The 144,179-nt window shown below is 37.0% G+C and overlaps 2 protein-coding genes across 5 annotated transcripts; both read right to left on the reverse strand.

The window, feature by feature from the left end:
• Positions 1 to 3,808: 3,808 nt before the first annotated feature.
• On the reverse strand, positions 3,809 to 110,802 carry CRPPA (CDP-L-ribitol pyrophosphorylase A). Of its 4 annotated transcripts, XM_030971169.1 has the most exons (11): positions 110,616 to 110,802; positions 103,456 to 103,735; positions 85,963 to 86,112; positions 71,594 to 71,698; positions 64,255 to 64,300; positions 56,177 to 56,274; positions 52,154 to 52,243; positions 51,319 to 51,411; positions 47,054 to 47,182; positions 40,470 to 40,485; positions 3,809 to 5,576 (listed from the first exon to the last, which is right to left on the reverse strand). In XM_030971169.1, the coding sequence occupies exons 1-11, from the start codon at positions 110,774 to 110,776 to the stop codon at positions 5,464 to 5,466; spliced, it is 1,281 nt and encodes a 426-aa protein (XP_030827029.1). In that variant the 5' UTR covers positions 110,777 to 110,802; the 3' UTR covers positions 3,809 to 5,463. The 4 variants fall into 4 exon arrangements, with proteins under 4 accessions (XP_030827029.1, XP_030827030.1, XP_030827032.1 ...); XM_030971170.1 differs by lacking the exon at positions 40,470 to 40,485; XM_030971172.1 differs by lacking the exons at positions 3,809 to 5,576; positions 40,470 to 40,485 and adding an exon at positions 15,854 to 16,421.
• A 13,071-nt stretch (positions 110,803 to 123,873) lies between these two features.
• Positions 123,874 to 127,788, reverse strand: SOSTDC1 (sclerostin domain containing 1). Its single transcript, XM_030971506.1, has 2 exons — positions 127,402 to 127,788; positions 123,874 to 125,187 (listed from the first exon to the last, which is right to left on the reverse strand). The coding sequence occupies exons 1-2, from the start codon at positions 127,604 to 127,606 to the stop codon at positions 124,772 to 124,774; spliced, it is 621 nt and encodes a 206-aa protein (XP_030827366.1). The 5' UTR covers positions 127,607 to 127,788; the 3' UTR covers positions 123,874 to 124,771.
• Positions 127,789 to 144,179: the final 16,391 nt, after the last annotated feature.

A 144,179-nucleotide genomic window follows, 5' to 3' on the forward strand; every position in this document is an offset into this window, starting at 1 on the left:
CATTAATGAGGATCATAATGTTCCCTACCAAATGGCAAGGGAGTTGAGCACAGCATAAATACACACTTAGAACTGCAGCACAATAAAAATAATGATGATGATGATGATAATAATAAGCCCCTAGCATAACCAGCATGGTTATGTGTGAGTTAGCTGAAGATGGCTGGAGGGAGGAGATGCCGTGCATTCTTGAGTGCACTGCGAGGAAATTTCAGTCCCACTGACTTCGGTGGGGCTTCAGTGAGGCCACGTCTCTGCTGTGGAAAGGAGCTGCTGAACACAGAGTTGTGGGGTTCCTTGCTTTTTGTCTCTGAGCAACTCCTGGCAAAACCACTGGTTACTAAGTGAAAACAGACTTTTTCCAGTCACCAGGACTGTAATCCACCACATACCTGGATTTGGCTTTTTTTTCTTTCACTTTTTGTTGTTGCTGCCATTCTGATAGATTTGCAAATCTGGCTCCTTGACTAGGCGCTGACTTTACAAACCCTGGTTTGGCTACTGAAGCAGGGGAAGGGGGGTCTGGCCTTGGGACGGATCATCCCCCCTCCGTGGGATGGCTCTGCTTGCAGCCTGGCTCCAGCTAACAGGCAGCTCTCAGTGTCAGCCCAGCAGCTGCCATGCAGGAGGTCTGGCCCCTGGGGCAGCTGCTGCTCATCTGCCGGCAGCTGGCAGCGGAAGTCACATCTGTTTTCAGTCCCAGCTGTGAGCGGCTCGGAGGTGCCAAAGCCCAACTGCCTCAGTTCTCGATCCAGGAGCGAGGAAGCGTTTCTGATGCCAGACCACGGCCTGGCTTGCAAGGGAAGGGAGGGGGGGATCGTCCCTTTCGACCATGGTGGGCCAGGAGGAATGGAAAAAGAGTGACAAATACGGAGAGAAAGAATAAGCAACTGAAGTAGGGGAAAGGATGGGAAAAGAGCACAGGAGAAAACAGGAACAGCTGAAATGAAAAAGAAATATGAAATTTGAAGTGATCAGTCTGAGGCACAAAAACAAAGGAGGCAGAGTAATGAAAGAGATGCAGAAGTAACAACAAACAATGACCCGAGAGAGAGTTATCTAAAATGGCTGCTGAAGAGAGAAATGCCTTGTTGAGTTGCCATCTGAAATGCTCCTGAACCTGGAAAGCATTCCTGCCTGCAGCCCTTAGCCCATTGCCATTCAAGAGGTCTCCCCTGCAGGTTTTGCCATCTGGTGGAGCTCTGGTATATTCTCTCTTGCCTCCTTCTTCTCTATGCTATTTAAATTCACATCACTTTTTTCTTGTCCAAGTCTCTTGCTCTCTCATTTATCTTGGTAACTGTGTTATATAATTTGGTGTTGTGGCATTTTAACTGAATTATAATTTTAGTTTCTGAGACAGGAATAGGTGCAGGATGAAGGATAAGATCCATTTCAATCTAAATATTGAAAGCATACTTTAATTAACCTTAGAATAAATGTATTAAGAAATACCACTTTGCTCCCCACATTCGTGTTTGCAAGAGAAGTGACTTTATCACAAAAAGTATCTTCACAGTTGGGACTGTTTCCTCAGCACAGGTGCTGAAATTGTGGTTTTTAGATCTCTAAGCTAATTGAGTATTCCTGGAAGAAATAATGAAGGAAAATGAATATTTAACAAGTGCTTTACAGCCTTGTCAATCAAAATCAAGCAACACTGGGAAAAAATGCAGTGTCCGTGACTGCTTCTTTTCCTTAGTGCTTGCCAGAAGCACAAGAAAAACTGAATTCTGGTAAACAATTGGGCTGGGAAATGGGCTGAGGGAGACAGATGTCATAAAAAATTACCAGTCTGAAGCTGAAAGTGTGGGCACTGGGGCACAAAGATTTGAACCCATTTTCACCCTGCCTTTGCTATCTCACTGTAGGCACCCAAAGCAGGGCATTAGTCATCAAACTGTGTGCCTTTAGAGATTATTCAAAATCAGGTGCAAATTGAATTGAGTTGGGCAGGAATAATCTTGCTGCAAACTCTGCTCTACAGGAACACTGTTAACATCAGCTTATTCTTGAACTCCCAAACCTCCCTTGACAGCAATGAAGGGATTGGCTGCACATTGGTGGATGGTTGATAAGATGAACTACAATTTCTCATATCAAAGTTATGGATAAAGAGGAAGGAGATACAAAATTTTAAAAAAATTGCAGGTGTCAAAGTGAATGTGCTCGTCTTGAGAAATAAAAGCCATCAAAAAGCAGTGAGAAGTGTAAAGTGTCCGAGGCAGGGAGAACAGAGCAACCAGAGTCTGACCCTTCTCTGGTGGAATGACCTACGGACAGGAGAAGTTGCTGTATTTTCAGAAATTGCCCATTGGAAACTTTATGTCTTTGGAAGCTTCTCTTTGGATGGCACATAAAACAGCACTGTGGAGATGCTGACATTTTGATGTCACATAGAAATACAAATCTGAATACACCAAAGGCTCAATGGGATCCAAAACATTTTGGTCTGCAGCCTACATTAATTATTAAGATGAGCTCAATCAAAGTTGACTCTATTATGCCACTTATTCCAATAGGTAACATCTCACTTTCTTTCTCATTGCTTTTCGGTATAGTTTTGGGGTGTTGGGGTTTTTTTGTTAATAATGTCACCATCTTCTGTCCTTTTCATTTCTTTCTTCGTCAGAGGACCATCAAGCCTCTATTTTTTTCAAGCTAGGTTGTCTGAAAAGCTAAACAAAAAAAGACTGAATAGAAAATCTTCTTCCTAACTGACTGAAGACAAAGTAATACAGATTTCAGATTTCGCATGAAGTGGGTTAGTTTCACTATACAAATCTAATTCACTCAACTTTGCATTTTTGAAAAGCATTTCTTGGGCCACATTTTGCATTCTCTTTTCTGATGAACACTACGCAAGGAATACTAATTAGAGTGCTTAAAGAGTAAGGTAAGCAAGGCTGGCAGAGTCTGAGCTTCTATTTACTTTCTGTTATCTCTGTCCAAATGTTCAAAGCAATTTGGGTGGTGACTGATTCACTAGTTAAATTCAAAACAGCATGTGTGTAGAAAAGGCTGCCAAGTTTCTCATGTATACTGCTATTTGTGAGAAGCTATGCACAGACAAAAAACAATCAGCCAGTTTCTTAATTTCATTTTATATCTTTATTCCCATTGTAAGTACTAACAATCACCCAAAAACCATTTAAATTTGGTTTGGACACACAATAGCATTAATCACAGCCTAGTTTCTTTTTTTTTACTGCAGTTTTAGTATTTTGTGATCTGTTTTAGTAGTTCTGTTGTTGGTGTATTTGCTTCCAGCAAAATGGACTTCTCAATGTTTGTAGATTATTTTAAAAGATTGTTAAAGATTAAAAAGCCATAATGCAATGATTAACAGTACATTAATAAAGCTTATTATCTTCCATTTAGGATTAGTACTAAGTATATTGGATGACCCAAAACTTACTTTTTCTTGTGCATTGTCTGTTCTCCTTTCAAAAATAAATCCATAAACAACTAAACAACTATAATATAGATTTTTTTTATTACAGCACTTCATTGCGGTATCATTTTTAATTGGATTGAAATCCTCTTAGGAGAATGAGGTAAATAAAACAACCCTAAAAATAAAAGCTCTGTTTAAGCAAATGATGTTGCACACAAACCAATGTTAATACAGCATCACAATGTATAAATCAGAGTGGATAGAAAACTTGAAGGGTTTTATAAATTCACCTTCTTATTATTTGTGGAAAACACATCACAGATTGCATTTTTGTCTTCAAGCAAACAAGAATAACAAAATACAGTCAAAGAGACATCTTTCATCACGTCTTTTAAAAGCCTGTGGGACAAATTCCTTCATCAAATTTATTAATGTAAAAGCACATTCAGAAAACTTATTTGTGAGAGCTGTCCTGTTAAATTATGAATACCAGTAATAAATTCTTTAGTTCTTCATTTATTTGTGTGCTCTGCGTATGAACAGACATGAATATCTGTATGAATAAAATATGCCTATTGTATAGCCATACACAGAGCTAATATGAATGCTTATGTTGTACAATGCCAGAAAAGGACAAATTATTAATCAAAGCAGAGAGAAGAAAGAAGCAAAGAAGAAAGCAGATGATGCACAAGAACTTTGTTAGTTATCTTTGCACGACTTGTGTGTGGAAGAAAATGTCTGCTTTGGATATAGAACCATCAGCTGACAAGTCTTTATTTTATTTTGGAAGAAGTTTGGAACCAAGATCAGCTTCTAAAAGGGATTTAAATCAGAGATATAAATAGTCATGTGAAGGGAAAGGGATCAAGCAGGGAGCTTGTTATCCTAAGCTTTGTCTGAGCACCAGAGGGAGAGGAACATGGTGGGAGTAAGGGGAAGGATGCTGTTTTTAGAGGGGAGCTTGCTGAACTGACAGTGATAGACTGAATCAGGGACTCACTGGACTCTTCTGGTGGGGGTACTTCTTCAAGATTTTATTCCAGCCATATCAAATATGTAAAACACTAGCCTAACCCCTTCACAAATTGCAGGAGAGACAAAATTCCTGGGTTTAATGCATAGGGAAAGACACATGTTTTCAGGGACACTGCTTGTACTGCTCTTAGTGGTTGTGATACCTGGAGAAACTCCACATAATAACCATTCACCATTCACCATTTCATCTTGCTGTCCCAATGGTCCACACTTGACTACCAATGCAGAGTATCTCTGAACTCATAATGCTTGCTCTCCTTGCTGCTATTTACTACATACCTCTGCTAACCAGCAAGAGATAAGAATTGTATTCTTATGCAATAATTAACAGATTCTTCCTATTTCAGTGGAGCTACAGGAGCTCTGAACCATGGCACATGGGCACTGGAAGAAGTGCAGCACCACAGAGGCTACAGCCAGAGCACACTGCATCCGGAAAACTGGGGCTTAGCACCTCCTTGTATCCATGCGTATCTTTTCTTTGATTTGAGGTTACCTTCATTCCACAGAGAACAGGTACCTGACCTTTCCAATACTTTCTGCAATATGCATTTCTCTTTATGGCAGGAAAGCCACACTCTGTAAGGAACTCTACATTCACTAATAGGTGTTACAGCAGCAATTTTAAAATAATTTCACATAAAGTAGATGAGCTGTGCTTTAGGATTAATTTATCTGAAATAAAACTTAATTCATGCAGTCCTAAAGTACAACACGCACACATACTTAAAGACCATTTTGCATGAATGCTTTGGTGTCCTCTGTGCACCTTTGAAATGATCAGTACCTTGAAAAACATTTCAGTATCATTCCTCACAGTATATACCCAGTGTATCTCAGAATTATTTGTATTTCCTTTTACACTTTATACATAATATTAGACTTGTACTTTAAATATCAAAAATATGCTATTAAATGATCTTAATAATAAATGGCATAAATCCAGAGTTTTCAACAAAGAATAAAATTACTTAAGACCTTTGGTGAACAGATGATGAAAGCTAACATTTCCAAAAGCTACACATGATTTATGGTCTTATGCTACCAACAGTTGGCCAATAAGTTCTGGGTTTCTGTCCTTTATCAATGCCATGATAAGAGCAGCAGCAGAATTTACTGTCTCCTGAAGCAGCAAAGGGTCCTGGAACAAAAAGAAAAGGAAAAATGAGGGAGTAGGGAAAACAATGCATTTACAAAAGTGGAAAAAGTAAATATTTAAAAACAATTTTCAATTATGCCAAAATACCATATCATTGCTGGAGAAGCAAAGCTCTTTATTAGAAGAAGAACTTCTAAAACTTTTATTTTAAGGAAGTGCACTTTCATGGTAACAACCGTTTTCTCCAATCTCCTTGATGCAAAACTGCTAAAATTCCATCTACTCAGAGACCACCAAAAAACTTGATTCTGTCACTGGCTATCTAACTGAATTTTAAAATCTAAAAGGGAGTAAAATTTTTGGGGTTGAGAACATGGCAAAAAATACAGGATTTAATCGACTGGCAGAGTTAAAGACCTGCAACTTTAGGCACCTACTGAGTCCCATCTGTAGTCTACCAACTACTTGAATTCACAAAGGCATTTAAGCACTGGGATTTCAATGGTTTAGGCTGATTTTTTACCAAATAACTTCCAAAAGTAGTCTGGTTTTGATAGGCAAGTATAGAAACCAACGCAGGAAACAGCAATAAAATGAGACTGATTCTATTTTGCTAATTGAGCACTCCAGCTCATATTTGAAAGATTCTTTTGTCTAATTACCAAGTTTTCTTAATTGTATGGACTATAAAATGTTGGCCTCTTGCTACCAGTAAGACTTCCATTTGTGCACTGGGAAAATAGCAATAGGTGTAGTCAGACATGGAGACATCCCTGAAGTGAGAAATAGGAGAGAACAATTTCTGTGAAGCAACAGTGAAGAAAGGTCTACAAAACTCTAGGGTAGGGGGAATCTACAAAGAGAAATCAAGAGCTGTTCTCCATAGCCATGATGGATAAAACAATAGGTTTTATCCATCAATTTATTACATTTATTCCATGATGGAAGCAATAGATAAGGACTAGTATACAATGGAAGAGATTATTGGACACATCAAGGAAACTCATCATGAGGGTCCTATAACATAAGACTCACATCCATGTAAAATGTGATACAATGTGATAGAGCTTCCTGCCTTGGGTAGGATGATGGAGCAGTTTGATTCCACATCTTTTCACCTCTTTTTTTAAGATGCTGCATGAAGGAAGAATTTATAGAGAACACTTAAGAAATTTGGACGAACAGACAAAGACAAAACCATTTCCACAACTTATACAAAAACACAATACCAAAACTTGCTCTTTAATAAATAAGGCAACAGCTGAAGGGACCTGCCTATTCAGCTAGCACAGAGGGGAACTGGAGACTAAGAAGTTGCAGTTGAAGAAGAAAAAGCTGAATGGGAAAAGGTGTCCCTGAAACATTCTCAGCAAGGAAACAGGTCCAGAGGAGAGCCACAAAAAATGATGAGAGGGCTGGAGCACCTCCCATCCTATGAAGAAGAGCAAAAAGGGTTGGGGTTGTTTTCTTGGAGAAGGGATGGCCCTGGGGTGACCTTATTGCAGCCTTTCAGCACTTAAAGAGGGCCTACAAGAAAGATGGGGTCAGACCTTTTAGTAGGGTCTGTAGTGACAGGGCAAGGGGCATGGTTTAAACTAAAATAGAGTCAATTCAGACTAGATAAAGGGAAGAAAGTTTTTATGATGGGCAGGTAAAACAATAGAACAGTTTTCTTAGAGAGGTGGTGGATGCCCCATCCCTCGAGACATCCAAGGTCAGGTTGGTCAGGGCTCTGAGCCATCTGATCTAGTTGAAGATGTCCCTGCTTACTGCAGAGGGGTTTGAATAGGCAACTAACCTTTCAAGGACCCTTCCAAACCAAACTATTCTATGATTCTATGATAATGCTCTTATTAACTTTTTTACTTATGTAAATTAAATTAAACATGCCAGAGAGGTAACTGGGTTGAATTAGAAATAGCTAGTTTATAATTGATTTTTTTATCATTCTTGAAAAGATTATTTTTTTATTTGCCTAGCATTTTGTCATAAATATCAAATAAGTAAATTACAATTTGCAACCTCGCAAAAGATTACACTCCTCACAAATTCATGTTATATATTCCAATCTGCAGTAAAATTATTTATTAGAGTTCTAAAAAACTGAGGTAAAATAAAAACGTTCATGACATATGCCTTGCTCGAGTGACGCCTTTTCAGTTAAACAAGGAGTGCAGAAGTCTGCTGAGGTCCTGCTCCTTCAGAACCTTTTGTCATGGGCCAAGGGTGCAAAGGCAAACTCGGAATTCAGTACTCTGGTTCGGCAGGGCGCTCACTCCCTCATTTCCCATGGACATGAGGTGCTGGATAAAGCACAAGGAGAGTGGAAGACACGCGCACACCCACTCAGATGGCAAACACTGCAGCTGCTTTCAAAATCCAGCAACACAGCTCTTGCTATTCAGCAATGCCAAATCTTGTGCCCTTCATCACTTTTTGTTCAATTTATCTCAAGAAGCACTTCACAATTACAGACACTGTCTTCCAAATGGGCTTCCAGCCATATCTGAAGTTGGCTGGAGGTGTATAGTATTTTTTTTCCATTTCACAAAAAAAAATAAAATACACCTGGCCCAGAATGCTCTTAATGTTTCTCCCAATAAATCTTTCCACATCCTCTGTTGCTTACTGGATTCAGTACACATTCCTTTGCAGTAATAAATTATTAAAGTCTCTGAACATAAAAGCAAGCAAGAGAAAGAAATTTAACTTTCACAGGAGAGATTGAAAGTGACACCCTAAGATTCCTTTAGACTGAAAAAAGCCTTTTCTAAAGCTAAATCTAAGGCTTTAGTGCTAATTTCCATGTTCTTAAGGAAAGACATGCAAAGAGTTATGAGTAATATTTGGAAGGCAGGCAATGTGGCAGAATAATGTGTACAGAAACCTGCATGCAGAAGTGGTCTAAAAACTACTGAAATTGACTGCTGAATTGAAATTGGTTCAAAACCAGAAACATAGTAAGTACACAACACAAATTAGAACTGCAAGCTCTACAGTTACTTCACTTCTAATAATCCGATTATTAATACCATCATTATAACTCTTCAGGAAACCTACTGGCCCCTGTGTAGGATTGGTCTGTTTTGTGGAAATAACCAAAAGTGTTTTTCTTTAAAGGAATATATGTCATCTCATTTAGGAAAACACATGTAATAGAAAATATATTCTTATTTTAAATACAGTTCCAGTTGATGGTTTAACTACCTCATGAAGTACATACTGAGGATTTCAATAAGGCAGTCCTCTAAAGCACTTATCATAGGGGTTATTAATTTTAGATTTGTGCTAATGGTCCTTCCCAGTAACATTATCACATTCTGATCTCAGGGTCACTCATTCACTGAAGAGTGTCCAGCACCTGGGCCCAGGAGCCAGCCTCTGAGTGCAGGAGAAATCAGTGCCACAGAAATCAAGTATGTGCTGACTGCAACTTGCTTTACTCTCACAGCCACAGTCTCACTGGAAGCAGGTAGTAAATAACACAATGAACTGGACTCCTCCAGGAATTTCAATTTGTCTATCCTGTATCTTTCTGAGAATCAAGACTCACTCTTATGATAAGAATCATTATTGTAGTATCTGATGGTCACTGCCTGGGCATAACTTAAAACTTTTGTTGATCATTTCTAGTCATTATCACAACCACCCACCCCAAAAAAAAAAAAAAAAAAAAAAAAAAAAAAAAAAAAAAATCCAGAAAAAAACTTCTTAGCAAAAATTTTAGCTATGAAAGGTAACACATTGTTCAATGACTGATGAAACAGCTAAACTATATTTTAGGTATTCTTTCTCATTTCAAAATCCTGCTAGGACTTTATTTTATTTTAGGCCATCACTCTGCCTGTAAGTAGTTCTTTTCAACATAATGTGAACACCAGAAACTGTTCTAAAGAAAATTAAAAAGAAATAATTCAACAACCCAGGAAAGGAAAAAAAATCCTACGCATCTTTATTAATTTAAAGTTAAACAAACAAGTGAACACTTCAAGTCCCCTGACTATACCCTTAAACACTCATGGTTTTGACACTGCAATGTTATTTCTGGCAACAATGCTGATTACAGCTGATAGTGCCTACAGGGAAGCTTCAATAAGGATGCCAGGACAAACTTAATCTACCACACCTAACTCCATTGCACATACAGGCCTCCAAACTTCTTTTATATTCAATGGCATAGCACTAAATCTTTCAAAAATCTCCTTATTAGTTGCAGGAAGTCAAATAATCAAGTAGAACCACGTCCTCACATGTTTAATTGCCTGTCGTGTTTGCCTATATTGTAACCAGGATAAAAGCCAGGATGTCAGAGCAGGAGGATCAATACAAATCCTCCTCTCCTGCAGCGCCGAGAGCTCTCGCCCGTTCCTGCCCACCCACTGCTCAGCACTGCCAGTCCCAGGCACAGAACACCCTTCAGCATGCCAGGCAGTGACTGCACAGCCCTGCACACACTGCACTGAGCTAACAGGAGTAGTTCTTTCCCTCATTAAAGAAATCCTTAAAAAGGACTGTGACCTTTGAAGACTTGGAGGCAGTAATGACTTTAATGGATTAATAACTGAAGTTCCACATGATCAACTGGTGTGCCACAAACTCCCCTCAAACCACTGTCTATTCATTTCATCCAGTTGATTAAAATGATTCCCCTGTAAAAAGAAAAACCACCCCCCAAACATTTCTTAGCCATTAATAAATAGAAATTTTTATTGTTTGAACAGATTATTAACTACATTTGTAAGCTAAACCCAAAAGTTTTACCACTTTATATTTATGTACTTTGGAAAAGAAAGTATTCAGAAACACTGCCAATGTTATAAACCATAAATCCACATAACAGCACTTTGATTCCAAAATAAAATATCTACTTTGTCTGTTATTAAATAGCAAAAATATTCCAATGTAACCATATTGTGTGATGGCTGTAACTCATACTCAGAAATTATTTGATGTAGATTATCTGACTGTAGGGGTTCTCTGGTCTGCAGATTAAGACTGGGAATGGCTACAGGGACAGAGTTAAAGTTGTGTTTGGAATATGTAATCTGATATTTTACAAATATGCATTTATTTAAGAAACTGTAAGGATATCTGAATACTTACTGACATTTCCCTTACAATTCATTTTCTTGCTTCAATCTGTTTAGGATTTACTTTTTTTTCCCCAACTGAAACTTCACATGTAGGTATTTTAATTTACATATGTACTAGTTCAGTTTAAGAATAGTTTGAAAAACACACCTACCCTTTTCAGCTCAAAGCCTCTGCAGGTATCACCTCTGTCTTGTACTGCCGAAATAATAAAACTGCTGTGTTCCATTATTTACACTCTGTCTTGCACTAATATTATTTGACATTCCATTAAATAGTGTTTTAAAATTAATAGAATTGTATAGTCCTGATTATATGGCTGACAGAAAGCCTGAGAACAGGATTTAAAGACACTGCTAAACTTAGGCAATATCCGTATGAACATGGTTATGTTTGCACCAGGAACACAAAGAGGGCCGGAGCATGTGCTGGCACGCAGGCATGCTCCTGCCCTTGCTGTTCCATTGTAAGCCTGCTCCCTGGCATAGTTTTGGCTCCTGACAGCTAACATGTTTCCAGACAATGGCTGGGCACGGTTCAGGGGACAGCACAGGCCAAGGAATGCTCCCAAGGGACAGGCTGAATGAGGCCACCCTCTTTTGGGAAGCGAGAATGTAGCCATATGGGGATGAGGCATGCTGTGCCTTTTAGCCCTAGGACAAGAGAACCATCCCTGGCCTGTTTTTCTTACAGTATGGATACAGCCTACATACCACCGGGAAGTGACATTTGAGCCTTTCTGTCCCTACCAGATGCATCAAGAATACACAGAGCCACAATCAAACAGTGCCTCCCAGACTGAGGCACAAATTCCACGTTGCTACCACATAAGCACGGTCATTAAAAAAACAAAAACTAACTACTCTGTAGACACCTTTCCCACTAAAACAGAGAAGGAGAGAGGGATGAACCACACTACAAGACAGTAACTGTGCTGTACTGCACATTCTTGCTTAGGGAAAAAGGCTGGAGCCAACAGAAGGAACTTGTGCCCCCTGCTCCTTTTCACAGTGTGGGTATGGGTGCACACCAGGTACACCAGGAGACATGGGCCAGTGCCTGTTCTGGGAAGCATCTTGCAAAGGACTATGGTGGCAGTACAAGAGGAGCTGCTGCTAATTTAAAAGTCCATAGAATGCTGCAATCTATGCTAAGGCTATACCAGATCCCTCCAAAACTCACCTGACATCGCATACTGAGTGTTTCATCTGCTCCAAGAGAAACTGAGTGGAGAATCTAGCCTCCAAAACCTCAACACTTGAAATTTTCTTTTTCAATTAATACTTTCAATTGAAACAGTTGTTCTGAAGAGGGACTGAGGTTCTTCCACTACCAGAAATCAACGATCCAACATGGTTTGTTGTTTAATCACACCATGAGGAATTTATCTGTAGATTCACAAAGAAGCATTTTCTCCCCCTCAAGATATGTACTGGCATGCATCTACACATTAAAGCAACCTCCATTTCTGTAATAGTACAAATTAATCTGAGGTCTCCTTTCTTCTTAAAATGCTTCCACATCACATTTTTAATCCATGTGCCAAAGGATCTATTGATAAGTGTCATCTCATACATGATATCAATGCAACAATTAATCTCAATAAGACGATAGCTATGCAGATCATTCTAAAAGATAAGGAAAGTATTTCTCTGAATATTTTTAGGTTTTCTTTCAAGTAATACATAAGTAATTAAGGTAGCACTTGAGTTCAGCTAGGTAGCTGGGTTCAAAATTACTAGAGCAGGTTCATAATTGAACGTCTGTACACACAGCCTTCCTTTCTGAACTAAGAAAATGCAATCAATTTTTCATTAGTGGATACTCCTCAAAATAGAAATAATTTTGAAATCTAGACACTGAGGATGCCATGAGGATTGGAAAAAAGTGAGTGGCACTGGAAGAACCAAGCTGTCACTGTGCTTATGTAGTTTAGCAGACCACTTAATTAGTGAAATCTGATGGATCTGAGTTAATTCCCTGTAGTTAAATGGGCATACATTCATGATAATCAAGCGAAATCTGGACAAATTGTGCATAAATACATAATACTGTACTGTAAGTCTCTCTCACATTTTTGATCAGTCATGCTTCTTATAGTTTATACAAAAAAAATGGAGAGCCATCAAAATTTAAAATGACTGTGTGAATCTACTGAGAACAAACAAATATTTTAAATCTTCTGGAGTCTGTGAGGATTAAGTCTTTGATGCTTTTGCTTTTATCTTTTCCTGTAAGACTCACAGAATTAAACCTGAAGGTAAACATTACTCATTTGTTAAAAAAAAAAAAGTCCAACAAAACAGTGCAAACAAATAAACAAACAAACAAAAACTCAAATAGGATTCCTTTCTCTAGTATGATAAGAATAGACAGATTCACCCTAGATCAGCAGGTTTAAAACAGCTCCATTATCTACATGTTCTACAGCATGTAGGTGACCAGGGTTCAGTTCCTTCCCTCAGTTCTCCAAATCTTTTTTCCCTCCCTGTAAAAACATTGTTTGCGTGATCATGCCGAATGATCGATAAAAATTCCTGGACCAAAAAAATTCTGTGAAGAGCTTGTTATGAAGAACACTTTCAACACATTCAATGACTGCATCTTAGGCAAGAGTTTTCATTCAGCACTTAGCCACTATCTGATTGAAGCACTTTACAAGAGTGAGTTTGCCAGCAGTGACAGTACAATGCCTGTGAATCATCTTGCCCTCTGAGTTGCTCCAAAAGCTACCTAATGCTTGAGCTAGCAGCAGGTCTGCCACCTGTATGGGACTGGTACAAAAGTACTGGCAGAAATAGGCCATTAAACAGATGTGATGTCTGCAAAACTATGTTATGTGTTTGAGGTTTCTTAAAGGTGGTCTCTTAATACAGTATGTTACCAAATATGAAATATTAATATTAACATGAAATGTAATCATTTTAATATATGTTACTGTGTTACCTACAGGCTCTATGAGGTGCCAGTCTGGTAACCTTGCAAAAAACACCATCAGGGTTTTTAAGAGGAAGGAAAAAATTAATCTTGTCATCAGTACAGGAAAGCTGAAATGCTCCAGAGGCACAGGAACCTTGCTTTCTGCTCTGACAAACCTGCACTCTGCGACCTGCTGAAAACCTAAGACTTGTCTGAAGTCAACTGAAGCTGTAGCAAGTCATTCCTCTGTTTTCAGAAAGCTGTGGATCAATTTGATAGCACTAATAAATTCAAGTGGAAGTGGGATTTAAGCCTTCCACACAGCAGCAGCATATAGAATCACAGAATCACAGAATCTCCTCAGCTGAAAGGGACCCACAAGGATCATTGAAGTCCCTACTCCTGGGCCTGCACAGGACAGCCCCAAAAATCACTCTATGCACCTGAGAACACTTTCCAAACACTCCTTGAACTCTGCCAGGCTTGGTACTGTCACCACTTCCCTGAGAAACCTGTTCCAAGCTCCCAGCCACCCTCTGGGTGAAGAACCTTTTCCTGATATCCAACCTAAACCTCCCCTGACACAGCTTCATACCATTTCCTTGGGTCCTGTCACTGGTCACCAGAGAGAAGAGATCAGTGCCTGCTCCTGCACTTCCCCTTGTGAAGAAGTTATAACTGCATTCTCCTCAGTGTTTGTGTTGTGGGTTCTCTGCTGTCTTGTCCACTGTGAGAGTCCATCAATACTTCAATGGGCTGCACCATTAAGTTTTGCAGCTAGCCAGGAATACAGAGCAGACCCACCACAGAAAAAATGACTTAACAGGTGCTGGCCTCCTGCAAAACATAACATCTTGATCACACAAATCATTTACAGACCACTGCACTTCTCCAGACACCAAGCAAAGATGGGGCAGCTATGGATCTGTATGACTGCATTTGACCTGTGGGGCTAGTAGCAGAGCAAAAGCAGTTCAGCACAGTTTAGCTGGTTTTCTCCTATTACAAATAGAGAAATGCACCAGTTTCAAGCTCTGTTTCACTTGATGACTGTTGTTTTAGCCCTAGCTGGCAATGAGAAAGAAGGCAAAAATGAGATTGTAGAGAAGACAGAGAAGTGGTAGGGGAGCAAGTCAGAAGGGACAAAAGGAAAAATCACAGAGTAAAAAGTTTTAATAGACAACTATCTCACCCTGAAAATATTAAAAAAACACACTGCTAAAGATCAGGTGAGATTATATCAATGTCTGAGGCTCTGTCTGACAGGTAACTGTGCCATATACTGTAGGTGAAATCAATAATTTTAAAAAACCTTCAAAGAAGCACAGAGGACATTTCTACCCAGTGAGATGTGGGGTCATCAGTGTAACTGTATTACAAAAGAAAAAGAATAAATTACAAAAAAATTCCAAAAACTACCTAATGGGAACAGAGGAAACAATACAGCACTTCTTCAATAAACCCATAGCACAAGCAAAAAATACATATTTAGGGTATATTCAACACAGTATATTTCACTATTAGAAGCTTTTCCTTTCTATACCATATTGCATTGACAACATAGATTGGTTTTGTCACTTTTCAAGAAAAAATGAACACAGTAGTTCACAAACATCTAAGTTGATAACATTGTGCAAGACATGAAATGCTTTTACTATCTCAGATTACAGAACTTGGCATACAAATGTGCAGCAACAGTTTCATACACTTTGTGACATACAATTTGCGACTGTGACTAGCAGGGTTATGTAAAAAGACTGGACAACTTTTAATTAATGACTAACAAAGTTGTAAGGTTTTTGGAAAGAATGAGTGATGCATTTGAATGTCCTGGGGGGCTGCTAAAAATCAGTGCAGAAGAAATGTGAGCATTTTTTTTTCCTTTCTTCCAGTTTAAGCACATTTTTCTTCCCTTCTATAGGTGCTAACTTTATATGTAATATAAGCATAATAGACATTCAGATCTCCAAAATAAGAAGAGGCATGTGTCCATTCAGTCTTTAAAATCTTCATTATACAACTCCTACAGACTGTGAATAATCTGAAATACAAGCACATGGCTGCAGCAACAAATTGATTGGAAACATTCCTTTTGATTACAGATATTTTATTTGAGATGTCTCAGAGGAAAAACCATATGGCCTTCTAAAAAACAACAACAACAACAAAAATTCTTCTTTGGGAAAAGAAGTACACAAAACCCAAGAGATACTGAGGGACAAAGCATGCGTGGACATGTACTGGACTATTGTTCACATCCAGCCCTGTGGCTTCCAAACTTTTAGGACGATAAAATCAGTTCAGTGGGGTAAAGGCCACATTCCAATCTTGGCTACAGAAATACAAACCAAAAGCAATGACAGCATTACAAGCCTGGTTACTTCGCAGTAGCAGAGACTGAATTTCAATTTTAAACTCTGTATTTTGCTACAGGAGATCCAATATGCAATTGGTTTTAAACGGTTCTCTCAAAATTTCAAAAGCAGCTTTAAAGTGAGTCAGATGTCAGTGTTTTGAGCAGCAAGACACAGTGGGAGGGAGTGGCTGTTCAGAAGCTCATTGTTAATTGTTTGATATCACAGATTTCCCTAATTTGATTCTCTTAATTGAATCTAGCTAGTTGCATACAAAGTGGCTTTGAAGTTGCATCATCTTATCATTCGGTGAGGAGGGACTGATTGCAGAATAGATCATAAAAACTTTGTGTACAAGTTACACACTGAAATATAAAAACACCTTTGAATCACACCTGAATGTCCATCCTACAGCTTTCATCTTATCGCTCAGATTCTACTTCTCTGACCACGTGTCTGTGATGTTAAGGTGTAGTTTATGTCCATCTCTGTCTTTTCCCGTCTGTAACTGAGGCTCTACAACCTGCTGGAATGCAAAAATATAAATTCCTTGCAATTCAAGACTTTCATGTAAGGCCAAGCTAGTTTACGTTTAACACAAGAACACAAACTACATGGAAAAAAATCAAACAAAAAACCCCAACAACAATGAAAAAAAACAACACAGGCTGATGAAAAAGTATCCAGAAATGAGACAAAAGTTACAAGGACATGAGGTGACATCTCTCCTTGGAGAGTAAGAGGAGAGGAGTCAGCAGGGGTAAAACAAGTTACAACAGAATTTAGTAATAAGATTTATTTCCTTTGTCTCTCACACCAATATTAGGTTTTAACACATCAATTTTGCAGTAATTCTGATTGTTCTCAACATTCTTTTGCACAAAACACAAACTTGTTCCAGCTCCAAAGCAGTCTTCACACAGTGAATATAATAAGCAGAAAAGGAACTTAAAATTTCTTGCAAGGATGAATAATTCCATAAGCAAAGTACCTCTAAGCACAGGTATGCTCAAATACACTCAAAACTGCTGTGAATGGAGAAAGTGCATCTGCACTCTATTGTCTTCCTTGAGGTATTTTACCTACACAATGTTTACCTACTCACTTAAGACAGGACAGTTCGTCTGACCAGCACTCCAGGACATGAACTGAATGAATCCCTACTCAGAAGGCACAAGGAAATAATAATAATAACACCTGAAAATGTTGATCCAAACTCTCAGTTTCTCTACTCTTTATTTGTTTGTTATCCTTAGCCCATAGTCTAAAGTCAGTGCAAATAGAGCATCTGTCCTTAAAGTTTTCAGCTAAGCAACGGTGGGAGCATATGAATTTTGAATGATTAATCCTAGAGGAAGGATGAGTCTTAAAATCTGGTGTGAGCAGAGGTCCAGAAAGCAGCAGTGAACAGTCTGGACCCAGTCCAACAGATGTGGCAGGAAAGTATAAAAACACACTAGGAAACCACAATGGTAAAGTGCTCTGTTTTCACAGGGTAGCCAAGAGGAATGGCAAACACCCGACACTCTGTTCCCATGGAAGTGTGGATGGAAGTAAAGACATTTGCTCTACAACTCCCTGAGAGGAGGATGTAGCCAAGTTGGGTCAGACTCTTCTCCCAGGCAACCAGTAATAGGACAAAGAGGAAATGGCCTCAAGTTGCATCAGGGGAGGTTCAAGTTGGAAATCAGGAATAAAATTTTAACAACAGTTAAGCACTGGAACAGGCTACCCAGGGAAGTGGTAGAGTCATCATCCTTGGAAGTATTAAAAAAATTAGTAGATGTGGCACTTCACAATATGATTTAGTGGGGACTGTGGTATTCTATCAAAGGTGGAACTTAGTATCTTGGAAGTCTTCTCCAAATTTAATGCTCCTGCTGTGATGGCTACTCTTGAGTCTCACTCCCATCAGACCATCCCTCCACTGTTAAACCAAATGGAGGACTCTATCCTGCCACTAGCTACAGATTAAACCATGGCATAGCTGGAGAGTAAATAGCCAGTCTCCATAAAAACCCCTTGAGTGAAGCCCAGTGATAGGCAGGCAGAAAAGGGCACATAATTTGCCTTGCAGCAAAACCATGGCAAACAGATAAAGCAGTTAGTAGCATTCCTCAGGGCTCACCAGTAAATCCTTATCCTTCAACTCACAATGTATAATCCTTATAGCTGTAAGGGGACAGATGTGCTTGCTTTTAGATTCTAGTTTTCTCTTAGGCTATGTGGTCCAGCTACACCACAAAGATAGAGCTCACAGATGTTCTTTTACATAAAAATCAGTTTGCCAAGACAGACTTCTCTCTCTTTCTGCCAACAAGTATCAGCCCAAATCATGTAACACAATAGCCTGTCTATATACAAACAAAAGCACTCAAAATGAAAATATATCCAAGTGGTAAAACTTGTAAAATAACAAAAAAAAATTTGTGCTTTTAAAAGAGACGCTATTTTAAAGCTTTAAAAAGAAACAGAAAGAAATAGAATAAAAAAGGAATAAAAAAGGAATGAGTCCTGTTTTAGCCGATGGATTAATTTTACCCTATAATTAAGATATTTTATTAAAACTAAGGCATATTAAATATTTTATTAGCTATGAACACATATGTTTTTATGGGACTATCATTCAGTGTTAATTTTATTCTTCAGGTATGTTGTATCTTGAGTTGCATAACAGAAGAGACTAAGAGACCTTTAACACTTACAATTAAACTGTTACCAAAGTTTCCTTTTAAAAATTCTAAAACTGTTTTGTGCCTACTTGCAACTTAAAATATGTCTGTGACTGGCTGCATAGGCAAGTTTGGCTCTCCCTAGTACCTTCTATACTAGTACCTTCTTCTATCTATAGAAGTTTCCAAGGGCATGATTAAACATGACTTGTAAGTTTATCATGTCACTCAGTCATCACTTTAAAATGTGGGCCATCCAAAGCTAATTGAAATCCATGGGTTGAACAAGTGACCAATGTTATTTTCACAGTGATGGATGGCATTAGTATTTTTCATAAGAAAGTGGACTGCCATTTTTCCAAAATAGTAAGGTAGAAGAGGTGATATTGTAGACTCTTGTAGACTGTCTGCACGTGAAATGCTTTTGATTTTTACCTTTCCCTATAAAAATTGAATATTCATCTAAATTACTGTTGCCAGTATTTAGAAGTGATGCAAGAACCATGATTATCATGAGACTTGAATAATTCACTCGCAAAATGTCTAAAGTAATTTAAAATATGCTAATTTTGAACAATATTTAAAACAAACTGAAGAATAATTTAGAGGGTTTAAAAATTTTTTTGGCTTATTCTCTGAATATAACAGTCAAAAATGAAAGCAAACAGAACACTAAGTAGCCTCCACTCCCATAGCAAAAATCTTGATAGCATCTAACCATTACAGATGCTGGATGTAATACTGCTGAGGAATTTTAAACTCATTTTAAAAAGTCAATACTTTTTTTAATAGAAACTGTATAACACTAACATCATTTAGGTTTAAGGGAAATGTAGTGGCTTAATTTTGTGGAGTTCTGGTCTTGGTATCACAGTTACCAAGGAAATAATACTCATGAAAAGGTCAGCTAGTCAAGTGGGAACACTGGATGGCACAGACATAAATCCCAGCACTCACCATGTGAGCTCAGTTATGACAGCCTGCAGAGTTATTATGTCATAGATTTGTTTGGTAAAAAAGGAAAGGAACGTAGCTCTGTTTAAGCCTTATCCAGAATTAAAAACCAGTTCTGCTGTTCAAATAATTTAGGTGTTAGTTCCAACTAGAAAGCATAACTTTTTCTCTTTGACTCCCTTTTATTTTTTCTCCTTCCAGCTTCAGTATTTGCTTCCAAATTCACAGCTGCATTTAGAAGTGCATGTATCCTTTTACATGGGCACTGATTTCACATTGTTCATCTCCTCAGCCTGTATTGATTAGATAAATGTGTGGTTTGGCTTTTCCTGGACATGCTTTAAAAGTTTCCTCCGAACAAAAGAAGTAATCTCTGACTCCATTTCCACTAAATTCTCTCTTGATTCAATATCTCTTTTGTCTTCAACAAACTGTATTCCCTTGTGCCTGCTCTTGGCCTCAGCTTTTACCCTGAGTGTTCTGCTTCCATAAATCTGCTGCCTATTCAGTCAGCAGAATTATGTCTGCAGCAGTACAGACGTGACACAGCCTCTTCTCTTGACACTCCAGCTTGTCCTCAGTCACAATGTCCCCTTCACAATGACTGCTGAGATTCTCTTTCCATTACTTCCTTGAAGCTTACCTGGGAAGAACTTTAACTTTTGCTGCTTAAAACCCTTTTATATGCTCAAAATGAGATTCCATTCTCCCAGTCAAATCTAACAGCAACATATTCCTTTCAAGGTCCATTAGGAAAACACAGGCTTCTTTTGCTTGAGGTTGTTTGTGGACTTGTTCCAGTCCAAAGATGGGACTTAAAAATCCTTTCTAAGTTACTGCATTTTGATTATTTCCCACTGGTTTCTGTATACTCTTTCCTATAACCGGATCAGACACTAGCAGAAAGGATTTCCTGAACTGGTTAGGCTAATCTTCACCTAAAATTATTCTTGTGTCCATGCCTCAGTGATTTACTCTTCTTATAACAGCGATGGTGCAGCACACATTTTTACAGTCTATAAACTAGACAATATTATAGAAATGTATTAGAAAAAAACTTCCTGTCTTCCACCCCCCTGATTTTTTTTTTCAAATATTTGCTCTCTTACCAATATCCTGGACAATATAAGCAGTGAGTTCCATAATCTAAACTTTCAAGACACAGGTCTCACTTTTATAGAGAGAATAATTAAGTCCAAACTCACTCCTGAAATCTTTTATAGTTGCAATTCATATATATGCCAAGAGTATTATTCTTATTGAGAGTAAATTATCTGACTTATTCTTCCTTTTAATTTTTCTCAATATACTTTTATAAATTTCTAATACCAGGATAAAAATTTGAAGTGTGCCTTTTGAATGCGAGTTTTGTGTATTTCTTCATGACCAATCTCAAAGCTTTATGAATGTACACTAGAATTAATTTGTTCAAACAAACTTAAAAATAAAAAATGGTGTTGTACAAAATGGCAATAAATATCAGTTAGGGCCATTATAATTTTGCATTGACATTTAAAATTATTAATCAGAAGTCTCTAAACATCAACCTAAATATCAGAAAGAACATATTTTAAAATTTGGAGCTATTTATAAACTGTAAATATGCCAAAAATCATCTTTCCCAAAGCATTTCTAGATTCATCTCATTAGGATGCATTTAGGGAAGTAATCAATTTTAAAAGCATTGCATATGAATCCTTGTTTCTGCAACTACCATCATATTAAGTAAATAAATCACAGAATCATCAAGGTTGGAAGAGACCTTCAAGCCCAGCAAGCCCAACCATCAGCCCAGCACCAGCAGAATCATCCTTAAGCCACATCCTCAAGTGCCTCATCCAGACACCTCTTGAACACTTCCAGAGAGTGTGACTCCACCATCTCCCTGGGCAACTTATTCCAATGCCTGACCACTCTTTCAGTGAAACATTTTCTTTTCTTATATTTAAATATGTGGCAATCAAATTCATATTCTGCAGTCAGTAAATATCAGGAGCTCTAAAGCCAAATCAGTAAGTAGAAGCAATCCTTTATTGTGCTTAATTGATAATGTTCTGAGAAAGCTGCCATGGACCCCAGACAATTCTCTGTGTCCTTGTGTTGGCTGCTGTGATGTTATATTCTGCTTTGACTCTGGTATGTGCTTAAAGGAACCAATACTGTATTTACACAATAGATAATACATAAAATGTAATAAGTTATGACAAGCATTGTATTTCAAGACAATTATAATTTGCCTCTAGTAGATTTATAAGGCATGGAACTAAATACCTATTGAGTTTTACCACCCAAGAAGTACTGTTTTGGACTGAAATGCCTGGATTATATTACTGATATAAAATGGAAAATAAACATCAAAATAAGAAAACAAGAAATAGACTGATTTGTGAATGATGTCATTGCACACCAGCTCCAGGACATTAGTTTTATCAAGAAGACTGAAGCTATTTAAAAAAGCAAATGCTATCAGTTACTTTTCAATTTCTTAAAGTGCTAGGCAAAGAGAAATACAGTTCAGGTGAAAAGAACTAGAAAAGTCTGATAAGCAGCATTACAAAGCAGAAGTATTGTGAGATTCTGCCCGCACCCACTGTTTACAGTTCATGCACTAATATGATCTGATTTGGTAACTTAGAATCTGAAAATAATAGTTTTTTAAAGTTCAGATACACAGAATAGCACTCATTTGTGACCAAACAGTCAAAATTCAGGAAGCTTGATTGCATGCATTCATTAAAAAAGACAGTCCTTGAATCCTTGTATTTAAGTCAGGTAATTCAGACTGCTGTGTCACTTGCAACTGCACTTAAGGTTTGTAACTTGTGGAATCTCGAAAAGTTTATTTTGAAATCAGTTCCTTTTCTCGAAAGAACTGCAAAAACATAAAAAGCATCACAAATCACTAGAATAGATTAGCTAGCTACTGCCCAGATTGCCAGTCCCACCTCATGTAGAGAGACACATCCAAGATTCCACATCAACAGATCACCAAGACTTGGTTTCATTTAATCACTGGATGAAACCACGGCCCAGCAGAGGATGTTGGCAATAACAAACACCATATACTTCAGCTGCAATAACTGAGGATGGCTTCTGGCCAGTGCACTGCAAGGTTCTTATGGCATCCCAACAACAGCACCTTTCTTGGAAAGGTGTGAAAATGGCTGATATGAATTGCTAGTTTGTCACAAATATATCCACAGTGTACTTAATCTGGGATTCTAAATCTTATTGGCTTTTAGACAAAGCATTATTGACAATTAACTGTACCTCAAATTCAGTTTAAATCATTCTTCATAAAACATGTAAAATGCATACCTTTGTTTCTACTATAAAAAATTTCAATTACATCTTCAGATGCCAGCCATCAGAAGTAGAAATCAGCATGAACAATGTGTTCACCCAAAGTACATTTTGTTCACCACTTCTGCTACCTGTCTATTGCTTTCACTCTTTGGCAAATTCTGCTTTTCAGCTGTGGCTTCAGACATTACATGAAAAGTAAAGAATGAAAACCAGAAGGTGGAACACTACTGTGAAGCCTAAATGAGCAAACTATAGAATTCCATTACATAAATAAAAGCAGGAATCAGATTCCAAAGGCAATGTAAAAAAGGTGAGAAATCTGGCTTGTATATGGATCAGAGTGTTTTTAAAATGTCCTTCTGTACAACATTAACAATTCTGAGCTCTTATAGGGATGAAAAAGGGATGTAGCTACAAAAACTTACTTTAAATTTGGACAACCCAGATTGACACAATCCACAACAAAGTCAGAATTATGAAACTAGGCAATGGGAGAACAGCTTTTAACATAGCTAGTAAAATTCACTGCTTCGTCAGATGAGAGAATCCAAAAATATATCAGAATTAAACACAGATTCACAGAAAAACTTCATGATTTTCAATAGATCTTGGACATAAAAAGGGTGTGTGAGTTCAGAAGTATAACTTTCAAAATCCAACAATACCTGCAAGTCAAGTAGTTGATGTGTTTGACACTGTGCTCCTGATATACTCTGCTTTTGGAAGAGCCAAATGGCTAAAACACAGAATCACATAACCTAAAATCCATAAAACTCTCTATATTAACTTGTCTGACTTACTCGACTCTAACATTACCTACAGTAAAGTGGATGGCTAAATCAGAAAGCTTCTTCCCCTCACGCCCCTTCAAAGATATAAATGAACCTCTCCTTTCCTACACAGTGATTCAGATCAGGAGCCTAACACCTACCATTTAGTTAGATATCATAGTTGGATGTAATAATCAAATAATCCATAATATGAAAAGAAATTATTTTCTCCTTTTAACATTCCATAGAGAACTTCGTATTTGTTAGAAAATCTCATCTAGCAGAGAAAAATTCTTGTGTGGAAGACAGGCATTTTTAAAAGATCTATTTTAAAGGCAAACATATCCCGTTATATATAAGCAGCAAAACACCAAACTAAATACCACAGATTCTTATTTTTCATAAATGCTTCACTTTGCCTGTTGTGACAACTTTATGAAATTATTACTTGAATAGTCACTGAAAATAAAGGCTATATATTGTAAAAAGTATTGTTTCATAATAGAAACACATATGTAATATATGTAATTCTGCACCTGCATTAGCTGTCAGTCATGAACTGAAAATTACAATAGAACTTGATAGAATTAAATTCCTACAAATGATACCTAAGAGGAGGTTGGAGTTTGTTCAAATTGTACTTCAAAGCAGTTGCTATAGCTGCTCATTTAAACAGCCTTGTATTTTCTGCCTGCCTTTCTCTTTCAAGTTTATTTCCAATTTCCCATTTACTGAGTGTCTGTGCAAAAGTTCTACATGTTAAGTAATAGATATATTCTTAAAGACCTGTGATTGTCTGTCTTCAATTTAATTAATTTGCTCAGAATCTTTGTATATAATGTGAACATAACAAAATTCAGACTCCAGGCATCTTGATTCCATAGCTTAGTGTAGCAAAGAAGGTTCTACAATGCAAAGCATTAAGTTCAAATACATGGTGATTTAGTTTAAATTAAAAAATTAGAATTCTTAAAAGAATTTATTTTTACAATTATATTGTGTTGTGTTATTTTTATAACTTTTGTAAACTGTACATAGAAGATTTTGGAACTGAAAACACTGGTCTAGATATTTATATCTACTAAGAATTCAGCAGAATTTGAAATATCCCAATATCAGGATGGAGACAAAACAAATTCAAATGGAAGAAGTTTCCATTCTTCCTTGTGGTCAGTAAAAAGAGTAGCTCTGCACATTAGAAGTCTCCATTTGCAGTATTTACTACACCTATCCCCCAAGGTAAGGTAAACCACATAAACATGAACATTTAAGAATCCTAACACCTAACTGAGCATAACTGAGTTGAGAAGTTCCACAAGCTTCAGTGAGGGTCAACCTAATATTAATCTCATTTGCATTTGCTAAATGCCGAGATTTATTAAACAATTGACAGAGCATATAGGAAAAATGGAATATGCCTGCCAGATACTGTTGCTTAATTCATGGAAGGTATACAGTGAAACAATGGATAGATGACACATACTGTATGTAACTCACAGATACTGCCAGTTCACCTAAAAGTTCATTTTAACAAATGACCAAAGGAGCTCTAAAAATGCCCCCTGCATTATCTGCACCTGCATGAGTTTATTGAGTCTATTCCCAAGCCATACCTATCACACCCACTCAGTTAAGCAAAGACAACTGTTAATGAAAAAATATTTTCTAGTTCATTCTGCTCAACCCCTGCTGCCAATCAGTATTCAACAGTGCACTTCCAAAGTTGCCCGAAGTCAAATTGACTTCGGGCAACTTTGGAAGCAAACACGCTGGAGGAAAGAAACTTGACTCTTGCTACGCCATACTGTGTTTCCCCATACTTCCAAGTTTGAATCATTTCTCAGGAAGTATTTTTCACATCCCTTGTCAAGTATAGTTCAATCTGTGCCTTAGCTTTCCTGATCCCATCCTTACATATCCAAACTGCATTCCTCTACACTGCCAAGGTTACTTGTCCTTGCTTCCACTGTCTATGCATTTCTTTCCTACTCCTCGGTTTAAAATTCTTGCTCAGATCTCAAGACATCCCTTCCAACCTCAAAAACATTCCTGACAGTGCTGTAACAGGCATCAACCTGTAGGCATAACTGTCAACATTTATCAGCATATGAAGCAAAACTGGGGGCAAAACACCAAAACAAAAGCCCAATGTACTTTATTATCATACTTTCTAAGCAGTGCTGTTCTCAGCTATACAACACATCTCAGTGCACCAGTGAAATCACTGCACATGTATATTCTCACTGCTCTCTTAACACACCTCTTGGAATTACCTACTTCTCTTACAACATCTAGAATGTTATTTTGCATAGAGGTGTTTACTCTTATATGTCATATCAAACACAGTCCTGCTTGCTTAAGCTGGAGCGTGTGTTTCAGCAAAACTTTCAATCAACAGCAACAAAGTTTAAATGGCATTTATGTAGAAGGTGTTTAACAAACACCTGACAGAACACATTATCTGCTTGTTACAAGGTTATTATTGATGTTGGCCTGTGTCAGGAAGAGTGTGGCCAGCAGGGCCAGGACAGCATCCATCCACCTGTACTGGTGAGGCACTGGTGAGGCCAGTGGTGAGGTTCAGGGCCCCTCACTACAAGAAAGATGTTGAAGTGCTGAAATGTGTCCAGAGAATAGAGCTGGTGAAGGATCTGGAGCACAAGTCCTATGAGGAGCAGCTGAGGCAGCTGGGGATGCTCAGCCTGGAGAAAAGGAGGCTCAGGAGGGGCCTTATCACTCTCGACAGCTGCCTGAAAGGAGGTTGTAGCCAGGTGGAGGTCAGCCTCTTCTCTCAGCCAACCAGTGACAGGATAAGAGGAAATGCTGTCCTGAGGGAGGTTCAGGCTGGACATCAGGAAGAATTTCTTCACAGGAAGGGCTGTCAGGCATTGGAAAAGGTTGCCCAGGGAGGTGATGGAGTCAAATCCCTGAAAGTCTTCAAGAAACTGCTGGTTGGGGCACCTAGTCCCATGATCTAATTGACAAGGTGGTGTTGGATCACAGACTGGATTCAATGATCTTGGAGGTCTTTTAACAACCTGAATGATTCTGTGACTATTCACAAGACATGCCCTACAATTGTTCATCAAACCTGCAAGTCACCAGCTGCCTTGTATACCTTTGTAGACAGGTGTTTACACTTAAGAGAAACACACATTCTGAACTCTGAGCATTAGAGCTGACAAGCAGACTTTGTAAAACGGTACAAAGCTGCTATGTTAATACCAGCTGGCTTTAAATGTCCCTGCACACTGTGACAAAATGCTTTTTTGGTAACTGCATTCCCACCACTTCACATTTTAATACTACTGAGCAATAACAATGCTTATTGTTTTCACACTTTTTTCATCTTCAGTCTATCAAAATAAATTGCCATGAATAAAGCAGATGATGAAGACTGTTCCTACCAAGACAAGATCCTTACATACATAATTTTTTTATCAATTATGAACTGAACTTCATGAAGAATTTCCCATCACAGTTTGCTTTGCACTCGATTTTAGGCACACAGTACCTTCACTATCTGCACTGTCTTCCTCATAACCAAGCACAATCTGAATATCCACGAGGCAACTCAGGTCTGTGTAGTCTGCTCATCTCACTGTAAAAGCACATGAACAGCACTTAAAAGGAACCACCACTTAGGATCATGCTGCTCTTGCAGAATGATTCAGATTACCACACATACCAGTGGAGAGTGTTTAGTGAACTTTGGGATATGTCAGGAAGAATTTCTGATTATCAGTATTTGAGAAATACTACCTGCTTGGGGCAGCCTGCTCAGAATATTCTCATCTGATGAGGGACATGAACAAAATAACATCTGGAAGTCTTTTAAATCACCCACCCCTGCTTAAAAAAAAAAGCTATTGTCTGAATTGATGATTCACAGTTATAACTTTTCTAGTAACTGTCAACTTTCTCATGCCAATTATTTAAATATCAAAATAATATATTTGCCTGAGGCAATAAAAACCAATAAAATAAGAGTTGGTAGTTTTCCTTACATTATAAAAATCTTGATTCAAAGAGTTCATCCAATTAGTAAAAGAATAAATTGGATTGTGTACCTTTTAGCTAAAGTGTTTAACGCTGTTTTCATTTAGAATGTATTTATGCTTGAGTCCAATAACAGTGAGTGAGAGTGACAGGGATCCATTTTGTGGATCCTGCCATCTGGCACAGGATCCCCTGGAAGAGTCACAGAACATCTGTTTAAGCACCAGATGCTCTTGAGGCAGACAGACAACTTGTGTGAGGGGCACGGAGGGTAGAAGGTCAATCAGATGGGTGTCTCACTGGGCTCGAAGAGGTCTCCTCCCAAGCACTGCCAATATACTGGCTTTTATATCCAGACTTTTTGGGTTTGACTTGAGCCAAACACCCATTCCAGACCACTTCTGCTCCATAGCAGTAGCCGAAAACATAGGAGCTGAGTGGAAACTTCTGGACAGAGGTGGGAAAATAGGGGAAATGAAAATAATTTAGAGTAAATAATAAAAGTAACAGGTAATTCTGTTGCTGAAGAGAGTAAAGGACAGGGACTATTTGATTATAAAAAGGATGCTGCTGCAGGTCAGAGGAGAAGAGAATTTCCTGTACCAAAAAGATGAAAGAGAAGGGATGATTGTCTGGCAAGACAGAAAGGTAAGCAGCTGTTGTATGGAGAGGAGAGTTGCTGCTACTTTCCAGTGCAGGAGGGACAGGAAACTGAAGCCCAGGTCAATATTTTAACCCAAGGAACCCAGGAAAAGAGTATCTTCTGGAGTTTCCTAAATTCAGCTGTCTTCACGAGGTAGAGCAGACAGTAAGAGCTGACCAATGCAATGATGTTGCTGAGGACCTTGTAATTAAGCAATACACATTTTGCAGACTTTTACTTCAGTCTAGTTCAAATCTGAGGCCCAGATCATGTGTTTTCACTCCAGCAATTCCAATGATAGTTATCTAACAAATCTTTGGTTTCTAAGGAGCAGATATATCAAGGGGATACTTGGTGAAGCACTTCATCATCCTTTTGTCTGTCAGACATGGTAACACCAGGTGGCAGAAGCAATGACATGAATCTCCTTTATAAGCCTCATATATGGAGTCAGCCCTTTCTGTTCATCTTTGTTTCTGCTTTGAGTCTTCCTGTCTGCGCCGGCAGTTTATATACAGACACGAACGGGACGGGACTACTGATGGATGCGTCGGAACCGTTTATTTTCCAGAATCTTTATAATACATAGTTTTGTCTATGCAAAGATTCTGACAGTTCGCATCCAGGCAGCAAGCCAAAGAAACTCACTTGTTACAAGTCACCAAATACTCATCTTAGCCAATTACACAGAGAGAAAGCATATTGACAGTGATTCTATCTAATCAACATAAGCACACATAGCTGGGGTTAAAACAATACTTGCTTGTTCATTTATAAGAAAACAAAGCATAAAACCCTATTCATAATTTTAACCTTGCTATAGAAACTTTTTGCAACTTAGAAAGTTATTCCGAATCGCTAATACATAGCTCTATTGTTCTATTCCTCACGTCTTCACTACAGCTTAACAAGATGCATCAGCAATATCCATAACTCTGCTGCACTGAGGCCTGTCTGTTTTCCCACAAACCTGAAACCCTCTAACTTTATGGATTCCTACACTGTCTTTTGTTACACTGCCACCATAAAGCCATCAGAAGTTCCCTCCCTCTCCTACTCTTCCATATGTAGTAGATACTCCGTGACAATACCCCAGATTAACAGAATTCATGGAGCCACTTGAGTCTGAGGAGAGAACGTTTTCTAGGAGTCTTTAGCACCACTGCTCTTTGACTCTAGTCTGGTACCAGCTGGAGGCATCAGAATCTCTGGATGAGACTGCATCACCCTGGGACATGGATAAAGCATACAGCATATACAGAACTTCAAGATACAGAGGCTTACAGTCAAAGCCTTCTGCTATGAGCTGGCATTGTGATTTCACCATGCTTATAATAAATTTCATGTGCCTATAATTTTTTCAGTTACAGTAGGCAAAGATATAATCAAGACTGCTGGGGCCGTTTTTCAAACCGTATTTTTTGGAAGTGTATACATAACTCTATATGGAGAACATCTTTCCTCACATGAAGCAGTATGATGTGATCAAGTCTTGAACCTAGAGATGTTCACATTACTCATGAAAACTCCAGTGGAACTGGTACTGGAGGGACAGTGACCACTGACAGTGATGTCATCAGCAAAGACCGTGAGGTTTTATTAGTCTATAGTGTGAGCAGAATATTTCAGTAGTATATTCCCCATGGAGCAATACAATCTAGTATGATTCCACAGAGGCTCCCTTTGTTATACTAGTGTTGCAACTTAACAAAAAACAAACAAAAAAATGAGGCATAATACTATAAACATACTTAATACTAGTCAGCTATGCTAAGATACTACAACACTAATACCAGAGGGTTACTTTGGGGAGATCCACCTGGGGCTCTTCCTTCTATATTGCTCAAGTACTGACACAGTCTGAAAACATTTCTAATCTGACAAACTAAAGCAGCAATGCATAACTAAAAGGCTTCTCCAAAGCCTGTTCTGGTGAATCACAGTATAAAACCAGAATGTTACAGTTAAAATGTCCAGAAAATACCTACAAGTCTTATGGGAGAAGTTTCTTATTCTTGCAAGTCTTAGCAAATCTGTGTATTTATTTTGGGGGTTAAATTTTTCAATTCCAAAGGAATAAAGGGCCCTACCATTGCTTTATGTCACTTTTATAATCTTACTTTAAAATGCCATCATCACTAATAATAAACTTTGCATTGTCTTTCAAAGTGAAAGTTCTACTTCGCTAATGTTAATTTTTATAGCATTATCAACCAGTCTTCAATTACAGTGGGGTTTTGGTTTTTTTTTCAATAGGATATACCAGCATCGCTGCAGAACTCAGTTGATTGACACTGAAATTATTTTTCCCTCAGCATCTCAGACAATAATTGGGTCTCTACTGAACATCTTCATCAGTCATTAAGGAAAGCTTTTTAACATGCATATGCAGGGAAATATGATGAGTCGTCTGGCACAATTATTTTCATAATTGAGTAGCTGTTATGAATTCCATTTTTGTAAATAGAAGCATAAAATGAGGAAATCTCCACAACTTCCCTGTCCAAACTCTTGCTCCTGAGCTATCCACATGAAATTGAAAAACTGAAGTACCATTACTGTGTCAACATGGACCATAACACTAACAAAATCCTGCTTCTCACAACCAGACATGCAGACAAACATTCCATTCTCCTAGAACTCCCAGGTTCCAGGTTTCTACCCAGCCTACTTTAAATTCAGCTTCCTTGGATATAATTAACCAAACCTCACATTGTTTATAAACATATATAAATACTAGAATGAGCTATCAAAATAAATTCTGAAATACTGCATAATTAATTTGCATACCACTTATTTTAAAATAAATGTTTTTCTTAAACACCATAATTGTGGAATATCAAAGCAATGGAATAAATCAAAATCTTACAAGGTAAAAAAACAGGCAAAACAAAACAAAACAGAAACCAAATCCCCATTATTCAGCCTTAAAGCTCAGAGTGAGGTAGGATCTTTTGTCTATTCCAAGCTTATGATGGAGAATTCCTCACCACTTTTTCTTTCTCTCAAATCTGATCCTGTATGTTCATTCCTCCCAGATCTTCTTACAAAGGGTGACAGAGAGACTAAGATCTGTATCTCCAGATCTGGCTAGACACAGCATTCCCTAGAATGTGTTCCTCCACACAGAGCATAGCATCCGTGGTCGTGTCATCAATCACAGATGCAGAGAAATGAATATAAATGTGCTTATTTCTAAACCTGATAGCTTGTTCATACTTGAAAAGAGATAAATCACTCCACAAGTATCTCATAAATAATGTTCACTTACAATGAAAGCATTAATAATTGCAATAGTATGTATGAAGATCTACGCAGAAGGCTAGTCACCTATCACAGGGTGTGGAAAGAAAAAACTAATAGCATGAACAGTTCAAAAACTCTGAGACACAATAGACTTAAAAGACATAAAATGCTGTGGGGAGGAAAATGTGGAGTCACACAAGAACTTGTGAAGTAAAGCTGTGAATCCGTACGCATTCCACTCCTCCGCAGATACTGGCCTGGGGCTACTATACGTCTGGAAGAGGGTGTCTGTGTGGAGATTTACGAATTAACTGCACTTCATTTTCAAAAACTGCTATTCATCATCACATGGTGTTTTCAACAAGGCCAGTTGAGCTACAATGCTTCAGCTGAAGCCACTAAGTATTTGCTAACTTGATACTGATGTCAATTCCAGGGTGGAGAAAAGCATAGAAATTAAGGATCGTGGTAGGCCAGTTTCACAGGAATTTTGCAGAGAACCCTATTTTCTGACTTTTACAACTCCTTTCTGCTACTTGAATTTTTACTACAGCTCACTCTTCCTCTTAGCTTACACTAAAAACATTGCATCCAAGTTCCTTCTCTACCGAAAGACGCTGATAATCTCTACCACGTGAGAAAGATGGAATAGCAAGAACATGATCTGCATCACTGGTACTTTCATTTATATCTGACTGATCAAGCAAAAAAGAACGGTTTTATAGTTGCTCCCACTTTAGCACTTTAGCCTTCTCTATGCCATGATGAACAGACACTGTTCATCAATACAATAGCATGCCATGTTTCAGTGTAGGGTGCATTTGTAACTCCTGGTAGGCCTTGAGTGTTCCTGCATGGATGAGCATGTTTAGGAATGTCTTGGTTTAAAATAAACGTTAGAAACTTGAGTAACAAATATATAATCATCATCTGGATAAAGATGCCTAAAATCATACAGCCTCTAATTACAGTAATAAAAGTATTGCTGACTGATGAAGAAATGTACTATTTATGCTGCAGGGATTGCAAATCAACACTTTTTTATACTGAGTTAAGAATCCAGTCTGCATTATAAAACTCCATTGGTATATAAAATAATTACTCATTGGTACATAAAATAACTCACCTCTGGACTGCAGTGATTAATCCTTCTGGCTTTCTCCTCCTGTATTATCTTTTTACTATGATCTATATTATTGCCATGATAACAAACTCATTGATTCAAGACAATACTTGGTCTTTACTGGATAAAACATGTTTATGTAAAATGTATGCTCATTGTCCTAAATCACATCTTCAAGATATCTTTCATATGTAGTAAAATATTGTCTCAGCAGATTTTCCAAACATGCCTACAAAGCACAACCCTCAGAAACCTCTTATCTTATTTTAATATCATATCTTTAATCTTATTTTGCTCACTATATCCCTGGAGTGAATATTAAAAAGAAGACCTATTTTACAGTTGCCAAGTGGGGATACATCATCTGAACTGCAAATTTAAATTTAAATGCTTTAGATCTTCTAAAAAGATTAAAAATGTGAGTGGTATTTTCATCTATATTTATGAAGTACATATTGATAGAGTTTCCAAATTCTGTCAGTAGGAGTGGAAGAGCCTTTCCTCGTTCAGAGATGATGTGGTTATTGCAATGCTTTTCCTGTTCTCAATGGAAGAGTTGTGGACCATGGTCTACACTCAATTGAGCCAGCTTATAATTAATTTTACATTAGATGCCTTTTTGAGAAAACAGAGAGGAAATAAACTGTTTACTGTATCAGTTTACAATTTTAAAATACAAAGATTAACACAAGTGTCAGAACTCAAATAATTAAGGAGTTTCTGTGCAGACTATTTCAGGATATTTTTGCATAACACATTTTAATAGCATATGATTATTTACTTTTCACTCCACAAGACCCATTGGGAACAGCACTAACAAGCGTGGCAAGCTACCAAGACTGGTAAATTGATCATGGACTCCACTGTCTACTCCACCCATGCCATAAAAAGCCATAATTGCTGCTGCCCTGCTCCCAGTCTTTTTTATTTCTCTCTCCTGCAATGTTCCCTCCTGTCTTGCCTTTTTTCTCCCCCCTGCAATAAGGGGGGGCGGGGGGGGGGGTCTCTTTACACCTTATTCTCTCTTCTTGACACCAGGTGCCCAAGCTGAGGGCTGTACATCACCACCAAATAGAAGCAATGAGCTTCAGTGTGTTCCCTGGGGGAAAAAATGGGGAAAAAATTCCAAAGTCTCTGTGGGGTCTGTTCAAAGTCTTTGTGGAAAGGGCAGCCATAAAGAAAGCTGAAGCCCTTGGACAATAATCCATGATGAATACAGAGGAATGTCTGCAAATTTCACTCACATCAACAGGGTATGTACAAGAGAGCAGGGTTACAGAGATGAATCACTTGGCCAAATCTGGATTAATCATCAAATCATATAATATCCTCATTTGGAAGAGTCCAACAAGGTTCACTGAGTCCAAACCACAAGACAACCCCCAAAATTACATCATGTGCCTGAAAGCATTGTCTGACGAGAAAACAGTAAAAATTGTTCCTAATATTATGTTGGCTCTCCCTACCAGGATGCAGCTTACCTTCTTCAGCAAAGTGGGAAATAAGAATTTAAAATTATATTTAATTAATTTACTGTAGCTTCCAATCCCACCTTGGCTCATTGCTCAGACTGGACAGAGTCTCCAGTAGCAGGAACTCTGTCAAGGACCCCTGTGAACAGACAGAAGCTAGGACACTATAGCGGCTGCACAGAAGGAGGAGTTCGTCAGATACATAAGAAAGTATGCCTAATGCATATAGAGCCAAGATACTGCTCACTTTTCACAAAACACAGTGTTAGAACAGGCTACAAGTATTTTTAAGTAAGTGAACAAATCATATAGCTCAAAACATACTGCACAGAGTAAATCCACCTTCATCTACTAAGAAAACTATACAAATAAGAACATTTCTTTCTCAATTGGAGAACCACCTCTATGCACAGCCAAGAAAGCTTTTCCTAGTGTTACCAAAAAAGCATTCTATTTTTAAGTGGAAAGCTTTTCTTAAATTTTACATTCATCTTGTACTTACCTTGATTACCAAATAAAGTCAAATCCTACAGATAACATGAATTTAGAGTAAGCACAATTTATAAGGATATCAAGTTACAGTGCTTACTAAAGCTTGTAGAAATAATAATCATGCTGCTATGAATGATAAAATCACAGGAACAAAAAGAGCCATTGGACTAGTACCATTGAAGTGTACTAGCTTGACCCAACATCAAAGTACACAATCATAGGATCACAGCATGGTTTGGGTAGGAGGCACCTCTAAAGGCCAACTAATCCAACCCCCCTGCAATGAGTCAGGATGTCTTCAAGTAGATCAGATTGCTCAGAGCCCTCTCCAACCTGACTGTGAATGATTCTGGGTTCTGGGCAACCTGTGCCAGTGTTTTACCACCCCCAGTGAAAAAACTTTTTTATTTAATCTAAAAAACTCTCATTCAGTTAAAAAACCATTAAAGTTTCTAGTGCTTCTCTGCAGTAACATCACTTTTGCCTGAACACTTGAATGTCTGTATTCTTTGGCTGAAAAACATCAGCAAGGAGACACAGTTGCTACATTATCAGGATACAGAGGGCTTTTTCTGCAAAACACTTGCCCTAGGATTAAAATTAAACTTGTTGCTGCACTTCAGTGTGGAAATAATGTTAAGAGCCATGTGCAAATGTTCCATTTCATACTAAGTTGATGCTGCCTCAAATGATTTAGCAATGTTTTAGGGTGGACACTGAATATGATTCCCATTTTGGCACAACTTGGTGCAAGCTTATGCTATAAATTAGCACTCTAAGGTCCTCTGACCAATGTTCTCATCCCAAGTGAATCTGATCCTTCACATCCTTAATTATACTGGCAAGTACTCTCTTAAACACAGCTGTACTGCTTCTAGCAAAATGCAATATTGATACAGAATCTTTGGGGAAAAAAAAGCCAAAGACAACCCTTGATAGTTTCACCAGTGCTTCACAGATTTTAAGAAAAACTTTTTATTTTAAAACAAGTTTCCCACTGTCTTTTTCTGCAAATAAAAAGTTATATTAGCTCTGCCCCATTGTAGCACTTTAGTTTGTGGTGGTCTTTGATTTGAGGCAAGAGTGAACATTATTTTCAAAAGGCAACATGAAGAAAAATCCTGACTTACAAAAACAAGAAGTATGTTACTGTGATTTGAGTAGTTGCTTTTCAGTAATAACCCTGAACATTTCAATATATCTCTGTGTTCAAAAGGACGTTGCTCATGTCCCCCTTATCCAAGAATATGGAGGTGGTAATTAGGCATGCAGCCAGTGAGTCTCCAAGCAGTTTGTCTACATGCTGTAATATCAATTAGTACAAAATATGCCCTTTTCAAACAGAAGGAGAGAATGGCCTAATTCATACCATAAAGAATTAGAAAATGAAAAATATACAGAGTTAATTACATAACAATGTTTGCCAAGCAATGAATAGCTGAAATAGATGGGTATACAAGACAAACACATTTCAGATGAGCTTTATCAAGTCTCATAGGCAAGATTGATAAAGTTACTAAAACCAATACAGAAGGAAGGCAAAGACAACAATGTTTGCTTAAAGGAACAATCTTGCATGTAGAGCGAAAGGGTTGGATGATGATTTTTTCTGTCACTTAATTCCTATTTTTTGATGCATGAAGAAAAAGCAACATTATTAGCCACTCATTTTTTTTAAGCACTGATGTTGAAATCCATCTCTTTTAGAAACATACTTGTCTCAAACTCTTACAGACACGGCTACAAGGAGTTGCTGGCATATGAAACCACAGTGGCCCTTCCACTAGAAATGCAAACCCTGTTAACAACAAAAGCAGCAGCGCAGCTGACAGAACTGCCATCCTCCCTTTGCTATTGCTGTGACTGACACACAACCTGTCTATGAAAACTTTCAGCGGCTGTTTTCTTACCCTACTAAATTTTGTCCCCACTCTCACTCTTGGGATAAACTATTTCAGCAAAGAGATTATATTCTTTAGGATAAAAAGAGTTTTTTTCCAATTCATGCCTGAAAAAAGTAGAGTGGCAGGGTACCTTGTAGCAAAACTTTGATCAGTCAGATTAGGAATTAAGGAAAATGAGGAAATCATCTGAGTTCACTAGGCCAATTATTCAATAAGCTCTCAAAAGATCATAATTAACATTTGCTGGATGATCCTAGGCAGTAAAATGCACTTTTCTCTATCATGAGGGAAAAAACCTAAACAAACTGCAAACAAGCTTTAGTAGAAGGTTAAAAAGCTAAGAGGTTGCACCAACAGATAACTGTTACCTTCTCCAAAATGTCTATTTATTGCAAAATTTATGTAAAATCTGAAAAAGTGACATGCCAGTAAGAAGTACTAGTACATTAATCAACAAAATCTTACATCAACTGGACATAGATGCATGGTTAGCCCTTATTTAGTAACAGCTAGCTACTTAAAACTGGGTTTGGAGTAAACTTTAGGAAGTGGAATTTTGACAAACAAACATGCTTAATGGAACTTCAGAGCGCAGTAAATAACCCCAAAACATTTTTAAGCTCTATAAACAAAGCAGATTCATCTTCTCTCTAAAAGATTTAGAACAGTACATGCAGAGAACATATAGTTCCATAAAAAAATAACTCTTCACTTCAGAGGAAAAGGAACATGCTCTCCCTTTTGACACCATCAATATTTTGGTTTATGAACTCCAAGAGCTCGTAAACATAGTTATGCCAAAATTCCGTGGAAGAATCTCTGTGCCTTGAACATGGCAAGCATAGAGCACACTTGGAGGACAAAAATCAAGAGATGAACTATGGAACTGGTATCTGACCTAGCTGAAGGAAAGTTCTGAACCCATTTTATTTCTTTTTGAATAATGAAAGACCTCATAGGAAAAACATATAAAATTGCACAGTTTTGGGAGCAAGTGACCATAAAAGTTGGTGTGTAGTGAGCTTTACAAAGCATACTTCATTATACCACTGCTGTTTAAGTAGAAATCACACATTATCTCCATCTTTCATATCATTTGCTACAATTTTGCCTACGGAATTCAACACCTGGTCTACTTAATTTAAGCACAGAACACTGGAATTAAATAAACAAGGGAAAAACACTTGAGCTCATAGCTGCATAAGAATGGAAAGACTGAGTCAAGGAAAAAATTGAAGGCAGAGGTTCTGCCAAAAATGTGCATTCATGCTGCTGCCAGTACCACACAGGTTGAATAAAACTCAAATGTAAACAATCCCCTTTTTTAAAAGATTCTGCTGGGTAGAAACTTCAAAGAGCAAAACAGTTATAAATCAAGACGATTTATGTAAGTACATTGCAAAGTAATGGGCCATGATGTTCAATAGAAAATATGACCTCTGACCTGGTGAGAAAGTACACTGTAAGGCTTGGAATATGGTTAAAATATTAGTTAGGAGGATAAATAAAAATTGGCTTAGGAAAGTAGCTCCTCAAAGAATGCTTTAAAATCAAATTTAATGAGTTCAGACTCATTTCATGCTGGAAAATCTATAATGGTGATATTTTCCACTTTTATTCAATCCAAGTATTTAGCTGGAAAATAACTTCCAGGATATACCTCACAACAAAATTCAGATGAAACTCACTACCCAGTGGAGGCTTCCTATGATCTTTCTCTGATTTCTGTTAAGCCTCCATGCAACTCCACGTCTTAAGAGAACAGTTTCATCTAACTTCAAACGCTCTGCATCTCATAGTCTTGGGATATGAACATATTTTCATATTCAGATGTTCCAAAACAAATTTAGATGAAAGCCAGCTAAAATGTTTAGAAACTTGACATTGGTGAGATGAAAATGCCATGAGATTTGCTCCTGTTATCTTTGAATGTTAAAAAATAAATAGCCCTCAGCAACCACAAGCCAGCACCAGAATGCACTGTGATTGTTCTGGCCTTATCACTAACGAAGAGAAGCACCAGGTTCCTAGTCGTGTGCATCATCTCTAGTTTAAAAATTGCCTTAGCAGGCACAACAGACTGGTAATAATTTCCAATTTTAAACAAGAAAATTCTGAAAAGATACAGGAACTACAGAATAGAAAGCTGTAACTCTGTACCAAAAAATTTAACAAACAATTAAATACTCTATAGTAATAGCAGGGAGTAATTTAAGATGATGAGAAAGTCAACATGTTTTTAAGTCTGAATGTGCATTCTCACTGTATTTCTTCAAAGGAGTGGGTGACATTGATTCAATTTACTGGGATTTCCAAAACTTTCAACAAAATTCCTCCCCAAAGGTTTTGAAGAAAACTAAGGTTCCAGGACATAAGACAGAAGACCTGCCAGGGATAAATCCTTGCTCAAAAGACTAAGTAGAGCAGGTAGGAAAAAATGCTTAGTCCTCAGAACAGAACCTACACAGTTCAGGTAGGATTTGTTATAGGATCTACGTTGTTCAACACATTCATAAAATAATTGGAAAAAATAGTAAGTATGAAAAAATATGAGTTTGCTTATGATATGAAGTCCATTAGGGTAGCGGCTGACTGGCATGGAATGCAGGAAGTTCATGATGAACTGAGTAACTAGACAATACAATTATAAATGAAGTTGAATGCAAGTGAATGTAAAACAATTAATCTGTATTTCAAATTCTAAATTATGAGATCTCAGCATACCAGTAGCAAGCTCCTGTGCTTAGGACACTATTTTGCAAAGAACCGCCTCTCTTTCTTTGTTTTCCAATCTATGTAGTTGCTCGCTAGGGGACACACTGGAGGCTAAAATTTACACAGATCTCAGAAGACAAGAGCATGGAACAGAAACCCATCAGGGCTAATACTTCCACAGAAAACCTCTCTGGCTCAGGAAATACTTAGGAATTACTGAGTGTAAGGAGAAAATTTAGGGGTGTCATATATGCTTCCCCTGGTCTGATTCTCTCCTAGGGATTTCCTTACAGCTACTGTTGGACACAAGACAATGACCTAGATAAACTTCTGATCTGGTCCATTATGGTCATCTTTGATGCTGACATATTGCAGCATAATAAATCCCACTGCAGCAAAACCCAAACCTGGGATGTATCAGGACAGATACTTCAGGAGGAGATGGCGACAAATCTGAAAAAAGTCCAAAGGCACAAAGTAGCTACTAGGACACACAGGGTATCACTGGGATCTAATGGCTCTGCATGCTGGGGCATTTTTCATTCTTGACATTATTGGGCCTTTGCCATGTGTAATATCACATTTTTAAATACTTCAGCACTGGGTGGGGTGTGATCCATAATGGATGACTTTCACTGAACAATTGGACACAAACAATAAATAAGACTTGAGGGTTAGTGTTGAATACATACAGAACCCCCAACCACAGGTCTTCCAGCCCTTCTAAAGAAATACCCCAAAGTTAGCCTGAGGCTGGATTACTTGACTCCTGCTAATATATAGCAGGAGAGGATGAAAGAGGAAATTAATATTCCCAATATAGATTTGATGGTTACTGTGTCTGCTGCACAAATTTTAGGAATTACCACACTATAAGAGCTGTTACCACACAGAAGAACTGTTACAATCACTACAATGTACAGCTTGAAGGGAATTTTTGTATTTAAATGGCTGAAGAACTTCCTAAGTTTTCCTGATCCAATATAGTGATGAAAATTGCTACAACTTTTGCATACTTTAACTATAAAAAGAAACTTTTCTTTGAAACTGGAAAAAGTTATCTGAAGAATTTCAGCCATATTTTTAATTGAAAAAGCGCACTCAAAAGACAAAACTCATTAGGAAACAAACACAACAGCAAGCTGTTAACATTTTCAAAATGCCTCTTAAGCACACAGAACAATTTTAGAAAGCTTCTTTGTTACTGTTGTTTTATGTAATCAGAACTAAGCTAGAAAAAACAGAAGTATTCTGTACTATAGGTATTTTAGTTACCTGCTAAATGATGCCTCTGGGGGACAGCATGGAAACCAAGTGAGAAGATTAATTTTTGATGTACAACTTAGACAGTAAAAGAATACAAACATCGCTTTAACTGGAGAATTGCAGCACTAACAACTCAAAACTGCAACTGCCCTTAAACAGATGCAATGGACTTCAGAGGTTTCTGTCAGGCAGGCTAGCAATGGAAAGAAAAGTTAAAAGCCATTTGTTTGCAAACAAAATTTTGGGTCAAAGTCCTTTCATCTTAAATGTTTATGTTTCCATTAAGAGATAAGAGGTCAACATCAAAGCTTTAATAAGAAATAAAAATCAGAATAACTCATACTATCAGATTTGAAGATGAAACTCAGATTTGATGCTCATAGTATTTGTTTTTGCAAATGGTTCCAATTCAGTGTTTATTTCCTATTACAATAATGTATCCAGAATAATTTAAACTAACATACTTTTCAAGTTCCTATATTGTATATCACCTATTTTCCTTTTCACTTGAGAGTCTGTTAGTTCACCTCAAATCCACTTGTTCCCCAAAATTCTTCATACTGAGGAGCTATTTTTAGAGGAATATGTATTATACAATTAAAATGTCCACAAAAGAAACAACTGGCAACCTTTATTGAATAACACTGTCAGAATGGCGGAACTGAGGTAAAAGAGCAAGGATGTTTAAAGGCCATTTTATGAAGTCACGACTTTTAGGATATGTCTACATGCCTTAATCACTTTGGCTGACAAGTTGATGGAAGAACTCTGATTTCTCCAATTATAAGTTCAATAGCTGAAGCAAGTCTAAAAAGGTCATGTGTAAAAGGCATAAAATATTAACCTCATAGTTTTCTGTGCAGCTTATTAAACTCATAGAACTTGTAATAGCAGAGACAAATTGAGCAACTTTCTGACCTTTCTGTGATAAAAACCTACAGTTATTTAATGAAAGCCCTAAAGGTTACCAATTATTTTTCTTAAAAGCCCATCTTCCTCAGACTGGGAATTTGGTACTGCACTGAGAAATTAGTTTGTGGAAATATTCATTTGAGTGCCTTTAGAAGAGTTGCAAATCTGGAGAAAATCCACTGGTTTGTTACCTGTTTTGGCTAGAAGAGGAGGAAGACTTGAGGGGAAACAAGAGAACAACAGAGAAAGGTGTCAAGAGAAAAAAAGCAAGAAAATAAAAGAGCATGTATGCATGCATTCAAGTTAGACACACTAAAACTCTGAAATAAAAGAATAGCAATCCAAATTTTTTCATCAATATTATCCGGTATCAAGCTTCAGGATTTCTACTAAAATGACCAGCCAAGCAGCTCTGCTTCCCACAATGTCATGCACTAGAGTGTTGCAAGCAAAAGTGAAGTTGCAAAGTTCTGTGTTTATGACCTTTCCTGACTCAAAGGCCAAAACTTCCACAACGTTTTGGTAAAATTTGAACTAATATATTTATTAATTGACCTATGTTCCAGAGACATGTTCTTTTTTAATTTCTTGACATCCTCTGAATGGTACAAAACAGATGCAAAAGTCCAGGTTGATCAAACAGATTTCAGTTCAAAATACAAAGCCATGTTTGTAAATCTTTCTCATCATGTCAGTTCTACTTATTGCAAAATATGCATTCATGACTGATTGCAGATAGTACTAATAAGGATAAAAATGTGTAAAACCTCCATAAATATAAATTTCTGGTTTTATTGGTGAATGACTGGCTATGAGTTTGTATTAAGAAAGCTACAGATTCTGATTTTTATGAGCCTATCCAGATAGTAAGTTTCAGACTCATTTGGTTTTCCTCTTTGTCCCAAACTGCATGGAAACAAGACCACTCTGGCTTATCACATAATTTGCACAATTTTCCTTGGTGAAAGAGTGAATAGTCCATAGGATCATGAAATTTAAATGCTCAACTTCTACCCCTTGAAAATACTAAACAGTAATTACTTGGCCTTTAGGATTTCTAGGAATAAATGTAAGTTTCCATATTCATTACAATCTATTATGTCATTGCAGCTGAAATTAAAATAAGTCATTTTAAGAAAAGTGAAGTCTCCAGGCAGCGCCCCAATCATTTTAATCAGATTACAATCATTTGACCAATTCTATGCTGATAATTAGGTGAATTGAGAAGCATGCAGGGGTCATATACAGCAGAACCTATTTGTTTTTAATGAGTTTTCAAAATTTTATTTTGTGATTTTGCTTCATTTGCCCTCCAGGCTCATTATCTCACTACTGGTTGCCAAACCACCTTCTAGTTTGTGGATTATCCCATCGAGGGGTGTGTTCCCTCTTTTGAGAAACACTGCCTTAATGTTTACCCATAACACTATTTTAAGGGATCTTTGATGAAAAAGAAATCATAAATGTTTACCTTTGGGGTTTACCAAGACAGACATAAAACACTTCTAGCACACTAAGTATTGCTTGAGCCATCAACCACACTGCAGACGAGCCTCTTGTCTTCAAAAAATCTTTAAGGCTACAGTAAGTGTTCAGTATGTTTGCATAAGAAAACACCCACAGTTCAAGTTCCTTTCAGTTTCAAGCAGCTTCATAACAATTATTCTATTGCATCATTTGTCTCTTTTTAGTGTAGGTACTGTGATTTTTCTGGCTGTCAATGAATAGCTCCCTTATCTTAATCAAATAGAAGTTTCAGAGGCAAAAGTATTTGGGCCCACTGTACCCTAGGCAAGGCTCCGCACATATTTGCTGCTCTGACACAACATTCTGTCAGTGCTTCTCTGAAGTAGGATTATTTTGAATTCATACAGTTCTATAATCAAGATATATTAATGTTACTTTCTTATTTTAAAGCTTTCTGTGGTTTACTATGAACATCCAAATGTGCCTTATTTTGGATTATTACTGTTCCTTTTTAATCCCTCCAAACAGTAACAAAGTCTTTACTGAAACTTACAGGCCAAGATTTTATTTCTGTAAACATTACAAGCTGTTGAATTTGAACTCCCACGCTAGGAAATGCTTTTATTGGTCTCTTTTTATTATTTTATTGATCATTTTTTGTAACTCAGTCATAAGACTGCTATTATTATTACTATGAATATTTTTAAAGGGAGAAGAGCAGTAAATAAAGAAAATAGGGTTTTTTTTAAAACATTACTGTCATATTCAAGCAAAACCCCATTAACTACCTAGCACATGTTTAAAGATAATAATGTGTGTGTGTGTGTGTGTGTGTGTGTGAGATCAAGGCCCAATTTCAGTATTATTCCATTGCTCAGAACATAGAACAACAACATGCAGCTGAGGTATCCTCCCAAATCTTGTGCCTCCAATTATATAAATCAATAGTTTTAATATATATCCATCCCTGCATGGATGCAATGGTTTGACATTAGTTTTAATATTCTTTGGGTTTTTAGCAGTTCTTAAGTCCCCTTCTAAGTACAACTTTCTTTACTTAAGAATAATTTGGCTTCTTTGTATAGGTTTTCCTCCTAATATTCAGAATTTGCTTTCTCCATTACATCCTACTTGATATGAGTATTACAACAAAGATTCTTATTCTAATATATAATACCATGCCAGTCATTGCTATTTTCAAGATGAACTTCTCATTAAATTAACGAGTTGGAATTTGACTAACTTTTCATCAACACTTGCCAGTAATATCATCCATAAAAATGGACCTTTCTCCCTATTTTTACTTCACATTACTTATCAGCTATTTCCTTCAAATTATCTGAAAAATGGTCAAAAACAAATTCCCTAAGCTCAGACTCAGATACTGAATACTCTTTTGGCCCTTTGCATTTTGACTATGCAAACCACTTCTAACATTGCAGAACTTTTTTGGAAAAGAAAAAAAAACATAAATCCAATTTAAATTAACTGTATTTTCAGGATGCAAACTAGACATTTTATGAAGTGGATCTGTATATCAATATCATAGAGTAATGTGGTACCCTATGCATGATGTTTATGAGACAAATAACTATTTGTGTACCAGGCACTTGTTATAGGCAAATGAAAGGTAAAAAGCAGGTCATTTATACAGCACATTAAAGCCTTTTCCTTTAATTCCCCTGATTAGTTTCTCGGTGTATCAAATAATCATAAAAATACTTGACATCTTTTTCTAAATACCAAACAAACACTGCTTTTAAGAAGTGAAAATCAAGGTTCATACCTTTTCTTAGGGCTTCGTAGCTCTTGCAATACCATTAAAACTGAACTCCATCATTCTACAAGCATTTAATTTCCACTTCCAAAACTTAAAAATCTATATTTTAAAAATGTATTTATTTCAACAAACCTGCTTTTCCAATGCAAAATCCAAAAGACTGCCCCCATTTTCTTTTAAATCAACATATCCTTACAACCCAGTTAATCATGTAACCCTATGAAACATAACATCATTCCACCTGAACATTACCATGGCCTTGTCTCAATAAATTCCCTTTTTTTTTAAGTTAGGAAATGTGAACCTATCAACTGTGTATGTCTGGTAGTGATGATATAAACCTGTCAGCTAGAGGAAAGCTCCATGAAGTAACCTGTCATCACTCTTTTCCTACAGCTTTCTGGGACTTCTAGAAAGCATCTGGTGACAGAAGTTATTGCAATAATAGGATTTCCTGCAGTAGCGCAGGTGCTTTTTTGTGTTTCTACTTCTTCTGGACTCCCCATCATGCCTATATGAAATTCCATCCTCAAGGATGGAACTCATCTACAGGTTCATCTATTAATGGCTTGTACTAGAAGTAAAATACCTTGGTGACTCTCAAATCATGCTTTGGACTTAAGATTTAAAAAAAAAGGGAAACTGTTTTAAAGATGTTTTTTCATGTAAAAAAATTGCTTTTGTTCACAGTCTCTCAGTCCTACCCAGACCAGCAATAAATTTGGGGCGATGTAATTTCTAGATTCATACATCAAGTCTTTCCATAGGTCTTTACCTAGAAACAATAATGCTCTATATAGATCTGCAGCCAAAAGTAAACTTGATACATATATCATATATATACAAATGATGTGTACAACTTATTCTTTTGTTATTGATCAAAGTAGACAGCAGGAACTCCAGACTATATTCCTCTCTCTGTGAGCAGGGACATGTTTTAAAGCTATTCTAAAACAAGACAGCTAGAAATAGTTTACTTACTTTGTGAAGTGTTTTAGTCTATATAAGACTTTCTCCATGCTAATAAGTGATGATTCTCCCTGCAATGATCTTACATAATGATTCTAGCTTTTTATTTTCAAAGAATGGAGGCAGCAGTCTGCTGCAATCCTTTTATCACCACAGATCAAGAATTCCCACTCAGATCTCAACTGCTCTTATAAGTGCCCATTAATATTAAAATGTCTTGTTGCCATGCACATCAAAATCCACTGAAGATTATAAAAGATTTTTCTTTCTTCCAGTCAGCTTTACTAACTGTTGCTATCCACATATGTCTATTTGATTCACTTCCATATAAAATCATATACACACAATGAAGTCTGAAAGGCAAAAACTGCAGTTAGACCACAGCAATATCTGAAGCGTTACTTTTTACCATTATAAGGGGACTCTTGAGGCTATATTTCAATAGTTATTCAAATTATTTTTATCAAAAGAAGCCAGAATTCACCCTGAAAAAATGGGGTTTGATAGCAGCAGAAAGAAAACTGAACAGTTGTATACCCATTGGTGTATTACAAACAAGAGATGAACTAATGTCATATAATAGCAATGTTCATATTGTGTTGGCATTAAAAGTCTATAAAAGCATAAACTGATAGGTATTGATACTCACAGCTCTTAATAAAGCAATAGAATTTGATGGGAAAAATCAAGTGCTTGGTATACCAGAAAAAGATTTAAAACTAAAGCCACATTTAATCAATTATATATAAACCCAAACACATAATTAAAAAAAAAAACAATTAAGATTAACTAAAAAAAACCAGTTAAGATTACATTTATTCTTCTTTATTAAAATTTCTAGCTTACTTCTTCTTTCAAACTTCAGTTTGCTGAGTTAAAAAGCTGAAAAATTATATCTGCACTGGAGGCAAGGCAACCCACTCTTCTGGTTGACAGAGTATGTTCCCCAGGCAAATGGTTTATTTTGAAATAGCTTTTGTGAGTACAAAGAATGTTGGAGTGCTAACTCTTTTTGCCTCCAGCTGAGGCAATTTTCAGCTATTACAGACACTGTTTCAACACCTATACACCATGCCCTTCCTGTCACCTGAGTACCAAACTCTGTTTTGATGAGGGACATAAAATACTGCAGAACCACTGACTGAATGTACTTTCACTATTTTTCTCTTTTTTCTAATGCTGAGAAAAAAAAGCAATTTCCTAAGCAGAACAAAAAGGGTCCTGATGTTTTCATGCATTTCTAAAAAAAGTTTACCATGTATTCCTCTCTAATCAAAAAGCTTACATTTTTGTTCATAACTACAGGCTTGTCTGAATTTTTAACAAGAACAGGCAAGAATCTTCCAAAAAAATCCTTTTCGTGTCATATTTATTTCCCTTTGATTTTGTTTTAAATGAAGATTCTATCATTAATCATATAAATTGCAAAAGAAGATAATTTGCACACAGAAAGATAATTACATACCTTATATTGGATAAGGAGACCATAAACTAAAATGTTTTTCTTTTTAGTTTCTCTTGCAAATTTCTTGATCATAGTTAGGTCTTCCATCCCAATGCTGAAAGAATTATTTTCTGGAATATCCAAGTGCACCTGCAAAAGAACGGATGAGGAAAAAACAAAATCCACTTTTTCCACAGTGCACCAGTTTAGACTGATGGTTTTTAGTATCTTATTTTTATGTGTTAAGCACAGATAAAAATAATGACTAAAAAAAAGCTTTTCTTAGACAGCTTCTATTTACTACTGAATTCCACTACTTACACATATAGGGACATGAAAACTATTTTTTCAAAGCAGAAGAAACCAATATGCCAGAACATGTCACGCATCTTAAAAATATTCTAATTAATTTGAAAACAAGCAACATTCTTTTATAAGCTCTAGACTAACTTTCATAGGAGTTTTTTTTTTTGTTGTTGTTGTTGTTGGGTTGTGTTTTTTTTGTTTGCTTAGGTTTTTTACTATCAGAGGACTATAGCATACACGTGTCTTTTGTAAGTATCTTGAAGGTTTTCAAGACAAAACTAAATTCTTTAAAGTTTAATTGGAAATGTACTATCCTTTCAGTATAGCAAATTAGTTGCCTTACTTGGGTTAATTTCAAGATAATACTTCAAGTTTAAAAAGCAGAAACTACCTCAAAAGAAGGTAGGGATATGACTATCCTGAGCCAGCGGGCAAGGAAAGGCAGGTCTCATTTCCATCAGGGGTGCTGCACAAACATGGCAGGTCTAACAGGACCTTAAGTGAGTTTAAGACGTGTTTGGACATCACTTTCAGGCACAAGGTGTGATTCTTGAGGTGTCCTGTGCAGGGCCAGGAGTTGGACTTGATGATTATGATGGGTGCCTTCCAACCTGGCACATTCTATGATTCTCTAAATTCCCTCTTGGGTATCCTGTGCAGGGCCAAGAGTTGGACTCAATTATCATTGTGGGTCCCTTCCAACTCAGAATATTCTGTGCTTCTGTAACTGGTATTTCCAAGGAGGTATCAACTAGCTCAATACTTTCCTAAGTCTTAAAGATACCACAATTTAATCAATTTCCCTTACAAAACTTCTATTAGCTGTAGAAATCAAAATTATATATGATGATTTGTACATATAAGGTTTCAGTGTCTATTAATAGCATAAATACCTTTATTCCTAAAAGGAAAATTATTTCAAGTTCTCTTTGTACTTTATGTTCCATTTATCCTGACAGAAAATAGGTCCTCACTCATTTCCCTTGCAACACTTTTTTTTAAAAAAGCTGCCTATTGCCTAAATGCATACTTACCAGAAGCAAAGCTATTGTCTTCTATTACACAAGCAGTGATTAATTTTCACACACACATTGTTTTGCTATTTTCTACCCAAAACAAGGCTAAGTACTACTCATTTACAGCTATTTACAAGAAATTATAAAACCTATTATTTTGAGAGAACTTAACCTAGCTCCTCTTTACAATTAACTTCTTTAACAGCTTTGAAAGGAGATTTTTCTCAAACTAACTTTAGTACTGAAGTGCAAATAATTGCAACTACAGAGCTGAAGTAGTAGCATTTCTTTCTTTCTAACCCTAAGCAAAGCAACAACATAAAAATCAAATCCATTCATACAATTTACAAACATGAAAATGTATTGCTCAAAAAAGCAATGTCAGTTTAAGAATATGATTTGTCAGGTTACAGCATAATTGAAGATACTGACTTGATGCAAACAAATAATTCCCTCAAGTTTACCTCTGTGATGCCCATTTCTCCTGTAACATTAATCTTCCCTTTTGTCCAGATATAGTATACCAATTGCTGCTACAGCTTACAGATGCCATGAAACAATCCAGTCAAGCACCAGGATAATGGATAGACTTTGAATCTGTGGCAACTGATAGGTGGGAATATGAAAAAAAGCCATCGTGTCCAGTGCAAGCTCATCCTTTTATTCGATCAGTGCTCACTGGGTGGGTTAAACAGAGTCTGGCACAATAATACCACCTGTCATTTCTACAATTAAAGAAGATGACTATTGGAAGGGGAAAAAAACCCTTTTTTTTCTTAATTATCATATTATTATGAAGAAATTGCTTTTTGTCATAAAATCAAAGAATAGACAAGAACTTTCCAATTACCCAAATCCAATTGCATTAGACTGTTCCTAGTTATGAGTTTGGAATGGAAGCAGTTAGCTGCTCTCCTCATTTATTCTTTCAAGAGTTTTACTTTTGAGAGTAAAAAAACATGTTTCCCTTATAGCTGGGACCTATGCATTTAAATGTCAATATATTGTTTAAAATTCTGATTCACATTCATCTGAGAAATATTAATATGTCCTTTTACATTTAAAGAAAGTGTACCATAGGATTTTCCATTAACAATTCATTCAGTTAATACATTTAAAAAGTGTATATATATAGGAAAGAATAAAGTTGAGGAAAATGCCACTCATGAGCCTTAGAGAAGAGGACACTGAATTTAAATTAAGACTGCTGAAGGAAGTTTCTGTCCACCATAACATCTGTAATGAGTTTTAGAGCTCAGAAGTTTAAAGGACTTCAATATTTTCCAGTGAATAATATGAGACAATGATTTGTTAAGCTAATTCTTGTCACTCTAAACATACCTTCCAGACCTCTTCTTCTTCCCTTCTGGTATTTCTAAAAGATAGTGTGGTACATCCACGAGATGTCCAAGTGCAATTAGACAGCATAATTTTAAGAAGTGTATTTCTATCAGTGTTTTAAATATTAGCAACTGTTTCCACCTAGTTATAAGATTTTCTTCCAATGTCTAGTTCTTAGAAATTTCAAGTAGTTGTCAGAAACAACTGATGGATCTGGAGTATAATAAAGGCATTAAATGTATTATTTTCTCCTACACCTCTTTTAAAAGGAGACTACTTAAATAATTCATGCATGTTTCAGGCTGTTCATGCAAATATACTTTCATTAAAAATGGTTCTGGGTTCTACAATGACTTCAAGACTTAGTATCTCAGGGGCAAAACCTGAGTTTCGTGAGGAGATAGTGTAAAAATTACTTGCACTCCTATTTCTTAGGAGATACTAAGACCAGAATTTTTATCGCTACAAGTATTAAACCATTTTCACATTCCCAGCATCACACTCAAAAAAGTATTTAATTGAAAGTCCAGACTGGAAAGTGCTATCAATTGGGCAACATAAGTATGCTTTTGACACCTTAGCATTAGCTAGTTGATAAATAATTCCAACTTTATCTTCACACTCAAAATTCAACACAGACAGAAATGTTTTTTTATATTCTTGCTAAAGGACTAATGAAAACTAATGAAGTGCAAAAAAAGACTATTTTGCACATCCAGTGGCCTTGTAAATGACCAACAGAATTGGAGATATGTAATTGCTCTGATTATGAAAGGCAGAAGTAATTTATCTTTGATAATTCAGGAAAATAAGGTTTTACCCTGAAGTTCCCCAGAAACAGGGTCAAGAAAATAACATTGTCTAGAAACAAAGTGCTAAATATTGATGTTCATAGAATCACAGCAACTCACTCCAAGAGAACGGCATACAATAGGTGAGGCTATAATAGGTATGATAGGTTAGGCTCTACAGAAGGATCTGGACAGGCTGGATACATGGGCTGAGGCCAAGGGTTTAAGGTTTGAGAGGGCAAAGTGCCAGGTCCCGAGCTTGGGTCCCAACAACCATACCCAGCACCACAGGCTGGGCAGAGGGGCTGGAAAGGTGCCCAGTAGAAAAGGGGCACCACCTGGCAGTGGCTGAGCAGGAGCTAGCGTGGGCTCAGGTGTCCAAGAAGGCCAGTGGCATCCTGGCCTGTATGAAAAACACTGCAGCCATCAGGACCACACACACATAGCAAAAAGTAAAGCCACTTAATTCTATTTCAGCTGAGCATGCAAGCACAGCACATGCTTTACAGCATCCCCAGCAGAGATAGAGCACAACAGCAAGGCAGGAGTTAACAGTCCAGTACAGCCAGCTAGCCACAGTGAGCCTTTCACAGAAATATATAACTAATAAACTGTCATTTGCTAGTTCTGACAGCATACAGTATATTTGTTGAAGCAAAAATGAGTTTCTTTGGAGACCAATTTACAGTTTGAATTTACAATTTTATTCTCAGTTAGCAGCAGTGTAAACTAGTCTAACTTAAAAATATTTATATGACATATTACTTATATTTATTTTAATTTAAAATAATTAATGAGATGCTTTCTACAGTAACTTACAGGAGCTACCTACCAAAATAAGGACAACTGGATATAAGAGAGGAATATTTGATTTTTCCAACATATCCACTAGTTCCTGGGTTTCTTGAATGGCCCACCTTTTATCCTAAATAAAAATAAATGTTTAGAATTACTGAAAACAACATTTATTTCATAAAAATGGAATTTGAAGAACTGTTATTTACCAAAAAAGGAAATACATCACTTTTTTACTTTTGGAGGGGGGTGGGGTTTGGTTGATTAGCTGATTTGTTTTAATATGCTTTTATGATGTTTTATGATAAAGTTATAGATGTTTGAAAAATAATGAAATTAATAATATTAATAACCCTTTATATACATATATATATATAACCAAACAAACAAGATTAAGGGTCTTGATTGGTCTCAGATATGGTTCATGTAAAACCAACCTGTTCCCATACAGGGACCCAAATACAGATCACATAGCATGCACACATCCAGAATGGGAAACACTAATTTAGACCACAGTAGCAATGAATGCACAGTTAGATGACTTCACATATCACAGGCCTCTCCTTATAATAACTCACTTCAATACAACAGTTAGGAAAGGAAATTTTAAACTACTTCAGATTTCATCCCTCTTGTTCAAGAATTCATGGCTGGTTAACAACACAGTGACAGAAGTGTGGAACCAGAGGAGAATGGACAGACCAGTATCTCAAAGGTCGAGTTTAGTGCGCATTGGAAACACCAAACATCAGAATGAACACAGTACATGAGGACAAAAATAACAAACAACTTATTACTCAAATATTTAATTATTATTTACCATTACTAGTAAGTCTAAGTGTAAAATAAAAGCACCCATCCTCACTACTTACATTTACACAAACAAAATTGTAGCACTGTCCTGAAATGATGCTTTGTAGACAGCTATCATTTTTGCTTGGAGATATTGAAATAGCTTCAACCTGATTAGACAGAAAAAAAAAAAGTCAAAAATTCTAATTCAGCCTTAACTATCTGCTAAAGCTTCCATCTCTGTAGCAGAAGTTATTAATTTAAATGATTTTAAACTAGCAATTATTACTTCCACTACAAAAACTGAAAATTGCTCAAAATTTTGGGGTGCTCAACAGTGAAGCATGGAGCCCATCATCTGTTGAAGCATGCTGCCCAGGGTAGGCATTTCAGAAACTGCCCTGGAAGCATCAGACACGAGCGCTGCTGCCTGGGTTTGGATGTTCAACTGTTTTGAGAGATGAAAACACTGTCCATAAAATGATCTAATGATTTTAGACCTCTAATTCTGAGAAAGCCTCTACAATACTCAGATATATATATTTGTCTTCATGAAGTTAAGAATAAAATAAAATTAGTATGCATGAAAAGACCAGGTGCATGTCTATTCCAGGATTCTGCCCAGCACAAGAGTACAAGACCCATCTGGAGTTTCTCCTTGAAATAATTTCCTCAACAAATATTTTTAAATACTTTCTTAGGCACAGACATACTTATTTTGCAACTTTTAACACAAGCTAAGCAACTATCTTAACTCAGTTAAAATAAAAAGTAGATTCTACTACATTATCAGCTTCAGTATTGCCTTAAGTAAAACAATAAACCAGGTAGCAGAGGGTGAATTTGTTCCCTAAGAGAAGATAACACTTTGAAGTAAATAAAACATCTTGAAACTTAGGAGAAAAAAAAAATCTTCATGTTATTTCCATTAAATCAGCAAATCCCACTGTTTCACAATACAACTGAGCTTTATTTCTTCCCAAAACACATGTTAAGTATCATAGCAAGCAACAGAAGTAATACACTTCTGTGCTCACTTAAAATGCTACTTAATCCCCAATGCAACGAAAGTACCAAATACAACATTTAAAAAGGCTTTGCAGTGCTATGTAAAACTGTATTTGTTAATTTTTGTAATAATCAGGAGCTAACTTGTTTGCAAAGGAAGGTGGTTTGAAACCAAGAAGTTGATAGTCTGAAGATTTTAGAAACATTTTGGGCTCAAAATTTGATAGCACAGACACAAATAGCTGACATTTAATATTTTAAGATTAAATTTTTTTAAAGTTACAGAAGATATTAATTACTTTGAATTTCCAAAAATACTTGGAAAATGCAACACTCCAGGGCTCACCTGGCTTGAATCTCTGAAGATGTAAAAGCAGAAGTCCCTGGTAACTTTACAACCTTGCACACACTTCAATGAACATGAGCCTATCGCAAGCCAGTGTCTTTTCAGAAGGTATTTGGAACATGACCCAAGGCAGAAGGCCAATTTTTTTTTTTTGCATTGAAGTATTACAATACGTGACACTTAAGCTTTCCTGAACATTTAAAAATTCCTTTAGTGCATCATTTGATTTAACTCCAACAATTTTATTAAGTAACACACTAGCATTTTTGACCACCATATTATCCAGCAAAAAGGAAATAAAAAATTTCTGTTGGAAAAGTAAGCACAACTGCTTAGGTAGAAGCTTCAATAAATCATCATTTAACTAAAATTAATTATTACTCTATTTGCCATTTAATATCCTATGCAATAGTACATTTTTCAAATTATAATTAATATTAATCCATGGTATCAGCTACATTAGAGAGCAAAAATTACCTAAAAGTACCACCTTGGTAAAAAGTGATTCTCATATAATGTTTCAGTGTTTAAATAGAAATGAGTATATGGATTTGCTTAACTACTTCTGGTCCTAGTAAAAACTAATATTCTTTAATTTTTTTTAGTTACCAGATGCCCTGTACTGAATTTTCAACTTTATTCAACATCCACTTCCATAAAATCAAAAACTAATACCAGGACATTCGGAACCTGCAAATTTATTTAAATTATATCAGAATTTAAAATCACAATTAACAGCAATGCCACAGATGGACAATACAATCATTAAGAAATTGGTGAATTTTTACTAGTGAAATGTTAGTTCTTTTTCTATTTGAAAACAACCAAATTTTTTTATATCCTACTCATGGATAATTATCCAGTCACAAAAATGACACACAACTTTATCCAGCTGATTCCATTTCATGTGACAGCAGCACTTTGTCTCTAAAGAAACAGGAGTACATGACTCCCAGTCACAGAAGAAAATACCTTCAGCGCCCATTTAGGTTTGTTTGCTTTAAAAGAAAGGGCTAAACAACAAATTTAAGGAAAGACTCAAGCTATGTCTTTCACAGTATGATATCTTTGACAAAACATTCATTCATTAGTCATACTATTTACAGTAACACTGACAAAAGTACTGTTAAAGTACTTCACAAGAAACAGCTGTACCCTTAAAAAACTTTTAGAAATTATTTTCTTTAACTTATTAGTTAAATTTATAGGTCTTTTTTTCCCTCTGCTGTTAATATTATCATGTTATTAGACCCTCTCTCAGAAATCCTTCTAAGAAAATTTCTTTTTAGTTCTTCTTTAAGGACATATGTAGAAGTTAACAAATATCCCACAAATAAATATGGTTGCTACAGAGAACTGGAGTGTCAAAAGTATCTAAAATGTTAAAATAGTGGTCCCAGATAATAGGTACTCAACAGAATGATTCCTAGTTGGTCTCTTATTTAGATCAATTACCTTCCAATTATCCCTTTGAAAAGCTTTCAGTGCAGTACACCTACGTTGCTTAAAATAATTATTTTGCACAAAATCAAATCTCTCTCACACAAGGCACTGTGCTTCATTGGAGAACAAATAGGCTTGTGTATATATTCTTTCTAAGGCTTGAAATTCTGTATATTGGTAAACTTAAAAATTAACCCTGAGATTTTACTGTTTAAAAGCATAGGGATAAGTGATGTCCTCCTACTAACAGCAGAATAGTTTACACAGAGATAAAAAGAGATATAGCAACGCATCTGGTGTCAGTGAAAAGGAGACACACTTCTGCCCTATCATACAGCTATTCAGACTTATTCAGATCTGCTAAATTTTTTTCACTTTTAGATGTAGACAATTAATAGATATAAAGCAAGATTCCATGCTAAATACAGTTCTTCCTGTACAAAAACTTTCAGTGCAATGTCAAATGACATTTCCAGATATAAGACAGCAATACAGGTTCACAGGGAAACATATCCTTCTAATAATTAACACACCATGCAGAAGATCAACAGACATGAATAAAGCCATTGCAGAAGTAACATTATGCAAATCAGAAAACCTGAATTTTTGAACAGTTATTCCCTGTCTATTCCTCTGGGTAACGAGAACATGTGATATCATCACATAAGATATAATTAAGAATCACCCCAACACCAGTCTAAGCAATTACCAAATATTAATCACCTTTGGAAAATAGAAATATGATAGCTCTATTAGAAAGAATAATGAAAAAGAAAAAGATAGTTAAATGCCAGTAGAACATTCCATCAATATCCCAAAGCAAAGACTCCTATGAGCATTCACTGTGAGGGAAATGTACCCCTATTGCTCTACAAAACGGCTAATTAATTCGATTTTGCATTCACAGCTCTGCAGGAAAACAACCTACTCTAATTGGTTCATACTCCAAGTCAGACTTCAAAGTAACAAAAGCATTTCCTCTGTAACATATTTGTAACAACTTGGGTTTACTGAATTGAAAAAATCTAAAGAAAATTGCCTCTCTGTTGTCTGCATTCAATTTCTCCTCTAATCTAATAGAGACATTTTAAGTGGATCTGTAAGATGCCCCTCTACAGCATAACTGGGCAGAAGATGCTTCTTTCTTGGTAGTTTCCACACCTGATGTTAATCCCTTGTGATAAATACTACAGTGACACAGGAAGTCTCAGTTCCTGTTTTCATTATTAAAACCATTTCTTAGGAGTAGTGACAACCAGAAACATTAAATTAATCAGACAGTTGAGAGCCATAGAGTTATACTTACTTTTATTTGGCTTTTCAGAGATTCAGGAAGGAGAAAACCTACTTGTGCAAGAGTTTCCTTCACACTGGTGATAACACAAACTTGTTGTGATAGGTTGTCTGTGATTAAGAAAAAAACCTTACATTCCATGCAATAATAAATTAATCCAAATTACTAATCTGCTAAACATTCACAATGTTCAATCCACATATTGTTGTTTCTTGACAGAATATTTTCAACAGCTGTAAATTTAAAGGCTACAAGCTACAGTTAATGTAACTACGTAATTTATATAATATACATCTCGAAATTCAAATTATATTTTATATTATTTTGTACAACATGAAACCATTACATTAGACCTGCCCTCAAAGCCCATTTAAATGTATTAAAAGGTATTTGTTCAGGTCCACATAGACACTAGATGACAACCAAGAAAACTTTTTGAAAATTTTATCCCTCTTATCACTTCAACAGATAACTAAATGCAGTGTCAGAAATATTGAGTAAATAAAGGGGGGGGGGAGGAAGAAAAAACAAAAAACAGGAGATAACATAAGTCCTATTCTCAACAATATATACTAAAAAGTTGCCAAAAAATGAATTAATGATACTGTTTAATGAGACAGCAGATGTAACTGTTCACCTAAATAGCAAAGAAATTGCAAAGTTGTGACAAATATCTTGGCCTGGGGAATTTCCTAGATCTTTTACTAGGGGCAAAATACAGTATTTTGTTCCTATGAGGAACAGCAGTTTCAAGTTATTGCCTGATTAGTTCCACAAAGCCAGTATTTCACAAAATTAGTAATTTCTCTTGTTATTGACATCAGGTTTTAGATTCAGTGAACATTTTCCTTTCTTTAAGCCAACAAATCAAAATTCAAGTCTGAAACTCTCAAGTCTATTTAAGGCCTTTATCCTTTAGATGCTGAATTAACACACAGAACAAACCACAAGACTCCCAATACTTTTGGGATAGCTATTCCATAAGTGACTAGAAATTTCATACATGTAAAGTCTAATTATTTTTAAAGCAGACTTCAATGAAACTCCAGAGACAGAAATATACCAAACACCACCACAAAATAAATTAGGAGTGAAGGACAAGAAAAATTATAAAAATATGGGGTAACTGGTCTTCAAACAAATCTGGATATAAACAATATGTATTTGCTGCATATGGAAAGTTATTTCTATAATTACATACCACACAATAAGTTCAATCAGATGCATAACCTCAATAGAAACATCTCACTTTCTATTGTAAACTCACAGACTTCTTTATAAAAGTAGACATGAAGACCTGAAATTTAATTTTAAAGCTGCTGTAAAGTTAACACTATTGGAAAGTGACTTGTGATTTTTAAGCAATTTTCTGTGACCAGGAAAAGTGATTTAACCGCTGATAATTCCAATGGATAATTAGAATGATTTTTTGAATCATGGATATTTATTATGTTCAATATTTACAATGTGACAACAAAAATACTGGTGGCAACTGAGTTTGTATTAAGTTAGCAAGAAGGGGAGGGAGGAAGAAGGGGAGAGAACAATAAACATCTGCTTATAAACCATCACAACCAGATGGAAGTGAAAATTAAAAAAATGCATGGCCAGTTCTCACAGGATTGGAAATCAGAGGATACCACAACTGTGGGAGAAATTATCTTCCCATAGATTCACTGGGCAAAAAAAGTACACTGAACATGCATCACAGTTGGCTTCTACTTAATAGAGAATAACTTTACAGTCTGAAAAATGGGAAACCATATTGAATTAATTTCTTATCAGCAGAAAGAAACTAATGGGTAGATTGAAATCAGAGCAAGAGCCACTTGAATTTAGTACCGTACACAAAGTGCAGATACAAAATAGATATACATAATAAACCAGACTAGCATATCAGATTTCAAGAACTCAGACTCCATTGAACTAAGTAATTTAATGAAGAAGGTCAGATTGGAGCTATTACAAAAATTCACATGTGGAAGAAGGCTGTGGAATCCAAGAAGGCACCATAACTTAGGCTCAAACAGTTATTTTTAAAAAGAAGTCTGTAATCAACAGCAAGTGTCAGAAGTATTCTCACAAAAGACTGCTCAAAGGCTGCAGCTATAAAAACCCATCTCACTACTCTCTCCAGCCCTCTTAGATCTCTAATTTCCTGTAATATAAATGAGAAAGGAGAGGCAATTACAAAAAAGCAACTAAGATTTGCAGGCTGGGTTTAATAAAGAAGAGAGAACAAACAATGACGTGTGGAAAACTGTATTTTTTATCCAGAGAAGAAACAAAACATTACAAGGGGAAAGCATGTTAATAAAGTAGGAGAATCTTAAAGTAATGATAATACAAACATTGAAAAAATGATCAAGGAAATGAGTGAAGGAAGTCTGAAAAATCATCTTCTCTAAAATCATCATAGTAAAGCAACAGTTCTGTTCTAGTTGAAGTTTGAAACTGAAGTGCCATTTAAATCCAAAGTATTTCAAGTGGTCCAAAAAGATCCATATGTTAATTTAGACTGCACCTTTGCTGCATTGTGGAAAGGAAGACTGAGTGGAGCTTCCCTCCCCAGGACTGCCTGTGTCCCACTTCTGCTAAGATGATGGAGCTCTGTCTCTCAGTAGTCACGCTGAACCCAGTGAGCGCAGCTGGAGTGCTGGCTCGTAACTCCAGGGATTCCATGGGCTTTGCTGCCTGCCAGTGAAACTCACTGTGTGCAGCATTTCATTCCTGGTTTTCAGAATTCTGTTTGGGTGAATGAAATAGCCATTCTGGAAAGCCATGACATAGCCATGTCACAAAGAATTTTAATACTCATCTAAAAACATTTTGTTTCCCATTGGACCTCTGGATAATTGAGGCTGGAAGGGACATCAGGAGGTCCCTCATTCAAACACCTTCTCAAAGCAGGATCACCCACGAGGTCAGGCCTGGTCATTCAGCCCTTTACTGCTCTGCCATACAATCTCTCCAGGCAACCTGTTCACTGCTTGATTGTCTGTCAAGAGTGAAAGAGGTTATTCCTTTTAACAAGTTGCAACTTCCCTTGATTGAGTTTTTGTTTCCTTCTGTTCTCCCACAATGAACCACAGTTCTATTTAATTACTTTCTGCCATAATTTCTTTTTCATCTGCATAACAATTTTTTTGGTTGTTTCCTCACTATTACATTACATATCAAACTCCCTACCTTGCTTTGGCTTCCTCTACTTATTTAAGCTTACTGTTTCCCTGGAAAATTCCTCTTGCCAACACACATCACCCATTTACTGCCAGCTTCATTCCAGCTGTACCTGATAATGGAGTAGTGTTCCGTATTCACATGGATCACATTTGATCCCTTCCAATACTTTTAACATACACTCAGAGCATATTTTTTGCATTAAATAAAAAATAGTTTAAACTTTGCACAGTCAATTTTAAACATTAAATTTTCCTATCAGGAGTTTTCTCCAATTAAGCTAAATTTGATACAAGATCTCAGAATTTATTCCATCAAACATTTTTCTATATCAGAAAACCTAATTTCCAATTTCTTCACACCCTCCTTTGATATGCTGAAAGCTTTAGATCACATTATTATGCAGCAACACCTGCCACAGTCTTTATCCTAGAATCATACCCAATTATAAATTAAAATGTGTTCCTGTTTATGGAACTACTGTAGTTAGATGGTGTATTAAGTGTACTCTGATGGAAGACTTAGAAGTTTACCTTGAAGAGCATGCCACAAACAAGCAGCAATTAAAATAATACTTTGTTTGAATAAAGATAATAAATATCATATCCTAGAGAATTAATACCATAAGAAAAAAAAATGCATCTGAATGGTAAATAGGTTTTAGCCTACAGACATAATTTTTTTTCTCTTAATTGCATATATATGTGTGTATATACACTTGTTTTTGGAAACATGCTTGTACCACACCATTCTTAGTTTGCTATTACAATTCCTATTATTTTGGAAGCACATCCTAATCATCAAAATGCTTTTGAAGTTTGCAGTGAATTCCAAGCAGTAAATTAATTTATCAGAATTCCATTTGCACTTTCTACATAGCAATGGCTTGACTTGTTGGGAAATTCAGTATGGTTTCCTCTGGCATCTTTAGAAACATGTTTGTTACGAGATTCTACTACTGTAAATATAAGAAAAATTAAATAAATACTGCCAAGCATTCATTCATGCTTAACAGAATAGATGAAATTGTTATTTGAATAATACAGGTAACCAAAATATCTAACAATTTTTTTGTTGTTTTTGTTTACCCATTCCCCATGTCTCTGCAGCCACAAAAACTAAAAATCAAACTTGACACCGACCCTACCAATATTAGTACAGAGGAAAGAAAGGAACGTTTGTGGTAGAAGGCAAGAAAAGAGGGTTGTTTTCACCTGACAGTAGCTATTCCAAGGAGTATTCCCCACCTGCCAGTCTATTTCTTTGGCTCAGAGCTGAGAACAGCCATTTGTTCATGAGCATGCTCATGAAAATGCAGATAAGATCTCTGTCTTTGCTAAACAAGGCTTATCTCAATTTTTATTTTTATAAACAGTCACATGGTTTCTTCACAGAACACAAGTCAAAATATGTAGCTCACAACAGCCATAAACAGTTTGAAGGCATTACAATATTTTTCTCAGCAAAAAACTTGCAAAAATCATCATTTTATCTGCATCAACAGACACCTCTTCAGCCAAATGTGAGGACAAATTATCCAATCTACAAATGCATGCTCTTGGGAAAAAGTAATTTATAAAGTAAGGCCCTTGTGAAAAGAAAAACAAGGAGGAGGACAGAGAGTCAAACTCTAAGTTACAAACTTCTGAGAAGCACCATTTAAAGTTTACATGTTGGAACTAGAGCTCAAAGTTATCTACCTCGAGGGCAGTAATCCTAATGGAATTTTTTAGGATGTTTTGTATTAACCTGATCTTAACTACATTTCTAGATGAGTCACCCTTATTGTAAGACAATGTTTTCTTACTTCAAGACTATTAAAAATAGGCGTGTACCACGTTGTCTGCATACTCTACAAGTTTATACCTGCTTAACTAAAGAAAAGCATTAAATTTGCTTTTTACAAAAGCTAAAAAGGGAATTGAGGAAGTCAGGAAACTAAAAAGAAATGTTTTAAGAAAACAGTCTCAAAAGAAAAATAACTCATTTGTCTATTTACATCAGTGAAATGTTTGTGTTGCCTTGAATAAGAATGATATACATGCATATAATATCTAAGGTAAAACAAATGCATGTAGGGATGTATGTTTTTCTTACTTCTACCTGAGTCAAGTTTAGCAAGGGAGAATTTGTTGAATTCCTGAAGAAAACCAAAATTTTTGATCATTAATAAACTGCAGATGACATAAAATTTGGAACTGTAGTCACAAAATTAAATGTGTACACTCAGAAGTTCTTCATCACTACTGAACTCATCCAGAGATAAAAATGTGTATCCAGCACAGTAAACAGGTAACTTAATAATAAACATATTAGCTGGGAAGACTGAAACAGCAGTGGGGAGCAGTGTGAGGCCAGAGCCCTTAGTACCCAGCACCCTCCCAGCCCATGCATTCAGCTTCTGGGACATCTCTAGAGGACCTTGACAGCATGCAAGGCAGCATTTAGAGAGCTGGTATCTTGCAACTCCACTTGACAGTCATGTAGGACATCCCCCTGGAGGCACTTACATGGCACAAAAAGTGATAAGCAAGAGCACATCAGTTACACAAGAGCATGTAGTGATAGGGCAAGTAGGAATGGCTTCAAACCGAGATTAGATTAGATTCAGATTAGATATTAGGAAGAAATTCTTTACTGTGAGGCTGGTGAGGCACTGGAACAGGTTGACCAGAGACGTTGTGGATGTCCCATTCTTGGAAGTGTTCAATGCCAGGTTGGATGGGGCTCTGAGCAACCCAGTCTAGTGCAAGGTGCCCCTGCTGATGGCCATGGACTTGAAACTAGATGGTCTTCAAGGTCTTTTCCAACTCAGGCCATTCTATGATTCCATGATTCTACAATATAACATCATGTAGTGGGTTCTGAACTCTCAAGAAAAGCAGACACTGTGATATAATCAATTACCCAGCTTCTAAGAAAGGCCTAACTGAGCATGCCTAGGCTTGTGGGATGGTTGCCATTCTCTAAGGTGACCTGTCCTTGAAGGTCTCCCTTAGGTGCAGCACAACACAGCAGAACAGAGCTAATAAGATTTCTTCTGTAAAACTAACAACCATAAGACAAAACGATGCCATACAGGGGTATATCAGGATGCTGCCCCAAAGGACAAAAATATATTCTCCCCTTAAATATGCTTTAAGTGCGGAATGAACTGTGCATAAATCATCTGCCTAATATTAATTTACATGGTTTAACTGTCCACTACCAAAATAATTCATGCTATAGTCACCTGAAGGTCTGAAATTTTAAGCCTTTTGGAAGGGCACAAAATAGATAAGGCACAACTTTCAAACTGCTGTCTTGGAGGACTAACAGTGCCAATTCAAAACCCCATTAAAGATAATTAATGATGTAAGATAACTCTGTTATGCAGTGTCCTAATTTGCTATGAAGGATTCATTATACTACTTGCATAATGAGCAAAGAACATGTACAGCTTCTGCTTCCTGAACTCATGCAATGCAGCAAGAAGCAAATCTAAACTTCAACAATCTTAAAGTACAGATTGTCATAGACACCTCCATAATAAGACTACTGTGGTAACTGAAGCAAATATATTGCATGCTGCCACAGCAAAGGGACATTAGATAAGTAAAGGGATTAGCCTGATTGACTGCCATGAAGGTCTTAATTTTTACTTTAAACTACACAAGCTTTTTATCATAAGCATTAGCTGAAAAAGATTGTACTGGCTTTAAGGAAGAAAAAAAAAGGTGGTAACATGACATAGATAGATAGATAGATAGATAGATAGATAGATAGATAGACAGACAGACAGACAGACATAGATATAGATATAAAAAACTAATGTAACAACTTATCTCCTTTAAAGACCTATGAGATTACTGAAGCCCTTGTATACACAGGAGCATGGAAATTCATTTGGATAAAGGTTAGTTTTGTTCCAAGTTTGTAATTTTTTGACCACTGAGGAAGAGTTTGGCTCCATCTTTACTGGAACCCATTACTTGTCAGAACCAGAAATTTCCAGGCTTCCCAGTTCTATCTTTTTTTATTTGTGCCTGAAAAATTCAATTAAGTAGTTGTAACAGTGCATCTAATATGAAATATTTGCCCACTGTAATAACAAGCCTGAACAACTAGCTAGTCATTCTCCATACCTCAATAGCCCACAGGTTTTCCTCTGATTTTCTTAAATAGGAACTACATTCTTTTCTCTGGAAAGGAATTTTTAATCCAAAGGGAAGTCCCTTTCTCTTCATCAGTTTCTGGGGTTTTATCCCTCAGTTCTCAACAAGGAGTCAGGCAAGGGTCCCCTGAATCACTGCCTATCAGTTTACAATAACCAGCTCATTATACAGGATTTGAGAATTCTTCCTTCCTACATTGTTTTTAGAGTGAGTCCACCTAGATAAAGGCTAAATCCAGTCTTAATGTTAAACTGGTATGAAACCACTGCCAGCAGGGAAAAAAAAAAGGTTAAGAAACTGTTCAGCAAAATATTTATAAATTAATGAAATACCTCAATATCACATAACTGCTATATCAATTTAGGCAAGTACTGCCTGTATGTAAAACAGTGAAGAGCCCTAAAGAGTTAATACTTGATTTTCACTCTACTATGTAGTATAGAAAGACTAAACATATTCAGAATTGACCTGCAAATGAAAGAAAAAAAATTGCTTATTCCTTATAAGGCCCTTCAAAATTAATCTCTATTTGACTGTAATATATACAGCTTTTTATAAGGTTCTATATTCAGAGAGAAGTAAATAAAGATAAATATGCCGAATAGAAATATTCCAGTAAACAAGCTAAAACAACTTGCCTAAGCACATTTTACCCATCACATAACTTTTCTTAAAGACATTTCAAACTATCACACACAAAATTCTTAATTAGAATCAGGAATATGCAAACTGACAGTCACAAGGACAAACACGTACCCTTAATGATTGATTCAGCTGCATACAGATCCCGCTTGTAGGTCACCTAAAGGACAGACAAGCCTCATTAGATTTAACACAGCAGGAAGGAATGTAAAACCAATAAAACAAGGCCCTGAAGGCAATTCATTACATTTTAAACACCATAAACAAGTGATATTGTCAATTTCTTAATTTTGGTAAAATATCACTGGCAATTTATGAGAACAGAAGTTGCAAAAACTACTGGAGACTTGAGAAAACCCCTTTCTCAAACACATAGATCGGCTTAGAACTCATTTGAAATCTAAAAGTATTTTCAATCCTTTGAAAAATCATGAAAACATGATAATGCATCTATTTTTTATACATCCATTCTACTCTAATTTTACTGCAAATAGATTAATTTTTAACAGGACTTGGGAACAAATTTTTAACAGGACTTGGGAACACTGACAGCCAGGGAGAAACCTTGTTATTGCTTTTACTAACATAGATGCAATCTTTCAGTAGTGCAACACCGTTACTGTTAATGAGAGTCCAATTAACCAGTGGGAGTCAGTGAGACTACAGTAAACAGTGTGAGCTTTCAGAGAATTGATAAATATCAAATTCTTCTTGAAGACATTAATCAGATCAAGTTAGATGAACAATAAGATGCTGAATATTTACTTGGTACTTGCAAAAACACCCTTCATAACTGTCTTTATACCCTCATGATGGCTGACAGTTACAATAATAGGTTTTGCAAATAAAATAACAGAATTAAAGTCAGCATTTACCCAGGACATTAAGAGTCTTTGCTAGCAATGTCTTCACAATGACAAGCAGTGACTTGAACCGACACGAGTATTAAATATTTGTACTTGTTTTTACTGTAAATTCATTTTATGCTAGATAAAATTTTACTGGACTTTCTGATTTTTTTTTTCTCTTGAGTCTGAATAATTTTTTTCTTTCTTTTTGAAATGAACTGGATTCCAAAAGCTTTAGTGCTGCAAGGTAAATCTTTCAGCAGGACACCACTAACAGTAGCAGCATCTTAGTCTCCAAGTAAGTGATTACTTGAATTTAACATAAGGATTCTTGTAACCACTTTCCTTTCAATCCCATAAATTAAACTCTAGATTAAAGTCAGACACAGATGAATAACATCTCATTATTTCCCTGATGCATTATATTCTTTTAAAATGAAAAACTAACTTCCCTATAGGTTGTCCTGCAGGAGGAGGAGCCAGAGAATTAATCTACCCTGATAAATCTTTGGAGTCTGACTTTACATACAGACATGTACATTACTACTTACTGTTGGGAAGAATCAATATCTTGAAATTAGATTTAAGGCTAGAGTGAGCAACTGAGTGACTGACTTTGCTGCAAAGTTTCTATTCACCAGATTCTAGAGGGACTTAATACTGAACTTTCAGTAAAGTGAAACAGATTATAATCTCAAAACCTATCAAAAAACAAGACTAAAGTCTGTTAGAAATGGTCTCATACCCTAACATTTACAGTCTCTTTGAGGTGCAAAAATATTTTTAAACAGTCTGATCTAAAAAAATGATAGGTGTAGTCTCCGAGAAAACAACACAGGAGAATAAAAACTTAAGAATAAATCTTTAAAATTTTTTTTCTGAAATTCTGAGACAGACATCAGAAAATGGTCTGTTTTCTAGAGAAATAAATCAACAAAGACCACATTACATGCTTCACTCGTAATTCTTTCCAAACCTTTGATCCTGTAAGACAATTTCAGATACAAGCTCCTATAAGTTTTGTGAAAATTGCAGAGTTCACAGAAAAACCTTCCAGATACCATCTGCAACCACCCCTTACCAGTCAAGAAGTGAGAGTTTCTCTACACCTCTTTCAATTTGACTAAGATGTTTTAAATTCAATTCCATGAATGTTCCCTATTTATAACAGTTGGACAGAGCTTGGGCCCAGATTTCTCCTTAGCATTCTGGATACATTTGTAATACTCAAACACCTCTTTTCTAATTTCATATTTTTGTTTCTCTGACATACAGTATTTTGCCCATACACAGTGTAAATTTCCTATCCTCTGGCATGCCTATACCACATTTAAAGTCATTGCCTTCCAAGAACAATTCACTAAATATGACCTACACTTCATAACATCAGTTCTTTATATTTAGCTGCAATGAAAAGCATACTCTTTGTTGAAAATGTTTTCTAGGTAATCCTTATAAATAGGTTACTTCTCCTCAATTTTATTTTTATTTACAGATCCTTAAATCTTTGTCTGCAAACTTTATCAGACAACTGTTAAATACTGTAGAGACAATAACAGTTTCTGCAGAAACTGGTGAGAATTATCTTTCAAAATATATCAATTATCTAATTTTTCATCTATTTAGTAAGAACTAGTACAATTACAGTCATCCTATTTTTAATTAAGACGTCATGTAGTAACAAGTCAAACTTCTGCCAGTTCTATGTTGTATCAGCACTACCATCTTTATCAGCCAAGATTAGTCTTGTAATAAAGTCTCGAAGTCAATTTCACAAAACAAATAAATTCCATGTTGGCTGACATTAATTACTTTAATCCCATGACTCTTTATTGATCAAGTTTCGTCTGTAGCAGTGCACCCTTTTGTTTTGTTGATCAATATCAAACTCACAGGCTCCCAATTACTCAAATTCTCATTTTTCATGTGAAAATATTAATTTTTATTTTGTCCTTTTGAACATAGAGTGATCCAAGATTTTCAGAATGTTATTGCTGCAATCCATCATATCGCTAGGCCAAATATTAAAACTCAACACAAATATCTCACATTCACAAAATATGAAAACAGGACCTGCTTAAAGCAAAGGCAGAACAGTCTTTCTTATTAAATATCTCTACTTTTCTGTATAATTAACAATCTATTGTACCTTAATAGAGCCTCAAAAATCAGCAGAGGAGTTTGTTTTTCTGTGTGCCTTTTTTTGTTAAGTGTCAGACTACTAGTTTTCACTACCTAGGAAGATGTTGTTTTAGAAGTTATTCCCCAAAATTACTTCCATGTGATGTTTAAAATTCTTCTTAAAACTGATTTAGTTTGATGGATGGTTTAGACTTACAACAATGTACATTAAATGCAAAAATACAACTCTTTACACAATAAATACAAGGTTATGATCACACACACACACAAATGTACTGCATTTCAGTTTAATGAAGCTTTTCCCCTCTTATCGTACAGAGCTCCTTCATATGAGATAGTTTTGTAGGATTAGAAATTAATCTGTTGTTTTTTAAAAATAGTGAGGAATTTTCACTCTGTCAACATTGTCTATAAATCTGTCTCAAATTTTAAAATGTGTTAGTATATTGAATTTTTTATCTACAACACACACACACATACACATTAGAGTACAACAAACACATTCTGTTAGTTAATTTTTAGACTATTTAAAATACTTAAAGTAATTTTACTTCCAAGGTATCAAACGCAGAGAAACTGAAAATGTGGTATTGATAGAGACTTTATGTTTCCTTTTTTTTTGCCATCCTGATCCCAAATATCTTATAATTAGCTATATAATAACTGCCTTTAAAATAGAATTTATGAATATTTATAACACTGAAGTAATTTGAATTACTTGGTTGTTTTCACTACAAAAATTATTTTAATTTTGTAATGTGTTTCCAGAAAATAAAAAACTATCTCCTGCTTTAGGTCCAACAATGACTTTGAAATGTTAATCTTCCTAATGTAGAAGTGCTCAGGTAGAATAATTAATGTTAATTCAAGAAGATAATATATAAACACACACATTTTTCCACACCTTTGAGTCATTTAATGTTATGTAGGTTGTGCACCTCATGCATAAACTGAATTTTTACAAATATTTGATCTGCTCTTTAAAAATTCAAGGTCCACATAGGATGAAACTGGTTTTTAACACTCAAACTATTAATTGACTGCAGTCCTTCTGCTATACATCCTCTGAAATCTCAACTGAACAATGATTACTTATTTCAGTTCTTATTTATCTGGATGGAACATCTCTTTGCCTTGTGTTGAAAATATAAGACTGGAGCCATTGAGAGAATATCAGTCCTTCACATATGAAATTTCATTTAGCTCAGCTTTAAAAACCTATCAGAAAATAATAACAATATATTACAAATTACAGTATTATGACAGCTAAGGAAAGAAAATTATGTTTCTGAGAGCTGATTAGTAACAACAATAGTTCCAAAACATTTTTTAAGCAAGTACCACTTGAGGAAATTGTAGTCTTCTGCATTTTATGAAACTGCAGACCGAGCATGACTGTTCTTTAATGGTACTGCTCTAGGTCACCTGTCAAACACCTTGGTACATAAGTGACCAACACCAGGTACTATTCAAGAAGGAGCTGTATTGTTCTGTAGGCCCTAAACTGAAATGAGTATTTCCTGCAGAAGCAATGTAATATTTTACAGACCTTGTCATTTTTATGCCTTCCATTTTTAATGTCTTTACAAGCCACAGAAGACATCAACAAGTTTTAGCTACAAAATTAGGGCACAGGATGCGAGAAGGTACTTCAATGGCCTGGCACCAGCCTCTTCGTGTTTATGTAAAATATTCACTGCTCTGCACTGCCTGCAGCACAGTGCCTGCACATAAATGGGTGCTCTTGCTACTGTCACACTGCACAACACTGTCAACACTGAGATTGTGCTGGGTTGACCTTGGATGGATACCAGGTACCCACCAAAACTGCTCTGTCATTCCCCTCTTCAAGAGGATAGGGGAGAGAAAATATAACAAAAGGCTCATGGGTCAAGATACTGGCAGGGAGAGATCATACAAACCAGGCTCAACTCAGGGAAATTAGTTTAATTTAGTTTAATTTATTACCAATCAAATCAGAGTAGGATAACGAGCAATAAAACCAAATATTAAAACTTCTTCACATCACTCCTCCCTTTTTCCCAGGCTCAACTTTCCTCCCAATTTTCCCCACCTCCTTCCCTCCAGTGACACATGGGGATGGGAAATGGGGGTTTATGGTTTGCAGTCAGTTTATCACACAGTGTCTCTGCTGCTCTTTCCTGCATAGGGAGAGGACTTCCCTTCCCACATGTTATCATTTTCCAAATGTTTATAGCCCTCTTTAAAGTCCAGTGCTACTGCAATGGATCCCACATGCTATAAAGTTTACAGCATCAGGATGTTTAACTTTTCATAAACAGTGTTGGAGGTGACAGTGACACTTCAACAAGTCCCTTTCATAACAGAGATGTGCACAAGTTCAAGTCCAGATGAAACTGGGGACTGGTTACTAGCGCTATTCCTTGGGGCCTGATACTGGGACAATACAAATATCTTTATTAACAACCTGAGAAAGGAGAAATACCCTCAGAAAACTAGTAGATGATAACAAATCAACAAGTATCCAGTCAATATGCTCAAGGGTCCAACAGTAACTTAGAAGGATGCTGAAAGCTTGGAGAAAGGAGCTGAGAGAAACTTTGTGGTCTATAACAAACATAAACACAGAATCCTGCATCAGGGACAGAACTACCCTGGGCAGCAGCAGTCCATGCTGATGCTGAAATACAGAAAACACCTTTAGAGAGAAGGACCTTCTGGAGTGAGCATGAGTCAGCAGTGGGGAGCAGTGGAGAAAAGGAATTCAACAGAGCTGTATCAGTACAGAAATAGTGCTTATTACAGATAATTTAGGGATTATTCCCCTGTATTTGGCCCTTCAGAGAAAACTCCAGAGTACTGATTTTAGCTTTGGGCTCCCCAGTATAACACAAAGGAGAACAGGAGGAAGCCACTAGAGGGCTGCTAAGACGGTGTGAGAGAACTTGGCTTGTTCAGCCCAAATTACAGAAGATAGAAGGTGGGGAAGGGTTAATTAATGGCCAAAGAGAAGAATATATTGGACTTTTCTTGCAGGGCTTTCTGTTGGCCTTTCTTCTTTTCCCAGTGCAAGAGGGATTAAGGGAAATGTTGATGAAATATTATGAAAAAAATCCCCATACAAGGTGATACTCCTTAGAATTGTCTTCCCCAGAGAGCCTGTGAAATCTCCCTTCTTGGAGATATTCAAAACTTAGCTGGACAAGGCCCTGCACTACCTAATATAACTAACCTGGTCCCACTTTCAGCAAGGTGTTGGACCCTATGACATCTATCTATCTATTTCATTCAGACTTAATTATTCTGTCATTCTAAGCTATATTTATCTGCTGGACCCCAGTAATATCTACAGTTAACAAAGAACCAGATGAACACTCTAATGAGTTAAATGAGCATTAGTGATATATTTTGCTACCCTTCACATAAGTAGCATGCTTTGCAATGCAGACAATGAAACCATCCAAAAAACTGTGTAAATATACATGACATAATCTGTCCCTAGAAGACTAAATAGGAAAACAGATCATAAGCTGTTCCAGAAAGAGTATATATCCCCAACAAGATATCAAAAGAAGTTCTGTATGCAACCAATGCACAAGTAAATTTTGTTGTCAAATTGCACAAGCAACTTGCACTCCAGATTCAGGAAATTGCCTTTCTTTTTTATGAAAGATTTGAAGATTTATGGTTATACTATTAGAAATAATGTTTCATTGGAGGAAATTCACTGTCAAAGACAGATGCAGTGATTTGAGCTGCTTCCAGATCCTTCAATGTGGTAATGAATAAAATAAAATAAATAAAATAAAATATAAAAAACTTTAAAACTGCTTGATGCAACAGCTACTAAAAATGAATAATGTCCCACCATCCAAATCAATGATATGCAATACTTTGAAGTAGAAGGGACATATGCTTTGGCATCTGTACACACAGCTGCTTTGTCATTCATCAGGAACCTACCAGATTACCAGACAAGGCAAATGATGCTTAAAAAATGTAAAAGATTTTTTGAAGAGGTCTTAAATATTACAGCATTACTGAATGTAATGAGCCACTCTAAAAATAAAATTGTTGATAGCCAGGTACTTGCCATGAGAAAAAAAAAAGTGATGTCCTCACAGGAAGGGTGGAGGAAAATAGACAAAAGATATAGAAATAGCATGAGAAAGCTCATATCATAAAAGAAAATTCTTCGTTTTAGAGATTACAGATTTACAGATTCTCAGGTCATTCAAATACCTAGATGTTTTTCCTATTTACAGGAAAATGCTGTCTTCATGGATTATCTCAAATAACACCTGCCCAAGTTTCTCTACAATAATGAGCTCTAAAAAAGCTGAGACAAAACCAATTCTGAAAAATGAAATATAAAAGCCCAAATTACAATTGAAAACACATCTGAATTTTTATGGTAATATGCAAATTTTATTAATTTTAAATCATATATATATATAACTAGATACTATTATTGTCTTTACCTTCCAGAGGTCAGGTGTTCCTTCAACAAGTTTGGCATTTGTTTTACAGTATTTCAGAGCCAGATGCAAACATTCAGTTCCATAATCCAGGTCATAGTCTGTACACTGTAGTAATTAAAAAAGAAAAAATATACTAAATTAGTCTTACATCTTCTAAGCAATAACACATTTTCTTTCATTAATGAAACCCCACATCTCAACAGTCCTATCCACAGTAATACATCTGTATTAGGCACACAGGTTCAGCGTGGATCAGAAATAAAACTGTTCCAAGAAGCTTATGCCAAATTGTGGCTATTCAGCAAAGTCCTACAGAAGTAAATAAACACTTCATAAGCACAGATTTATCCAGTTAGGTGTTGCAAGTACCTTGCTAAACCTTTACATCGTTAAATAAATTAATGAGAAGTTATAAAAAATTCTTGCTGAAGTTGAAAAAGGCCTCACTAATAGACACCACTGACCTTCCAGTGACAAACCTTTAGAGTACAGGAACAATTCAATAGATGCAGAAATGTGACTCTTCAAGTGCTGTTTTGGTTATTGCAGCATCAAAAAAGGGATGGTAGTAACTAAGAACCTCCATATTCCTTATGTGATTCCCTCTATCTTTTTCTCCAGTTATCTGCACAGAAAATAGCAGTCCCATGCTGCTACATGAGCCTTACTGATTTAAAAAAACAAAACAAAACAAAACAAAACAAAACACCTAACCATACCAAAAAAGGTTTATCTACCTTTTAACCATCTAGAAAAGATATTATTCTCTTGACACACCCTTCCCAAGCAGTTTGGCTTCCTATTGATACTGATTATAAGAACCTCATTAAGGAAAAACTGAGTAGGGAGAAGAATATTCTGAGCCAAAACATAGGTGAAAAAGCAGGAAGTGGGAGCTCATCAGTCAGGACTACCTCAAGATGAATTAGCCTAGGATAAAAAAGTTCTACTCTATTTTCATATTGCTAAATTAGTAGTCCATGTAACAAGGACAACTTAAGATAACATCTTTTATTTTTAAAAAAAGAGGTATTTGAGAAGATCACAGGCTGGCTAGCCCATTATCCAGTCTCTATTTCAGAGTGAATTGTCAACAATAAGTAATAATGAACAAGGCATTAATATGTTCTTACTTTCCCAGAATGCTCCCTTTGCCTCATATAAAGCTATTATTCTGGCTTCAGAAATCCCTATAATAAAAAGTCCCCAAGGGACACACTGAACCAGAAGCAACTGCCCTAACAGCACTCAGTGAATTACAGGAAAACTAAATTTACCCAATTATTTTTTGAATAGCAGTGTTTTTTAGCAACTGCAGCAGGGAGTATCTCATTCATCACTCTTTTCATCACATGCTCTGTTATTCTGACAGAAAAACCACCTTCTCAACTCTTCAAAATATTCCACCACATCTCTTCTCACATCTTTCCACAGATAAAGAGATGAATATCTATTCAGTCATTTTATGTGTGGAAACTGCTTTAAAACTTCGATCGACCCTTTTTGCCCTCCACTTATCTACACTTACCTATGAATTTTACAATAATATCCTTCTATAAACCTTCTCAGTTAGCCCTCATCACTATTATGCAGAAAATAAAATGCACACATCCACTACCTGTTTCAAATTGTTTATGAACAAAATAACTGCAGAGGTCTCAGTACAGACCATCATTAAACACCAGTGGTGATTTACTGCAATGAAAACTGGTCATGCACTTGACCTTGTCTCATATCTTCTAACAAATAATCTACTCTAGTAAGCCCCAAATCTTTAAATTTCCTTCAAGAGTCTTCAGTAAAAGCTTCTGTGAAACATTTTATTAATGCACTTAGGTTGTTATCACCTCAATCAACCTCAAACAAGATGCCAGTGAAGTCCTTAAAGAATAACAATTAGCTCTGCAATACATAACCTTTCCTTTACAAACAATTCCACCGTGTCAAATTTAACCACGTGTCTACAAATTCATGTTTCAAAGATACTGTGCTCAGTAGTTTCCAGTCCCCTCCAGGACTTGAGAAATCAAAATTGTCAAGCATGTAAAAATTTCAGTGGATTAAAGAACCAAAAGAGAGTACTGCAATACAACCTGTCATTCTTTTTATTAACTTCCTGAAGAAGTTTATTAAAACAGATGAAAAAAACTTTTCGTTTCTATTCTTGTTTTATAATGTATCAGTGAAATTCAAGGAATTCACTGGCACTACACATCTGAATTGCAATACTCATACACACAGACATCCTAGAAAAAAAACATTACTATCACTTTTATATTATTTAAATCAGTGAATTCTGACATTTTACTTTGCCAGCCAATTTAGAAAGGTACTTTAAATGTTATTGCTCTTTACAGTTTTTTAGCTTGAGTTACAAAACAAAATATACACAAGAACATAGAGTAACTTAAAAAGCAAAGGATTTCAAAAAACACTTTGGAACAGTGGTTCCAAATATTTTTATATTAAGCAGAAATTTAAATAAACGGGATACAAAAAAGGTCAATAAAGAAGACAAAGGAATAGGAAACTCTATCTCCAAAATACACAAAAATGCAGTGATCTCTCAAGTAAAGAAGTAAAGAGATAAAGTGTCAGTAAAACCAGAAATGGCCCAGTAACTTTTAATTCCAAATATACATTACCAAAATATTTCCTTCTTTCTTTTTTTTTTTAAAGGAAAATTTTCTGGTAGAACACAAAAAAATTTCCACTAATGTGAACAACATACAGATTAAAAAAAAACATGTATTTTTATTTTTGGTTCAGAATTGAAGAGAAAATTTCAGAAATAAATTCAGCGGTGAAAGAATTTACTTGAAATGTAACATTTTTAAATATATGGGTAATTAATGCAACTAAGACAAAACTAAGCAATTCCAACTTTTAAGCAAAGTATTAATCACAGATAATTAGTAGGGAGTGCAGAAGATCCACAAATGGGCTAAGGCATCTTGAGCGTATTGCTTGCTTCAAGGGATGAAATATGACACAAACGTAATAATTAAAAACATATTTCACTAACACTTGTATATCATGACATTTACTACTCTAATTATCTGTAATTGTTTCAACCTAAACATATTGTCAGAGTGTACTGTTCTCCAAGTCTGATACACTGATGTCAGAGGAGAACAATGAAATGAATTAGCAGCACAAGGCCAGTTGTTTATATACCATCTCATGCTACAGATCTTCACATGTGAAATTTTAAATCCATATTTAAAGTGCAGAATTCAAAAGCTTCTATACTGCCCTAAGAAATACAGTTAAAAAATTAAGCATTATTAGAGAACACCTATAAAAAAGTCCTGTATCAGGCACAGCATCACCAGCCAATCAAGGGCAGGGATTGTCCCGCTCTGCTCTGCTCTGCACGGGGGAGGCCTCACCTCGAGTGCTGGGGGCAGTGTTAGGGCACCTCAATATAAAAAAGACACTAAACTATGAAAAAATGTCCAAAGGAGGGCAACAAAGATGGTGAGGGGCCTTGAGGGGAAGCCATATCAGGAGGTCCTGAGGTCACTTGGTCTGCTCAGCCTGGAGAAGAGGAGACTGAAGGGAGATTTCATTGCAGTTACAACTTCCTTATATGAGGAAGCAGAGGGGCAGGCACTGATCCCTTCTGAGTGTTGATCAGTGACAAGACCCAAGGGAATGGCCTGAAGCTGTATCAGTGCAGCTTTAGGTTGGATAGTAGGAAGTGGTTCTTCATCCAGAGGAAGGAGCAGGCTCCCCAAGGAGCATCCAGCACCAAGCCTGGCAGAGTTCAAAAAACATTTTGACAATGCTCTTCGGTGGTGGGACTACTGGGGATGCCCTCTGCAGGCCCAGGAGTTGGATTCAGTGATCCTTATGGTCCCTTCCAACTCAGGATATTCTATGATTCTACAAGAAATCCAGAACATTTGTGAAGAAAATTCTTACTGACCCAGGTGCACAACCATTCTCATTCTAAGTCTTCTGTATGTAATTCAGTGTACATCTAGATTCAACTAACAGTACAAAAATCTGTTTAAAACTCTTACTCTTTCTAAAGTCCCTTTATTACTGAAAGCCTTTTTAACATAAGTTTGACAGTGTACAGTTAACTGAACTTGACATGCACACATAGCTTTGTGAAACAATAGACATAGTTTAAGTTTCAGACCACAGATTTGAAATGATGGAAATAGCTGGAAATATTGGCACAAAACATATCCACAAAAGAAAGAAAATATAATAGTTTAGTTCTTTAAATGACACAGAAGGTAATATGTTACTTAAAAATGCTTTTGTACTGTTGAATATTCAAAGGCATTCTAATAGGTAGTTTTGGAGACATTTTTTTGTGGGTAGTTTTTTTTGTTTGTTTTCCAAGAGTGGATGTTTGAATAAAGTGCTACGAGTGGAATGAGATACATATTTTAGCATTACACAAGGTCTTTTTCCTCTTCCCCCCAAATTTGTTTGAAAACATTTTGAAAAATACTACTACTTCCTAAAATGCAAGGTGTAAACATAGAATAAGAGATTAGAGAAAAGAGCAGCTATGCAGCCTGTGTCTCCCTGGTATTTGCTAATAATCCATATACTTACATGCTCCTGATACAATACTTTGAACACTAATTTACTGTATCGTTATAAGGGAACTGGCAGCCATACAACAGAACCGGCACAGATTAAGAAAAGGTTCAGTATGGGACTGTTATTTTCTTATATTTTCATAATTCCTCAGTTTATAATGACACAAAACAATATACTTTTATGCACGAACTGTAAGAAAATTTTCAGATATGCTCCTTTACACAGGTATCTTTAAAGCCTGTGTAGAGACAGCATTTTCACTTCCCTAATCCTTGACTGTGTAATCTTTAGCACTTTTTCCACTGTCAGCAGTGTATCCATTTTATTCTCCCATGTAAATCCATTCAGTAACAATATCAGAACAGTTGCCCTTAAAATGCATAACTAATCAACAATAGGAGAGCTTTAGGATTTCTCCAGATCCTGGCAAATCAAGTTTCCACAGCTGAAATGCCAGAATACATCATGAACACTCACCATCAGGAACATTTTACTGAGTTAAGAAAAGAAGTAGACACAAACTGTCACTGAACCTGAATTGGCCTATTTATATATTTTATAAAGATTTTTTTGCCATGCTCATTACCATTGAAACCAAAAATTGCTGAATCCAACAGTGGATTTGCAGAAAGTACTCAGCCTACATCAATATGCCACAGCTAAATGAGAGACAGCAGAAGCAGCAAACAGAAGGAGGAAACATGAATGAGGAAACATTGAGATCAACATAAACCAGATTATCTCATCTCTGAAACTATTTTTACTGTAGTTAATTATTAAAACTGTTGTGACAAACATCCAGATGCACTAGTAGTGAGGAGAACAAAGATACAGCAATTTACCCCCTAACAGAATGATGCATGATTTTTTTATACAGATCTAGATCTATATCCCAAAATCTTTCAGTGCAGTAACTTCAAGTGCCTTCTCCGTGCATGCCATGATTTCCTGGCAATCGGCCATTAAACCCCTGAACACTTCCTGATTGCTCATTGCAATATTTTGGTATTCATGCTGCTTCCAAGTACACTAAATATATACACCCATATTTTAGTTACAACATGAAGAAATAAGAAAATGGCAATAATCTATGTGACAAGAGTAGTAGTCAAAACACTGTGTTCAGACTCATTGTTTACACCTTTTAAATTATCTTGCAAATTGGAAAAATACTTGGGAAAGAATTATTTGGACAAGACAAAGACAAGAGAAGTCTTGCCCTCATGTAGAAAATACAGATTATTTAGGTAATTCTAAGAATATTTGAAGATGTAATTGTTCACATTCTCCTAATAAAGAGATTTCTAAATACATCACATTATAAAATTAAGAAACCAACAGATAATTTAATCAAGGTTGGAAGCAAAGGTGAGCCAAATTCAGGCCAAGCTAAAATGCATTTTTAAATTTTAAATTTTTTTAACAGATAAGATTGTTCTTGGAACAATTTACTTCAGAAAAATCACCTCTTGAATTATGCAAGATCATAAATGGTCCTTTTCCTTGCCTTTCAATATACCAAATTGTCAATAACAAGATATTAAAACCTCTAGCTTCACTACCTTATCTTCTCTGTTACTCTCAGAACAAGCAGCAGATGACAATTTAGGTGGGTGGTCTCCCATATACAGGGTACCAGGATCCTCACTCAGTATTCAGCATTTTCTGAGCCTGTGCCAAACAGGTGATTCTCATGGATACAGGACACTTACCAGGGTAAAGCCAGTAACACAACAGTATTCTCATAATCCAATCTAACTTCCAACTTGAATATTTGCATTCTGTCTTCTTAACATACACCTTCCAAATTATATCTGAAGACAAAATGTCTTTTCACTGCCACAGAGATGCCAAATTTCACCCACAGAGTGGAAGCTTTGCACCACTGCAGCAAACAGTTCCAAGAGCTAATATGTGAATTTGCAAAGTTCTTTGAGATCCTACAGGATGAGGAGTGACATAAAATGGAAGTAATTATCCCATTAGCAAAAACCCTTTTTTTTTTCTTGTGCAAGGCATTAGAATCTCTCCAAACATTCTTGTGGTAGAATTTAATTACGGCAAGGTGGGGATTCAGACAATATCCTGGCTCTACCATTGTGCCAAAGAACTAATCAAGTACAGAGCTATCTAAACTAGCATAGTTTTCTCCAGACCACCAATCTAGCTTCACTTTTTGAATAAAAGAAAGCATTACTAACAAAATTTCTTTTAGCATATTTACCCTGAAAAGTATTCTTTAGAATTGGGTAGGCTTTAAGGATAGGAAAAATTATTTATTCCTCCCTGCTCCTCAGGGTAAAGTTGTCAGGTTAAAAAGATGCTAGATGGCATAGCACATCTCTTTGGAAAATATCTCAGTGTTACAACCTGCAGAATATAAAAATTAAGATACTCATTTAGGTGAGGTTGACAGCACTGTAGTTGAACAACAGTCTGCATGCATCAGCCTGACAATGAATGGAGAAAGGCAGAACCTCTGCAAAACTGCCTTATTAAAAAATTAGCGCCATAGCAATTTTGCATCAAAACAAGAAAAAAATTACCAGCTTTCAGTATGCATTAAATGGAACAGAACTCAGGTTCTACTGTGTGACAGCTGTCACAAGGGTTCTTGGGTGAAGGAAGAGACGAGATGGTTAACTCTATTATCAGAAGGCTTGATTTATTATTTTATGATATATGCATATGCTATCACTATACTAAAAAGAAAAAGCAGGAGAGCTTTTCAGAAGCTGCTGCTAAGCTAAGAATAGAAAAGTAAAGAATGATAACAAGGCAACTCTCTCCGACCCTGTCTGAGAGAGTTCCGTCCCTGGATTGGCTATCAACTATAAACATCTAAACTGGGCCAATCCAGATGGACTTGTTGCATTCCACAGCAGCAGATAACCTATTGTTTATATCTTGTTGCTGAACTTCTCAGCTTCAGCAGGAAAAATCTTAAAAGAAGATTTTTCACAAAAGATGTCTCCGACACTACTGAAGTTCCAAATAAACAGGTTGTTTTAAATGTGACTAAAACAAGTCATAAAATCAAAGCTGAAATGGACCACAACAATGAAAGGGTGCTGTTGATAATGTGAAATTTCTTATGTAAGAAGAAATAGATTATCTTCTAACATTTTGTAGTACACAGATTTCCTTGTCAAACCATTATATCTAAAATCCTAATGACCTATGAAAAATCAGAAAGGCCTCATTTTGTTAGATTACTTCATATGCTTAGATTGTACATTGGAAAAGTCACAGATATTTGCCATCTTCATACAAGTAGTACACCTATAATTAAAACCAGGGCTAGGAATTTCAAAAAACTGTTCAGTTGAGTATCCAGCTTACTTGGACCAACCAAGTAGGCAGTTACACTAAAACTGTAATTACCTGTTATACAGACAGATGGAAGAATGCCGCCTTTAAGACTCCATTCAAAGAAGAACATTGGTTTGTAGTACTGCCTTCATACAAATCATACTACAAGATTACTACTAGTCTAGCCAGCTCTTGCCTAATTTACAAACCACTTCTTGATTCAGTACTTCAGAATACCTTTAATGAGAAGGAAGAATACCTATAGACACAAACCAGAATGCAGAATTAGGACAAATACAATAATGGTGTTACATGGCATGTATTTATAAGACCTGAACACATAACTATAAACTACAAAAGTAAAGTGGGTGACCAAAGCCTCGGGATGTGGAAAAGTAAGTGGACCTACACACACACACAGCATACAGAAACTGCAAAATCCATTTGAATAAGAATGAATTTTGAATATAAATTATCATCCTTACAACACAATACACTTAATAAAAGATTCCTGATGCTTTTTTAAAAAAGACAAAGGCCAAGAAACAACACAGTACAACTTACAATAAAACATATATTCTGTGCACTATTTGTCATATGTTTCAAACAATGGTGATCTCTTTTTCAGAGCTTTTACACTACAAAAATGAACAGCTCTGACCCATACCACTAACTCAGGATGGAAGAGAATCAGACAAAAAATGATCCCCAACTGAATGCTTACAGGAGATAAAATATTAAGTTGGTAAATCTTGGTGACAACTTATATGCCTTGATATACACAAAGTTTCAAAAAATAAAAGTTGAGGTGCCTTGAAGATTCAGATATCATTAGTCTTGGCAAACAGATGAGCAGTGGTTTTTTCATGATTCCAGCACTTGAATTAAATGCCCAAATTTTGTCTCACTTATATCTTGATCCTTCAGTCCTTTTTCTGAATCTGACCCTTTCTCCCAAAGTTGCCAAGGTTTTAGTCAACAATTTGTCTACTACCGTTCATCTAATCGCTTCTTGCTCCTGACAATAATAATTTGACAGACATTGATGTTTTTAACAAAGAATGAAGCCACAGGAAAATCCCCAAATCAGTCTAGACATTTTGCCTCGAAGGACTTTGCCTGACCTATGCCAAAATATTGCTAAACTGCTACAGCTGACTCCACTTCCCTGCTACAGAGAATATTAAAATGCTTCACACATGTTTGAAAAAGAATGCCAGTAATGTTGTGCCTTTTCAAAAAGTACTTTAGAAGTTTACAAAATCCACATGGAATACACTCCCTATTATTTACATACAGAAAAGACAATACTTTGAGCAAATACTTTTACAATGGCCCAAACAACAGCCAACTTCCTTTCTTAGTCTGGCAAGGTCTTCCCTGAACATTTCTAGGGGTTTGTTAGGAGAACCATTTTAGGATTTCCTTTTCTTCCACTAATGACCAGGTTGGACAGTTCGCAGACTACCTCTTTTCCCCATCTCCACCCAATCCAAGAACATCTTGCAATGATTTTTTTGGGGAGTGGAAGAACATCTGCCTCCCAGAATTCAGCATCAAAGTATGTGAATGATTCTCTCTGACACACTATTGTTTTGTATCTTTTCATTACTATGTTTATATATAGCCATTCTCTCCTATGCAGGCAGATGTTGTAATGGCCCATAAATAAATGTAATTGCTTAATATTCAAAGAATGGTTAATGTTGGCTATGAACAGATACACTAAATCAGTGTAGCCTCAAAAAGTACTAATCTCTACATATTTTCTACACAGATTGCATAGAATGCCTAAGATCACACTGATCTGTGTGGATATCTGCAAGGAGGTTACAGACATGAATCAGAGAAATGTCTCTAAACATGTTGAAGCTCATTCCCCTTCAATGAGTATTCCTGCTTCCTGTTCCTATTTTTTTTTCACTTCAGCTTCATTGTTCTGATTAGCTAAATATAAACTTCCATGCTCTGCAAAAGGTCTACTATCGACAGATGATTAAACTAACTATATATGTAATACAAACACCCCACCCTCCCCCGAAAGTAATTCTTACAATAAATTTCCACAGGTATAGCAGATCTTGAGGAAAATTGTAAGATAATGTATTAATGATTAGCAGAACAAAAATGTGTATTTTTTTATAAGATTCTTAAAAAGCTAACCCTTAATTTTGAATTAGTGATCAGACTTTGCCATACCACTCACATATGAAGGATTCCTGCAGAATAGCATTCTAACATATCCTGCTCTTTTTTCAGCTGTTGGTAGTTATTCCCTCTCACAAGGTTCTTGGCTTCCCTGGACTGGTGGCACTGGTGAGCAACTCTCTGGTATTCCCCACATTCATTGCTGACAACTCCTTAAACATTGCGTCATCTTAGCAGGGCTGTTTGTTTGCATATCTGACATAAAAGTGGTCAGAATCTCCCACCTACCCCACTCCTCTTCCACTTCCATTTTTGGCTATTTTTCTTCCAGATCATGAAAGCGTAATGCTTTTTAAATGTTCCTGTTACCTTTCTTTCTTTAGCAGATACATTTCAAGTGTTCAAGGCTTTGAGTATTTCAGCCCTTATGTACTGTGGGTGTGTTACTTTGTATGTAACACATTACATGACACAACAAGATGCTTTGTGTTAAAGACCAAAAAAACCTTTGAGATCCTTGTGCATTTCACAATATGTCAAAAACAAGTATTACAAAAATCAGTCTCAGCCTACTCTGATTAAAGGAAAATGGTAGTCTACCTGACTTCCTGATACTCTAATTCTTTTAAAAGGTACTGCTCCAGGGAACACTTGACTTCTGGTAAGTGAAGTCTTTCCCCCACCCACCTCCTCCCAGGCTTGCAGGATCATACTCCACATTTGTTCCTATTTAAATTAAGAAGTGGAACAGAAACATGAAACTACCTTAAGCAAAAATGAACAAGTCTGGTCTAAGGAATCTATCCCTTATTTGCTATCTTTGTAAAGGAGGGATTTTTCAATTAACACTTAAACTTTCCTGATTTTCCTTGGGATTAATAAAAATAGAAAAGAAACAGGTATTTTTAAAGATTAGGAATTTGTTATTAACATAATAAAATAAAAACTATTTTTAAAAAGTTCAATTGGCTGATTTTGCCCCAGATAGTTCAGAACTGAAGTAAATCATAGATTCTGCCATTTTTACAACTTTTTCAGATGTTTTACTAGTTATTAGAGATTTGCATTTTTGATTTTAAATTTTTTTAATTTGTCCATTTACTGTGGTTCATTACATTGTGCAGGAAAAGAGAACTCACAAATTAGGACATAGCAGAACTAAGAGTAGTGATGCAACACCACATTTATTCCCTTAACAAATTTATACATCCTTTTAGGTAAAATCCCAAGGAAAATCCCTGGCTAACATAAAGCTTCCCACCTGCAAGACCCACACACACTATAAATACAGTTCTTTCTCCCCTTGCAGTTGTTAGCATTGGTCACTTGTCCACCCTGAGGCAGATACCCATTGTACAAATAAAATTTGTAAATTTTATAAATTTTATAAAGCTTATAAATTTGAAAGTTAATAGTTACGAAGTCAGATGTCTTGACATCATAACAGTTAAACCAGAAAGTAATATATATCTGAACAAAGATCTGTTTGGAATACTTCTTTTAGGCAACAGGGAAGATGTAAGACCGAAAACTAAACTAAAAGCATCACAATGAAATGCAGGTGAACAACCTGGCTGAATTCCTCAAAATCTGTCCTGGATTTTTGGTGCCAAATGTGAAGGGGATTCCCTGTAGTACATATATATTTTAAGATACTATTGTAAATCAATCTTTTGATATTTGTACATAAAACTAATTAGAGGAGATTCAACAGGGCATGTATTTTTCCCCAAGTCACTACTATCCTTTTTTTATTTGAGCTAGAAATGGAAAACGTTTTCTAAGAAAATTACTTAATTTGGTAAAGATCATACAAATATATTTTTCCATATATTGTGTTAATACCTTACTCTGTTCTAGTTCTAGATAAACTTAAAACAGCTGTAAAAGGAGAAGCACCTCTAGACTGCTCTTCCTAGATTGCTATCAGAGAAGAGGAGCCAAAAAACTGCAGATAGCAAACCAGTGAGGGTCAGGTAACTGACCTTTAACTGAATTTCACAACTTTGTGGTAAATATATTCAGAGATCTTACATTTACAAACACATCTGGAAGTCAACACTCTGAACCTACCTACTCACATCTGACAGTGCACTTAAATAGAGATGGAGTTTGAAAGCAGTATTCCACATTACCCACTGTGCAACTGAAAAACCTATGCTACTCAAAGCACTAATTCAAATGGACAGTTTCTTTCCAAGGAATGCATGTTTGACTGTTGTTTTTCCCCACACTGTTGCTGCATAAAGGTCACAACTGTATAAAATACACAGGCATGGGATCATGATCCCAGGCAGAGTCAGCCAAAAGGAATTCCATTCCCAGCTTTGTGAATGACTTGCAACATGAGTAACAAAATTATTTTCTCTTCTTCGTTCATCAGTACAATGGTACTTACCTTCACCAGGCTATGGGAATTGATTATGGATATGTTAATATTTAGAAAGCATCATAAGCTGCATCCATTCCTACAAAAATCTATCCTACAGTAGCTTGACTAGGTTTTTCAGGACAACGATTATCTGTCTTTTTTATTTGTTTGTACAGTTCCCAGAACAATAGGGTCTTAATCCTTGACTTGGACAGCTAGACACCATTGAAACATAAATTATTAGGAAACAATATGAGTTGAGAGATTTTAGCAAAGTGTTATACTTCCCAAGGGTCCAGGCACAGAGCATTAAAATGACCAGAATTTAGCCAAAGCAAAGGAAACTGGGGACAAGAAACCATAGCCTTGGTTGCTTCTAACAACTTTGGTGGCTTGTTCTTGAAAGAGCAGGGATACAAAAAAGAAGACTGATGGAATGCATATGTGAGAAAAACACTTTATTCAGAGGAGCATAGGAACTGCAAATATAGTTGTCTTTTGAGTGAGCCATTTAGGACAAGAGCTTTTTATGTATTTGCCAGCTCTACCGTATTTGCAAATTATAAACAAACATGGTAGAAAAACAAACATGGGTTGTTTGGGGGTTGGGGGGGAAGACGGTTGCAAGAAACAGCACATAAACATGGAATTTGCCAAAAGATACACACATCAAACAGGGTTGTATAACCAACAGTAGCAGTGGTCTCTTGAGATGTGTTCTTATGCACATAGAGGATACATTTCTTATGAGTATACCCACTACATTCAAGGTAGAATCTCAGAAGTGTCAGCTGTATGTCATATACTAAGAAGAACCCCCTGCCTCCTGTCAGAAGCAAAAAAGTTGAAGCCAGTCCAATCACTTGAGTAGCTCTTGATTTTAGATAGTCCTTCATCTTCAGCATTTAATATCTTCAAGTATCAAGCATGAAGGGTATGACATAGAATTTGTGCCAACATTTCTAAGGAAAACAATTACTGAACAATTAAGTAACAGCTTCTTCATTGCCTATCCTCACATTTTTCTGTTGTTAGTGACTTCTAAGCTTTGTACTCTCTGAAAGTGAGTATCAGAAACTCGGGCTTGTTTAGAATTGAAAGACTGATGGGAAGCATGACTGTCAGCATGAACATGAAAAATAATTGCTTCCAAGTGACAAATGAAGAAATGCTCTGCTTCCAGTCAGTCTGCAAGATACCTGGACAGGCAATTTCCACAAGGTGATGAATGAAAAGGAAGCAGTGCTGAGACGAAAGGCTGGAATGTGTCCAGTAAACTGTGAATGCAGGGTGGGGCAAATGAAAGCAGTCTTCAGGGCAAATTAAGGCAAAAGAGTCAGGGTTTAATACATTACCCACAACTTTAATTTTCCTGAATAAAGTTAATTTCAAAGTAATATATTAGGAAAAAATAAAAAAGTTACACCAGAGACAAGTAAACATTATTTTTAGCCACTAATCAAAGTATGCATAATACACATGCAACAAGAAACAGAATAAACATTTACCTAGATGTAGGAAGTTATATTATCTCAGTATTTCAGAACAGCCTATATCCCACTAAATTACTATAAAATGTCATTATTACACTATGCATCCAAAACCCTTTGATACTCTCAGTTAACAACACTTTATACAGACACCTAACTTGAAACATATAAAACCACTCATTTAAGTAATTTATTTAATGCACAGTAGTGTCTTTCCAGCCATTTAGACCTATCATCCCCTCTTGTTTTTAAAAGTTAACTAATCAAAAATTTGAATAAATTAGAATGATAAGGTGTCCTGGTTTCTCCTGTCAACCCATGACATAAGGCATTTTTAAAAGACTCAGAATAGGCATACACTTTGATGTAATCTGAAATAGATTCTGAAGCTCTATTCTCAAAAGAAGAGAAATAAAGTTACCTTTTTCTTTTTTTAACTAGAGTAAATGCAAAAAAGGTCTTAGAAAGCCTTAATATCTTACCTGTTGGTATGCTTCATAGATTATATCAAACAAGAAAGCCTGAGGCATTTCACTTGCTCTGTACCTGGCACGTTCCAGTGAGTGGTCCAAGCAGCCATCAGCAGCAGAGGCAATAACAGTAGAAACTAAAGGACGAATTGCTCCTGCTGCCTGTGGAACAAAACACAATGAGAGACCTAAATGTTATCAATGTTCATTTATACCACAAAGCTTTAGTCAAAAATGCTTGAAAATTGGGTTTTTTCCTTCTTTATCGTTTCTATTTGTCATAATCTCTAAGTCATGCTGCTTAGTCTGTCTGAGACTTTCAAGATTAATGTAGCAATAGAAGACTGTATAAGAACACTTCAAGGGACAATTTAGCAAAAAAAGAAAGAAATCATAAGCCCTTCATAAACATCTAAGATGTTCATTCTTCAGACTTTCTTCTCTATACACTGTAGGCAGTTTCTTTAAAGACAGGTCTAGGCCTATTCAGAGAGCAATCAGCAGCAGACACAGCTGAGAAGTCTTGACAATCCACAACACCTACTGCTTTCACAGATCTCAACTTGATCTAAACAGATCTGAATTGATCAGAACTAAGCTGCAAGAAAAGTTTCAGAAATTGAGCTTGTTCCTCTGTGCTGAACCCTGTGAAATACTGAGTAATCACACCTACCAGTGAAATCAGAGGGAACACAGCAGATATATCTGCAAGTACTCAACATCCAGCAGCACAGTGCTGCAGAACAGATATTTAAATGCTTATATTTAAGTTGGCTTAGGTTTGAAACCAGTTAAACATATACCTTTGATTTTTTCATCAATATATAGTATTAAAGATCTGTAGCATCTCTGAAACAGAACTCTTCTACGTGGCTTTGGGCATTTTGATAGCAGAAAGTTACCCACACTTCATCTGTAACTTATCAAATGCTCACGTGCTTTGGATGTAGCTTAAGACACTTGGGACGAGAGTGGTCCATAAAATAATGAAGAATGCAATGGCTTACCAAGTCACGGGGCAAAAAAGCATGTTCTCCATCAATGCTAACCACTGAGAACTGCATCTTCACACTATACTGCTTATTATGAATTTTTAAGACGAATAAAAAAAGAATAATTGATGCTGTTTCAAAATATGTGGAATTACCCAACATCTTAAAACAGTATACCTAGAAAATCATTCCCAGGGGTGAATTCTGACACTTTTACTGCAGACACAGATTTTCTGAGGTTTAGTGAATTTTGACACAGAAAAATATAGGTCCCTTATTACAAATGACCAATTTTACTTACCATTGTTGGCAAATCCTACCCTAACACAAGTCTTGTCCATTCTTAGAAGATTTCTGACCTCAGATAATCATAAAATGGCAGAAGAAGACAAAAAAGGTTTTGCAATCTCAGAAGAGAAAGAACAAGTCCTCTTCCCTCCCCCTTTTACACTTCTAAACAATAAAACAAAGGCAAATGCAGTTAGCATGTTGAGCACTTTATGAGCTCCACACTACAGTTTCTCAGTTCATTTTTTTACAGAATTAATACAGAGATGTGAACCAATTTCTCATGCCCAAAGAGTTCTGATATGCATAATCAACCAGGGCAGGGTGAAGGAAGAGTCAAGATTCAAAAGATAGATGTGAGAAGAGAAATATCTGAACTACTTTCTCAAAATCTGAAAAGCACTTTTCCTTTCTAATACATGGAAAGAGATACCAATACAAAAGCTACACAGAGCAAAACACTATCATCCAAAGACAAAATGTGGTACAGAAAGGTCAGTAAAAAGCAGGCAATCACATTAGAACTGTCTGTAAAGAATCTCAAGAAGTCATCTAGGCCACCTTTCTGTCCTAGCCAGGATGAATTTTATTTCTCTAATAGAAAAGGCAACTGAGAAAACTAAACACCACTATAATTTTAGTAATATGTCAGTGTATTAAATGAGGTGTAAATTTAACAGATGTACTTAGAGCAAAAGCTGTGCATAGCAGAAGTAGAGACTAAATTATCTGCAACTTGTCCCCTCTCTATTTCCTATGATTCAAGGACATGGATTATTACATCTATATCCCAGCTGCTGGGCATTTGGACTATGTTATTTTGCTCTGCTGTCATATTTTAATTGGTCATACACACATACACATAAAATTATAAAATTAGAAGGTCATGGGAAAAGAGAGAGAGCCGCATGCTACCCACAGTTTTTCTGTAATTAGCTATATATTTGAATTTTTTTTTTCTGGAACAGTTACCATTCTAGAAAGCCATTTAGCAAAAGGGGGTTCCTTAGGCTGATCCAATATTTTATTACAGTTTTTAACAATCCTGTCATGTTACATTTTCAGCATAAAACAGGCTGCAAGAATACAATGTGACTTGCGTAATCAAATCTCACAAGTGAAACATGCACTCTGAGGAACAAAAACCAAACTGCAATTCTAAATAAAATTGAATACTCCGAATTATGTTCTTAAAAGAACTCTGAAACACATTGTTTTCTTGCCATCTGGTTTATTGCACAATAAAAAATTATGAATATCTGTATTGGTATCTTTGTGACAATACTGAACCACAACTCCTGCTCTGCTGAGGCCTAGCTCTTCCAAACAATTCAGAATGACCTAATTTCTACTAAATCCAAATGCAATATTTTTTTAAAACTCTGCAATTAACTTCTCAAGTAATTGAAAGCTTCACGGCACTTAACATTTAACAAGTGCATTTTTTAAACAACTAGAGTTTTATTTTACAATACCCCATAACTGAGTCCAGCGCAGCAGGGTGAGTTTTTCCCCCTGCAGCAGGTCCACTCCGACTATACCTGACACTGATTGAAAACATGAAATTTAATACAAAGAATAAGATTCATGGCTGACTTCTGATCATGCAAAGGAGAGAAATTCTGTGTATGCAGAAAGAGGATAATAAGTAGTCATTTGATTTAAAAAGAAAGCCCTAATTTTTACTCCAGAAAAGGACAACTCAGTCCGTGACTGAAAGCAGAATGGAGAGCTCTGGTACTTAGCAAAGCCAAGAAGTTTCAACTGCTCAGAAAAGCTTCAGATGATAAGGAACTGCAGTCCAAAACCCCAGAAGCTGAGCTTGAGCATACTTAGTAAGTTGCAGCACTGAGTCAAAACCTTAAAATCCAGAGACAAGATACAGAAACTGATTCTGTCTTGTTCACTACTGGCTCGCTTTCCACAGGACCTTTCTCTGATTCACAAACACACACGAGGTCTCTCAACCAGATGATGTGACCCACCACAGGGCTGCATTTGCCACCTCACTGACACATAAATTACATTAATTCCTAAGGCCACTTTCAGACTGTGTGAAATTGGGACCAAGCAAGCGAAAACACTGGCCTGTGGCCCTGCACTGTTTTCATAAGGCACAAGAGAGCTGAGTCCCAAACACAGGAAACTTTGCATCTGCAGTACTGCTGGCAACATCCCTGAGCTGGTATAAGCCAACAGAGCTGCCAAACCCATGCTGGCTTACACAGACCTCACCACTCATGCTTCTGCTTCCAAAACTGGCTTATTGCATCTTCATTCATGGTCTAGGCATAACATTTGGCATGGGAAATCAAAAGAATTGAGCTGTGAGTTTTGTCTTATATACAGGTCAAAGAGGAGCGTGCTTTTAAGATGTATGGCTCATTCTGCAGTACTTCTTTCTGGTTAGCACAAACCTTCCCCCCACTCTGAAAAGCACAAAGCCTTTCCGAATTCCACCTAGCAGCCTTGCAATGAACTGAATGGGGAATTTAGGAATTTAAGGCAGGGCTATAAACTACATTTTTTCATTCAGAAACTTAAATATTAGGGCACAGTAGGGACAATATTACAATAAGGCAGTATTGTAGCTAAAGGGACTTTTGTCCCTGATAATTGTGGGGTGTAAGTGAAGAACACAATCATTCAGCTAGTCCACATCGATTCAGTTACAACAGCAAGCATTTTAATCTTTGCAAAGGATTCCCATGTTGGGTTTTGCAGTTATAAACCAGGTTCAACTGCTTTTTCAATGCCTATTTATGGAAATAAAAAATTATTTCCATATTAGCAAAAGAGAGGATATATTGAGCTTCAAGTATTTGAATTTTATTTGTTCTAATTTCAGAAGTATTGACTTGCTCTTTATGTCAAGAATGCACAAGTATTTGGCCTGGCTCTCAGATGAGGACTTGAGTTCGGACATGAACTTAAAAATTAACAAAACAAAGAAAACCTATCCTCATTTAATATTATAAGTACTTGCTAAAGCCACTGTAGTTCTAAAAGTCTTTTTTGCACTTTGAATTACCATAGCACAAAATACAAATCCTGTGAGTCTAAAGCAAGTGCCTGGGTCTTATACTGACATTTCCCTCCTCAAGAGTACTTGTCTTCCAATTTCTAATAATTTTAAGCCAGACCTCAAGTAGGTTTGCTTTCAAAATCCTATCAAAAATGCATCACATGCCCTTCCTGAAGGTGAAGTGGATAGTTAAACTGGATTTCTTTAAATGTCCACTTTACAACCTTCAAGCCACCCTACTTCAAACACATTCAAGTACTAACCTTGGCATGTCCAGGAAATGCATTTCTTTTCCTCATTTTTGCATGTTTTGTTAAATAAATCAGTTAAAGTATCTAAATATGAGTGACCAAGCTCTTAAAATACTGTTTCATAGCATAACAGACATTGAAACAAATACCACTAACTGGTTATTTTTCTTTTGCAAATAAAATATTGGAAGAAAAAACAACCTTCTAAACTATAACTTCCTTAAAGCCATGCTAAAATGTCCTAAGAATGCAGAATTCTATCAATTTCAGGGGAAGGGACAGACTTCTGTCCCTCAGAGGCAAGCTCATCCATTGATCTGGTGAAACTGAACCCACTTCCAGATGCTTTTAGAAACAACAGGCGTCTCTTATGACTCATTTTAAACTGCACAAATAAAAAACATTTATAAAAAGGTTCTGAGTCTTGTGTTAATTTTTTTGCATAATTGCCTAAACCATAACATGCATTCAAGAATTAAAGATTCAATGGTGACTGAAAAAAGGTAGAGAATTAAGTGCATGAGGAAGGTCAGTATAACAAGGCACCACAAGTGTTTCTAGTGGATCCAAGGTGTACTAACCCACCTTTTCACTAAACAGTAACATATTGTTCTCAGTTTATCATACTTCCACTCTAACAAGATGTTGTTTAGATGTGTGTATTCAGTGAATCCATAACCAGGGTGAGCTTTAAGTTCACACAGCACAATCAGTTCAAGGACTGCTGAATCCAAAAAGTATTAATGACATCTTTTATTACAAAATTAAATACGAATTTTTAGATCACAGAAGCTGACACACAGCATAACAATTTGGCTAACATAACGCAGTACAGCTTACTTTGACTGAAAATTCATAAATAATTAAAATCCTCATTTTATTTATAATAAGGTTATATTGGGTAGTAAAATCCAAACAGAACCCATTAAAATTTTCATAAGGATTAGGGAGGGAGATGGAACTTTTATCACAAGCAACAAATTATCCAGTTTACAGATATCCAAAACACAGCGCAGTATTCACCAGGGACCAACACTCCCCACTTACAGCACAACACACCAAGAACAAGTTATCATAGAGCCAAAAGCTCCAAAAGAGCATGAAAACCAACACACATCACTGATTTGGTCATTTTGGGTAGTCAGCGCTGAAACAGAACAATGGTAAATAGCTGCAAATCTCAACAAGTTGAATGACATGGACTAGGAATAAAAAAAAAAGTTGTAGTGGCACAAAATCCTTACAAAAAATGTCAGAACTACAATTCCTTTTGTTTTAGAACAGTGTGGTAACAACTCCAGACAACAACAGATCCTCCACTCTGGCCTACTAAAACAAAAGTATGCAATGTCTTTGGCATACTTACCTTGTCCCCAGTAAGCCCCAAGTACTAACACAGACCCACAAAGTCCACTCACACAGCCAGCCTGGAACCCTCAACTTCAAGAGTGGGAATGACAGCTTACAACTTTACAGAGTCCAGTCATAAATGAGCAAAGCCTTCCATCTCTCTAACATGACTTCTTTTCACTTTTTAATTACACCAACAATACTTTTCTTCATTCATAGCCTCTGCCCACCCTGAAATTAATTTTCCCTACGCTATCTTCTCAGCTGTCTAGTAGCATTAAGTAAGTGTATATTTTATGTTTTATTTCATTAATATTTAAATCATCCCAACTAACAATTCAATATTTTAATATTACTTAGGAATAGGCCTGAGACATAGAAAAACAAGCCTTTGAGTGCTAAGTTTAAAAGAATGTTCCTATTCTTAAGCTTTTACATGTTTTCTCAATATTCATATTTATAAATTTTAATTCTTTATTCAGACTTGTTTTCAACTCTGACAAGCATAACAGAACTGAAGCAAGACTCACAAATAATTTAGCCACCCTGCCTCAGAAAATAAATTTGGCTTGCATATATACACTGAAAATAGAAGTACATTAGAAATACATTTTCATAATTTCAAAGCAGCTAACTTCTTTGAAACTGTATGCTAGAGATGGTGGGGCTTGTCACACTTAGCAGGGCAACTATATCCATCTTGGAACACCATTAAAGTCAGTTTTAAAACTGTGAACTTGGTAAACATACGAGCAATTTTATCTTGCTTTGCCGTGAAGACAAGGATTGCATTAGGACACTGGTGAACTACGTAACAATAACAATCAATGTTAATTTAGACAAGCTAGGTATCTAACAGTTTACAAATATGTCCTGGAATGGTTTTTGTTGGGTGAAAGACTGTTTATATGTTTCCAAACACTACCATCTCATAAGGATTTCAGTCTAAATTAGGTCTGGCAATGAACCAGCAAAAGAAGCTCAGAATAACTATGATTAATTTCTTCTCATTTTTTTCCATCAAACTGTTTCCACATGTTACTACAGGGAGAGTATTCTTTTACAGAGATCAAACTACTTTCCAGGAAGGGCATTCATAGCCATCTACAGTATGAAAAAAAATACAGAAATAAACACAGTATCTCTGATACATGAAACAGGTAGGAACCTGCACTTCTATTCAGACATTTGCATTCAAACTAATTGTATCTACAGTAATCAACATACTTCAGACACACTCAGTAATTACCATTTAAGTTAGAAGAATTGTCTCTACTGAAAGATTTCCAATTTCAAATTTTTCAAATAGAACCTTCAAAGCAAAATTCAAAAAGTTAATTATAAGATTAAAATATTTCACATATTTAAGAGGATGTTCTTTTCAGATTCCTTCTATATCTAATAAAACAAAGGCATATAACCTTTTTTTGTAAAATAAAGCAATTAGAGAATTACTTCTAATAAACATTTAAGGTATATCATTAAAATACCATATTTTAACCTTATCTTCTTACGTTTCTTTTTTTCGCTTTTCATTTTCTGTATTTTGTATCCAGCTCTTATCTAGGGCTACATCTTTTTTTTCCTATAATCAAAATTCTTAATCTATGAGAAGTTTTATGATTCCAGTGCAGAGATGGAAGATTTAGGGTATTTCCTCTTCCAATCTATAGAAATCCTAGCAAAACAACTCTATTTCAAGGGACAAGATGGAGGCAGAAACAAAGTCATGACACAAGCCATAAACCACCACGCCTATACAGAAGTGCAGTTGAAAACAACTGCTCAACCACGCGAGCAAAGTTTTCTAAACTTAGATGTGAACACTTGTTCAAGCCCAAACTAGCCAAGCTTCCAAACTGAACTAATACAAGCCTGCACATAGTCCTCAGAGTTCATAACCTCATTCTGCAGCCAGAACCCACCTACTTTCTGGATAGCAAGGCAAGGCAGCAGCTTGGTTGCATGGTTTCAACTCAAACCTGTCACCATCTGGCCCCATAACTCATTCTGGAAATGTTGTGTCCAAAAGACCCCCCAAGCCAGCTGTACGCTTCTCTTGAAGGACCAGATACAGCATGGAGTCAGTCAGGACTACAGGACAAGCAAGATGACTCAGTGAAGAACAGTGCACCACAATAAAGGTAGTGGTGCTCTCATTAGCATGCAGAAACATAAATTTGAGTCCAGGGCATAGCATACTTTCACCCACACTCACACCCAGACTCTCCCATGTAGCATAGACATAACTTAGGTGACTGTGCTGTGGTGGGGCCAGGATTCCTTCTACTGACAAACAAGCACAATCTGCAACCTGGGCTGTGTATCCATTAGAAATTAAGTCTGAAGAAAAACGATTACCTTCTTTCTGCAAGGGTATCTTCTTTAACAGAAAGAGTAATTCTTAAATTAACTTATTTTGAATTTTGTTGGGGAAAAGAAAAAACCAAAAGACAAAATTCATAATCCTTATGGCTATGGCATGTTTGAGTCTCATTTGTGAGCACTAGAATTTCCTTTATGTAGGCAGTATCACCAGCCAGTGCAATTTCAGCTAACTTGACACATTTGCACTGGCAGCTTTTAATTGCCCAAGGACAGAACTGGTTGAAATGTTAAACAAGCCTAGTCTTACACAGATATTAAACCAAATCATCAGCCAGACAACAAGAAGGTTAATTAGAACACATGTAAGGAGTTTTGAACACTAGGAAAAAAAGGCTTGTATGCTAAACTTCACCTAATTTCCTTAAAGTCTGTTTACCCAGCTGGCTAAAAGCAACAGTCAAACTCACTAAAATTGGGCACATGTTAATCTTAAACCAACACCAGGAAGGAAGAAGTTATAATTGTGTTTATTCCTAGCTGAAAGAGAGGGGATGTTTAATCAGAAATTTAATATACACTTTGATCCAATGTTAATGAGCTGACACTATGTTGTACATTGAAATGACTTCAAAGACATAGGATGCCTTAAACAAATGTAATGTATATTTATGACACTGTTTAGAAGAAGAAAATATTTCTTCTAATGAGGTCACCTTTATCAGAATATACATCTGAGTAATTGGTGATAGCACATGTACATCAAGACATGTCAGAGCCCCAATTAGCTAGAGCAAACTAAGAAAGATAACAGCAACTGTTGCTCAAAGATTAGGATTGCACATGTTCTTTTTTACTTTACATAATTTCTGTTCTTTTGTATTTAAAGCATTTACTTCTAAGCATCAGTAAATATTGTTTTGGCCTGATCAACCACATGCTAAATTCTAAATGTTATTCTGTGGAACAAATAAGATTTATCAGAGAAAATAGAAAATATTCCCCTCAAAAAGACAGAATAATAGGAATACATAATTTTTTTTTAAAATATTATAGATATTTAAAGCAGAGGAAAGAAGCAGAACTAGTGTATAACAGGCTACAATTTTTCAACACACAGCACTGAAAACAAGCTCAAAAATGTACCATAAGTGGAAAAGAAGAAAACTAAGTACATATGCACTAAGGAAAAGGGAAGAGTGGTGCTGCAAACAATGATGCAACAGTTATGTGAACATTTGATTTCATATCAAAATTGGATTTTTTTTTAAACAGACTGAAAGTAAGTCATAAGAATGTCATTTATGTTGTTCTTGTATCATGAATTACTGACAAATTTTTAAAACAATAAAGCATAAAATACAAAAGTTCACAGGATTAAACCAATAGATACATTTTTAATGTGTCATACAAATTACATAGCATTTCTTCTAGTGCATTCTTTATCTGTGCATTCCTTGTGAGAATCCAAGAATGGTCAAGGAAGTTAGTGTTTTCCATTGATACAATAGCACAGTACATTACATAAAATACTTTTTGTCACATTATTAGCCAAAAAAAGGTCTTACTGCCTTAGTCAACATATTTAATTTTTTCTTTTAGTCACAGTGCATTAACTGAAAATGTTTAACAACATGCTCTCACTTAATAAGTGTTTTTTCTTCTAGATAATTTTTTTTTAATATTTTAAAGTTTGGCATAGAGTCTCTATAACGTTACTAACAATTTATATTAAGTATATGATATCCACCACACATGGCATCCCTCACCTAAAGAGCAGCACATGATAGTGCAGAGTTTCAAGATTCTTGTGACCTATTTATTCTTTTCAGTTGTCAGCAATAGTTGTACATTAAACACAATCACAATGGATTCCATAAGATGTATAATTCGGCCTAAGCAATTCAAATATTTCAAAGCAAATCACATGGCCAGTAACCTTCCATCAGTTTTCAATATTTTTTGAAGCATTTTAAATCATACTTACAGCTTTACATTTTGGCATTCATTCAACATAACTGACAATAAGATAAGCTACCAGCACTTTATTGTCTTAACTTGTGCTATACTGCAAATCTAGGTGGCAAAACTTAAACAAAACATATGCTCTAAAAATTAATGAAACACAAATTCAATAATTTTGCCACTAAAATTAACAAGACTGTTTATTTTATTTTGACTGCACAGTATTACCTTGCACTTAACAAGTAATGAAGCACAACTTACAGTCAGCAAGATATCTTTCATATCCCAAATACTGATTTACATTGCTAAAAGCAATCAGTGAGCATGCACTCTGCCACCAAGGATTTTGCATATTACAGTAATCAATATAAGGACAAGTTAGCACTTATATTCAGTGGAGCAGAAATCTTGATGCAACTGCCACAGGAGTTAAAATTTTTTTTAGGGAGTTTATACTTTAAGAAGGTATTTTACCTCCAGACAGCGTGCATCATTACAAAATCAACATCATTATGTGAAGGATACTGATCCACTGCATATCATTTAACACATGATTTGCATCATTTTACGTAGAAGAAAAAAAAGCTCAACATGTTGTAGGAAGACTCTTGCACAATTTAATCAACCAAATGCAAAACTGCAATGTTTAATTAACAACTCTTTTCCCACGCATACAGTCCTGAGCAACCAAACCCCACGGGCACTAAAGTTTGTGGTCACACAGTGCCCTCAGCAACTCTGCACATGCTTATCAAATGTCTTTGCCTCATGAACTTGCTCAGCTGCTTCTCTTAGAACTTCTTGTGCCTCTCCTTGCAGCAAACCTTGGATTCAAGTTTCTTTCCCTTACAATCCACTAAATTCAAAATTTCAAATCACCTCTTTATGCAGGCTTCATCTAACACTTTCTGTTACCAAGGGCCTTATAATATGGATCTATTACTACACCTTGCCATGTCAATTTGGCTCAAATAGTGACTTTAATATATGTATGTGTGGATTTGATACCTCACAAATTCTCTCCTACATGCTCCAGGGCTCCTCAAGGCAATTTTAGTTCTTTCTGTACTACAGCCCACTGACTTCTTGGAAACAGGAGGATAAGCACAGAACCAGTCCAGCAAACTATTACAGCATATGAAACAGGCCAAGTTGGCTTTCAGAAGCTCCACCTAACCTGCAGGGCTGGTGTTGTCCTTGCCACAACCACCTAGATTACAAACTCAGCCATAATGCAGCTGAGAACATATCTGCTTCAAAACTCAAGATAATCTTTCTTTTCAATGCAATATTTGGTGAAAAGGAGTAACATTTACATGCCTAATCTTTAGTAAGAGAAGTATAGCTAAGAACATCTTCCACATCTTGGCGTGTAGGAGTTGCTAAAATGATCCAGGGCCCTTATTCAGGTTCTCACAGATGCTGGACAAGATAAGATTTCCCTTATTTTAAGAAACTATTCTTTAAACCTTTTATCTGCTGCAGGAAGGGGAAATCTGAGTGCTAAATAGACTTATCTTTGCTAAAGGCTGCTTCATTTCCCAAATGTAATATTGTTTTCTCAGATAAAGCATACAGATTTTAACCAGCCTCAAATAAACAGCAGTACCATATATGTTGTTTCTCTAAATTTAAAGGGGGTACATTTTATAGACATTACAAAAAAAATGACCCAAACAACCACTTAAGTACAGGAAACTATGCTCAGAATTTATTTTCAGAATAAACTAACCCCATTAAAAAAAAAAATGTGCATAGACTTCCAGAAACTAAAAAGTGGTGGATTAAGCCAACTTTTAGAAATACTGGTTGTGTTAGTACTAGGCTGGTTCTATTAGTACAACACACAAATGATGCCAAGAAAAAAGGGAGACTGTAATTTGAGTTTCTGCCTATGATTTATGTATTTCAGTTGGGTGAGTTGCATCCTTTGTAATAAATGTGATTAATTATCTAAAGCACTTAAATTGAAACTGGGAAATGACAGAGATGTTTTTCCCCTACCAATGCCCTCCCACCATCAAACATTACATCTTGGTAGGACTAAGACTACAAGTATTTACTAACAATGCATTAGTTCTCCATTCAACAAGGAAAACAATTAACAACTCGTCTGAGAAGGTTTTAATTTCTATGGGACCAAAAATGCCATAAGCTATGGAAACATCACTATGCTTTCAATAGTTATCCATTACAGGCATTGTATACCTGTTTTTTGTACAGCAGCAAAACCACACTTCATTTCTTCACACATTCAGGGCTGCTAAGGAACTCCTGATCTTTACAATAATGTAGAATCATAAAATAGTTTGTCTTGCAAGGAGCCTTCAAGGGTCATGTAGTCCAACCCTGCTGCAATGAGCGCAGATGTCTTAAACTGTGAGTGAGATCAGGTTGCTCAGCCTTGTTCAGCTGGACTTGGACTGTTTCAAGGGACGGGGCATCTGTCATCTCTTTAGAAAAACTCTTCCTGTGTTTCACCACCTCCCTGCAAAAAAATATTTGTCTCTATCTAGTCTGAATCTACTCTTTTTTAGTTTAAAATAATTACCACTTGTCCTATTTCAACAGACCCTGCTACACAGTTTGTCACCACCTTTCATATAAGCCCCCTTCAAGTACTCAGAGGCCACAATAAGGTCTCTCTGGAGCTCTTTTGTCCAGGCTAATCAACCCTAAGTCTCTCAGCCTTTCATTGTAGGAGATCAATCTATCTGATCATTTCTGTGGCCCTCTGGTGGACCTGCTCCAATAGGTCCACATCTTTCTTGGGCTGATAGCCCCAGTGCCAGATGCAGTACACCAGATGGGTTCCCATGAAAGTTGAGTAGAGGCACATAAACACCTCCCTGGACCTGCTGGCCACAACTCTCCTGGCCCAGAACACAGGAGGCTTTCTGGCTGTAAGTGCATACTGTCAGCTCATGACCAGCTTTTCATGCACAAGTACCCACTTTTATGAAATGTCCCCTCAGTCCTTTCATTCCTCAGCCTTTACTGATCAGGAGCTGGCACTTGGCCATGTTGAACCTCAATGTTCACACAGGACCACTGTTGAGCTTGTCCAGGTCCCTGTGCATGACATCCACCCCTCAGGCATATCAACCACACCACTCACCTTGGTGTCATCTATCCATTTGCTCAGGGTGCATCTGATGCCAATGTGTCTGCATCAATGATGAAGGTATGTAAGAGTACTGGTCCCAGCAGGAACCCCCAGGGACACCACTTGTCACTCATCTAGAGCTAGACATTGAGGCGTTAACCATTACTCTCTGAATGCAGCCATCCAACCAATTCCTCCTCCACTGAACAGTCCGCCCATCAAATCATTCTCCAATTTTAAGAGAAGGAGATTGTGGACGACTGTGTCAAAGGCCTTAGAGAAGACCAGAGAGGCAACATCCATAGCTCTTCCTTGTGCCACTGATGTAGTCACTCCATCATGGAAGGCCACTAAGCTGGGGGACTAGGACTTGCCCTTGGTAAAGCCATAATGGCATTCTCTAATCCCCTTCCTGTCCTCCATGTGTTTCAGTAGGCTAAGAGCATGTAGGTCTTTAAATGCTATTTTATTCTTAAATTGATGAGTAACACCCCTACAATTCATTAATAATTATTTTTACACTGATGTTAGTCACTCTCCTAAAGTACAAAACTCATTCCATTGATGTCAAGATGGTAATAGTAGTATGTCATCAGTTCTTAATTCTGTTTTTGCACAGGGGTCTGATAGGACAGTGAGAGCACTGCAAAGCACTAAGCATACAATGAAAGCAGAACTTCTGAGAACACAGGGTAACTTCAGATGACCCAGTGTATAAATATGAATCAAAAACAATCTTGTCACTGACGCAGCCTTTGCAGCTGGCTAAAATCAGTCTTTGAATATAACAAAGAGGACAAAGACCACGTGTAAAAATATTCTATATATGGCAAATCCATAGGAGATAAGAAAACAAAAAGATGTAAGAGCAAAAGTGCAAAGAAAGGTCAGAGGGGGCAAAACCACTCCAGCATTCTGTCCCCATTCAAGTGCACTACACCAGATAATCTTATTTATCCACCCAAATCTTCCTTTACTGTCAGTGAAGAAAAAGAGGTGGTGTTTGGTTTGCCACCCACTATGTTTTGCTAATGTAACTCAGCAACCATAGATAGCAAATTCAGGGGGTGAAACAGGATCCACAAGGGTCCATGTTTTCTGCTCCAGCCTTCTGCTACAGTAAGAGTGAGGAACAGACTGAGCACAATACATAGTGTTTTCTGTCTGGGGGTATTACCTTCACCAACTGCCTCTGAGTAGGAGTCCATGAGACTGAGTAGCACTGCACAGCTGTATTGGCATGTAAGCTTTGCTCAGGTCATTGCTAAAGCTCAGAATAAAGTAATGATGTTAGACAGCTTCCAGAAACCAGCTTTTAAGAATGCCATTTTAACTTAGTCCTTTCAACATAACATATTGTATTTTCAAATCTAGTTTATGTTAACCAGAGAAAAAAAAAAGTCTTTGGATGTGCCTACTTTTTGTAAACTCTCAATAGCAGAACTGACAAGTTCCCCCCCACCTTCCTGATTTCTTTTTCATGTAAGCATTTTTCATTTTAGTTTTGTTTAAAATGCAATGTTGGCAATGAGATACTGCTAGAGGCTTTGGACTGATGCCTTCTGAAGCTTCCACTTTTCCCAACTTTTACTGGCTGCAAAGAATTTGTTTCTAGAAACATATAATTTTAATTGCAAAATTACCCCAAAAACATAAATGGAATTTAATTGCTTACAAAGTAATATTTTGACATAATCAAGGAGTTGTTTGGGGGTTTAAGGCATAATTTATTAGTTCTGGTTAAGGTACACATTTTTATTCCCACAGGCAAATAACAAACCGATTAGTAAGTGTAATAAAGCAGTTTATTTGTCTGACAATTGGCAGCTAGAAGCGAATAACTTACTTGATCAATTGCCATTTTAAAGAACATTAAAGCTTCTCATAATTATGTTATCTATATGGTATGCAGACATATAACAATACAGCATTACCCCTATTAACATAAGTCATTTAATGTGATGTTTCTGCCAGATTTTGTACCTTTCTACATAATGCAAGAGGAAGTAATTACTTTTTGTACTGAAAGATTGAAGAACTGACATCCTTTTAGATATGCAAAGAATTTGACCACAGGAAGAACTAAACATGATAGCTGCTCTCGATCAATTTTTTTCTGATATTCAAAAACATGCACACCAGTTTTGAGAAAGTCACAGCTTTCCATTTAGTTCCTCAGAATTCTGCAGTTCTCAAGTGGAAATAGCCACCTGTCTCTGGGAAGGTCGTTTTCCAACTTGTCACATAAAATGAAATTCTCCTTGTGTTCCTTAATTCAACTACTTTGTCACATAATATCAATAGCAGGCAGCTTTTAGAGACTTTGAGCACACATCTCTCTGATGGCCCAGCCTCGCTGAAGGCAAGGGATCTCAGCCAAAACAGAAAGCCACCACACACATTTCAGTCAAATGTTATGCAATGGAATAGACCCTTATACATGTACACAATCACCTCTTGAGATCAAATGACACTTCAGTGATCCAGGTTAGGAAATATTTACTGGTCAGAAGTTCAGAAAAACTAGAATATTGACTTGAGAAGGTCCATGGAGACTGCCTTGGTTCCCCCTACTTTTTTACTTTAAATACCTTACATTCAATTAAAAAGAAAACCAGGAGTAAATATTATACTAAATTCACAAAACTTTCAAGAAAAATTGAACAAGTTAAATTCAAATGAGATATGATATACCTTAACATGCAAAGACAACACAAACACATTCAGAAAAGTTATTCTCATTTCAAGCCAAAACCAGTACAATTAACTGCATTCTTCTACCACACTCAAACAATTACATTTAAAACTGATTTACAAAGAGGATTTAATTTGAAGTCTTTGACAGAGAATCAATTCTGAAATGCTATTGTTTGCTATTCGAGAAAGGTCAAAAATCTTTTTAAAATTCTAACAGAATTTAAGTTTTAATTACTGGAAATCTATGTTCTAGATCACTGAAAACTACAGCGCAGAGTTTCTCTTTTATTGCCATTTCTTATCAAGTCTATCTAAAAAACCACAGGCCTACTAAGGAGAGGCTCAATATATTAGATTTGCGACACAATATTCTGAGAGACTTGATGTAATTTGATTTTCATAAAGATACTTAAGGCATCAATAATAAATATTTTAACAAGCTATATATTCCTCTTCTACACTATGAAGGTGTAGGAGCACTAAGGAAACACCGCAGTTCATTCTCTGGACTCATTATTCCACTGTCCAAGTTGTGAACCACCTGCCAACTATTTTTTACCACATTTTCTGGAGAAGACAAGCAGTGGTACATTTTCCTAGTTTTCTAGTACCCAAACAATCTGCTGTCACTAATGACTTCTACCTCAAACCATGTCCTTGAAGCAGGGAAGCATTATGCATCTCATTAATGGAGAATTCAGGAACAAATTAAAGACAATTAAATTTTGCAAACAAGTCTGTGGCTAAGTCATGATTTCTTACATCTCTGACTTGGGCAGTTCATCTAACAGTTCCTCTTGTTGCTAGTGCATACCTCTCTATCTCTTTGCATAACACAGCTTCTTACCAGCTCTTCTCCTTCATATATCTTACTTTGTCAGAAATTTTTTTGGTTTCTGTGAGTAATCCCAGTCCTCAGATGCAGTGTTAAACAGGAGACTATCCAACCTACAGCTGGAGGCTTCCTACATCCTCTGTTTTCCAGCAGTCTGCAATGCTTACACGTTCTAGAACAATTTAGCATTAATACAGAGACAGCTCTTTTGCTGTTTATTCAGGATTTGCATACAAGCTTGAGATGAAAGCACAAAGTCTGCAGAAGTACTGCAAGTCAACCAATGCAGTACACACACTCTTTGGCTACTATTAGTAAACACTAACAGAACCGCTTTAGCATTTAGAGATAATTCTGCATGGAAAAAGGGGTAAACTATCATTACATAACCTACCTTTCAACTAACAAATTGCTGATTGATTCAATTGCTTACTGACAGTCTCCATGGCAACAATTATTCCCTGTACCAAATAATACCTGCAGCATTTAAAAATGTCAACCTCCCCCACCTGACCTCTCTGCATAATAGGGAATCTGGATCTGTTCTACTTTCAAAAAAAAACTCATCACACATTAATAAAATCACTAGAAAATTCCTGATTTATCAATCATGATTTTAAGCTGTACAGTATAAAGCACATTAGAGAGTTCCATTGCTGTATGGTACATACCCCATGTTCTTTAGCAGCCATAACCACTTTTGAAACAATATCTTCTTCAACAAAAGGCCTCACAGCATCATGGATAATCACTACTTCTGGCTTCTGAAGCAAATGGCTGGAAAATTCATTCTCTGCAAACACTTTCAGTCCATTGAATATTGACCGGTGACGGGTTATTCCACCTTCCACTACTGTAACTCTTTTGTGGCCATATTTTTCAATGATAGTCTTCATTGTTTCAATATTTTCAGGAGAGACCACCACAATAATGTCAGATATCCAACTTATCCTAGAAAAATCAGTACAAAACCAGAAAAAGCAGACATGAATGACTAAATGAAAGTGGAGATATGTGAAACAAAGAAATTCATAACAATAAAAAAATCAAGATGGCTAAATAAAGCACTTCTCAATATACCCAAGTCCATGTTTTGGAACTCCACTCCTTAAAGGAGAGCTATAACAAAAGATTTATACCAGTGACACTGGAGTTCTGGGAAGGGACTTGCTTCCAACCACTTTGGAGAGGGGCACATTCTGATAACTCTTCAAAAGCCTTGAAAGCATTTCTTATTCCAGCATCATTCTTAACTTCAAATAGAACTCCTAAATCAAACAGGGAGAGTTTTCTAATCAGTTTCTAACAAACTGGTAAATCCTGCGGCCTGGAATATTCCATGTTCCAGTGAAGGACAGTGTACAAGGGAATAAGACAATCAAGAAAAAGTCTGAAACAAGGATCACTATCAAGACAGGCATGAGCAGTATTTGACAGAATGGTAATGAATGAAAACTGTAACACTTTAATATTGACAGGAAACATTACACTGGATGTTTGAAAAAAAATATATATATATTTATAAACACAAAGGTTTCTCCTGTAGAAAGCTAGGAAAATGTAAAAACATAGCTGTGCTAGTCAATAATAACATATCAAAAACATATTTTTAGAGATCTCCAAGATTTTACTGTTGGCATCAGTCCTGCTCTAGAACTGAAGGGTTGTGTGGGAGGAAGTGAATGACCCACAGACCACAAGATTAACACAAATCACAACTGAAGCTAGGTTGAAATCATATGTCTGTCAAAGTATCTAGGAATACAAATTCTAGTAATATGTGGCTTACTGTAATTCAAAATAACAGATATATCACAATTCAAATCCATTGCAGTGTCCTATTTTCTAAATACATAGAGAACATTAAACAAAGTAATTGTGTTCCCTTTCTGTGTCCCCACAGATGGGAGAAGAGTGTTTTAGCATGTCAGACAAGAAACTCATCAAATGAGCAATGATTAAAAGAAAAATTACTATGTTAAAATTACCCATGTGTAGCTTACACACCCAACTAGGGAGAAAGAGAGACAAGGACAATACACTGACTAAAACTAGTAAAGCTACTGGAACTCATATTGCAGACACAAGAAGAATGAAGGTACTAAGAACTAAATATTTGCAGTTAGAAAAATAAAAGTATGAAATTCGCAGTTCAGAAATACACAGGCTCAATGTACTGATTTCTGCAATGACACATGAGAAGACATTGCCTGGGAACCATTCTTACTTCAAAAGCAAAATTAATCTGTGTTACAAAGCAGTTGCCTAGAACTACGTGAAACAACAGAGCATCTTCCACCTTATTAATGGGGGTGGGGGTTGTAATTCATAATACTGCACGGAAAACTGTTTCAATTAATCATAAAAGAACTATTTAAAATAAAGTTCTATTAGCATTCTTCAAAAGAAAAATACTTGTCCTTATGTTCATTTTACTATTAGCAAAGGCAGAAAATACAGCCAAACCAACATATCCTCAGCATTCTTTAAGTATTGAAGTTGACCAAAAGTAAAATCTGGAATCATGCGGTTTCAAGTTTCATTTCAACTTGTCACTCACCACAGGTCCATCAAAAGGTTTAAAAATCTCTCCTACGATTTCTGGCATACTCTTATATTTAACTACAAAACACAGCACTTCCGTATGACTTCAATTTGGAACTAGGGCAAACTAATTGAATTCATCTCAGTTATTATTTTAAATACAGAGTCAGTCATTTAAGAAAGCAAAATTCAGAAAGAGCTGTTTCACACTTAATTGAGAAAAAGAGCTCTGCATTTCGATTTGCAGAAAGACTGTAGCCTTACACAGCATCCAGAAACTGGACAGTCTGCACAGTTACTGTGACTGTGTCAGAAGAGCACTGACATTGGCCTTTCTGGAGTCAAAGGAAACAGATTATGAGGCAACTGGGTAGCACACAGCATCCTCTGAGAAGCAGGGAGGAGAACACAAGTACTGGCCAGCCTGTGATAAATCTCTGCACAGAGGGGGTGGAATGGCTCAAGGCCTCCAGTGGTGCAATACACCAAAAGTGACAGGATGCGGTCACAGCTCCACCCTGTGTCTGCATAAACACATTTGTAAACTTGAGTATGTCCTCCTTAAACTCATTCTGGACCCACATTCTATAATTAGAGCTGGGATTTAGGGATGTAACATATTCATATAAGAGCATAAAGGTATCCTCCAGATTGAATACATACAGAACAGCTTGGGGTTTGTCCCACTAAAACTCATGAAAAGTACTAATCCAGCAAAGTATGTTACAATTTAATGATTGAGAGCTGTGCACCACTCAGGTTGCTAGCTCTTCTGAAGATCTGCTTATGGAACTGTTGCAAAATGTTTTAAAGAAGTAGAAAGAAATAGTATACACTCAATCTGGCAATAAATGAATCCTTTTTCCCTCCCTTAATTTGCCACATCCTTTCCTTCAGAAACATTTCACACTAAAATAACAATCTCTGCGTAGATTTCAGTTTACTGGATTTTCCAGTCTACTGCTCAAATCAGTTTAACAACACCATTTCAAACACCATTTCAATTTCATAACTGCAATATTGGATCAAGCTTCAGAAAGAATCAGCATGACCCATGAAAAAGATCACAATGCTGTACTCCAAAGTGCTTCAACAACACACAAGTCTATTGCTTCCATACAACACAGGCTGTGGTTCTAAAGTGGAAAATCAAGTCTGACCAAATGCCCAGTTACAATCACTTTACCACTGCCTTGGGAGGACCCCAATACTAGCAGAAAGCAAACAGTGAAGCAGAAAGGACTATATGTTTCTTTCCTGCAGCTATCCTTCTCCTCATCGCCTACATATAGACTTACTGCCTAGTAAAATATAGTATTGTTCCAGTAAATTTCAAACAGAAGTGCACACTTAACAGTAGCTGAGCCAGAACTGAAACTAGGGGAGCTCATTAACTCTGCAGCAGATTAAGCTATTCCTTCAAAACACAGGCTGCAGAGGAAATGAACCAAGGCCACTTTGAAACTGTATCACCTAAATGGCATGCTGAGGTAAAAAATGTGACCCAGATTTAACCCTCTACCACTTGACTCCCATAGAAACCAGCGCTGAAATCTGATATAAGACTAAAATACCCATATTCAATCTCTTACAACTCTTACACTGCCACTAAAAACTCTTCATATAACCTACTGAGACCAGAAAACCAAGCCCAGAACCAGGCAGTCACTGCTGAGATGGCTTTAGCAGTGTTAGACAGGAACTTGCACTGTCACAGAAACTTTCAGAGGTGCAAGATAAATCATTGCATTACTTTTGCTAACCTTATTAAAAGCCAAATGAGAAAAAGAAGCATCAAGAACAAAATCCATTTGCCAAATGCAAATGTAACTTCCTTTTGCTCCATAAAAGCTTTGTTATGAATTTATTGATATATGAAAAAACATATTCGTACAAATGTATCTCTTACAGTATAAAAATAGAAGCAGGAAGCTTTTACAGTAGAATAAGAAAGTTTGGAGGATCTCATGTACAGAAACCGCTCAATTTTTTCCAGAAATAAAATGCTCCTTAAGAGTCAGACATGATAAAAAAGATACCTCCATAAAATTTGCTGTAACTAATTTTTGCTCATAAGCTATTTAAAAAAAAAAAGCTAATGACAACTGGCCAGAAAGAAGTATCAGAGTAGATCCATTTAACAAAACTGTAATTGTGTGACCTGTAGAGCCAGTGAATATGCATCAGTCAATGGAGAAAAACACTTGGCAAATAACTATGCAAGACACTTCCAAAGAGGTGCTTCTTTGGGACCTTGCCCAGGGGATTTTAAAATACCTCCCTCTGTTTTAAGATACTACAATAAAGAAAACAAAGCTGACTGAAACCTTTATGGAAAATTTTAATTCTGACAGTGAAGATATGAGCTCTGCTTTCCTCTTTTATAACCACTCATTGTACTTGCAACAACTGGTGAAATATGAGCACAGCAAGAACCACAACTACTTTAAAATCAATCTTTACCTTAGGTTTTTTTCCTCCCTACAGATCAGTAAAATATGCATGCATGTGTGCATACAGAGCTAGGATTCCTCCCTGCCTCAGAAAAAGAATTGAAAAGGTTCCATTCTAATAAACACACACCAAAAAGAAATCAAATTAAGAAAAACTTTGCTAGTTGTTATAGAAGCAAAAACAAGGAATGCCATTCTAAATCAGTGGAACTTGTTGCAAAAGCCTTGCACAGTTCAACAAAAGCAGGAACAAATTCAATGGGAAAAAGAGACATTTAAGTTTTCTAAGGCATTTTAATTTTAGCCTGAAGGTAGGGCCTGACCTTCCTATCAGTGCCACTGCAGTGATAATTAAAACTAACAATTTCTTTTTTCCCTAGTTTTGTTCATCTCCTCTTCCTCAGAGTATCATCTGTGATTATTATTGGCAGGCCAATGTTCTACATGTTATTATCCTACACAACAGGATGCAGTGCTTCTTCATTCATGTCTGCTCTTGTCTCAGCTGCCCATTTTTCCCACATTGATATTTAAAAGTTTCACTACTTTCAGCTGAACAGCATAAAAATATTCTTCTACTGATCTTTAAAAAGCATATGCAACGAGAGCTGCACACCCTTGAACTGCTCGTGTATTTGTCTATACACTGCTACCTCTTTTCTAGATTTAAAAAAGCTCCAAAATAATCACACCAGCTGAGATGTCCAATTCAACAAAAGTTATTACAGGCTAATGAGTCAATGACCCATTCAGTTACATCAGGTAAACAACAAAACTAAGATATGGTATCAAGCTAAACACAAAATCTGTCATTTCTGGGTAGATTATATGATAAGCTACAGTTCCTCAATATTACATGCTTGTGCTTACATATGCACAAAGTAAGAACAAGGTATATCCTTCACAGTTTCAGAGCCAGAAGTAAAAGTGTTGAGATGAAAATGAAAGCCATCCCAAGCTTTGGAGTGCATCTGTTCCAGCTGCTCATACGCATCTATACCAATCAACACTCCAATTCAGCAGAGGTGGCAGGAAGCTCTGCCTGACAGAGCACTGGCAGGGGTTATTGAGCTTCTGAGCAAAAGCACCAAGTTGTTACTGTCACAATCAACTTGGCTGAACTGCACAGCAAGAAATCAACCTAATTTTTTGCATCTTCAGGACAAATATAATACTGCTGCTCAAAGTATGGCTATTTTCTCAGAGCTTATTGGCAGTACAAATAAAGATTTTTTTTAGATGCATAACATTTCCTTCCCAAACCTCACTCTGTTCTCTTTTCCAGGTCTCCAATACACTGAGTGAGGATATAATTCTTCTCTGTAGATTCCCATGACATTTTGGCAGAAATTACAGCTGTGGCAAGCTTTGGATTGGATGCTTTGTACTGATGTGCTTAGCTTTGCAACTGGCTGCTGTTGAAAATTAAATAAAGAAAACAAGCAGTATTTCTTTCATAAATTAACAAGTGACCTGAGGGAAGCCTCCCTGGGTGGGAATGGAAAAAGAGTCCCAATTTTGAAGTTGTACAAGTTTCCATGTGTTAAGAACTTTGGGACATGCTGGCAATTTTACTTCTTTTACCAACCTCCAATCCTTCCTATTTATTCTCTCCAAAAATCTAAAGGTTTGTTTTCCTACAGGTTACTGAAACACATCTAGAATTCCCCTTGACACTCCGCTCCAACCTGTAGTGTTTCAAGTGACACTAGATACAAGACTTACATTATGTTAACATTTGACAATAATATATTAACTGTCAGTCACATGCCTAGAACTCAACAGTCTTATGGAAAGGAAAAGCCTGGCTGCTAAGAAATCCCATTACTTTAATCCTTTCTTCCAACATAGAATCATAGATTGTTAAGGGTTGGAAGACACCCTAAAGATCATTTAGCCCCAGTCTCCCTGCCATGGGCAGGGATACTTCCCAGTAGACCAGATTGCTCAAGGCCTTAACTAACCTAGCCTCAAATGCTACCTGGGTCGGGGCATCCACAACCTCCTGGGGAAACCTGTTCTGGCTCCTCACCACCCTAACGGTAACCTAACCTAAATTTCTCATCTTCCAATCTGTACCCATTACTCCTTGAGGTGTCACTACAACATAAACATGGAAAAGTTACCCTTGCACCTTCACACTACATAAGCCATCAGCTTCCAGTCCAGCAACTATCACTTAAACATTTTTCTTTCAAACTTCCCGCTGATGCAAGGTGTTTTCCCATGGGCAAAAGTGGAGCATAATGCAGTGCTGCACATCAGTGAGTTCATTCATCCCATCATGAGGAGTGGATCATTTTTCGAAGCCTTTGGACATTATAAAGACCACCTCCAGTGGCAGAATAGATCTCTTTTCAGGTCTGATGGATAGTCAGTCCTGTGACTGTCCCCAACAGCTGCGGTGGGCTCATAGCTCACCAAACCAGCCACTGCAGCTGCACAAACCCTCGAGCTTCGAGGCTGAGTAGGCTCGAACAGCTGATCTCCAAGAGCCAAGGAATGCGGCACAGCCTCAAAGCATGGCCAGGGCTGGGGAAGGAGGGCGGAGAGCCACCCGGGATGGCGGCGCTAGGGCCAGGCTGGGGTGGGGGAAGCGCCCAGGTCCCGCCCGGGACTTGGTCCCAGGTGAGGGGGCCCAGGCACACCTCGGTCCCTTCCCGGTGTGACCGGCCGGGGAGGGACGGAGAGTCACCGCAAGGCAAACTAGACCAGCTCTAGTGCCCAGGGCCTGAGGCGAGGGCAGCGGGGCCTGTCTGCGGCTCTCCGGGGCCCGGGGGTCGGCAGGAGCCCGCGGGGCGCGGTCGGAAGCCGAGCGGCGCCGGGCTCGTTACCTCTCCATGGCCCGCACCGCGTAGCTGACGAGCGGCCTCCCCTGCACGGCGCAGAACTGCTTGGGGGTGGCACCGCCCAGGCGCTCCCCGCTCCCGCCCGCCGGCAGCACGGCCGACACCGACACGCCGCCGGGCGCGGCGCCGCGGCTGCGGGGCTCCATCTGCGCCGGGCCTGGCGGCGGCTCCGCTTCGCGCCCCCCGCGGCAGGAACAGCGCAACCGCCCGCCCGCCCGCCTGTTTTATTCGCCCACGACGTCCGCGATACAAAGAATCTAGCGCCCGCCCGCTCGCCTGCCCTCGGCGCACACCGGGCCCTACCGCGAGCCCCACCCCGCGCTACGCGAGCCCCCGCAGGAGCTCCCCCGGGCCCCGGCAGCCCCGCGGGAACGCCCGGACCGCGGCGAGGGAGCGGCCGGGACAGCGCAGCAGGGCCGTGGCGGGCACGCACAGACACTGCCCGGGCACGGCCGCCATGGGCCCTTTAAATGTCCGGCGCGCGGGTGGCTCGGGGCGGGGCCGCGCTGAGGGGCGGGGGAGGCGCGTCCCGCCCGGTCCCGCCCGGAGCGGGGCCGGGGCGCCTGTGTCAGCGGGGGGATAAACCCAGCGCCAGTGGGGCCCAGGGAAAAGCTGACGGGACCTTGGGCCCTGCGGGTTCGCGAGAGCCCGAGAGGCTGGCTGGGTCTTAAGTCATCGAGTCCAATCGTTAACCCAGCGTGGCCGTATTCACTGTTTAACTACATTTCCCAAGTGTTACATCCACACACCTTTGGGACACTTCGAACGGCTGATCGGGACTCTGCTGCTTCCCTGGGCATCCCGTTCTAGTGTCAGCCCTTTCAGTGAAGAATATTTTCTTAATATCCAACATAAACCTCCCCTGGTGCAACTTGAGCCAATTTCCTTTTCTATCCCTCGCTACCCGGGAGAAGAGGCCGATTCCCACCGGAATCCAGCCTCCCTGCAGGCAGTGTAGAGTGACGGGGTCTCCCTCGAGCCTGCTTTTCTCCAGGCTGAGCAGCCCCAGCTCTCTCAGACACTCATCACAGGACTTGTGCTCCAGACCCTTCCCCAGCCTCTTCATCCTTCTTTGGACTCACTCCAGCACCTCAATGTCTTTCTTGAAGTGAAGGGTCCAAAACTGGACACAGCACTCTAGGTGTGGCCTCACCGGTGCCAAGAATAGCAAGACTACCATGCGCTATTTCTGATACAAGCCAACATGCCATTGGCCTCCTTGGCTGCCTGGCTCATCTTCAGCCACTATCAACCAGCACCCACAGGTAAAACTCAGTGATAGTCAAATTCACTGCAAGGATCTGGGATGTTCCAGCTCTTCTCATGGTGTTACTGTAAGCAGTGATGGCTGAGACATGTTTGGGAAATTCCCAGGGCTGATACCCATTAAATGGCAGAGGAGGCAGAGCCTGGTGATCAATTGTCAGGACCTTAGTGAGGTGGCAGGTGCGAGGGCAAGCCAGGAAGCTGAGCCAGTGGGTGCAGGTCAAGGTCAGGGAGGCATCAAACCAGGTGCAGACATAGGAGGCCAACAGTAAAGACTGCTTAAAAGAAGCTCCCAAAGCACAACAAGGAAAGGAGGGTTGAGAAGAGGGCTGCTTCTAGCTTTTTTATAACAGCTTTTACTAGTGGAAGGACTGTGTTTGTATTTGACAAGTTGGACTCCATAACTCAGTCATCCAAGCTTGAAGGTGGGGGTACTCAGTGCCCTGGCCCTTGCCTCTTTGATGTTATTTTAGGAAAAAATTCAGTGTCTTATATGCAGGCTATCCTAAAATGATCAAAGTCTTTAGAGTCTGCAAAATGTCTTTTTATCTTTGAGAAGATAGCTTATTTACAGCTTTTCAGGTTTCTCCTAGTTGTGTTAAGAGGAACCTAAGAAAAACACATACAGAGACCTTTCTGAGGAGTAAGCATGAAAGTTTATGTGCCAGCTGGGCTGCTTTGCCAGTGCCAGCTGTGGACTGGAGTAAAATGATCATATGGGCTTGCAGAGGCATCAAAAGTAGGAGTCATACAATAGGAGTGCAGCGATCCCTCCTAGCAAAGGCAAGACTCCACAGGTATTCTTGGTACCTGCAGTAGCAGGAAAGTCATGCACAGCACAGGCACTTTACATGCTGAAGTGTCAAGCTTTTGGAATGGAGACTTTTCACCAGAGAAGGAATTAGCCAGGAATTGAACTGCCTTCCTCCCAGTGAGTGCTGGCCTCATTGTCTTCACGACAGTTTAGCATGTGGGATTTTTTTTTTAAATCCACTGGTTCAGCAACTATATTAAACTGTTTATGTTCTTTTTTAGCAGGTCTTTTATTTTCTTTTCTTGGAAAGCATTTCACTACCTAATTCCTGACTGATGACATATATTTGTCTGTTGTCTCTTTCAGGACTTCCAAGCTTGAACTGTGAATCAGCATCACTTCATTATTATTAGATGCCCAAAATTAATTTTTCTTCTTAAGCTCTAATATCCACGATCATCTTAGATTCTGATTTTTTCTTGCAGCAGTTCTATACAAATGCGTTCATGGAAGCTTATTCTGCAGCATTCCCATTTTTCTGATTTTTTTTTGGTGTAACATATTCTGAATTCCTGCTTCAGGTCTTCACGTATTTGTTCATAAAAACCACACCTCTTGTTTGCCTTTCTACAAGGAACAAAATAAGTTATTTTTAGTTCCATGGATTCTCACACGGTTCATGAGTTCTGAGGAGTCGGTAAGTAAGACATTCCCAACACCAAAACAGCCTTCAGAACTACTTTCCCCTTCCTCCTTGACATTGTGGTTTTGTATGTCATCACCTATACCCACAATCTGTTGTGCCCAGTACCTTCTTTCTTGTCCAGCCAGTGTTTCCCCACTTCATCTCATTCATTAATATTAATTTCTGTGAAGGAACATGTGCCAATTTTGTTGTGTTCTTGCTCTGAAGTCCATTTCCCTTACTATGATAGGGATATTACACTTGATTAATCCAGAATAAATTATATTTGATGGATGGACTTTGGTGGATACAGGCTTCAGTGTCATCAAATCTGTTGTATATCATGGTAAGATTTTACAATCCAGCCAAAAAGCACTTTGAAGCTGCTTTTGGCTACACTTGAACATGAAATGTTTCTGAAATTCTCATCCTTTCCACAGTCCCTGTGGAGTCAAAAGATTCTTGACTTGTGTTGATAGCCCCTGGTAATTTCTCCAAAAGCCCATCAGATTCTTGGCATCTTGGTTATACTGAACTTGCTACTGCTATTTCTCCTTTTTTTTTCTATTTTCTTAGACAATGACGTGGAAGGAAGAGCATATTTAACATTCTTATATATTTATATTATGTTTTACCATGAATTAAGAAAACTGGAATTTGGGGGCTTACATTTTTTTAATATTTATTTGTTATTAACATGCAGTGAAGCACTTTGTGAATGCAGCAACACTTTGTGAATATATAATTTATCTTTGGTTCCATTCCATTATACATTTTGTATTTAATCAATATAATATTTTAGTTGCTGTGGATATATATGCATGCTCATGCATAAACATTGGAAGTGGATAAAATGTAAATTCACACATATTGGAAGAACAATTTTGCAGGTTTTTTCTGGATAAAAAGGGACAGAGGCAGCATTTACCTCAAAGCAAGTAAAGAGCAGGCTCATCTATCATTTCTGTGCAGGGGTATAACATCTGAAACCACAGTTGTAGTTTGCAATTATGCAGTAAATATGCCAATCATATGTTTGAAAAGAAAAGTGGGGTTTTTTTTTTCCTTTTTTTTTATTGGAGAGAGAAGATATGTACAAATTGGAATCAAATTACAGTAGTGAAATGCACCTGACAATTTGACTGCTGGGGGGAAAAAGATCATCTGTTTCTATGACTGAAATTCATAATAGGGTTTTTAGAGAACATTAAGTTATGGGAGTGGTAGATATCATTCTGAAAGGCTTTTGTGGAAAAAATAGTGAAAGAATAAAATTTCTTAATTTAAAATTGCAGTTGAGTCTTCTGTAGATGGGGTATAGCTGAGAAATTGTCCTTTTTTCAAAACTCTTGAAGCATTTTATTTTTAATGGAGGCAAAATAAGATTAATTTGCCTTTTCCTGAGAAGCAGCAAGGTTCACTAGTGTTTTAAAGAGAAATACATGCAATTGAAGAATATTTTGCAAGTTAAAGTAAATTGTAAAAGCAAAATTACAAAAACCCCACAATATACTGTGGAGGTGCAAGATCTTTTCTAAAAAACAGCATAAAGATAAAAATATTACAAATCCGAGAGCTCTTCTTGAAGCTAACATAGCATCTGTAGCATTCTGAGCAGTTGTGCAGGCTTTTAACCAGAACCTTGTGTTTGCAGGATTGTATTTCACTAATTTTATCCAGATATATAATTTTTTACTTCAGTGGTGGCAAGCCATAAAATGAACATCCAGAGCTGTAAGGAAGGAAGTGGAATGCCAGTTCTCTTTAGACAGTTTTTGTGTTCAAGTAGGATAGTAATCTTGGCTCTCCTGAAGTCACCAATAACTGCCTCAAATCCTAGAAGTCACTGTTTACAGAAACTGACACAGGTTCCTTGCCTATCTAAAGAGATTAGGAAGCCCCCCAATGGATAGAATTTCAGTTTTTATCTTGCATGTCTGTTCCTGTTTGTAGCACTTTGCACAAGATCTCCAAGTCTTAGGCTTCATGGAAAGCATGCTTATTTTTTTCCACATATTTTATTTCAGTTCTGATTGATCACTAGAAAAAATAATCGTGTGCCAATTTATTTTATGCTCTTCACAATTTTCTAGGTGTTGCCTGAGTCTGAGGGCTGATCAGTCCTCCACGTGGTCCTTTTAGACTGACTTACATCTCCACTATTTCAGTCTTTGTTGCACAGCAGCTGCCTTGAAGTATTTGCTCTGTGGTGACAGTGGTTTCCAAGCCAATATAGTGTCATAGGGAACACAGAGCTTGAGGCAGTATAATAGATGGGGCAATGTTGAAAAAGGCAAAAATATTCTCTTTCCAAAGCATATTTAGCACCTTTAGGGAAATCTTATCTAATTTCACATTAGCATGTATTTATATTTGTATTTTTACAAATATGACTGCAAAGGGTAATTTCTTGGTCTAACATTCTTTGATGAAAGATGCTATAGATGTGTGGAATACTTAGATAAAGTGTTGTGCTATTGATTTACTCCTATTGGTATGTGGAACTGAGATCAAAACAGCATGCACAGCAAGGGAGTTACACACATGCATAACTTAAATTATGTGAATGTTGACTATCAAATATCAAAGACTTACATGCCTTATATACAATGTGTGTAGAGCCACCTATAGATCAGATCCCTAAGGGGAATTCTGAGTGCTATTTCTTTCATAGGCAATTCTGCAAAATATATATTTTTAATAGTTGAAGTGTAAATAGAGAATATTAATGCTAGAAATGTAAAGGAAATGTGGCCTTTGAACACAGAGGAGTGTTTTCATGCTTGTGTGTCATTGTAGGTACGTTGAAAAATATGCATTGCATTTCACCTGTTGTGTCCTGTGTGCTTTACATGTGTAAATCCATTTGACATTGTTTTACAAGGTTTTGATAGCTAAATTTCTTCTATGAATACCTGAGACAGAGAGGAAGCATCTTGCTTGTGTGCTGTACAAGTGCTAGAAAAAAATTGACATACACTGATTTTGATGCTTGGCATGTATTTTAAAGCTTCACCCTAAAATGTTATATTTCCCCTGAAGTGTTTATCCATTCTCTATCTGATAATCATCTAGGCCTGTGGGATGAGGAAGGTTATTTCAGGAGCTGGTTAGTATTTTGTGTACACAAAGTAAAAGAATTTAAAGATAAGAGAATTACCCTATAGTATGTAATCCAATAATTCATGAGAGTGAAATTCCCTGACTGCAGGAGAATTTTTGAAATTCAGAAATGTTAAACATTTGAAAAAAGACTGCTACTGCTTTGGGGAGTGCTTTGGCAAGCAGGCAATGAGATGGAGCCCTTGTAATTTTTCATTAGAAATGGCTGACTAGTCTTAGACACTTGGCTCTGGAAGGGTCTTTGTAGGTTGTAGGTGTGTTGGTCACATGCTCAGTAATGCCAGGCTTGGGTGGGCCTATCTCACCTTTAACATCATCATGTGGTGTGCTGTGTATAGGAACTGTGGGTTAGGGTCTTTGGCTGCCACAGTGCCTGGATGGTGACACTAATGAAGACATGCAAGCTGAGGGGTAGAAATCGCTGTGGCTGTTTTCCTCTGTCACTGGCACATAAGAGCCACACCAGCCATTAGGATAGTGCCCTGTCATGTCAGTAAAAAGGGAAATGTTTATTTTTGACAGATGTCCAGTCATGACTGAAGAAACAGTTACCTCTAAGGACAGACTAATGGTAGTTTCCTTTCCCCAAGATGATTCAAAGCAGACAAAGTCTATGAACTGGTTAAGTGGTGTTGAGCCACAGATGTCAAGATGCCAGTGATATAGAATGATGTAATGAAACATTAGAAAATATATAAGACTTGAAGTAAGATTTGGAATAAAGTTGGGATTTTCATGGCTCAGAATCTTTGTTTTAATTTTGATGTGTGTATAATATCATGCTGTGTTTTATTCTTTACCATCTTCTGTGTTATTTCCATGGAATGTTTGTGAAGGAATATAAAACAATTCACCAAACTTTAAGTGACTGAGACAATCAAATAACACCAAGGACAATTTGCAGATTTGTTATTTATATGTATACAAGTTTTACTATTTATTGCTGCACTGAAAGTGTTTTTTCTGCATCCCTTGTCATGTTAATAATGGTCCTTACTTTAAGAATACCAGGAATGTTATTCATTGGCCCTATGTCTAAGAAATATAGGTGAAATCAGTTTGCCAGGGTTCATATAGGAGAGATTCTGTCCATGTCAGTTTTTACTCAGTAACTGAAGACTGGTTCTGACTACTCCATTGGGGACTGAAGTTGCAGCAGGCAAGGCAAGGTACAATCCAACACGAAAACTGGACTTAGTCTTCATTGCCTCTTTATATGGTATACGTTAGATAAAACAATCATGTGCAAGTAGTTCTTTTTCTCCTCTTCTTTTTATTTTTTCAGTGCTACTTCTAACCCTTTTGGTAGTTGGTAAAGGGATGTGCCTTAAATGCAGTCTGCCTTGTGGTGATGTTTGTGAATCATTTTTCTCTTTCCAAACAGTTGCTTTATAGTGAACAAAACATGCAGGATGGTAGTTCCTAAAAACAGTAGTCCTAGTCCTTTGCCTTATCCTTTGCTGACTTTTGCAGTTCTAGCATGAAAATGTCAGATTGGAAAGGGTCAATCCTTTGATCCTGTTCAATTTTTAGAAAGCTCAAGGTTACAGATTTTTCCCAACTGCAGAAATGTGGCTGCCTGTTGTCCAACAATTTATACAGAGACTCAGCTTGTTTAGCATACAGTGCTGAGCAACCATCAAAGGTTAACCATTTTCCAACATACCAATCTAGCTGGATGCAAACCAACTACTTGATGAAAAATGCTCTGTATCCTGCTACTGTTTTTCTGAGTATTGCAGTCCAACTAATTTTATTTTAAAAATTCTTCCTGGAACTCACCTGTGCCAATACCTTTGATTTTTTCATATTTTGTTTTCTTCAGTATTGAATGCTTCAGAAAATGGATTAAGTAATGCATCTTTCTGTGCCTGTGTGTGTGGTGTGTGTATGAAAAGGAATTGTGGGACAGGTAACGTAAATATTGTAAAGAAACGAGCCTGGTCATTTAAACACCATGGGAAAGAGGATTTGATTTTGCTAGAGCCAGAAGTTTCAAAGGGAAGGGCAGAAATGAACAGATTTGCAAGGGACTGCAGTATTTGAGATAAGACTACCACAAAGTACTATGTTAAGATTCAGACAGTGGCCTGAACCGTGTGTCTAATGTGGGCTTTTATGGAAGACTATGCCAAGAAGTATTAAATCAAGCAAATAAAAATGGAAATCCTTAATATTTACCTTATTCTTGGCAAAAGATGTTGCAAACATTTTCTTCTGGAAGAGATGTCAAGATTCATAACTGATTACAAAAAGATAAAAACAAAATATGGGGACAGTAGTTGCATAACACCTAGAAGAGGTTTTATGTGTAACTCGCTAGTGTATTCTTGATGGTCTTGTTTACAGAATCAGATTACTGTAATTTTATACATGTATATGATATTTGATGTATTTTATCTAGGTGGTAAGCAAGATTTTGAGCCAAATTCTTCAACAAGGAAATCCAGGCGTGTGGCAGACTGATAGCTTTCTAAGAAACCTGTGCATGAATCTTGTCAGCTTAGGCAGTATTCATTCTCCTCAGAAATAGGAGGCTGTGGTCACTCACCATCAGAAGATATGGACAGTGCAGTGGAATGTACATTTCTGGGAAGATGGCAGATTCTAAAGTCTCCCTGGCTCAGTGTGGAACAGGACAGACACACTGTGCTGTGCATTCTTCCCTTTGCATGGGAAGTGAAGGCACAGAGACAGTCAGACCTGGTTTTCTGCCATATGTATTTAGACTTGACAGTCTGCTACATCCCAGGGGTAGCAATGTTCATGGGCTAGTGGGCTTGGCAATCTGCAGATGGAGTAAGTCTTTTGAAGTCTCATGAAAAGTTGTGAGGACAGAAGAAAATGAAGAACACACAGCATATGCAGTCCTCCACGTGCCATTTTGTTCCTTTATTTTGATCCATCTTCTCTTCTTTCTCCTCTTCTAGACATACTCAGGTTCAGGCATTTCAATATCTGAAAACAGATGCAGTGCAGTGATACAACCAGTTCCCAGGTGCTATAAGCTGTTCTGGCTAGTGTCATAAAAATTGCAATAAAGATGCACAAAAGCAGAATTTCAGCAGGCTTTTTCAATGAAGACAACAAAAATACACCAAAAGCAAGTGTTCCTTGCTAAAACCAAAATTTTTGCAGCTTTGCATTTTAGAAACACTCAGACCTCTGTTCTCCATCCCAAATTAATGGCCATAGGGAGTCTAAGAAGGGTTTCTCCAACCCATCCCAAAGTAAATGAATAAATAAATAAGCAAATAAATAAAATAATAATCTAACAAGCCACAGATGCTTAAACTTGCTTCAGCTGCAATTCAAACAAAGTCTTTGTGCTGCAGAGTGTTTTTGAATGGTCACTCTACTTCTCAGTGGCTGTTCTTGTGGTAGGGCTAGGCAAGTACTTTTCTCCTTAGGCCCTCTCTCAATTCTCCACTGTTTTATGTAAAAGAGTTTTAATGACTGTGCCTGGATAGCTCTTCTTTATCCAACCAAACACCAGACTTCACAGAATAGTTTATGCTTTTATTAAGTTGCTTTACAGCTTCTTCACTAAGTCACTTCTCACTGGGCGCAACAAAACAAATTAAATGTGGAACTCCTAAGCCAAGTCAGCATTGCTTTTCTTCTCAGTAGTCAAAATTAAAAAATAATGCATCCAGATATTCTAAAAAGAGATTTTAAATATTTATGTATCAAAAAGTAAGTGTGCTGTAGTAATGTAATTCAGAACAGCTAAGAGTTTAAACAATGAGACAATTATACGCTATTGTACAACTACTAAAATAGAGCAGGGGACAAGAAATAAACAAAGTGTTCAAAACAAAGTGTTTTGTGATTTAGTATTTTTTACTTAAGCAGATAGTAGTAAAAATCACTTTTTGACAGGAATTGCCATTGCAGTTTAGTAAACAGAACTATATTATCATTTCAGGGGATTTTGATTTAGGCCTCTCTTCTGATAGCTGAATTATTTTATTTTATTTTATTTCATTTTCCATTACATTCAAGAAATACCATATTCCACAATCATCCCTATTAAAGAAGCTGTCCAGATTTTCATTTCTAGTAAGACATCCTCTGTATTTCTTTGTGGTTGCAAAGAAGCATTAAGAAAGCCTGAACTTCAGGTAATGTAACATCACCTCTTTTCACTTTTCATGTCAAACCAAAGGGAGGTAAGAAAATGCCAACTCCCAAAATGGATTTAGAGTCCAGTGTTTCTAAAGATTTCTCTTGGCAATTAGTAGATACTATTTATTTTCAAGGCATGTTGTTCAATAAGCCTTAATTAAAAATTAAGAGTATTTTCTTGTCATGGAAGTACTGAGTAAGGTAGATGTTTGAATATTAACTCAGTGGTAGGCAATATCTCTTGTAAATCACACTTTCCTAGTGTGTCAGTCCACATAACTCACAGAAGGAGTGAGCTGAAAGGCTGGATGTCTTTCAGAAAGATGCATGGACAGGCTTTTTGTTGTGGGGGCGACGTTCAGGCAAAATTAGCAAATCCAGTGACAGAATGTCTGCTTAGCTCATAAATCTCTAGAGAATTTTCAGGTTTAGCCTGGAGTGATGTTTATATGTATGTCAATGAACTTAAAATCAAAGCCCCTTGCCTGGCCTCCGGGAAAGGAAATGCATCATGAGAATAGGATACCTTCCAACTCTAAGGATTCCTTATAATTTTCAACTGAACACCTCCAGGTTAATACTGTAGCAACAAGACTCTCACAGTGGAATGTATTGAACAGTCCTTTCTTGATTAATGTTATACTTCTTCAGGAAGGATATAAAGGTCAAGGTTAGAAGGACTAAAGTGATTTATTAGCAGAAATCTGTTAGGTATTTTGAAGGCTGTTATTCAAATGTCTGCTTTATTTCCAAACAAATGACTGAGCTTGGATTGGGTGATTTTGATTCCAAGGCTGTTGGAAAGGTGAGAGCAGCAGATTTGTTACTATTATTAAATAACTGAATAAATAAACTTGTTAAGGGCCTTTCTAGTCTAGATTGCAAATGTCAGGCCCTTATGACTTCCACAGTTGATAAATGTCTTAATGACACATACTATCTCCCACTGCCTCTAAGAAGTGTGCCTCTGAGTGCCTCCATGCTATCAAAACAATCAGCATCTGGCTAAGTTTGTTTCTAGTAATGTCTAAGAAAAATTGATTTCCACTCATTATAAAACAATTTACCCCTTAGCTGGGAGCAGATTTCATCAACTCAAAAGTAATGAAATAGTGATGGCAGATTAACAGACTATTTCTAATTTATTCACTTTTAGTTTTCTAAAGAAGCAAGTATGAGAAATGATAGAATTATTAGGTTAGCATGTTTGTCTTTCCTTTTTAACTCGGAAGCAAACTTGAGACGTATCTTGTCTAAAATTATTTCAGTTTAAGAAATACTGTTCCACTGAGTCTTTGAGAAACTTTGGCCACTGACCTCCACAAGAACAACGGCCCATATCCTGCCCACTGCAACTTTACATGTTAGACATTCTCCACAAGAAAACAGTTAGATGTACTTGTGTAATGCCTTTTGTCTGGATCCTTGGACAGACCCCTGTGGGTTCACATGTAGCAGGATGAAACAGAAGGCAGACTGTATAGGCCACATTGAAGCATTCAGAGCTACAAGCTGCATCACAGATTAACATTATTCCTTCAGAAAATTCTACATTAACATATTTCTAGTGCTGCTTTCCTGCAGATCTCTTCCACAAAAGGCCACTCATGGCCAAAGAAGAGACCTTAACTAACTCAGGTGGCACATCAAAATTAAATTGCTGCTGATGGACATAGCTCCTGCTGGTTCCCCTCATGTTCCCTCAAATATGCCAGACTTAGAAATGGGCCCCATGGTCTTTCCATAGCATGTCCAGCAAAATTTCACAAAGTCATTTTAGCAGAAGTGTGTCAGATTATTCCCCTTTGGGTAATTCTGCAAAAAAGGACAATCTAGAAGTTATTATCCCTATTTCTAAATGTAAACTGATACTAAACATGTATTTTGTTCCTACAGACCAACTTCATTGACTGAAGAAGAGTTATGAGCAAGATATGCAGTTTTTTTACCCTTCTTATTTCTGGAAGTTAAACACAGAACAGGTAGAACAGCTTTACTGATTTTTAGTGACTGTTGGCATTGAAATTGGTTATATTTCAATCCATTATCTCAATATTTTGTGTTTTATGATCTTGAATAAGTAGCTGGATAGCAATTTTAAAATAAATAGATGTTTGGCACTTGGAAAAAAAAATTCTGTCATGAAATGATTGAACGAGACTATAATGTCTGTTAAAATAATAAAAAGAAAATCTCTATGTCTGCTGAACTGATATGCCCAGCAGCAATGTCATTTCAGTTCTCTCCCTGCTAACTCCTTTATTCATCATCTCTCCTTTTATGCTTAAAAGAAGCACCTTTAAGATCAGAGAATTTAAGTATAAATGGTCTCTGGTCTCATAATTTTGATATTTTCAAAGTCAAAATTGAATTTGAAACAACTAGTTCATTAATGCCATGGGGGTTTTTAACTGTACTACCATGTGGATCACGTAAAATTGAATAAAAAATCTCTCTTTTACATCTGGCAAATTTTAAAGTGAATTCTTGAAAGTAACTTTGAGGAAAAATCATTACATTTTGTCAATAAAAATTAGGATTCAGTAAGTCAAGTCAAGCAGCAGCAGTGATTTTCAAACAGTTCTACATTAATGACCAAGATCTCTGCCAAGAACTTCATGGTGAATCTTTTGGCATTAAAATGCAAAATAGGATGAGATAAAAAGAAGGTCAAAGAGAACTTGGGTGAGACCTTATCAGGTAAGATTTTTCATTACTCTCCTCTTGTGTAATTTTTACTTTGGGTGCAAATGGATTGTAAAAGTTAATGATTTAAGAACAGTAGAATCCCATGATGAAATCTTGCCCACAGTGTTTAAATACAGCTTGAAAGATTAAGAACAGGTGATTCATGCACTATGTGTTGAAAAGTAGATTAATTCCTAGTTTTCTGATACATTCTGTAATAATTTATGAATAAAAGTGCAGGACTCCATTGGTTCTATAGAAAAAATGAATGTAATTTATACCATTATACTGACTTGATCATTACTAATGAAAAGAAAAAAAATGGTGGTGTCTCACTAGCTAGTAAAATTTCTCAAATAGACACTTCTTCTGAAATCTAGAGCTTGAGAATTGTTAAATAAGAACCTGACTTGGACCATTAATAAGCACCATCTGTTAAATGGTCATATAAGATTTTTACATTGAGAAAGATTGTTTCATTGTTAAATTTTATGGATAGACTTTTTAAACCAAATAATATTCTCCCTTTTTTTTTTAAGTTTAAGTGTTGTGACTGGTTGAAATGTGTGCATTTTCATACAGAGATCCAGACAATACCATTTTTAGCAGTGTTTATTTTTGTAAAAAAAAAAAAGAAACCGATGAATTTGAAAGGAAGTCATCTGTCTTTTGATTGCACACTTTTTAAACAAAAATAATACAAGATGAAGAATGAAAAATACAGGTTGTATGTTGCTATGTCAAAATAACACCTAAGTCTATGAATGTTCAAAATTAAAATATATATACCTAAATGCTAAAATGTCTATTTTACATTATCTACAAAATGTATGTTCTAATCCAGCCCCAAATTATAGGAAAATACTTTGATACATATGAAAAGCTATAAACATAAGGAAATTTTCAAGGGAAATACACATAAAAGCTCATTAAATAATTACAACAACAAATAAATAGTTTGTTCAGCTTTACTTTTTGATTGCTGCCATGCATATTTTAATTTTTGGTATACTGAGATAAGAGAAAGGTGAGCATGCAAAGCACTTTTTTTTAGAATTAATCTGAAAGCAGATACACAGTGTTGTATTTTAAGCTGTTGCCAGAAGATCATAAAACATGATATAAAAGGCAATAGATGTGATAAATGTTCTCAGGAAAACACACAACAAAGCATCATTTTACAAAATTGACTTCAGTGAATACTCTTGGCAAATTTTCTTTTCTTCCATGGCTGGAGAAATTGTAAAAGTTTATAGTGTGGTTTTGGAAGGCTTGTATTATTCCACATCTTGAGCATTTGGAAAATCACCCAAAAAGTCCATATGCTGAGAATGCCCCTTTTGATTTTGGTCAAAGCAATAAGCATGTAGTGTCAACTGAGAACACAGCAATGGCAGACTTGTCTTTAAGCAGTCAGAATGGTAAAGCAAATGGTTACAGGTGAGTTCAATTTTGGCACAAGGAGAGGGAGATGAGAGAACAGAAGATGTTTGACTTCTAACTTGTACTATGCTTGCTGGATTTACTGGCTCTTTTCCTTTCTTTGTGGTGCTGGATGGGTTTTGCTTGAGAGGTTCCCTCGAAGTTGTGGCTGGACTCATTGTGCTGCCTGGTGTATCGCTTGCACTTGCAGGCTGTGACCACAGTTATTTTGTAGGTTCTTATACTTCCATCCTGGCACTGCAGCTGGATCCTCTGAGTGCGAGTTTTGTCATTGACACATCTCCACTCCTGCGAGCTCCGCCTGCTCCAGTACTTGGTTCCGTAACCTCCTCCAATCCAGTTGGGCAGCAGTGGCAAAGGGAGGCATTCTCCAGCACACACCAGTTCTTTCAGGGGGTTAATGCTGGTGCACTGGCCATCTGAGATGTACTTGGTGGATCTCAGCTCTCGACAGCCAACTTGAACGCGATCTGCAGAATGCACAGAACAAGAAACACTGAGATCAGAATGGAGTGAATTCCTTAACCAGTCATTTTCACATTAACCAGGTATGTTTTACAGAAGTTAAAGCAGGCTGTAATCTTTACAGGACATCTCTTTACTGCTGTGTCCCCCAACACAAGGGCCTCAAGTGCTGATGGTATCTCTGGATAATACCACAGCATAAAGAAATCCCAATGACATGCACTCCAGCAGTTGTGGTAGAAGAGGCAATTTTATTCTCTGTACTTCTTCTCAGGGACATACCTTTTAGAAGAGAAAAAATGCCCCAAGGGAAGAAATGTTTCCTGCCCGTTCTCAGTCTAGGGAATCTGCTCTGTGATGTTTACAATAATTATGTTGGATCATTAGCAAGGGGGAAAACACTGCTTTGGAAACAGTTGAAATGCTTTTAAATTAATTTCAAACAGTGTGTTTCTTCTTGTTCCATTGTTACAGTGGACTGAACTCTCCCATGAACTCTGCGGCTCTGAGCAGACACTGCAGAAGTGGTAACAGCTGAAGTTACCACAGAATGGGGTTCTGCCTATGAAGCTTGAATGATTAGCAGTAACAATTTCAGAGGAGTCCTTTTGCCCTCAAGAGAACACCATCTTTGTAACTGTAGTAGTCTGTATATTATATGTAACATAGAGGATCCTGCAAATTCTCTCAAGCAGCTGACAGAGCCAACATGCAGAACTTCTCACACAGGCATGTTTGTACCCGTCTCTGTGTGCGGCTCTGCGCCCTGCAATAAACACAACTGTTTATTTCAGTAATTATACTTTGAAATAAACGCCCACAGTGTGCTTAATTTTAATAAGCAATCTTTACTGTCTGTGCTCTCCCTCTTTCCGAAGGACAATTACGGCACAGATTCTACACACAATGCAATTAACTAACGCTTTTAAAATAGAAGTAATTACTAGAAACATTTCAGAATGAATCATAAAAGGCTTTGAAGGTACATCTACATATCACAGCTACAGGCTGCTTCTGTTTCTACTTGGATTTTTGGAAGCAAGTTCTAAACTGAGGCACTGCGTTAAGATTGCTTCACCCTGTCCTCTGTGTCTCAGGGTGGGCAGGAAGAGGGGACTGTAAATCTGCAGGCTGATCCCAGGGAATATTGACAGGGCTGCTCTACTGCCTGCTTTGCAGAAAAGATCCAAGCTTGCCTTCCTGCAGCTGCACTCAGGAATGTACCTGGAAGCATCTGGTCACAGATCTGAGTTTGTCTTTCCTTCTGTTTTTCTGTCTTCCACCAGCTCAGCTTTTCACCAGTGACAGCTCAGTGACAATGAATACCTACTGGTCTGTCCCAGTAATCTCATAATGATGAGATGTTTCCTGTGCATTAAAACCCTCTAGCATTCATAAAAGCTGACACACCTGGCTTAGCTGAAAGGTATCGGTGTCACTTGTTGCCTTCACTTTCCAGGGATGACTCTATTTTTATCAAGTTGCTGTGGGTGGGTTGGTGTGTGTGTATGTTTCTCTATCTGGATTTCTTTCATTTTAAGGAGGTGTGCAGGGTAGGAAACAGATAAAGTCAGCAGGTTTCCACATTGCCACATATCTGACTTATATACATAAAACTCAGAAGGAAAAGACTGGATATAAAAAAGGCAAGTTAGAGCAGAGATCATAGGTAAATTACGAGCTGATTTGTTTACTTTTGCTGGAGGTGTTAAGCGGGTAAGTGCTACGGCAGGAAGTAAAACTAAACAGCGGGAACAAAATTCAGAGTTTTTTATTGCACTTGAAAAGTAGCCCAGACACCTCCCCTGCCCGCAGTGGGAGGTGAGTCAAAAAAGCGAGCGCTCTGGAAATGCCTCTCTCTCCTTTTTCTTTATCTCGCTTCCCTGCCGGATAGATGCCATAGAACCCGGCATTCCTGGATGAACCTCGCTCAGGAAGTAACCTGCCCGAGAGAGCCGGTCCTACAGGACTTCCCAGCACGGGGGTGGGAGGGCGGCTGGCTCGGAGGCCGCCCGGCGAGGCAGATCCCGGCCCGGCACCAGCAGCATCTCCCGTGGCCCGGCTCCCGTTCCCTGGAGCGCCGCGCTCGGGCCGGGGGGGCCGGGGCGCTGCCGCGGGATGCGCGGCTCCGGCCGGGGCTCCGCTGCCGCTCCCGGGGCCTGCCCGGGCGGGGCTGCCGCCCACGGCTGCGGTGGAAGTGCCGCCGGTGGGATACTCACTGTTACGGTCGGATCCAGCGCTGCTGTAGTGCCTGCCTCCGTTCCTAGCTTGATTCAACGTGCTGTTGCTACTTGGGCTCGCCGCAGCGGGTTTAACAACGTGAGAATAAAGTATCTCTGTGGCATCGTTCTTGAAAGCCAAGTAGCTTCTCGTGGAGATGCAAGCCAGGAGAAAGCCGTAGAAGTGAATGGCAGGGAGAAGCATGGCTGGTTCAGGCTGTCTGACAAAGCTGGATGAAATCTTTTCCTTCTGCTTCTTCTGTGTAACTGAAATTGCTCTTGCAGGTTTCCTTTATATATTCAGAGAGGTTTGGCATTCATTCAGGTGTAAAGTTGTGGATAGCTTCAGAATGAAAACCCACAAAAGGGGTGGGGTCCCTACATGAGCTGCGAAGACCTTTCACCAATAGGAGAGAAGACTGCAGTAAAGGAGGAGTTAGATGCACTAATTGCAGGATTCCTATTTGGGGCTTTTGAGGGTATCAGAAAACTCTTAGGAACCAGCACACAGCAGCTTTCAGGCTGAGACCTAGAGACTGCCGGCTCTGCCCTACCATTGCCTATGGTCCTGCATGCCTGGCACTGTGGCATAATGTGACTAATGCAGTGTCAGAATGAGTCTCTCCTGCCCAACTTATGCAAAGTTATGTACCCTCTTCTCAAACTGAGATGAGTTCTATACAGATGCAAAATTTATAAAACTTACAGAAGGCTGCTAGTTACACAAATACTGTCTGCAATATACCAAAATTATTTTTAAAAAATATTGTGAATAATTTAAAGCTGCCTCAAGATGCTTTAAATTACGCAGCTTTGATCAACAGGGAGTACTGCAAGGGAAATTACTTGGTTTAGGGGAATATTCTCTCCCTGGTGTGCAGAGTTATAAGTCTGTATTTCTGTATCACCACACATAAAAAGTGTCTCCTCTAGGCTCCTTAGTGCAAACGTATCCATATTCATAGCCTCTCACCATGCTCGTTCACCAAACTAGTCTTTTTTAGTTTTGCACATTGCCTAGAGCATTCTATATTTTAATGTATTTTTTCATGTGATAAAGGAAACAAAGAGAAAACTTGCAAATCTTTTTTTCAAAATTTTGGAAGAATAATGCTTACTTTGGCATAGTTTTTTGTTGTGGTATGCATTTACTTGATTTTACATAAAATTGCATGGCCCAGATACAAACACCAGTGTAAACTGAGATATTGCCAGTACGCCAGTGCTTGTCTGCATCATGGTGAATGCTCTGTAGATTTTCAAAATAAATAAAATACCAGTGATCAACACTGAAAACTCTAGTGTTCTAACTAGAAAGGAAATCCTTTTCTTGAGAAAAAGCACAGCCTTGCAGAAGGCCATATTATGTAAAGATTAGACTGTAATCTCATTTACACTCTAACTGAGGTGGTATCTAAAGTCACACTGAATTTTATTGCTGTAATAAAATCATAAGTGGAACACAGGTTAGTTCCATCTATTGCCAGGATCAAAATCTGTCATTCAGAGAAGACAACTTTGTTTCACCCTAGTCACAAGCAGACATTTGTCTATTTTAGCAACACTTTCCTCTTGCATCACTAAGAAAGTTATCCTGGATTTCAGCAGGAGTAAGGACACATCCTCAGTGAGTGCCAAACTGATAGCTTTTGCTTAAAGGACACAGGAAAAACAGGAGTGTTGCAAGGTGAAGAGAGTTTTACTGGCAGAGCTGTGTGTGGGGAAGTTGAGTTGATTGCCTGCATCTATTATGACTAGCCCAACCCAGTTCTGGAATAACAAGAATGTTGCAAGGCAGAGTGAGATCTTTCAGCAGGGTAATGTATGGAGGAGTGGGATCACTGCTAACCCCTTACAAAATGCCACGTTCCACTCTCATGGAGAATCTAATCTAACCCCAACAGCAAAGATGTACATTTTACCTTCCCTTAAAAAAACAAGTGTTCTTAAGCAAATAATTAAAAAGATATGTACATTGCAGATCATTAATATTTGAGCTTTTTTTTTTCAACAGCAGTGAACCTTGTAGATGTTGAAGTCCTACTTAATTTTTTTTTCACAGTCACAGATCATACAGATCTTTACACATCTCACCTACCCTGCAGGATAGTCTCTGTGCTGAACTGAGCCACTGTAATTAAAAGCATGGAACCAATTTTCCAGTTATCCACAGTACCTGTGTATACCAGTCAGGATACCTCTTCCTTGTAGAGAGATTTTCCCACATTAGACAAGTCTTTAAAAAGTCAGAGGTTACCTTGAGAGGTGTTTTCTTTGAAATCACATTTCTTGGAAAGGCATATAATCTTCTCACAGAGAAAATGAATGGGACTTTGGAGTTGTTATAGGGCTGGGTCTACAAGCAGCTTGCTAGGCCTCAACCTTTTCAGCTTTCAATGAAAGCTTTCAATGAAAGCATCCTTTCAAATTTAGTCTAGATTAAACCATTAAGTTTGTCACATACATCTCTTGGTCTTGTCACTTAGAGAAGGAAGACCTCAAGAAAAGCCTTTCTGCCTTTTTAAAGGAAAAGTTTGGCCCTGAACTTGCCACAGGAAAGATAATGCAGACTACCTCATTTTTCTGTGCACTAGACACAGAGTGGACATTGTTTTAATTTTATTTATGTTTTCCACTTGTTACATATATTGTATGCAAATATTGTGACTTCAGTTTCTTGGTCAGTAGCATCAGCCTCCCTGCTTTGAAAGGTAAGCAGGCTTCTGAGGAGTTTGTCAGTTAGTTTGAGTCATACTTTCTTTATCAAACCTAGAGCTTGCAGTCTTTCACTCTTTCTGAGTCTTCCTGAGAGAGATTAGAAGTTGCTTGAAGGAATTCTGATCAGATAAATTTGGTTATTCTTCCTCAGTGAACTTCAGAATAAAAAGGTGTTTCTTGTTGCTTAAGTCAGAATGAGTTTCCAGACTTAAAATACATTTTGCTATCATTAGTTAAATGTTGTGATAAGTTCTCAAAGGTGAAGGCTCTAAGTTATCCTCGTAGCCTCCAAAACAAACTTATACAGTGTTCTGTTCTGTTCCCATTCTAGTCAGATTTGATGGCTTGTGTCGAACATTGCTCTGCTTAATCTGTAATATTGGCCATAAGGAATATATTACACAAGGTCTTTGAAGTCTGTGCTGGCTTCCTTTTTGCCCCTGGGCATAACTCAGGATGTTCTTATTGATCTATAAAACTCTATGAGCTTTGAGTCCTAGGCAGTAAATTCTCTCTCCTTTATCTTCCATTATGATGCTTAAGATTAGCTGGGGCATACTGACTATACCTGAGTGTCTGGAGAGGTTGAGTGATCAGTGTGAAGGATCCAGGAGTCTGGATTTCACTGCTCCCAAGGATACAAGAGAGCTTCATTCTGCTGCTTGGCATAGTGCAAAAGGCCCTTGTTTATTTAGGTACTTGAAAAGTGACTGTGGGGAAGACACAGGGCAGAAACCCATTAACCAGATTAATTTAAATGTTTGTACATGTAGCCAGGGATAAAGTGCTGCATTTAACTACATGCTTTTTTCAACTTAACTGCTCCTCATATATTAACAGCCTTGCTTCTGAGTGAACCTAAAAAGAGTGGTAAAGCCATCCATCACTCTTCAGAGAGAATGGTATCCAGAGTTATCTGCACCTCAAATCTTGCTTTTTGCATTTTCTGTGATGGAGAAACCACACTCTCAACGGATGTGGAATAATATAAGGCATACGTTCCATAATGATCCCAAAAGAGAATTCCCTTCTTCATGGTCATTTATAAGTCTGTCAGGATCCCATTCTCCATGTTTCTTAGACACTCTAATGATGTCCAAAGGGCAAAGTTTTGTGCAGAGTGCACACACCTGTCTAGCAGCACAAAACAGCCACAGGGAATAGAAGAGTATGCACTGACAAGTACAAATGAGTGCCAGAGAGCCTTGCAAACCACATGATCACTGAATGTGCACCAAAAAAAAGAAGGAATCCTCAATTTTTCCTAAAACTTAGGCCTGCCCAGTTTTAATAATGACAGAAAATGGCCAGAATTAGAATGAAGATGTCATGGAAAGAAAGGTTCAAAATTTGTGTTTAGATTTTTATTGTTAGTTCCAAGAAGAAGACCACTGCACTTTTGACTTATTTTGAAGCCAGATACTTTGAGAGTAAGCACAGGCTCAGATAAATGATTGCAAAAAATAAGCTGACATTTATTACTTTGCACCTTAAAACAGAAAGGACTGTCAGGATATTTTCTGTTAAGCAATAAGTATATTAGTAATGTACTTCAAAGCTGCCTAAAATGTGATTTGGAGCTTGATAAGAGAACTTGTCTGAAAGTGAGGTAAAACTGTAATAAATGCAACTGTTGAGAACTTGTAAGCTGTTGTGCAACATTAGCATAGTTTTAAAGCTCATGCAGAAAACATGTTAGCGAACCAAGATGCCCTCCCATGCTGCAAATTCTAAAACCAAAGATTTTTTGAATACTGAGGTTTTTCTGTGCTGACACTTTTTAATTTTCTCAGTAAATTACATTTGAGATATTCAATGGAAAACATAACATATATTCTCATTAATAAGAATTACTAATTAGTTCTGATTTATGTCTTCTTCATCTCCCTGAATGCCATATTACAATTTTTTTTTCTGCTTGCTCTTATACATAATGTAGACAAAATAATTTAGGTCAGGCTGTGGCTTCAAAGGAGATAAATTATACTTTTATCAAAAAAGACATTAAATAGACTGAAAAGGGGGGATTTTTTTTTAATTCTAGGAAAATTTACAGTAGAGTGAAGAACCCTTCTTGAACATTTGCAGTAAGATTTTAAGACAAGTTTGAAGACAATGTGGCTTATCATCCAAACCATATTTTATGATTTCTGCATGTGTTGAAGAAGAAAAATTACCAAAACATTTTACAAATTAAAAAACAATGAGAATAACAGTCTTTTCATTGGTTATAACATTTTCAGAAACTCTTAGATGACACTGAAATGTAGCACTTCTGTTTTCAGGAAATTTAGGACATGAAAGGTGTTTTTTTTTTTTTTTTACACATAGACACTGAAGTGAACTGGACTTTGGTATCTACATATTTTGTAAAGTGTTGCCCTAAGGAGTGAAAGTCCTACTGATTTTCAGTGAGCCAGTCACTTAAATGCTTTTGAAAATTTTACCCTCAGGTTAAAATTCTGAAACTCCTACTCAGTGTTAAACAGGCGAAATCCCATCAGCATGCCCCAGTTGCAAATAAAACAGAAACTGAGTAAAGGTTTTGAAGTCTGACTTGTTTCTTTATGTGTAATTAACTGAACTCTTAATATATCACTATGTTTCAGTGAACTGCTTTGTGTTTCTAATTATGTGGTCTGAAATGATTACAGTGTATTTAAAAAATGCACACTCTACTACAAACCAGCAAAAAAATTTTGGCACGGTGTCAGGATTTCCAAGGCAAACACTTGCCAAACCTGTTGTTAGATCCAAAGTCATAATTTAAAAACAAGCCTACAAGGTATCTGGAAGAAGATCCCTCTTTCCTTCCTTCTGCTCCATCTCCCACTCCCTTTACAAGGAAATCACTTTACGTTATCAAAACAGAACACTTGCTGACATTTGTCTCCTGGTAGGAAACTTGTCCCTGCTACATTTGGATTTTAGTTTCAACTAGTGCACATTCTTGTTAAAGAAAAAAGTTACCTTCACCAAGAATGATAGTGTCCAAATTCTTCAATCAGATAAACATGCACAACTCCCTGCTGAAATTAAGGAAGCTCCTGAGGGTAAAACCTGGCCCCAAATTAGAATTTTAATAATTGTAATACTGTATAATCCTTTCCCTGCCAAGAGACAAAAATGGCCCATCCTGCACAAAAAATTCACAGGTTTACCACACACTCAGTCAGGGTTTCCACCCATGAACTGCAATACACTTGATCAAAGTCTATAGAGCTTATCTTATTAAAATTAATCCGTCCAATATGATGGTGCCTTTGGACAGTACTGAGAATTTTTTATTTGCAGATGTGGGATCTGCTACAATTCAGCACATGCTTTCACATTATCACCCCAGACACAGTTTTAAACTCTGGGAAGGAACATTAATAAAAATTGAAATCTGTCTCTTTCTTAAAGGATCTATCTTGATGTGTTGCTTTTAACTCCTGGCTACTGAGAGTATTTCCTTCCTATCAGAAATTAGTTTTACCTAATTATTTTAGTTTCATCTAATTTTTTTTAGTCACAAGCTGTTTCATGCAATAAATGAATGAATCAGTCTGAATGAAATTAAGACACAAGGCTAAGTATCATCTGACTACACAGACACTACTGCCCATTCCAGACTTCTGTTCTGGTAATTTTCATTACCTTGAATTCACATGTAAAAAGAAAACATAACAGGGAGAGTTGATTGAGATCTCAGTGGAATGCTCTAAAATCTCTTTTAAAATTACATTTTTACTGAACTAAAGCTTAATAAAACTTATTTTGGCTACAAAACCTTACCTAATAGAGTAGAAAAATGCACACTGAGAGTTAAGTTTCCAAAATTCTAGGGCTAAATGCCTAATAGTTTTTAGGCATTTTTACAGTGAAAACATTTTGTTGTTGCAGTTGAGTCATGCCAGTCGCAAATATAACACATAGAAACACATGCGCAGTCTGTTTGGTGAAGAGTGTGAAAAATGTTATTGACATGAAGTAGAGAGGTGGGAATGAATATTCAATACATTCCACCCATTCTCCAGGTTCTATGTAAAATTTAATATCAAAACACTTCAGGGAAGAACAAGAATGGCAATTCTTCGCAGCCATAAATGTCAAGATTTCAAAATCTTTTCTTCAATCCAAGTCAGAAAAAAATCTTCACATTCTGAATCTCCTTACAGAAGAAAATTCAGAGAAAGAAGAAAATCTAGCCAGATATTACTATTTTTTATTTTTTCTTTGATTAATCTTGACTTTTAATAGTGGCAGTTCACCAGCAATAGGATAACCCTTGCCTTAGGTTTTAAAGGATTATTTATCTCATCTTATTTAAGCTTAGAAGTCACTTAGTATGCCTTCATGGTAATAAATAATTATTAGCAGTACTTGCTTCACAGAGTTTTAAGCAAAAAAATCCTCTGGCCTGAAGTGCAGTGAGATTTCAGTTTTCATCTAATGCTCTATATATCTATATGGTCACAACAGATCAGCACTTTGAATTAAAATGTAGTTAAATTTATATGGTTACAAAACAACAATGAAACCACTGTCAGCAGAGATAATCAGCAATGATTATTTTAAAATTACTACGTCGAAAATTAAACTTTGTCCATTCTGCTCAAAACTGGCCATAACAAGTAGCTCTTATCACTGTTGCACCTCACATCACGGGAACTAAACAGGCTCAACAACAAACACATGTTACACAATATTCAAAACCTTGACTCTATTTATGCCTGTAACCTTCAGGCAACTAAGACATTCTTCTTCCAATGCAAAGCATGGTTGTTGTGACCAACATTTATTTTGGGACTTCAGTCTTTACTCTTTGGAATGGCAAACTGGTTTAGATGATTTATAAACAGTATTCAAGAAAGGAAATGTCAGAACATTCTGTTTGTTCACTTGGTCTTTCTGCAATTCTTCAGAGCTTTTCAAAGGGTTGCTTTTCTAAAATGTATCCTAGCATGGAAATGTTAGACAAATAAAGCTTTCATAACTGTCAACATCTGAGTTTGTTTTTCAGGAGGAATATCTCCAATAAATTTTGACTCTGAAGAAAACCAGAGTAGTGTCCTTCCTTCTCAGAGTTTTCATCAAAAATGTAGCTCTCATCTCACGTATTCATGCCTGCCTGATTAGAACAACAAAACACTTTTTACTGTAAATGGAAAATCCTGCAGGTGGAAATTCCCAGCCTGATTGTCCCCTGATGGTAACCAGACTGGCCTCCTGTAAGTCTTGGAGATGCCCATTTACTTCGTAGGGCTGGATGTATTAAGCCGCCTTGGTACGAACAGCCAATAAGAGATGGTATTTTGCTTAATTTTTGGTTTTTTTTCTCATTACATGCTACCTTTGCTACCTCTTAGGAGGGTAAGATCATGAAATCTTGTCTTCCAGCCTCCCTTGAGAGTTTTGCCTCACAGATGCTCATTTCCATCCAGCTCTTGCACAGCTGAATGGAATTAGAGCCCTGTGCCGACTCCCTCCTTTTCTTTTTCATTGCAAACTCTGGCAAGCTGTTGGAGCATGAGAGGTGTGATAACAACTGCCTGGCATTCCTATGTCTGTCCACCTGGCTCCTCTGTGCGGGAAGCACATTTAGCAACGAGAAGAGGAGACAGATATGCTCTGGGAGCATATCTCTCCAGAGATTTTTTTCACAATTGAATTTTCAAGGAAGGAAAATCATTCGAAGTACCTATAAAAGCTGCATACTTGCACAGTGTCGGAAAGAGCCAGTAGATTAGGCAGGTCCCAGGAGGCAATCTGGGGACATATTTTATAGATTTGGTATTCTGAGGAGATTTTACAAGTTCCTATGATTCTATGAAAGTACCTGTTGCTATAGAGTTCCTTACAACAGTGAAGAAACATATTTATGATGCTTTCTTACTTTATGCAAATCACATAAAGGAAAACTAGTTAAAAATTACTTCTATATGTAAAGAAATTATAGCATAAGTTTTGTATTTTATAGGTGTAGAGGATGCCAGTAAATGTTATAGCTCAAATGCCTACCTGAACTTTGAGGTTTTGCCCTTTCTAGCTGATACAAAGTTTCATGACTGCTTCTTACTTGAACTTTATCGCATTTAAATATGTAGCCTCTTACAAATTGTGCATAGAATAGATGTCTTTTGCTCTTTCTGACAAGTAATATAGAGAACTGAAAAGAGGATCTCTTATGCAGAATAAATTCTTTTGTTCTGGTCAACCCAATCCATAATTCTTGTAGACATAGTATCAGTATAACATCTGTTAAGAAAAGAACTAAAACTGAAGTGCTGGAGTGAATTTGTTCATTAATTACTTTCTCTGTTGTAAAGTGAGGAAAGTTGTTATTTTATTACAATTAATTCAATCAACAAGTATAAACAAAACCAAAATGATATGCTGGTTACTAAGGACAGAGGAATGTATTGCCATGAAATGCATTTTATTGTACATTCTAGAAAACACTTTAAAAAATGTTTAAGTTAGATAATTTGTTTTCTAAACTGTCACAAGGAAGAGCCATCCATGCTTTTTGCTTCAGCAAGGGATCCTTGCCGAAGTCAATGGAAATCCTTCAATCATCTCACAGGGAGTTGTGTTTAGAGCCTCCATGCAGTAAAACACTCACCGAGGGAGTAGCTGGCCAAGTTCTGATGATCTGTGTTCTGAGGTTCTGAGTGTGCGCTTTAAAATAACCCAAAACATCTTTCCAATAGGTGGCACATAAGATTTCATGGTCTAAAATGTAAATACAGCTATGATATATCACCACCAGCCCAGAAAGCTCTTAGGTAACAAGTTTGGACTTAAAGGCCAATATGAACTTTAACTGTCTATATGCAGCCATCAGAATGGTCTTTTTACTAGCTTTGGCTCAATTAGCATTAGATTCACATTTCCACGTTAAAAAGAAACATTCATCGTATTTATGAATAGCATGGTTATAAAAATTTTAATTTATCCAGCTTGTTTAAATAGTTTACATCTTTTCATTGTTTCCATTACTTTATGTTTATTACTAGTGTCAGCACACTTGTGCTAATTATGTGACGGCAGTCCTTCCCAAGTACTCATTCCAAACATCTGAGGGAGGACTTTATTCATTCTTCCTCTTAGAAGTGTAGTCTGTTATGAGGTCATTAGTGAATGTATCATGTCCTTCCCCCCAAGTATGCATTGCTTCCTATGGGCACTCAACACCGAGGCTCCAATTTCAACCTCATGCCACATGCAGTAATGCCACTATATTAAAAAAAATCTGGGACTGTCCTTGAAAGAGAAGTTTGGGAATCTTCCCATTCCCATTTGGTTCTTTTTTGTATCACTTACAGTTCTTTCTTTTGATACAATAGGTAATGTAGCAGTGACTTAATACCGCGTCACCACATAAGACTTATCACACTTTGTGAAGCTACAATACCTGAAAGAACTTGAAAATATCTTAATTATCCCACACAGAAAGATTAAAGGAAGGAAGAAAGTCCCAGGAATACAGAGGGTGCTTAATGTAATCATACTTCAGGATTACTCTTGGCTAGGAGTGTTGCAGAGGATTGAAGTCAGTCATTGTTTGCCTTATTATCTTATTACTGTGTGAGGAGCAGAAACACTGAGCGTGCTCTCCAAATCTAGCCTTCAGCTTTGTGGCACACATAATCTTTGCATGGTAAAAGTTCAGACTGTATCCTGAACCTCAATTGGCTTGGGCTCCAGCATCAAAAGATGGCAGCATACTTGAAAATATCTCAATAATCTAATCTCATGATTTTGGGGCCATTATAATGCATTTTATGTCTAGGATTTGCCTCTCTACTGTCAGGCATGTGTGGATCTCTGAATATTCTCAAGACCTAACTCTCCCATAATTCACACCACAAACCCTTAAACTAATACCGAGGCGTTACTTAGATGAATGCCAGGAGGTGGAAAAACTCTCGCTCCTCTCAGAAACGTTGATTATACTCAGTGGCTTTGTGTGGGCCAAGCTTTTGTTCAGGCAGCCTGCCTGGCCCACACCCAGGCAAAATCAATCATAGTAATGGTTCATCAGCTAGTACTGGGAGGATGGTTTTCTTTGTAACAGTGTAAATTATTTAAAACCAAGCTGTGAGTGGGCTATGTACAAAAGTAGAGATGGAAAAATTGTGGGACATGTGGCTTAGGGTGCCCATATGTGCAGTCAAACCCACTTTTCAGTTTGTAGTCTAGACATGGCCTTATGGCTTGGATTTGGCAATACTGAACCTCACAGAGATGAAAGTAGGATTTAATACCCTAAGGCAGATAGATTGGAATGTGGAGAAAACCTAATAATGCAGGTTACTTTAATGTCTGCAGTATGACTGTGGTCAATCCCTCTCTTTTAAATGGGGAGGGGGAATTTCATGTCATCAAAATTTGGCAGGTACAATTCAAGACAAATTGTTTGAATCTCTAGTGCGTGTGGTTTGGAAATGAAATTAAAGTTTCTAATACATTTCTGTAAATTTTCTTTCTGAATATTCAGCTAAACACAGCTTCTCTCTTGGAGGCAGCTCTAATAATAAAATATTTTACATTTATAAAGTGCTTTTTATCCAGAAAAGTCCCAACAGACTTTGAAAACTGCATTCAATCGAAATTGCCTAAACATGACTAAACTGCATGGGGAGCAACAACCAGACATGGAGCCACAACACATACCTCGGGCTACAGAAGTTTTGGCCATGAACACTAGACTAAAACTCTACCACTATTGAATGAATACTACGGTTTTTATTTACATGAAATGGCCAGGACCCTGGATTTTTCAAAATACTCAGTTGATTGTAAATTTCACTAAGTACCTGGAAGGGTAGAAGCAGTGAAATTATTTGGTTATGATTGGAACAGTAAAAGTCTGCATGTTTTAAAGCTAATGCTTAGAGTGTTAGGCTTTGCTTGACAGATATATTTGGATAAAAATTCCTATGTTTTGCAAGCTGCTGAGAAAGTTGTTAGGTACAAAGCCTTAGTGAAGCTGCAGACAAGCAAAAGTCCTTTCCTACAGGAGAGTGAACTGAATATTAGCAGCATTCATTTGCCTGATTGGTATGCTTTGCTAAAAATAAAAAATACTAAACATAGCAGTAACTTTGAAAGAAAATAAGTACTTCATGCAAGCAGCTAATATAAGTAATAATATTGGGTGAATGTATATATTAAAATCACAGGCTTTTTCATGAAAGTGGAATTGAAATGGAGAATGTAGTGAGTGTGCTTTCTGTTTGCTTGCAGAACTGTCATGTAGCATTGTATTTTGGCATCAAGTATGCTGGAAGATCCAAAAATGCTCGACACAAGTCAGGACTGAAATGTCTGCTTCTTTAGAGGCAGGAACTCTCACACAGTTCAACTGCAATTGTGCATAAGTAAGGCAGGATCTAGCTTGCTGAAGAGCAGCTTGAAATGCTGAAATGCTGTTAGTTAAGATTGGAAAAGTTAAGGATTTACTATATGGCATCAGAAATACTAAATCAAATTGAAACTGCACTTTTGTGTATTGAGGCAAAAGTCTCAAGAAACTAAAGAATGTATTTCACCCAATGAAACAGATTTTTGGTTTATGTACTCCATGCTAGCTTACTCCTGCCAAAGGGCCCGTCCTCATCCAAGCATTTAATGTAAATTATCAATAGAACACTTAGGGACAAAACACAACTCATATGGTACAGATAATAAACACATATATAAAACATTTCAAAATATATATTTTCCTCCCTTTCGAAAAGTAAATTATAATCTACATACCTTCTTTTTTCTCTCTTTTTTTTTTTAACAAGTTTATGGAAGTATTCTCTTAAAATTGGACCAACTTCATTTTAAAAGAAAGTAATGATTGCAATTGATGTTGCTTTTTGGGCCCTGTTATTCATGAAAACTTTTTTTAGCTTTCCACATGTGGTCTACTGGCCAAGTTGTGTATGTTCTGTGTCACAAACTGTAAATTCTTTAAGAAAAACAGAAGAGAAGTACTCTCTTTCATACAATTTGCATTGTATGAAATGCAAATTTTTGTTGTTTCTGATTTTGTGTTTGTAGGAGAAACACAAAAGGAAAATTGATGTTGGATGAAGTCTTTAAAAGAGATTAAGAAAATCAGCTGTCCACTTTAGTTGGTTCACAAGGATGGTTTATTTTCTATCATCTGGAGATTTATCTGAAAAAGACAGTCATTAAAGCAAAGCACTGTTTTTCATTACAGCCCAAAAATATGAGACTATGAAAGCCACAAAAATATATATAAATTATTAATTCTACAGGCTACAGTTATGGCAAAATACTTGATGAATCCACATAAAAATATTCAAATGTTATTTCTTAATTAGAAGAGTAAACAGAACATAGATCAAATTTTACTTCATTTCTCAAGGCTTGTTTGAGATTGAAGGGCAAGGGGATATTGCCAGCTGATTTTATACAATACATCCAGGTTCTTTTGTACTGAACTTCATTACCTGTATTGACTAAAGCACATGTTTCAGAAAGACACTGAAATGTGAAGGAAAATTTCTTCAGAGATGTGGAATCTATCCCTTCTGCTAATCTGGACCTTCTCCCTTGTTATTAAGCCTGAAAGTTTGGGATTTCATTTTTTGATCACAAAGACTTCTCAACTATAATACTACTAGAACTTTCCTCTGTAAAGGTAAAAGCACAATAGGTCTCAGAGATCTCGAAGTCTTCTTTTATTTCTCTCATTTATCACTGTTCAGTTTCTTAGACAATGCCAAACTACTTAGCTGAACACAAAGGAGTTATTTTTGCCTCTAAGAATACGGCATGAGGCATGCTATACACAGAGTACAAAACATCAAGGCATTAATGACAAAAACCTAATATAAGAGCAGTGCTGTCAAATTCTCAGCAGTGTAAGAGTGAAGAATACCTCAATAAAAATAGTTATATCTGTCTTGATCTTTTACAAGCTTTGCTTCATCATGCAGATAGGTACTTCTAGAAAATGAATTAGTTGAGGTGGACCCCCCTTGCCTCTGTTTCTTGGGTTTTTTTAAAAGATCATATAACAAGAACTGGGCCTATTTCAGGCTGGTTGCTAATTTTTCACTGGATGCTGGTAATTTGTACCTCTGCACAGTCCAATTTTGCATTCTCTCTAGAATCATCTTGCAGTATAAATTCCAGATTCATTAGACTGATCTCATTGAACTGTACTGGCTTATGAATAAGTTCTACAGACATTGTCTTCGATTCTAAAGCTGTGCACAAATTGGGAAGTTGGTGCTTTCATGGACATGAGATAAATGCCTCCCTAGAACTTGTGGGATGAAGGTTGGTGTCATTTGATGTGAATTGGGAGCAAGGTTACATGTTCAGGCGAGCACTGTGGTTTCAGACCAAAATTTCCATCCCCTAGAGGTATATTTCTATATTTCTTCTGTATTTCATCAGGCAAACACATGAATCTGCAGAAGGCCTTAGCAATTATACTGATGCCCCACATACCAGTGGAGTGTGACAGTCCAGGAGCATACCAAGGAATAAAGGCAGTGAATGCTGAATTTTAAACCACATAAGGGTACATGTAATTGCTCCTCATGCTTCATAAGTGCTATAGAAAACACTGGGAAGTAAAAACCCTGGAAATTCTACTAATAAACAAGGATTTTACACAAAGATTGGAAACTAATTAGAAAATCCAAGACAGAATATAGTGAAAAAGAGGATGGAGCATACTATTAAATAGGGTGCCAAGTAGCTGCACATCATCACTAAGCACTTTATACCAAATTAGGAGCTCTACCTCAACCATTTCATAGAAATCTTATGACTTAAAGACAAAAGAATCCTGAGTTCTTGGGCTTTTCCTTTTTTTCTTCCTCCTTTTTTTTTTTTTTTTTTTTTTCCTTTTTATGTAACTGTTATTTACTTGTCATTCTGGGCCAGTTCTCTACATAGGAGGTCACTCCCCACAAATCATGCAGCTTGAGAAGTGACTAAAAGATGGATGAGGACAGGGCATAAAGCTGTGATGGGGGAGTGTCTCTTGGGAGGACTGCACAGAGCAGGGCCAGAGGGAGGCCATGAAACAGTGAATCCACCTCCCGAACCATGACAGCTCCAGAACCTACCTCCTCAACCAAAGCAGATGCTGGAGTGTACACCAGGAAAAGAAATGTTGATGCCCTTCAAGGTTAACTAAATCAATCACAACCATGAGTGTGGGATCTATGTGGTGTCGAGTCAATCTCTTTTTACCCATACTTATGTATCTACTTGTCCAACAAAGAAATTGCCATTGGCAACCGTTTAGTTTAGGTGACATATACATAATGAAGGACACACTACAGGAACCATAGATTCTATTTTTATTTTCTATTTGGTTTTTCCTGACTTACTGTTTTGCTAGTAGAGATTTTAAAATGATACACTATTCTTTCATAAATACAACCAGATTACACTCAAATACATACCTACGGCTCCATTCAGTAAAAAATCTTCAATTCTCATCTTGTGGTTTTCTGTGAAATTTTTTTCAGTCTGTCACATTTCCTTTCTCTATTGTTACTACAGACTCCATGGGGTACCATAAGTGAAGATTCAAGAGAATGCTCTATTGTAAGATCTTCCTTTTGTGTTGGCTTTTGTCCTGGCAGGAGATAAACCATCTTCTTCACTCTGTCTGGGACACAGATGGGTATGGGCAACATTCTTCCACTATTGAGTCATTATTCAAAAGGATCTATTTTTCCACTTTTTAGTGGCCTCCCTTTTTCAAAATTTTGTCACTGAGTAGACTGTTGAGTATTTTATATTTATATAAGCTTGGTCTTTTCCTAAACCAGCTTGAATTGATTAATTTAGTGTCAATATTCTCTAAACCATGCAAAATTTCTTCAGTTGTAATAAAATATGGACACTTTTGATCTTCCTGACTCCATTGCTTGTTGAAAGATGAAAATGGGCAAAATGTAATGCAGCAATAAAGAGCACTGTTTATCATGGGCTTTTTTTTCCCAGATATGGCAGCTTAATAAACTGTAAAATTTGTCCTTGAGAATTCAAGTGTCAAAAAATGTTTGTGAACTTCAAGAATCTGTTGTTGGTATTTGTGAAATATGCACACAACTGTTCTTTCCTTCAGGTGGGTCCCAAGGCCTATGTTGTGAGCCATCCATAAGGCGAATAAATGTACTTAAAACAAATGTTTATATTTGCAAATACATATTTTTGTACTATAAAATATGGTTTTGCTCAGGTATTTTACAGTTTTGTAGCCATATTCAATCTCGTTCTAATGATAAGAAGCAGTATTCTGATGAAAATCCTTCTCAAGCATGGCCTCTAAGTAACTCAGACTACCAGACCTTTGTGTTTAAAGCATTGATTGTAAAAAAGTTCAAATGCTGATGATACCCAAGGCAGCATTTAATCACTGAAATTTTAGCTTGTGCTTCTGCAGTATTTATCATGCTTTTTTTCACATCACAAAGCAATCTCAAAGCATAGAAACCAGGTAGCTTCTAGATAAGTTTGATCTAGAAGATATGCTCCAAAAGCACAGATCCAGGCTATCTATCTATCTAATCTAATCTATCTATCTATCTATCTATCTATCTATCTATCTATCTATCTATCTATCTAATCTATCTAACCTATCCATCCATCCATCCATCCATCCATCCATCCATCCATCCATCCATCCATCCATCCATCCATCCATCCATTCCAGTAATAATTTCCTGAAATGTGTGATGTAGGTGTAGCTCATGCCAGAAATGCTTTCCCATTAGCCTGCACTGCTCACTAAAGCAGACATCACTCACATGGCTCACCTCAACCTACCTGCAGAGCAGAGATTATCAAGATGGTCTTTGCCAGTCTGACTGGAAATTTCAGCCCATCCAGCCAAGTGAACTCCAAAATGGAAACACAACTGGGGCAGGCTCTTCTATGCGCAAGGATTCATTGCATGTACCTAAGTTATGTAATGTATTAGCTAGGTAAAAAGCCCTGGATCAAAACTTTTCTCTTTAGTCAGAGTCCAGAACAATTACTTTCTTGAATATGCTTTTTTTTCACCCTTGGCATCAAAGGACAAA

The sequence above is a fragment of the Camarhynchus parvulus genome, chromosome 2, assembly GCF_901933205.1.
Source record: "Camarhynchus parvulus chromosome 2, STF_HiC, whole genome shotgun sequence".
Taxonomy (NCBI): domain Eukaryota; kingdom Metazoa; phylum Chordata; class Aves; order Passeriformes; family Thraupidae; genus Camarhynchus; species Camarhynchus parvulus.

Excerpts from the sequence above, each read along its gene's own strand:
- CRPPA (XM_030971169.1), bottom strand. The coding sequence starts at position 110,776 with ATGGAGCCCCGCAGCCGCGGCGCCGCGCCCGGCGGCGTGTCGGTGTCG. Across the intron at positions 103,736-110,615 it reads GCGGTGCGGGCCATGGAGAG|GATAAGTTGGATATCTGACA; the intron begins GTAACGAGCCCG and ends TGATTTTTCTAG. Across the intron at positions 71,699-85,962 it reads TCTATGAAGCATACCAACAG|TGTACAGACTATGACCTGGA; the intron begins GTAAGATATTAA and ends TAATTACTACAG.
- SOSTDC1 (XM_030971506.1), bottom strand. The coding sequence starts at position 127,606 with ATGCTTCTCCCTGCCATTCACTTCTACGGCTTTCTCCTGGCTTGCATC. Across the intron at positions 125,188-127,401 it reads CGCTGGATCCGACCGTAACA|ATCGCGTTCAAGTTGGCTGT; the intron begins GTGAGTATCCCA and ends TGCATTCTGCAG.